General features: G+C 38.7%; 2 protein-coding genes across 4 annotated transcripts; one reads left to right on the top strand and one right to left on the bottom strand.

The window, feature by feature from the left end:
* Nucleotides 1–3,206: 3,206 nt before the first annotated feature.
* Nucleotides 3,207–75,494, bottom strand: Serpini1 (serpin family I member 1). 3 transcript variants are annotated; one of them, XM_069991940.1, is made up of 9 exons: nt 75,386–75,494; nt 27,506–27,773; nt 25,390–25,620; nt 23,038–23,232; nt 20,630–20,834; nt 15,870–15,967; nt 7,629–7,715; nt 5,730–5,819; nt 3,207–5,516 (listed from the first exon to the last, which is right to left on the bottom strand). In XM_069991940.1, the coding sequence occupies exons 2-9, from the start codon at nt 27,753–27,755 to the stop codon at nt 5,440–5,442; spliced, it is 1,233 nt and encodes a 410-aa protein (XP_069848041.1). In that variant the 5' UTR covers nt 27,756–27,773; nt 75,386–75,494; the 3' UTR covers nt 3,207–5,439. The 3 variants fall into 3 exon arrangements, with proteins under 3 accessions (XP_069848041.1, XP_069848042.1, XP_069848043.1); XM_069991941.1 differs by having other exon boundaries at nt 75,377–75,489; XM_069991942.1 differs by lacking the exon at nt 75,386–75,494 and adding an exon at nt 75,221–75,292.
* A 713-nt stretch (nt 75,495–76,207) lies between these two features.
* Nucleotides 76,208–117,781, top strand: Pdcd10 (programmed cell death 10). Its single transcript, XM_069991943.1, has 8 exons — nt 76,208–76,309; nt 94,686–94,896; nt 103,135–103,188; nt 107,911–108,028; nt 109,226–109,352; nt 113,537–113,615; nt 113,866–113,948; nt 117,253–117,781. The coding sequence occupies exons 2-8, from the start codon at nt 94,801–94,803 to the stop codon at nt 117,332–117,334; spliced, it is 639 nt and encodes a 212-aa protein (XP_069848044.1). The 5' UTR covers nt 76,208–76,309; nt 94,686–94,800; the 3' UTR covers nt 117,335–117,781.
* Nucleotides 117,782–121,896: the final 4,115 nt, after the last annotated feature.

Below are 121,896 nucleotides of genomic sequence, written 5' to 3' on the forward strand. Positions count from 1 at the left end.
TTTGGCACAATGTCACTCCTTCCTTTGTTCTTTGGATAGTAACTTTAATCACCAAGAAATTTTCCTCAGAAAAACAGGAAAGATAGGATCCAATAGACCAACATATTTAAAGTGTTGAAGGGCAGAAACTGTCAACCTACAAAATGTTGTTCATGAATAAAAGTGAAATGGAGACATTTTCAGATGAAGAAAAAACTAAAAGCTCTTCTCATTAATAGGTCTTTCCTAGGAGAAAAGCTAAAGAAAAGTTCTCAAGGGAGAAGGACCAGAAGAACCTGAAAGTTTCACAAACAAAGGAAGAATCACCAAATTGAAATAAATATTTGAGCAAATAAAATGAAAGTTAAATTTCCCCTCTCAACTATTTAAAAATATATAATAGTTGGAAACAAAAGCTATTATTATTATTTTATAGTATTTCTTTATGATGTGCACACATAATGTATTTGCTAACTAAAATATGAAGTAGGATAAAGGAGCTAAAATATTGTAAGGTTTCTACATTCTACATGAAATAGAAATATTAAGAAAAAGAAAAGATTTATATTAAGTGGAATATAAATTTTTCTGTATAATCTCTGGAACAATCACTGCAAGATACCCAGAGATCTAGTGAAAATTCAATAGGTAATACATTGAGATCATGTAGTAGGAAAATATTCAGATATTTCTAATGAAAGCAGGAAAGGGTAAGCAAAGGAATGAAAAATAAAGCAGGTGCACAGAACATACATACATCAATAATTCCAGTAAATAATCCAAATGTTCTAAATTGCAGACTTGCTAGGATAGGAAGACACATAGCATATCTGTCCTTTATTATTTTTTTCTGTTTCTGTTTTGTGTCTCATTACAAAGGCACAATGAAAATGTAATGTTTGATCAATAATACTGCCCTGGGCAATGAGAGAATTTCAGGTGACTTAGAGTTACCTCAGAGTCTTGTGGGTCTTGCTTTCCTGGCTCTTCTCCCTGGTACAGAGGAAGTCCTGATACAGAGGAAGACCGTGGGTGTGAGTTTTCTTAGCAAGTCAGACTTAGCAGCATTTTTTTTGGGCGGGGTTCCGGTTGTGGGGTCTGAACTCTGGGCTTGGGCACTGTCCCTCAGCTCTTCAGCTCAAGGCTAGCGCTCTACCACTTGAGCCACAACACCACTTCCGGCTTTTTTCTTTTTGCTTATGTGGTGCTGAGGAATCGAACCCAGGGCCTCAGGCATGCAAGGCAAGTGCTCTACCACTGAGCCAACTTCCAAGCCCCCAGATAAGTCATTTTAAAAGCAAGTCTAGGACCTGTGTTTCTTTGGGCCTGGTTTCCCTTACTTGCAATAACTTGTATATGTCTGGGACAAGCAGAAAAGGTCAAAAGCTATGTAGTACATATGGCCAGTTAAGATTATGTTAGCAAAATGAACCCCAAGATAGGGACACAAATGGTTTTTCTTTCTTGTTATTGTTTCTAACGTATTTATAATGTACCATGTGATTTTTTTTTGTTGCTTTGTATGTTCCTCCTCCACAGTATAACCTCTGTTTTCAGTGTATTTGATGTCGGTATAATTTGGGGAGGGGAAGGGAAAAAAACAAAATGTTTAAATAGGGATACAGGTTGACCCATTGTAACAATGAAACGTACAAGACACTGTTGAACAACAAACTTTACAATTTAGGCGGGGGGTGGGGAGAGTGTAGTTGTGGAGGTGGGAGGAAAGGGATGGTAGGGGGAAAACAAAGGAGGAGGTAACAATGCTTGATAGGAAATGTACTCATTATCTTGCTCATGTAACTGTAATCACTCTGTATGGTATTTTCACAATAAAAAAACTTTTTTAAAAAGAAAGTCTACACTGGAAAAGATATTCACCTACAAACTCAAGGCTGATAAACTTGATATGTGTATCTGAGGCAGTGGCATGACTAAATAGATCGATATTTAGTCCCTTTTCAATTACTTAACTGCATATTACTTGGTTAGTCATTTAATTGATCTCAACCTAAAAGACATGTTGGTGTGTCTTTTAGATTACAACTATTCTCACTCTATTTAAAATGTTGGAGAGTTCAAGTCAGAAGCTCCACATGGAGACACATAAGCATAGAAATTCTGTCTGAATGGGTTTCATATTATAAATACACTGCTTCCCCCAGTTTTAGAATAAGCATCATCAAACATCTGGAGGGAACATAAGCTACTCCCCAATAAATAATGATGGATGTGAAAGACATTCTCTTATTTATTAATAACACTGTGGAGAAAAGTTTCCAATTAGACAGTAAGCTATTGAAATAAACATGAAGGGAAAAATGCAAATACACAAGAAAGCTCTCATGAAATATACCCACTGCAAGCTCTCATATATACAGAAACATACACACACATGCAACCTGATAGAAAACTAGTTGGAGTGGCTTTATAGTTCAGCTTCAAGACACAAAAGTAACTAAATCCTTGTTGCTGAGATATCACTGGTTGTGGACCAGAAGTGGTTTTACCAGCCCCTGAGTCTCACAGCTTCACACTTGTAGGAAGCTGGATGGAGATTTTCCCACACTACCACAGGCCTTCATTGGTCTTGCCTTATGCTGACACCATGCTAGTGAAGCAGACCACCATTAGTAAGCTCATCATTTTTTTTTTAAAGGATCAGAATGGAATTAGAGCTAATTGGGCTCCTGTTCATTGAGGTGTGGAATATCCGTTGAGTTATATATCCTGGTCTAGCTGGAGAGAAGTTTTGAGTGACATCCAGTAATTAAAAAAATGCATTAAAATATTAACAGGCTAGTTTTCCTGCAAGGGAACAGCAACATCAGGGTTTGGCTGGAATGAGCTTTGTTGAGTCCATCACCTGGGGCAGAGCTTAAATGAAGTGGTTTAGCTCAGCCTGGCAGCCTGCCTGTTTTACACAGAGACCCTCCAAGATGTGCCTGAATCAGGGGAGATGTTGAGAGTGAGGGACAGTTATAGATGTTTTTATCAGTGCATTTTGTGTGTTATGATCCATCTTATTTTCTCAAGATTACAACAAAGACCTGAGCTTCACAAACATGCCTCGCAAGCCACCATAGCCAATCCTCGACATGCCGCTGGCTATTTTCATTTTGTTTTTCAGAGAAGAAGAATAGCTATCATTATAAATTCAGGACGCTGGTTATTTGTCAAAAAAATTAACTATGGTTAACATACACATTTAATGAGAATGAAATATATTGGTTGCCATATTTTCTCTTTATTTCCATTATTTTTACAGACTTAACCTTTTCTGGTGTCCAAGTCAAATCTAACAATCAGTCATTTTGGTGTTGTCAGAATGTATAGGATTATATTCTCTATTCAATTTAGTCTACTGACTACATACAAAAAAGTAAAATTATGATTGTAGATAAAAAGCAAAAACCATATAATCATTATTGATCTTCTCCAAAAAATATATTCAGAGAGCAAAAACTACTTTTGTAAACTGAATGTGCTATGTATGTGTTGTATGTGTACGCTGTCATCTTAAATGAAGTACAAACTGAACTGTACACTGCTACTTTTTCAAGAAGGAAAACACTAAAGACATTTTAAGCAAAGGGGAAACCACAAGAAAAAACTTAGTACTGCAACATACTATCCTTTACCATACCCAAAGCATGCTAATAACAAAGTAAGATTTGTTTTCATTTAAATGGCACCTACACGGTACTGAAATATATTTGAAGGTAAGCATTTTTGTATGATGGAACTTAATCTTAGATTAGTTAATAAAAACTACATTTTTTTGCTTTATAAAATCTACACATTGTACAAGGACATTTATTCTTCCTTATAGGTAATACATACAGATAAAACACTTTACATAATACTTAACAAGAAGTGATATAGTTATTAGGAATATTACACACTCAGAATAACAATATTCAACCAACATCAGCTAATCCAGACTATACAAATTATAAATAAGAATCAGAACACTATTCTGCAATGAATTTAAGATTTATGAACAAACTATAAGTCTTCTGAAAATATAAGCTGTAAAAGATTCAGTGTTAAGTATTGCATCCTTGGATGAGTCATAAATTATTTTAGGGGTATTGCCCATAAATGTCTCATGTTTTCATTTTTAAAGAATACATTTCAAGTATTCTACTATGCAGGAAAAATGCATTCATCGACAGAATGCAATAGGAATAAACACCTTAGAACCAAACCTTTCATTAAAAATGAACATTGCATTATTAATGCAGATTACCACCGTACCTGAAATTCTTGTATGTTTTATGAAAATTACATAGGTTTTCTGTTGTTTATTTATAAAAATATTACACATGCAAACTTTAAATTAAGGAGAGTGTTGCTCCAGAAGCAAAGCAACAAGGAGCCAAGTCCATACACGAACAGCGAAGGAGCTTGATAGAGGTTTACAATGGTGGGCCTCTCCAGGGCCCTCAGCATGAGAATCTGCATCCGTAATAACATGTCCAGGTGACTGTGTCACACGTGAAATTTGAGAAGCACTGATCTCACACATGCCATTGCTTCACGATCTAGTCTTTCATAAAGTAATGCTACCTAAATAATTAGTCTATTCATGCTTGCTTGAACTTTGGGGTTTGATCTGAGATGTGGGTTATTAGGTGATCCATCTTTGTGTGAACATCTCAAGAGATACCTACACAAACCTAGGTGGTATCAGCCAATCACGTGATCTGGCCTCTAGCTGCAACTGAGACACATGGTAAAAAGATGTGTTAGGTAACAGCTGCTGACATTACCTATACTGGTGTAGCCAATGTTTCTGTAAGTAGAAGGAACCCAGTGTTCAATAATGCTACAGCTATAGCCCTGGTTTTTGTTTTTGTTTCTCTTTCTAACAAGTTTTGATGAATATTTCAGACAAATATTTGTTTCTTATACTATCTTCCATACTGATTCGTAACCAAATGATCACTAGAAGTTTCCTGCAGTACTTGTCTTCCCAGTGCATGTAACTGCTCATTGTTTGGAAGCGTATAATGCTCATTTACTTTGGTGCTTCAGTTCTGCAGGATGGTGAAGGATTTAAAATGCTCAGAAATACCACTTTCCAAATCTCATCTGATGGTATTTTCACATGACAATTCCCAAGGAAATATCACTGGTTCCAAATGTCACCTAAAGTTATCTATATACTACCGCTATTTCTAAAATGGAAAATACCTGCTCTCATAGTCAATAGGTACTTTTATTTTACACAATAGCACAACACACACATGGACAGGAACAAGACCATGTCTTTAATACTGATAACATTCCTTTGACAGATTGACTTATAATTCACATATATTTATTTCTATCTAGAGCTAGTTGAAATATTATCTAAAGATATATGGTAAGACACCAATCCTAACTGTATATATATACCAGCTGTGGACATAATGTGCTTTGTTAATCTTTTCCTTGTTACTGAAATGAAGCCATTTACAGTTCCTCGAAATCATGTCCGCTTGTGTTCATTGTTTCCGGATGCATGACTCGGCCCATGAACAAGATCATACCTGTGTCAGTGAAGAAAGAATTCAATATTTATTCTTCTCTTGCATGCAATAAGCAGACTTCCAAATATAAAACACATACTGCTGTTTTCATTAAAAGAATCATTTGAACAGTAAAGTTGATGGAATAAACGCTATGGCATAAGAAGTCATGTATGGAAGGAAGTTCCTTTGCGGCTTACCAAAAATAAGGTTCTGTTCCCATAACAGACTCACCAGTTCTCCTGTTCCTGATAAGGAAGAGAAATGGATGGTCTACGATCACTTGGGGATACAGCACAGCCATCCTGCTAATTGCAATCATTCCTGTGGTGCAGAGAGAAAGTAATTACATGTCTGTGGGTGTGCAGGGAACAGCGAGTCATTTCTCAACGCCGTCTCTATCTATCCTCTCAACGCAAAGGCAACCACCTACAGTAAACAAGATTTTTAAGACTTAAAGAGAGGAGCATCATCAGAGTATTAACCTTTCTATTTGATGTTTTCTTTTAGTTTATTCTTATTTTTTATTAGCTTATGTGGGAGGATTTCATTGTTACATCTCCACACACGTTTACACTGTATCCTAATCAATTTCACCCTCTCTAGTACTCGCCCTTGATTCTTCAAAAAAGACAAAACAAAACACATACATGCACATATAAACATGTAGTTTCCTCCCCTCTGTTAAACAAAATTGTACACAATTTATTCTGTCATAAAAGTTTAATCTTGGTCTAAGATAAATATTTGTGCTTTTATCAAACCATCTTTACATTAAGAGATAAAAGAAAAAATCTTGCAAAATGAAAAATGAACTCTCTCTCTCTTTCTCTCTCTCTCTCTCTCTCTCTCTCTCTCTCTCTCTCTCTCTCTCTCTCTCTCTCTCTCTCTCTCTCTCTCTCTCTCTCTTTCTCATTCTGGTATAATGGGGCTTCAGGGCCTGAGATCTGTCCCTTAGCTTTTATTCCTTAAGGCTGGTACTCTATCACTTGGGATACAGATCCACAGCCAGGTTTTTTGGTGTGTATTTGGAGTTAAAAAAATCTCCCAAGTTTTTTTTTGCCCAGGTTGGCTTCAAATCACAAAATCCTCAGATCTCAGTTTCTTTAGTAGCTGGGATTACAGGGTAAGCTACTGGTGCTCAGCACATTTTTGAGTCACTGTTTCTATTGTCTACAAAGGGTATCTGTGCATAGCAAGGCTCCAGGATTGTAGGATGTGGCCAGGAAGATTGCAGTTAGAGAGGCCATCCAGCAGTGAGAGGTGTGATGTGCGTCCTCAGAGGGGATAGTGAATCCTTCTCAAATTCTGATACACTGGATGCAGTCTGCGTAGTTGTCAGAATAAAAACCCATATTGAAGAGGTTTCATAATATCAGGGATTACTATATTTCTATTGCCCTCTGAAAATACTATTGCCAATGTTAGAAATAAAATGTACAAATAAGCCAACATACCACTAAAAGGAGAAAACACCTACTAAAATATGGCGCTAATCATTGAACATGAGATTGAAGCAAATAAAAACAAATTTTTAGAAACTCACGATAATAAAATCATTTAACCAGAGAAGTCATAACTATCATAATAAACCTGGGTATTTGTCCTTGTACCCTGGACATGGAATTGATATCAAGGAAAATAAATAAAATATATTGTTTTATTTCTACAATTCAGTTAAAAGTTTCAAAAATTATATACTATGCTCTTATTTAGGTGTGTACTTTGTAACATTCAAAACATTTATACTGGCAAAATTAAGAACCAACTTCTGAAAGTAATTAGAGAGGAAGGAACAATGTCTAAGTGGCTAGTAGGCAGATATTTAAAATACTTAAGTGGACAACACACCAGGAGACTGCATTTTCCCAGAGAGGGTCCAAATTGTCCAGTCCCTCATTAAGGAAAAAATGAGAATGAAGTGAATTTTAAAAGGGAGCTGGCTTAAATATATACTTTTTATCCTATTAGGAAATTCTGGCAGTTCCAGCCCATTTTCTGGCCTTCTAGGTCACAAGCAGGGTTTGGTCTTGGTAGTGATTGATTACATTCCTCCCCCCCCCCACCCCTGATTGTTTAAAAATTTAATCATAGAAGAGGTGAGAGAATTTTGGAACATGATTTAGTACATACCTGATGCAGCCACTGCTTCAGAGCCTTCCTCATTAACCTCTAGGAAGGATTTGTGAATCACCTTGGAAAGAAACATGTCTTTGTTATCTGCAGAGAGAAAAAAATTTAGGGCTAGGAAAATATTTGACCCTTTAAAAAAGCAAACAATGATCATGACACTGACAAGATGCATCGTACTCACAAACTAGCATGTTCAATGGAAACTCCCTAGTACAGCTGCATAAAGATACTACTACTACTACTACAACTCAATTATAAAATAACAAAATGAGTCTGAGAGATAGGAGAAATGCCAATATTGATATAGAAGACAAGAGATAATGCTAGATTTCATTTTATGATTGGAGAAGACCACTGAAGTTGGGTTTTCTCATTTGCTCTCATTTTTAATCTTGTTCATTTTCCCTCTTGTTTTCATGGGTAGTTTTCCATTGTTTATTTCCTCTATTGCCAGAAAAAGCAGAAACTCTGATTTAAGTAGGGATTTCAAATTAGTCCATAACTCAAGATAAAAATACCTTACACATTGCTCTTTAATTTTGAAATTAAAAGTACATAATGAAGTCAGTAAAAATCCAGAAATAACTAAATTCATATTTTTAAAACTCATCTGTGATCATTGCAATAATGGAGAGATCCTTGGCAAAGAAAAATATAATCGACTTGTAGCTTGTTTCAGAAATGAAGTTCCATTCTGTTCTAGCTTACTGGCTTATCTGCAGATCACAAATGTGTTACCCCCTGGTAGGATGAAATAACACGCTTTTAGTAAATTGCCTATATATTTGTGGTGCTTTACAAAAATTAATGGGCATTATGGCTAAACTATGTTCACCTTGAGTTTATATCTTGAAGTATTCACCTCCAAGACTTTGTGGTGTGGTTAAATAGATTTTTCTTTAAAAAACGAATGACAGGAATGTAAAACATGACCCACAATGTATTGTTGGGGGAGGGGAGGATGAATGGAGAGAGGATGCCGGAGAATGGCTATGGTCAAAATACTTGTGTGAAAATTGAACAATGAGTCTTTTTGCGATTGGTTTGGGAAGGGAGAGAAGAGATAAGAGAGAGATGGAAGGAGTGAATCTGCTCAAGGCACATTATATTTATTCATGGACATGTCAAAACGAAACTCCCTTGGAGGTCTAATCGATGCTAATAAATAAATTAAAATAAGACAAGATGAATTTCTTAGTAACTTTCCTGGGTCATGGGGTGCAGGGAGTTGCCCAAACATCATTCTATTTCAATAAAGATGTTTTGAATGGGATTAAATTTAAATTAGAGGAATCTGAATAAAGCAAACTGCTCTCATAGTGAATGGATTGGCTTCATTCATCAGTTGAAAGATCTAATGAGACAAAGACTTCCTTCAGGCAAAGAGGAATTCTACCGATAGACTACTCCATCTCAGCTGTCATTCTTCCCTGGGTTTCTGCTCTTCATGATCTCCTTTCTTTCTCTTTCTCCCTCCGTCCCTCCGTCCCTCCATCCCTTCTTCTCCTCCCGCCTTCTACTTCCTTCCTTCCTTCCTTTTTTCCTTCCTTCCTTCCTTCCTTCCTTCCTTCCTTCCTTCCTTCCTTCCTTCCTTCCTTCCTTCCTTCCTTTACTCTTTCTTTCTTTTTATTTCACTGAGCAAATACTTATCAATTCCTCTTCCACATCTGGTGTAGAGCAGGGTGCTACTGTTCTGTGTTAGGAGAATGTTGGCATGGTGGTGGTCATTGCACCTTAGTATAAGCCATGGCTTCCTTTGGAGCACTGTTCCTAAACACAGCCAATTTAAATAATTTCCTCATTGCCCAAGGGCATGCTTCAAACATAAGCACAGCACAAAGACCGTGTGTAAGTGTGTAACAGCATCTCAGACAGCAGAAAGGTCTCCGTGCTTTAGTTGTTACAGTAGTTTTCATTATGATCCCACCCAGGAAATTCAGAAAACATCCTGGAATTCCACAGCTTCAAAGTAACTTTCATTTGCTTCTCTGGAGAGTTTTTTGGATAAAACCAGCAGATGACCAGGTATCTATTGTTCTGTTCGTGTGCTTATTCTGTGCTGAGCAGCTACTATGTACCAGACCCTGTAGTGCAGCCTAGGGAACTAAAGACATCTCTCCTCACACGGGAAAGCTGTCATATACAAAAGAGCAATAAAAACATCTAGATAAACATACTGTGTTGATGGGTGATTAGAACAAGGAAGAAGAGACTGGGGCAGAGTGTATCCTAGGAAAGGTGTGTCTATAAAGAGTAAATGTGAAGCTGAGACTGAAGTCCTAAAAACAGAGCCAGCCATGGAAGGCCCATGGGGCACCGTGGATGGAGAGAAAAGCTAAAAGCCAGGCAAACACAAGAACCCCAAGGAGCTCGTGTGGCTAACAGTGTGGGAGGAGGGCAGGCAGGCTGAGCACAGCCAGGCCGCACCCAGCCCGTACACCTGGCCTCACCGCCCAGCCTCTGCCCCTGGGACACCAACTGGTGGATGAGGACAGAGCCCCTCCCTCTTTCAGTCTCTCCCAGCTCCCTGATCAGTACAACAGCAGAACAATAGTCCACAGAAATGGTGCACCATGCTAGCCAACCCATGTGGGTGCCAAGTACTGCCAGATGCCAGAAGAAGGAAATGAAAGCAGCCATGGGGGAGGATGGGTACCCCGGGAAGGTGACCATAAGGAGGCCCGTGTCTATCAGAGAAGGTGAGGGGCAAGAAGGGTATGTCACACACAGCACTGGCTGTGCTAAGTGAGGAGAGCAGCAGAGAGGAGTTTGGAAGGTCTAGTGTGTGGAGGGGGGACATCCCTTTAAGAGCTTGGGCCGGGGAATTAGAACACCTAGGCTTTGTGGAGAAATCATGGGCCAAGGCTGTTTTGATTTTAGATGAGGAGGTAGCTGGAGGCAGGAAGATCAAGTCTGTGAGCGGTTGCAATGGTCCAGGGAAGAAAGTTGATTGGTGAAATTGGCATGGTGGCAATGGCTGAGGAATGAGCCCTCTGGCATCCAGGTGAAGGAGAAGGAGAGCAAACAAGGGCAGAACGGCGGAGCCAGGCTGCCATAAATCCACAGCCGGTGAGTCTGCCCCGAATATAGCTTTTGCTGTGTCTTTTCAATTCCTTTATTTTATTGGCTCCTTTATTAAAGCTAGTGCTTTATGTGGAAGGATTTAATACTCTCTTTTCTTCCCCTTACACCTTTCTGGGGATTACTCATTAATCCAAATGCTGACAGTCCTTCATTTCCATTACAAAAATAGCCTTACTCAATAACAGGATCATTGCTGCTAGGAGGTGAGCATTTTAAACAGAGAGCCCCAGATGAAAAGGACTTTCTGCACTCCCTCCATTTTATGTCTACTGTATGCATCTTGACGGTGTTTTATGCTAATGGAGTCTAGAGTCAAAAGGACTGGATACCAAATGAGACGAATAATTAGCACAAATACTGATCATCTCATCTCCTCACGGGAGAAGCAGGGAAGGATGTGGGAGGCCTGGAGAACACACTCATAAGGACCCCTCTTCATGAGGTGAAATTCTCTCAGGGGATAGTAGTCGCAAACAGAAGCAAAATATTCAAAAGGAATAAGATCTGGAGAACGTCATGAGGGATTATTTCTGGTGGGGGTAATCGTGGTGACAGGGTGAACCAGGGGGCCATTCTGAGCTCATTTCAAGAAGTATTTCAGGAGGGAATGATTGCATCATGTCTGGGAGATGCAGAGATATGAAATGGAAACCCAGTGTGCAGGATGGCTGGAACCCAATCCTGTCTGTTCAGAATCAGCCACCGTGAAGGCGGAAGGGAGCTGTGGCTTGGGAATAGTTGAGGCACACAATGATCTGATGGCAAGTTTCCCGTGATGAACCTCAGCAGGGATAGGTAAAAGGGATTAGATTGCAGATTCCCATCTGGGAACTATTTAGGAAACGATTGAAATAGTTCGGGAGAATAGTAATAAGACTCTGAAACAAGAGTGGATGTAAGAGGATAAAAAGTGAAAGAGTCTGACTGAAGAGGTCTTAGTAAGGGATTCTGAGGTATTGAACACTTCTAGAAGCAAGACAAGGCGAAACAGGGCTGATGATTTGTTTCACCCCAATGCTAAATCACGTGTACTAGTTTTGAAGAGAAAAAAAACCTTCATTACATAGTTTAAGCATCTGACAATATCATAATAGCACTGAATTTTTCTCTGGATACTTTCAAATTTACTAATTTATTCTGCTATTAATACACTTAAATTTTGTTTCCTAATTGTATACGAATCTTAGTAATACATATACAAAGTAAGATTCCTAGTGGTGCCGAGTGGGACATGTGAAGAAATTCCCTCTCGCCAAGCCTTCTGTCCTGTGTCCTACAGCCAACTATTGCAGTCACTTTAAAAATATTCTATGTGTTTAAGAACCTACATACTTATGTATTTTCCCTTCTGTCTTTTGATTCAAGTTCTCCCAAGTGTCTTTCAATGCTCCTCTCCTCTCCTCTCCTCTCCTCCCTTCTCCAACTCTCCTCCTCTCCCCCTCTTCCTCCTCTTCCTCCTCCTCCTTCTCCTCCTCCTCCTTTTCATCTTCATCTTCTTTAATGTTCCCCTCCTAGGGCTTGAACTCAGGGTCTAAGAACTGTCACTGAACTTTTTTTGCCCAAATCTGGTGTTCCACTTCTGACGTTTTGGTGGTTAGATGGGGATAAGTTTCATGGACTTTCCTGCCCTGGCTGGTTTCAAACCACGATTCTCAGATCTCAACTTTCTGATTAGCTAAGACTAGAGGCACCTGGCTCTATTTCCTTTTTTAAAAAATTAAGTAATTTATTTGTCCAAAGGGGATTCTAGTGTAATGTAAGTTGTGTGTTCCGAGTGCTACCTGTACAGAAGCATTCCTTCCAGCTCCATCTCCATCCCGCCTGCTTTTTCCTCCGGACTCATTTCACATTCTCCTCTTCCTTTCTCACATATCCACACTGAGTATTCTGGAAGTATTTGTCCCCAGTTCCCTTTTTCATTCATCTACTCCCTCCCACTCCCCACCTTTCAGTCTCACTCAACTTCCTAATAGTCAGCTTGTTAAACTCTATTAATTGTTCAGAAGGTTTATTCCATGGAGGTTCCCTCCTCTGTATACTATAATCAACTAAATCATATATAGAAGAACATGTCTCTATATATGTTCATATGAGAGGTTGCTTTTGGGTCTCAGATCCACGTATGGGAGAAAGCACTCATGCTTTGTGTCTCTGAGTGCCTGCCTTATTTTGCTCAAGCTATTTTCCAGATCCACCCATTTCTGTCATACTTCTTTTACTGTCAGGTTTCTCTTTTCCTTCACTGTTGACATTTGGGAATGGGACATTCTTGGTTGGGGGGGGGAGCTGACTGGTGCATTATAGATGTGGAGAGGTAACCTTGATCCCAGAGATTGGGTACCAATAGCATTCCCCAGCTGTGACAACCAAAAAAGTCTCCAGGGGTTGCCATGTATTCCCTGGGAAGAAAGATATGGTATGGGCAAAACTGCATTTGTCAAGAAGCACTATTCCACTGACACATTCCACCACCAGCCTTCTTTGTAATAAACCCAGCTGTTATATTTGTCTCTTCATAAATCTTTCATGTTCCTTCAGGTCAGGCATACTATTCTAATCATTTCCTAATTTTTCTGCCAGCTGTTTTTCTCACACAACTTGCCTCATCTGTGGGTGTATAAATGGCAGACATGACCACAAGATTCTCACTGAATTCTCGGGAATACTTGCAAGGATTACTACAAATCACAGGAAGAATAGCCATCAAGGTTTTCATATAATTAGGAGAAGCAAAAATACTAGCCATGCAAGAAAATATCCAACCGTGTAAGACAGGGCATATGATGTCTAAATACATGATGCAAACATAAAATACGACTGAATTTAGCAAGTTATAGTTGTGGTAGCTGTTCTTGAATGAATGATTCATAAATTAATGATAGCCAAAGAGAGGGGTAAAAAGATGTGTTTGTAGGGGCAGCTGGCATGCAAAAAGCTAGGAACATGCAGGCCAAACTAATCATTAAAGAATCAAAGAATTCCCATCTGTTCAGCTTTCATGGTGAAAGTTAGCACTGGGTGGTTTAAGAATGTCTGATACTGTATTTCCAGATGGCATTTTAGGAGGTCAAATAGTTCAAGCAAGAGAATGTAGAGGTGGACCCAAAGAAACTTCTTTCCTTCTCTCCATCACTGTTATTCTCTGCTTAATATATGCTGTAGGCTCATTCTGTCCAAGGCCCTGGGCCAGTGACCAGGAATTCAGCCATGAACAGGACACAGTAGTATCTCATTTTCATACAGGTTTGATCAAACAAATCACTGCTTTGCAGGCAGAGTATATGAATCCTTGAGAAGATTCTCTGTTATTTACAAATCTCCAAACCATCTGTATTTATAATGTAAATTTATAGCCCATTATTTTAGCCCACAGCAAAGACAATTAAATCTTACCTTATAAATTTTCCAAATATGTCAGAAATCATAAGTCACACTGACCACAATAATTGATTTGCTATTGCATGTGACTCTCAGCAGGAATTATATTTAGGGCAAAATAACTGCCTGGATATTTAGGTGAATAACAAGGAATCACAGACCAAACTGAAAAGATAGTTATGTTAAAAAAAAAAGCAAGATGTAATTTTCTTCTTGGAATTCAGCCAATATGGCAAGATAGGCTATCCATTCCTAAGGAAGGAAGCATTACAACTTTAAATTATGCTCCAACTCAGCTTCAACTATGAATATATTTATTGATATGATATGACCTTTAGAATATCTACCAGTTCTACTCCCTTGACAGCCCCAGAGAGGAGTTGGAGCCCTGGAAACTTGAATATGAGCTCTGAAAACATTTCCCCAGGGAAAATTCATTTCTCTTGGGTGGACAGGACCATTTATACAGTAGACATTTAGCAAAGCCCTATTAGTGCTGAGGGCATAAGTTCTCCACACAAGGGCTAGAAGATGTAGAACCAAATGCATCAGTATCTATACATGGCTTGAAGCTGAGTGCTATTTAGAAAACAACCTGCACTGTCCCAAATCTAGGAAGGCAAGGATTTTTTTTTGGAAGTTGTGATTTTGCTCACTCTCTCTCCTCCATGCTCACATTTCATGCTCACGAGAGTACACATGCACATACACACATGTACATGTACATGCACATAAGTAACTTGAAAAGCAAGGGCACACTATCAAGTTGATTTTCTCTAGGCTACTAATTCAGGAGAGGAGAATGAATTCTCTCCAGTGACACTTGAACGGCTAAGGGAACTTTGATCATGCCAGTCTTCTCTAGTTGGGGAATCAGGTTCCATAAAATTGCATATAAAGGTGTCTTACAGGTTGAGCTTCTTTTATCTTAATATGTATGTATGTATGTGTGTATATGTATATATATATATGTATATGCTTTGTCTTATTAGAAAAAAGATACTACTTTTTCTCTGTTTGGCAGAAATAACACTCATTGTATAAATTTACTGAGCCGCAAGTGGTTTTTCATCAGCGATAAATTGCTTGAGTGTTAACTACTTAAAAACATATCCAAAAGCATTTTACAAGTTTTAAGTGCTTTAGTGTTGCTAATATCTTATGCACTTTTTTCTCCAAAGAAATTAAAGTACCTGAGTCCAATAATTCAACTAGATTGGGGGTGAAGGCAGAAGCTAAAAATAAGTTACTCAATATCCCAATGTGCTGGTATACTTTGAAGCTGCTTCTTCAAAACCTTTGTTTTGGCTGAAGATTGAAGAAAAGGTTTATCTCATCTCACTGGGTATTCTTTATTCTTTAAACAGAATCTTTGGTCTACTTCTCACAGCAGGGTACACTCATTTATCTTCTCTTACTACTTTCTTTCCCATATGATTTATTATAGTGAGATATATTGAGATGTTCAATCAACACATTTATAGATTATGTACTCTACAAAGCATTATGTCCGATGGGATGGAGAATTCAAAGGCATTTAAGATAAGATTTTGGGAGAACATAAACTACCAAAAATAAAACATGGACCAGTTATTACAAACAATGTTATTATATCAGTGTTATTTATAACTTTGCTTGTTGAAGTAAAATATACTTCTTGCTAGATTTATTTGGCAAATAATAACCAGATTCTTTCTCAGAACTCCAAAGCAAATGGAAACACTGTCATTTTTAAAGGCTTTTGTGGAAGTTTTTCCAATGTTGGTATTTGTTTCTTACCAGACAGGCCTGTCAAATTTGCATTTTTGATGAAAATTTCAGTTACTCCAAGGGCCTTCAAAATGTCTTTTAAATCAATTTCTTGTTCCACTGTGAACCTAGAAAACATATTTGGGGGGAGGGAGTGGAGTACTTAGTTATCACACTGTCGTAACAGGGATAAGTGTTAAATATCATTTATTTAAAGGCCTATTTTATAGAGGGTAAATTATTCTAAAACTAGCTTTGAACTGCAAGAAACATTTGGCTGTAATAAGAAAATAAAGGCAAATGACAGGAGAGAATGACATTTAAATTCATAAGTTAAAAACATTTGATATTTAATTTAAAAACTTTACTATATACAACTTATAAATGACTCATCTTCAAAATCTTTTAACCCAGTTAAGTAATCTGCATGATTTTTCAAGGTGTCAGCAACTAATCATAAATTCTCCTAAGGTATTTAATTTTCTTTTTAGTATCTTGGCCAACTCTTGCTGCTCATTTATCTCCTGTCCAAACAGATCAATGATACAGAAGAGCCAAGTTCTGATGGCCAACTAATACATGAAGCATTTCAATTCCATAAAAATTAGCATATTAAAAATGCTCCTGAAGTTTATGGCTCTATTAACCCCTACAACATAAAGAATCCCATTCTTATGATTTCATCACAGAAAAACCAATTACCAATGAAAGTGCATTTGATATTACATCTTAAAAACTATAAGAATTTTGATTACAGTAGGGCTTTCTTTGACAATAATAATGGCTTTTCTTTCTTTCTTTTTTTTTTTTTTGCTTTAATGTGAATTATGATGCACAAGTGTCTGATGATTTTGTAAGAAAAACAAAACATTGAGCAGAGTGTCCATCAATGAGAGCTTAACTTTATTAAAATGGTTTCCACCATAAGCCAGATTGGTAAATATGGAATGGAAGCCAAACCACTGAGCTCTATCACCCAGCTTCTTAGTGGAAGATATGAAGCAATCACACCTGTGACCGAGAACACATTTTCAAACATTAGAGGCATGTAATACTTGAAAAAAGACTTGCACACCACTCCGAAGCATAAGTTTTCTTTTTTCTGAGACATTACTTCAAATATTTATCCTCAGTGTACATGATAAATGTAAGTTTTTAGGCAATAGATTGTGTCTTTACATGAGCTCAGTCAAAATGCAGTAAAAGTTTCATTAGTGTTATTTCTGATGTCTTTAGAAGAACTAGAAGTAAATATGTGTTATAAGTACAAATCAAGCACAAAGAGAAAGGAGCAAGGATATTGCTTTCAACATTTTCATGTATATAAACAAATAAGACTGAGAGATGCAATACAATTTTCAAAGAATAATAAAATTACTAGATTTAATCGTATATTTTATATTAAGTTGGATTGGTTTAGCTTTACTTTTTTTAAACCAAAGTACCCATTGATTGTGAAATAAATTGTTCTATGGTATGTCTCAAAGGAAAATTCTTAGGAAAATATATAATGTCTCAGAATATATTTGAAAGCATACATGCAATTATGTGTATGTGAATTTATTAAGGTCTTTTTGATGGAAAAGTACCTCAAATACCCTATAGGCCCTATAAATCTTTAGGATGACTTTAAAAGCTCTGTGTATATAATCTAGCAGAAGTGAAAGTAAAAGTATGCACAAGCAGGACAGGGATGTGGTGAAATAATGATAGAAATGCAAATTTGAATGTTCAGAATAGTATCTTTACAGGAACAAAACTAAATATCCTGTTAAAAGCAAATAGATGAGTAAACCTGGAATCCAGTCATTAGCAACATTTTTACTTCTAAAACTGGGTCACAGAATCCATTGCCTTCTTTCAACATTTATAAAGTGCTATAGCATGGAGACTGGATAGCTCCCCACTGATTATGATAACACACAAGTATTTGAAATAAGTCAATGTGTTAAAAAGGGAAACTAAATTTATCTCATTGAGTTATTTAACCTCCCACTTTGCATTAGCCATCAGAGAGACAGAAAGAGAGAGAGAGAGAGAGAGAGAGAGAGAGAGAGAGAGAGAGAGAGAGAGAGAGAGAGAGAGAGAGAGAGAGAGAGGGGGGGGAGAGGGAGAGAGAGAGGGAGAGAGGGAGGAGAGTTCATTAAACTCCTAGGAAGATGGAGACATAGTAATTAGCTGTGCCTAGTTTAGTAACAGGCATTAATATAAGGAAGCAAGCTAAACTATTTCATAATTGAAGAGTATCTCAGAAAATGAAAATTTAATTTTCTTCCGCTGTAATGTTCAATTTCTTGGTGGACTGGACCCAGAGGCCACATTTTTCTAGTGAACATGGATGAATGAGAATACATGATATTTCTTCAGTATTCATTTAGAAGGCTGCTAAAATACTCCAAAGCCACTTTACAGGAGCATAGAATTGAAGCTCTTGGAGAGGTAGCTGTTGGCTTATGGAATTCAACAAGGGATGCATTAACACTGTATTGAGTTTCAAAAGGAATCTCCTACAAAATGTAAAAAAAATACAAAGTTAAGGGCTGGGATGTAGCTCAGTGGCAAAGCGCTTGCCTAGTAAGTGCAACATCCTGGGTCCAATCCCCAGTAGCAAAAAGGAAAAGACAAAAAAACATACAGTTAGAAAAATACAGAGTTCAGTATAAAAGATCAAAAAGAAGCCAGGCATGATGACTCACGCCAATAATCCTAGCTACTCAGGAGGCTGAGATCTGAGGATTGAGGCTTCAAACCAGCCTGGGAAGAAAAGTCCCTGAGACTTTTATCTCTAATAAATCACTCAGAAAACTGGAAGTGGTGCTGTGGCCCAAGTGGTAGAGCACTAGCCTTGAGCTGAAGAGCTGAGGGACAGTGCCCAGGCCCAGAGTTCAAGCCCTATGACCAACAGAAAAAAAAAATCACAAAGAAGAGGATGAAAATGGACTAAATGGTTTGCAAAGGTGTGATATGACTTAGATAGTAATTTAAATTCAATATTAATTAAATCCAATATTTATAGTGTGTCAGTTCTATGACACACTATTTGCATATTAAGTATGTAAAAATCAATTTCTATATTTTACAAATTGACTTAATTTATTAGCTATTCATTGACTACTTCTTGAGAATACACTTACAGCGGAATCTTTCTGTATAAATGTACTATCATGGAATGCCATGGCAGCTAATATCCTAGTGTTGGGTTGTGATTACCATAATTTCTATAAGCAGACTAAGAAATACTTGTTATGCATGATGTATGGTTGTTGTGAATACATAACATGACATAAGTTTCAAGCCAAAATACCTAAGGTTCCATAAAGATCTCCTTAATTAACATAAGCAAACTGTCGGGTAAGCTTGGGAAAACCTCAGCATCTACATGATAGAACTGCTAAATAACAATTCCTAAAATTAGAATACATAAAAAGGAGTTAATGAGTTTTTAATAATTCAGTGTTCCTATTAATCATTTATTACCTTTCAATACTCACGCAAATAATCATATTTGAACTCTTCTTGATTTAGAATGAGTGTTAGAATATATACACAGATTAATCTTGTTTCCTAGCCTAAATGTATGCATTATGTTTATGAATATGGATGTGTTAGCTGATGTGTAGCTTTGCTGCCAGGCATGCCCCCTATGGCGGAGGAGAAGAGAGGCTCTAGCCTGGAAAAACTCACAGAAGGAAAGCAAGCTCACAAAAGGTACTGTAGGATGGGATAGTAATGGTGAGGAGGGGCAGCGAGGAGGTAACAGTGACATCATCTGCTCATCAGACCATTTGCAGAAGGTGGGGAAGAAGACCTGATGGGAGAGCTGACCACAGGGCCAAGAAACCCACATCTGGCAAAGGAGTGTGAGGAGGGAGGCTTTAGGAAATAGCAATGGAGGCATGCAGAGGATGCCGCGTGTGGCCTGACTAGAAGGAAACGTGTAGAGCAAGTTACAAAACGTTGATGGGCAGAGGTAGGGCTGAGGAAGTGAATGGTAGTTGGGATAGTAAAGCTCTTGCCTAGCTTTTATTCTCTCAGTCACAAGACTGATTTTCCTTCTTGTCACTTATTTTTAGTTATTTATGTGTTATCATTATTATAATTACTTATTATATCTTTAAAGAAGCACTGAGCATCCTGATTTGTTTAGAGTTTTTCCTGTGATGCCAGAGATGGTTTTCTATCCAGCTATCTTCAACTTCAGTTATAAAACAGAAAAAAACGAGCAATGTGAATGCTATTTAGAGGATTGCTTGCTGAAACAAGGCTAAGAATAATCGAATCCTATCTAAACTCTATATGTAGGTTTAGATATATAATACTGAATGCATTCATGAGTAACATGTACCCCAGAGCAGGACCACATATGTATGAAGGAATTCTCAGAAGGAAGAGAAGGAAGGAAGGAGGAAGAGAATGACTCGGACTATGCATTCAACATGCAAAATCAGTGGCAGCTACTTAGAATATGGTATCAAGCGGATCACAGGGGTCAAATTGGGCAGTAGGTCAGCAAGCCTGGAGTATGCCTATAATCCCAAGCAGAAGCAAAATAGTTGAAGATGTGGTTCAAGCACAGTGGTAGAATGCTTGCCTAGCAAACATGAGACCCTGAGATCAAGCCCTAGTCGCCCACAGACATCACACACACACACACACACACACACACACACACACACACACACACACACACACACACACACACACAACATGCCAAGAGATTTTCTGAGACAGACCTTCCTTGATAACCCTCCTTTTGTGCTATGGGAGGGAATCTCCTAAGAGATTCTCACCTGGGCAGATAGACTTCCACTTTTTGCTTCTTCACAGCGTTTGCCCATTCTTCAATCAGCTGTGCTTTGACCAAGGGCTCGAGAGCAGCCAGCGGAACTTCCTGTCTGGACAGCACCAGCATCATACTCAGATCATCATTTTCATATGGAATTTCTAGGACTTGGTAGATGCCACCAGCTTCATTGGAGCCATCACTAAATTCCCCTGAAAAGGAGAGCACCATAAAAAAGGCCCAAGTTAAAGATTTTATAAAATGTTTAAATGTGTTATGCATTTTATTGAAATAGTATAAAGAAAACATGGAATTCAAACATGTGAAAAAGAAGTTTGTTATGAAATGAGCTCTCAGTCAGGTGCTGGTGGTTCATGCCTTTAATGCTAGCTACTCTGGAGGCTAAGATCTGAAGATTGAGGTTCAAAGCTGGCTTGGGCAGGAACGTCCATGAGACCCTTATCTCCAAGAAATCACAGAAATAGCCAGAAGTGGTGCTGTGGCCCAAGTGGTAGAGTGCTAGCCTTGAGCAAAAGGCTCTTATGCCCAGAGTTCAAGCCCCAGAACCATAAAAAAGAAAGTATAGAAAAAAAAGGATAGAAAGAAAGCAAGACAGGAAGGAAAGAAAGAAAGAAACTGAACACTAGAATGAAAGGAGATTCCTCATTTCTGCAAATTTTTATTGTATTTGAGGATCTCCAGAATTATTTCTCATTTGTCATGACATGTTCTGGAGATGTATGTATGTATGTCTATGTGTATTTATTTATTGTTTTTTTATGGTCCTGGGGCTTGAACTCAGGGCCTGGGCACTGTCCTTAAGCCTATTTATGCTCAAAGCTAATGCTCTGAATGCTACAACACCACTTCTGCCTTTTTGAGTGGTTAATGGGAGATAAGAGTCCCATGGGGAGTTTTCTGCCTCGGATGGCTTCAAACCATGATCCTCAGATCTCAGCTAGTATTATTGGTATGAGCCACAGGTGCCTGGTTGAGACATTTTTTTATTTTTAAAGGAGATAATTCAGTCCATTTAAAGCACATCATCTGGAATGCTGAAAATTCTAGTCCTGGCTCTGAGTTGAATGTAAATCACACTGACTAATATCGACCTGACTTCTGGCAAGGCAGCAGTGAACATCATGACACCTGGTACTCTAATATGTGTTTCAAGGCCAGTGTTGCACAGCTAAAATAAAATCTCAGCATCCTCCAGTATTTGTCCAGAGTATTTGTGATGATTAAGGTCACAAACTAAATGATTAGATCAGTGAGGTAATTTGCTTTGGGTTTTTTTGTGAACTTAGCCAAATACATACATATGTATCTATGTATCTATGTATCTATGTATCTATGTATCTATGTATCTATGTATCTATCTATCTATCTATCTATCTATCTATCTATATGTTCTTATGGATATTTCCTAAAACAGATTTTTTAAATATTACAGTAAATAACCATTTTTCCATATTTACACTTATACAATATTTTGAGTGCTAACTTGAGCAGTATGATTATCATCTCTTCATATTCTTTTAGTGTGTGTGTATGCAGGTCCTGGGGCTTGAACTCAGAACTGTCCTTGAGTTTTTGTGCTCAAGGCTAGCACTCCACCACTTGAGCCACAGCTCTACTTCTGGCTTTTTTTTGGGTGCTTAATTGGAGGAAAGAGTCTCACAGACTTTCCTCCCTGGGCTGGCTTCAAACCACCATCTATAGATCTCAGCCTCCTGAGTAGCTAGGATTACAGGTGTAAGCCACCGATGCCTGGCTTATGGTATTCTTTTTAAAAGAACTATTAGTTCTAACACACACTTGGCTTACAATTACATTTATGATTACAACTTGCAAAACTGTTATAACTCCATTTAGAGGTGTGTCTCAAGTGGTAGAAAACCAGCCTTGAGCAAGAAGCCAACCAAGAGTTCCAGGCACTGAGTTCAAGCCCTAGAACAAGCACCAAAAAAAGAAAAGTAATAATAATATAGAAATATCAAGTGTTGTGTAAGAAGAATGCTCATAATTTTCTAATTCAAAAAGTCATAAGGAGTCCTCATCTAATCTAGTGTTTGGTGACGCACATAGGTAAAAGTCACTGAAAAGCCAATGATTTTATAAAGTAAAATCATAGTTAAAATTTATTGTTTTTGCACAATGTGAGATATTTTAGGTGAATCAAGCCATGCAGCAGGTGTGATTGGCTGAATAAAATTAAAGAAGTGCCTTGGAAAACTGTCGGTGGCTAAAATTCCCTCAGCATCTAATTGCAGGCATTTGAAATATCATCAAGAATATTGAATTGCTGTCTGCATCATATTGACAAGGATGTGAGTAATGAGGATTTCTGACGATTTTGTAAAGATCTGTTAGCATGCCACAAGAAGAATGACCTAGAAGTCAAAGGGTCCATACCATAATAGAATTCTCCTTGTTGATACATCATGGGGATGTGCACTTCACTCTCATCATCTTTAGTGAAGGAAAAAGTTCTGGTATTTTCAGGCCGAAATTGTGACTTCCAGTTCCCTTTGAAATAGACAGCGTTGATGAGGGCCAGATGAGTGATAGAGTCAAAGTCTCTGGGGGATACCAGATCTTTCAACAGATCTATTTAAGGAGAAAAAAAATGAACAGACGAAAAGTTACATTAAATTAAAAAGTGAAAGGGCGGACTTACCGATCATCAGTCTACCATCAAAGAGTGTATAAATGACAATGCTGAATTTTAGTGATAATAAAACATTTATTTTGAAAAATAAAAGCTACAGAGAGAAACACACACACACACACACACACACACACACACACACACACACATACAGAGAAAGAGAGAGGGAGAGAATCAGCAATTAAGAGCATTTAAAACAAGAGCATTACCATTCTGACACACAAGCTACAGATCACATACAATAGAATCTTGGACTTCTCCACTTTCTCTTTGCAACTATCACACATTGCAACTAACAAAACGCTCTTAACACAGACTAAGCAGTCAACAAAGTTCATTTTCACGCTGCACATGTCATCCAATCCAAATTCCTCTCCCAGCCCCTGCATAGTGCCTTCTGTCAATCTACAATTGCCTTTGACTAGATGAAAACAAATGAGTGAAAGCCAGTTTAACTCATTATGCATTGTTTTCCATCTTTTGAAAGTTTCCCTTTCAGATCCACTCAGAAAGATTTCAGATCTTCCCTTTTTGCTAACTGTGTCTAAAAGACTTGGAATATGAATAGATTTTAATTATTCAATACATTTAAATTAGACTGTTAAGCTTGGCGCCGGTGGCTCATGCCTTTAATCCTAGCTACTCAGCAGGCTGAGATCTGAGGATCATGGTTCAAAGCCAGCCCGGGCAGGAAAGTCCATGAGACTCTTATCTCCAATAAACCACTAGAAAACCGGAAGTGGCGCTGTGGCTCAAGCAGTAGAGCGCTCACCTTGAGCTGAAGAGCTGAGGGACAGTGCCCAGGCCCAGAATTCAAGCCCCATGACCGAGAAAAAAAATAGAGTATTATTCTTGATTTATTTTTTAAATGTCAAAAAACACTAAAACTAGATTTTGTTATCATACAATTTAGTCTCATAATTGAAAAATATAGGACCAAAATTTGCTCAGTTTTCTCATTTTAGTAGTCACCTGAGGTAGAAAATGGCTCAGTGTCATGTGACTTACAGAATATCTGGTGATGATTAGCTGATTGTACTAACATTATTTTGGAAGTCTTGACATTTAATGACAAGTATATTAATCTAATTTCAAAATGCCTCAGTTTTTAGATTCTGATTTCAATTGTTTTGTTGGTAAAACTGGAAAATAAAATGATAAAATATAAGTCTCAAATACATTTAAAATATGAATTAGAAATTAAATTGATAATACACACCTCCAATTCTAATTCTTTTCTACTCACTTGCCCTTAAAATGGGCAGCTCTTATTAAAAAAATGAAACATTCAATTTTTTTTAGTTTTTATTCAACTAATTTGGTTGTAAAGCCAATAAATACCTTTAAACTCTAATTTTTATTTCTTTTTCTCTCTTCATCTATTGTAGCCATGGTATTAAAAGAGTCACTAATTGGGGCTAGAAATTTGGCTCAGTGGTAGAGTGTTTGCCTAGCATGTATGAGGCCCTGGGTTTGGCTAGGAACCACATACACAAGAAAGAAATAAAGTTAATAAAAAAGAGTCACTAATTGTCATTCTAAATAATAACTAATTTTTAAATAGCTGAAAACTCCATATACTAGTTAATATGATGAAACACAAAAAACCCATTGATCAGAAAGTATAGATTTCAGATGATCAGAGCCAAAATTCTGTACATTCTAACAGATAAATCTTTCTTCAATGCTCATTCAAAAACAATATTTCTAAAATGGACAAGAGTCATTACCAGACACTCAGTTCAAGACTATGGACCCTTCAAATGCAAAAGGACCAAGTGAACTGTTCCAAAAGTAAGAGTTGGTTAATTGGAGATAAGAGTCTCATGGATTTTCTTGCCTGGGCTGGCTTTGAACTGCGATCCTCAGATCTCAGGCTCCTGAGTAGCTAGGATTACAGGTGTGAGCCAGCACCTGGCTAAAGTGGCATTGTGGCTCAAAGAAGTGTAGCACTAGCCTTGAGCTGAAGAGCTCAGGGACAGTGCCCAGGCCCAGAGCCCAGAGCCCAGAGTTCAAGCCCCATGACCAACCAAAATAATAATAATAAAAAAGGAAGAGATGGTTGAAACCAAGACATTAGAGTAAGAAAGACATACTATTTGTGTTATTCTCCACCCACTTATTGATGGTGTTGGCCACAGCTACATTTTGGCTAAAGTCCACATGAGTTACTTCTGCATTAAAGTATTTTTTCATCATTTGTAAAAAGTCTTCATTAACATGGAACCCGTTTTGCACAAAGAGGGAATTGGCAATTTTCATCACATATTGACTGTCTTCAGCAGTTACCATGTTAGAAAAATCCTTCAAGAAAGAAAATTCTTCACCTGAAAGACAAAGGACAAGTTTATTACTGAAACAAACATGGTGGAAGATCTACAAAGAGTACAGAGCATCAAAACTAAGCAAGGAACAAAAGGAAGACTGGGCCCAAGGGAGCATGCATGGCTGCCTAGTTATTACCTGACACCATAAGGAGACTCCGGTGCTTGTATTGTTTCTGTTGGCTCAAATGAACGTTTGCAGCTTAATACTATCAACAAATACTCTTTGCTTGCTTCCTTCCTTCCTCCATTCCTCCCTCTCTTCCTTCATTTTCTTCCTTTCTTTCTCTTCCTCCTTCCTTCCTTCCTTCCTTCTTTCCTTCCCTCCTTCCTTCCTTCCCTCCCTCCCTCCCTCCTTCCTTCCTTCCTTCCTTCCTTCCTTCCTTCCTTCCTTCCTTCCTTCCTTCCTTCTTTCCTCCCATTTTTTTCTTTGCTAAGAATAAAACCCTGGGCTTAGAAAAGTTCTACTGAGCCATATCCCCAGAAATAACTACTTTTTTATTGTCAGTTGTGGGGATTGAACTCAGGGCCTGGGCACTGTTGTTGAGCTTTTTTTGCTCAAGGCTAGCACTCTACCAATTTGAGCCCCAACTCTGCTTCTGGTTTTCTGGTGATTAATTAGAGATAAGAGTCTCATGGACTTTCCTAGTTGGGCTGGCTTAGTGATCCTCAGATCTCAGCCTTCTGAGTAGCTAGGATTACAGATGTAAGCTACCAGTGCTGGGCTACTACTTTTGATTTTGTTATTATCTTGGAAGAATTTACAAAATACTTTTTTGAATTGTTTTAAAGTACTCAGGTTATTTTCAGAAGAGTCATAGTATTATATTTTGTAACTATCAAGAATTTAGTTGAATTGCCTAATTTAAAATTTAACTGCTCCTTTAAATTTTATTCATATTAGACATTTTCAATCTTTAAAAGATTTACAATAGTATAATTTATAACTACAAAATCCATTAGAAATTGTTGTAGATCCTAACTTTCTGATAAATCAATTCATATGCAGATTAGACACATCAAATAGAAATCTTACACCATGTTAAAGTAAGTCTAAAGTACTTTGTGAACAGAAATTTAACCCCAACACATATCATTTTTATAATAGGACATTTAAAAAAATTCTTAGATGTCATTTAAACAATGAGGATGCAGTTGATTTTTAAGCAAAATGTCTGATTTTTAGAGAGCCATGTTACCTTTCTTCAAAGGTAATGATTATGAAACAGTTTTTATAGTCATTACATTTGTCGTTCTCTATTTTATATGATAATTTACTACAGGACCTTCTTTCTAGACTTGAAACCTCAGAATCAATTTTGTCATTCTTTATCAGAATGCGGTTTGTTTAAACAGACACATCTAAATTTATAGAGGTTAAACATATATATCCATGTACCTATAGATAAATATATAGATAGATATAGATATAGATAATAGATGCTGTGTGCTGGCCCTGGAGTTTGAACTAAGGGCCTGGACACTGTCCCTGTGCTTTTTTTCTCTAGGCTAGCATTCTACCTCTTGAGCCACAGCTCCACTTCCAGCATTTTGGTAGTTAATTGGAGATAAGAGTCTCAGAGATTTTATTGTCCAGGCTGACTTCAAAACAAGGACCCTCAAAACTCAGCCTCCTGAGTAGTTAAGATCAAAGGCACAAGCCACTGGCACACAGCCTTAACAACAATAATTTTTAAATGATATCTTTTCCTTCAATTCCCTCAGCCATGGTTGGAGTCAGGAACGGACACTTCTTTCCTAATCCTTCTCTCAGCTTTATCATCCCATACTTTATCCTCCCCTAACTGCTGCCTCTGGTGTATGACAATCTAACTTAAATCACATTCAAGTCATGTCATCACAAGATGTGAAAGCCAAGAACACTTGCCCTCTTTCAGGCTGTCGTAGCCCATGGAGTGGCGGATTTCCTTCAGAGTAGACCCACGAGCCCCGAGTTCCATCATTCCCATGGCAAGAGCAATGCTTAGCGGAGAGAAGAGAATGTTTTCCTCCTCCCCTGAGGCTCGAAGGTGGTGGTACAGATGCACCGGCAACTCAGCAATGGGGTCATCAGGAAAAGCGGCTTCCGTGGCCAGACTTTGCAAAAGCAGCAAAGAGAACAGTCCAAGCAAAGCCATTCTGTGATCGTCTCAAGCCTGGGAAACAGCAATTTGCATAGCACTTATTCTCCCAGAGAAATAAAACGAAAAAGTGAAAACATGAAATAATTACTTCTTGGCAAAGCTGTAAGGCAAACAAAATATTTAAAAACATATATGAAATTACTATAACAACCCCCTCTCCTAGGATATTCCTTTCTTCTTCCCTCCCTCCCTCCTTCCTTTCCTTCCTTTTTTCCTTCCTTCCTTCCTTCCTTCCTTCCTTCCTTCCTTCCTTCCCTTCCCTTCCTTCCTTCCTTCCTTCCTTCCTTGATTTCTTCCCTCCCTCCCTCCTTCCTTTCTGCCTCCCTTTCTTCCTTCCTGCCTCCTCTTTCTTTCTTTCCTTCTTTCTTTCCTTCCTTCCTTGCTTTCCTCTCTCCCTCCTTTTCTGCCTTCCTTTCTTCCTTTCTGCCTCCTCTTTCTTTCTTTCTTTCTTTCTTTCTTTCTTTCTTTCTTTCTTTCTTTCTTTCTTTCTTTCTTTCTTTCTTTCCTTCTTTCTTTCTTTCCTTCTTTCCTTCTTTCTTTCCTTCTCTTTCTTTCTTTCTTTCTTTCTTTCTTTCTTTCTTTCTTTCTTTCTTTCTTTCTTTCTTTCTTTCTTTCTTTCTTCCTTTCTTTCTCTCTTTTTGTACTGGGAATTTCCTTCCTTCCTTCTTTCCTTCCTTCCTTTCTCTCTCTCTCCCTCTATTCCTTCACTTCTTCCTTCCTCCCTCTCTTCCCCCTCCTTTTGTACTGAGAATTAAAGCCAAGGTCATGTTTGTGCTAAGTACAAGCTCTACAATTGAGTTAAACCCTCAACCCCAAAAGTTCTACTTTTTAAATTTTAACCAACAACCAAATAAAGTGATAATACTTCTACACTCTGAGGACTCTCCCAACAAGTTGCCATAACTGCATGAAGCTAACAGTATGTGCAAGTATATGACAAGTGATTCTAAGTCATGCTTGTTGGCACTCACTAATATCACACAATCATATCACAAAGACTTGCTCATGATTTGGAACCACATTACTCCAGTGCCCATGAGACTTGACTGTACAGGGATAGGACAGACTCTAATGAAAACCACCAGATCCTTCCAGGGCTCGACATGAGCTAGTGTAGATAGGCATGCCCATTTTCTACCGTTTGTTGGATTACAGCACCTGCAATTACCATCTTGTTTGTAAAGAGCTGACACACACAAGCCACGCCTGCCTTGTTCTTTCAGCTCAGGTTACAGTGCACACAGGAAGAGGCAAGCCAGAGAAAAGACTCCACCCATCTTTAAAGGCTGCTGGTTCTCCTAGCTGCTGCCCTCAGAAGAAAGCAGCATTACTGCACAGCTATCTCTGAATATCTCTGCCTCTCCACTGCCATTATTCTAGAATCTGTCTTCCTACAAGCAGTCTGGTTTGCACTCACGGAGGTCAGGATTCCTGCTTTCCCCAGTTCTACAATGTTGTCACTACAGGCATCGGGAAAGCAAAATTGCTTATTCAACCAATTAAGTTGCTTCTGTGTCCTTGATCATTTTAAAATTCATCATGAAAACAACCCATAAAGTGATATTGAACAAAATTGTATTTTAATTAAAGAATCTCCATTCATCAAACAGCAGTGAGCACACACTTCACTGAAGAGCTGTGTGTTTCTAATTGGTATTGCAGTCAAAAGATGCTACTTTATCCTGCAGCTCTTCTCATCCTAGTTTCAGAGAACTGCCTGGCCACTTTGTAAAAATCCTTTACATTTTAGTGTTTCATGTACTATTTGGCTTGGTTTGTCTGCCAGAAAGGTTACCTACTGCCCATACTTGCTGCTTTTGTATTAAGGTTTACATAATTCTCCCTCGTGTGTAAGTATGGGTGTGGGTATAGGCAATATTGACTCTCAGAAGCTATGCTGTTCATGACAGGGTCAGCTCTCATTTGTGGAGCACCAGATGCAGAAGACAGGTGCCAAGAGCCAAGACGCTGCACCTACTGTGACATTCTCTAAGACCAGACAGAAACACAGATAGAGCTTTCTCTTTCTAGATCCAGATGCAAATTTAGCAGGTACACTTCCACATTTAAAAAAAAAAACCTCAAGATAAATCTGGTACTTAATTCATAGCCATAGCGAGGAATACTCTTGGGTAAAACTTAACTCCAAGTCAGCTTCAAAAGCCTAGTCTCTTAACCACTACACTAACCAGTCTAATTGGCCATTTTAACCTTTAATCTGTAAAGACACAGACACCCATGACTTCATTTAATGTTGTATCTACTATGAAGGCAGATTTACTCTGAGAGCTGTATTTCTAAGTAATACAACTACTTAGAAAGCTGTGTGTTATCATGAATATCAAATTTCAGGATAACAAAAAAAGATGTTATGCATATAAAACAAAACCCAGTCTATTGCCAATCAATAACAAGGGGTTTATTATATTAAGAGATAATAGTAATACCAGCTAACATTTGTTTAGGACTTATCCTGATTATATTCTTTACATTCTCTCAGCCTTAACTTCCTCCTTTGGGAAATGAACATCGGAATCCCTGCTCTATAATACTATTAGACAGAAATGAGAGAATAACAGAAGACATGATTATGAGGAGCCACACTCCCTGGGCATACGTATTTGTTAGGTAAAGCAAGATGCTACAGAACCACAGTCAGCATTTCACCATGCCTGCGTTGACCTATCTAATATGGCACCATTATTAGGCAAAGGCTTTGAAGTACCATGAAGTGAGAAAATTACAGCAGGAGACTTCTCTCAAGAGAATACAATCTATTCCAGATCCTTTAAGAAGCAGAAGAATAAAACAACCTTTCAGAGAAACAAATACATATGTATAACAGAATTTACAGGCCAGGATATTGACTGATTTCAGAGTCTTCACCCAGGCCTACAGCAGATGGTTGTGATTGAGCGTTTGATAGGCCTAAACTCAGCAGGGTTCACTTTCTGGGGGCAAACAAAGCTGTCAAGACCACTAATAGGCTTCAGCATGGAGGGGATCCTAGGAAGGAGGCCACTGAGGGTGTGGGCAGGAGCCCTTCCAGGGAAGAGACCCACAGCTGGCCACTATAAAATGTGCTCTATGATTAGAAGTCCATGGCTGGGAATGGAAGAGGTTTTAGTAAAGATGAAAAGAACTTCGCTTGGAAAGACACAGGTTGCGCCACGATGACATGAGCTTTCTTCCTTTGCAAAGCACACTTTCCCATTTTCAGGGAAAATTACCACAGCTGGCTTGGTCTAGGCCTTTCTGATCCTCTACCCCCATTGCTTGCTTGTCTCCTGAGACCTGTGCTTCCTGGCTGCTTCTCAGTACGTGGAGGGTTTTGTTTTGTTTTTTTTTTTTTCTTTTTGGCTAGAGGCAGGATTTCCTTTCTCTGATGTATCTTAAAAGTGTAGCTGGTCCCTCGGGATCTAACCCAGCCCTTTTCTCTTCTCTTTTATGCATTTCTCATGCCTGCTGCTGAACTTTTGAACAAAGATATTCCAATGAAGAGCTCCATTCAGCTTATTCACAATAAAAGTAAAGTTCTTGTTCTGGCTTTTTATTTTAACTTACTTTTGGTGCCAGTCGTGTGGCTTGAACTCAGGGCCCAGGCACAGTCCCTGAGCGTTTTTTTCAAGGCTAGCACTCTACCATTTGAAACACAGCTTCACTGCCAACTCTCTTCCGTCCTTCCTTCCTTCCTTCCTTCCTTCCTTCCTTCCTTCCTCTCTCTCTTTCCCTCCCTCCCTCCCTCTTTCTCTCTCTTTCCTTTCCTTTCCTTTCCTTCCTTCCTTCCTTCCTTCCTTCCTTCCTTCCTTCCTTCCTTCCTTCCTTCCTTCCTTCCTCTCTCTCTCTCTCTCTCTCTCTCTCTCTCTCTCTCTCTCTCTCTCTCTCTCTCTCTCTCTCTCTCTCACTTTCTTTCTTAGAGAGAAAGTCTCACTGACTTTTCTGCCTGGGCTAGCTTTGAAGCACAATCCTCAGATCTCAGCTAGGATTATAGGCATGAGCCACCTGCACCCAGTTTCTGGCTTTAATTTTTATCTTCATTTCTGCAGCTAATTGTTCTTCAGATTTTTTTTATTCTTTTAATAATTTCTGTGGACACTTCAAATGCAGGTGGCTCAATCAAAATCACTTTTACCCCCAGGATATCTTTTTCCTCCTCTCCCTGGCTTTATCCCTCATGCTCAAGGAATTGTAAAATTTCCATTTTGCATCCCCAGTCTCTCTCAACAAGACTCCATGGCCATTGTCAGGCTTCTGATTTTCCTCCTTGATGAAGTCTCAAGAACATCAAAGGATGCAGCCATGCTCAGAATCCTTGCTTAGCTCCCTCTTCTGTCCAATAAACAAACTGCCTCCAGATTAATCCTTCATGAACCCTGCTCCTACATTTACAAGACCTCCAAAGACCAATTCAGGCCTGTGAACTGAAGGCCAAGACCGTTTGTCTTAACCATCATCCTTGGTACTGTGATGCACAAAAACGTTCTTTCTTGTCTTTCATATTTGGTCTGGAGGTTTGAACTCAAGGCTTTGCTCTTGCTAGGCAGGTTCTCTACCATTTGAGTACTGCTCTAGCCTTATGTGCTTTCATTATTTTACTGAACATGTTCTTACCTTTTGATCCATTAGCCAGGACACTAATCCTCCTATTTATGTTCCCAATGTAGGCAGAATGACAGGCACACTCTACTGTTCCCAGTCATTTTTTTCTTTCTTCCTTATTTTCCCCCAAGCTGATCTTGAGCTGTGATCATCTTTCCAATCTCATTGTTCTGAGTAGCTAAGATGACAGATGTGAGCCTCTGGGCTTAATGTGCTTTTTTTTTTCTTTTTCAGTATTGAAGTTTGAATGCAGGGCTTTGAGAGAGCTAGGCAGACACTCTGTCACTTCAGCCCTTTTGTTCTTGCCCCAGCCCTGTGTTCTTGCCCCAGCTGGCTTCAGGCCATGATGCTTGTTCCTCTTGATTTAGTGGAACTGCAGGTGTTTGCCATGATGCCCTGCTGCATCATAATGTTCTACCGACTCTTCTTTGAAGATCTTGTGACTCCCACCAGATTCTACTTTGCAACACATAGCTGGAGAATTTCTACCTCATATTTCTGGCTTGTCCAGTTCCTCTGGAACTATCCCAGCTCAATGCCATATATTCAGCTTATAACCAATTCTCCAAGTCCTGGTTTACTTCTGTCATCTTCCTACTTCCTCAATGGGAACCCAATGGCCACGTCCATGGAAACCCTCAGCATACTTTTACCTCTACCTTTCCCATAGCATCGACTACCACTTCTTTACATTATATGCAATCGCAAACATGTAGCATCTCCTTTACTAGGTTTTGGGGACCCCCAAAACCTTTCACCTTTGTCTATTTTACAGTCTTGAGAATGAGCATTTAATGCTCTGTACCTTGTAGGTGGCAAATCAATGTTAGTTGGATTAATTCAGCACAGGATGTAAAAAACACCCAATACTGATCAACAGTTACAAGAAGAGGAGCCATAGCCTCTAAGTTCCTGAGGCTTAATTAAATCAGAGCCCAGAGGTAGTAGCTCATTTCCATTTTTTATTGCCTTTGACAAAGTATTCCTTCATTGGACATGAGGCTACCTTTGCAGCTCAGCAAAGTGGCGCTGTCACCATTGCTGACACAATTTGCACTGACTGAACATGCTGTGTATTAACAAAAAGCACACCACCTTGAAGGGTCACGAAAGGTGACTTACAAACATTACTGCATTAATTTTAGTCTAGGGAACGTTGGGCCTCTCTATGAGTCATAATAATCAACACCTTCTCAAGTGAGTTACTTTTACATGAGCATTACTTAGGAGATTTATTCTTTTCCAGAGACAGATAAAATGCTCTTAGAGAAAACCCACAAAGGACTTTGCTATCCAAATAAGAGTAGATAATGCTGCAGTGGAAAATAAGGTGGACATAGGTGAGCTATAAATAATTCTTTAATTCTTTAATTCTTTCACTTCTCTTCCTTCTTTCCTGTGGCAGTGGAGGTTGCATGCATATGTGTCTTTAGAAAACATATCATTAAAACAGGTCAGAAAGTGAGTACTGGTGGCTCACCCAAGTAATCCAAGTTAACTGGGAGATAAAGATTGCAAAGATTATAGTTGGAAGCCAGCTGGGCAAATGAAAGAGCTAACAAGACCCTCAATGATGGAGATACCTAACATTCCAGTTTTGCAGGAAGCATGAATAGGAGGTTTGCTGTCCAGACTAGCGCATTGGAGGACCCTAGCCACTCCAAAAGCTAAAAAGAAAAAGGGCTGAAAATAGGATGGAAGAGCATCTGCCTATCATATTAAAATCTTTGGTTTAAACACCTTGTACCACCAAAACCCCCTTGCAACAAAATGCAGGTCAGACGACCAAACTTTGTTACAACTGAACTATGAGAAATCGTGTAACTCAACTCCAGCATGATAAAAGATGCACTTACTCATAAACTGATATGTTGAATTGAAACCCCTTTGTACAACTAAAGATAATAACTTGCAATAATAAAAACAGACACTTATTTGTTAATCTTACTAGTAATGAGAGTCATGATTAACTAATGCATCTTGAGTTTTTCATAACCCTATTATTTGAAAATTTTATAAGATGCTTTCATAATTGTGGATCTTTTGTAACTGACAAAAAATTGCCAAAAGATGTCCTCTTCCTAGGAAAACAACAATAAGAAGCTTTGGCTGGAGTTGGACTAGGGAGAGAATGAGGAGGATGAAAACTGTTAGAATGAAAATTGAATGAAAATAGAACAAGGAAACCCACTGAGAATACTATTTGGGGGTGGATCAGGGCTGAAGGGAGGCAGGGGGTATGAGAAGGAAAGAAAGAAAGAAAGAAAGAAAGAAAGAAAGAAAGAAAGAAAGAAAGAAAGAAAGAAAGAAAGAAAGAAAGAAAGAAGGGAAGAAAGAAAGAAGGGAAGAAAGAAAGAGAGAGAGAAAGACAAGTAGGCAGGCAAAGAAAGAAAGAGAAAACAAAAGAAGGAAGGAAGGAGGAAGGGAGAGAAAAAGAGAAAAGTGGGAGGAAAGGAAGAAGGAGGTGAAAAAGGAAATATTTTTTCCAATGTCATTTACATCAAAGAACAAACATTGCAAAATGGAAATATGATGGATACATTTGAATTTATGAAAATTTACTACTTGTTTATTCCTTTTTTCCATGTTTGATTAAAACTCTATCATGAGTGTTTGGAAACCCTGTTCTTTCTCATTTTGATTAGTACTAGCTCACTTGATAAACTTTGGAACAAGTTGGAATTTGCAGGCATTTTTCCTTTTTTTGTTTTTCTAATTTATGAAGAGAAAGGCAGATGTGACATCAGGAAGAATGAAGCTGGGAAATTTGTCAAAGAATTAGTTCCCTCCCTTTCCCCCAAACTAACTACCTTAAGGGGGGGAAATCATAGTTTAGCGTTTGTGATTTAGCAAATTTTCTCTTTGTAACAGGTATGGTGTTTTTCCTACCCCATTTTAGCTCTTTTCAAGTATCCAGAGAAACCCCCTAATACTGGGGACACAGGTGTCATTTCCTGTGCTGGCATGTGTCAGCTTCAAGAAGTGTGAAGTGCAGGCTATTTGTTATTCCTTCCCTTAGCTGACTTATATTCAATGATGTTGCCTCTCACCACTGAAATTTTTCCCTTGATGATCAATCTGAAATTATTCTCAATAGGATTCTGTATATGCAGAAGGGAATAGAAAGTATTTTGTTCCTACTTGGGAATATAAAGTTACTATCATTGATGCAAATATCCTTCCTTCTACAGAGGGAATAGCTGGGTGCTGGTGGCTCACACCTATGATCTTAACAACTTGGGAAATGGAGATCTGGAGAATTGTAGTCCGATGCTAGCTAGCACAGAAATTTCCATGAGAACCCTTCTCAACCCATAGCTGAAGCACAGGGGCATGAACCTACCATCCCAATCTACATAAGAGGCAGACCACAATACCAGCCCAGCCTGGACAGAAAAGCAGCTAGCCCCCATAGCCACAGAGAGAAAGAGGATGTGAAGGCACGTGTCTAAAATCCCAGTAACAAGGAAAAGCCTACAGTAGGCGGATGGACATGGTTCAGGCACAAACACCAGTGGGAAGTAGAAAAAGAAAAGGTGGAGACACAGTGGTAGAGGGCCAACCTAGCAGCTCTGCAGCCCTGAGTTTAAACACCAATACTGAATGAAAGGAGGAGACATGGGTAAACCCTTCAACCTTGGGATACCCACAAGACACTCATCGAAGGCCAATCAGAAGGCAAGAGAATTTTCCAAATCTCTCAGAATAAACCAGTGTTTGCAAAGCCAGGAAAATACGCTGTGCTGAGGACTGTTCTTATTCAGGTGCTAAAATCCAAGTTTTCTGATAATTTCTAAAACTCTCTGCATGGGTTTAGGTGTATCATTAAGTTGAGGATCTATGTGAAAGATAGAAACATCAGGGGTGGGGTGGATATTATCAAATGGAAATGTAGAGAAAGAACATTGCAGTATTCTTCTAAATGCCTATGTATTACATTTCCAGTCACAAGAGCGCTAAAAAGGTTTCTGTCAAAAAGACATCACGTTATGTGCACTACCCACATGTGATAGCCCAAAGTGATTTTAGAGAAATGGCAACAAGGTTTAGATTTAAAGATTTTCATCTTGAAGGGAAGGTATGTCATACCATGCATAAGTGACACTCCAATGTTTTTTTCTAAAGATGTGTACATTTATTTTTCTTTTCAAAGTTTCTTACCCACCACCACCAGAAAAAAATCTTTGTAAATGAAATTGCTTAAAACACAAGGAAATCAAGAGCTACAAAGGACCTTAATTCTGTAATAAAAATATCTGATACTATAAAGGCTCAGAAAACCATGTCCCAAAATATGGTGATTATTTTAACTTGAAAGCCCTTAAATGCTAATGGTGATGGAAGAGGCTTTATTGATATTCACTCATCAGTCTTAGGACCAGACCACCAAAGCAAACCCCAGTAGTGTTCTATCTATTCCTAAAGTTCCAAGGCTGAGAAAGAAGACAGAAATGGAATCACACTTAGATAGTCTTTTCCACAAGAAACGGAGTTTCCTCCCCAAATCATTTTATTATTCCTTCCTCTAAATTTCCTACCCTATCCCCACTTTCTCTCTGTAATGCAGAGAGTATTTAAGACTAGCCATTCGGTCTTCCTTCTGAGTTCTAGTCTTTTGTATGGCTCCTGTGTTTACGTGCAGGAAGACGTTTCCTTGTGGCCTTTCTCCTTTAAACTACACTCTGTTTCAATGATTGCACCTTCAAAGGGACTCTGCACTTACGACCACACAAAGGACTTAATCTGTTCTTCATTTTCCAGCCACACTTTACCAGGCACTAAATTTTCAGCAGTATTTGTTTATGTTCTTTGTCCTTGTGCTATTGAAGACATGCAAGAGACAAGCTCCTCAAGTGATCTCTCAAACAATGAATTTGGGAAAAATCCAAAAGGCAGAAAAATCCAGGTAAATCCAAAGGGCAGACCCTCTGAAGATTTCATTCACCAGAAAAAGCTACAAAAGAAATGGACTGAGAAGATGAAGAGGGGTCTTGAGTAGAAAGCCATGCGTTATCGAAAACATAGTCTTCCAAGGTATCTGACCCTGACAGCAGGTTGGAACCCTTTCTTTGAATAATTGTATCACCCTCTGCAATTCTGCTCTGCAAAAACATACCTGATTTTCCCCCTTTGGGTATTGACCAGTTTTGTCTCTATTAAACTATGTACTTTGTATTTCTTTGCCCACATGTCCAAGACTACAACCACCCCTTGTGATGAAGAAATGAGCAGTAACTCTTGAGGACTCTTTCATAGCCTTTTGGGAAATTGTTTTATCTCTATAAATTCTCATATGAAGAGCTAAAATACTTAGTGACTTTGTGTCTTTTAAAAACTTAGAAAAATAAAGATAATAATGACAATATGAATAAAGGTAATTATAATAAAGATTATTTAAGATGGTAAGGAAGATTTTATTCAAGAGGGCTTCCACAATGAGCATTTTTGCATTCATGGGAAGAGATCAGAAATAACTCCAAATGCAAGAACCACTGGGCATAGTTATACCCAAGAAGCAGATTGGGGAATGAGTAGAAGGAAGGTTACCACAAGATGCATTCTGAGTAAGGGAGACTCTGTTCCCACTGACTAGACTGGATTCCTGCAGTAGACAGCCTAGCCTGGTAAGATAAGGAAGATGAATGACAAAATATTTGATAGATATCAGGGTATGTGTGTGTGTGGAGGGGGCGATATTTGTAAAGCTGAGCCAATAGGATTTGATCAAGGGCAGAGCCCAAGGCGTAGTTGACCAGAGGGTTCAGGGGAGACTGACCAAAGTTCATTAAAGAGAGCTCTGCAGAGGCTGCCTGATGAAATTATCTGTAGTCACAGAAATGTTGACATGCATGCTTGCTCAGTCTGGTGTCACTCTGGGCTGCGTCGTCGTCTTCTTCTTCTTCTTCCTCTTCTTCTTCTTCTTCTTCTTCTTCTTCTTCTTCTTCTTCTTCTTCTTCTTCTTCTTCTTCTTCTTCCTCTTCCTCTTCCTCTTCCTCTTCCTCCTCCTCCTCCTCCTCCTCCTCCTCCTCCTCCTCCTCCTCCTCCTCCTCCTCCTCCTCCTCCTCCTCCTCCTTCTTCTTCTTCTTCTCTTCCTCTTCTTCTTCTCCTTCTCCTTCTCCTTCTTCTTTTTCCTCCCCCTTCCTCCTCCTCCTCCTCCTCCTCTTATTCTTCTTCTTTTTGAATGCACTTTCATCTTTATTTTAAAATAACTCTTCAATTAAAAAGTTCCTTGCATTTGTTAAATCTGGTCAACAGAAGGCTTTAAATAGTTTCTGCATTACATGTTCAATTATTTTACTCTTTCTTTGTGCTTCATTACAATCTTTAAGGAAAACTTCTTCCAATAGACTATGAGGTTCAATCTGCACTTGAGCTCTTTAGATGACACTAAATTATGACAAAGTCCAAAAAAATTATATGACCATTTCTCAACACAATTGGGACCTGTGAATTATTTCAAATGATATGCGATTCTTTTAATGTGCCAAGTACAACCAAAGAGACAAATTTTAACTACTAGATTTATTTTATTATATTTAAATAGTTATCATTATTCTTATTGTAATTTAGTTCATTTAAATAGCTACCTGTAGATAATGGCTACCAATTTAGACACCACATGATAGAAGTTGCTCAACAAAATCAACTTTTAGTGATGTTAGTTCTAAACCAAATAACCTATCACAGAGAAATTTAAAACCAAAGAAGAAAAATTAATAATATGATTCCAGGTCACATGCTCTGTTACCTCAATATTTTTATTTAAAAAATAAACTCCTTTTTGTCAAGAGATCTCAAATGATAGAGACTCCATTCAGAATTCCATAGTTTTTGGCTATTGCGGGTGACTACTGGAAAAAATATAACCAACGCCAACAAAAGCCAGTGAGCTGGCACAGCCCCAGCTCTCCTGGAATATGACTTGGGCTTTCTATAAAATGGTAATTGGCACAATTGAAGAGAACTTGTACTTGCCAATGAATAATTTCCTTTGGAAGTGTTTCAGAGGAGCTACCAGCCATACAGGAGCCCAAGACAAGACTCAGAGAGCAGTTTCATTCATTGAAGTCACATGGTACCTAAGGCCACTCAGGAATGAAGCCAGTCATTCACAGTTTTAAGTGATCCATTCATATTTTAGTTAACAGTCATACTGGACTGTTTTGAAGGTGGGAAACAGTTATTTTTACTGAACAACTAACTTCTTGTGAATGAAGGGTTTAGAATGAGCTAAACATGAATGCAATATCTCCAATTAAATTGACTCTATTAATTTATTCAGTAAATATACAGCCTTGTCCATTGTGTGTCAGACCCTTGAGGATATGGTAGAAGGCAGAGTAACGGAGTGACATTTTCCTCCATCTGTAAGATCTACAAAGTTCAAAAAGATATTTAGCTTTCCAATTGGTTGTGGGCTTTTTTTTAGTGGGGTAGGAAGTGTCCTGAGGCTTGAACTCAGGGCCAGAGGTACTATCCTTAAGCTTTTTTTTTGTTAAAGGCTAGCACTCTACCACATGAGCCACAGCTCCACCTCCTACTTTTTGGTGGTTAATTGGAGAAAAGACTCTCATGAACTTTCCTCTTTGGGCTTTCTTTGAAACAAGATCCTCTGATCTCAGCCTTCAGAGTAGCCAGGATGACAGGCACTAGGCACTGGCACTCAGCTTCAACCCGTTATTTTCTAATTGGATTTTCATGACTAAAATGTTGCTTGTGTAATAAAGTTTTAAAAAGTTGGCTGTGTCTCTGAAGTTCTAAAATTACTCAGAGGTAATTTCTAATTATATCGCTAAGGAAAGGAGTTGTATCCTGACTCATTTTTCAACCATTCAGGTGTTAAAAGAGACAACTGTTTGTTCATTGATTAGCTGGGGAGGGAGGTAAAATTTTCAGAGAAACTGTTTGTTATCCAACTTGTAAAGAATTCTCACAGAAAGATTCATAGCATTCAGTCAGCCTGCCTTGATCATGCGCATAGCTAACATACTACTGCAGTATAATGGTATTAATGATATTGCAATGGAGGATAGCAGCTTGTAAGGCTGTTGGCCACCCTCAACCAAGTTTTCAAATCATATGGCTGGAGTGTTTCTAATGTGTGTGTGTGTGTGTGTGTGTGTGTGTGTGTGTGTGTGTTGTGTGTGTGTCTTTCCCTACAACAAACTTATCCTTAGCTCCTGTTAATTTTACTTCTTTAGCTATAGCTGGTGGCCTTATAAGATTATGTATAAGGGTTCAAAGTCACCTCTGCACTCTCCTGAGATGAAATGTGTAGGTCTGTTTTGCTCCAGTATCTATTTAAACTGCACTAAGCTATTTCCATGTTTCCACAATCTCAGTGGTCTTTCACAAAAGTGGCTTGGACTAATAGGATTCTGACCCCAGGTAAATAAGGAAGAATATGAATAGGAGCTATCAGCTGATGCAACTGCCGTTTCCCTAGGTCAGAGTGTTCAGATCTTATAGTCAAGTGCTGGTGGCTCATATCTGTAATCCTAGCTACTCAGGAGGCTGAGGTCTGAGGATCTTAGCTAGCTCAGGTAGACAAATTCAAGAGACTTATTTCCAATTAACCAGCAAAAAAGCCTAAAGTGGGCCTGTGCCTCAAGTAGTAGAGTACTAGTCTCAAGCAACAAAGTCAAGTGAGAGTATGAGTATGAGTGAGAATATGATGCCCTGAGTACAAGCCCCAGTACTGGCACACACAGACACTAAGTATTTAAGTTCTACCAACTCCATAGGTCTCACTTGCTACTTGCTATTTGCTCGGCACCAAGTTGAAGATGAGAAATTTCAATCCAATTCCTATATTCCATAGAGTGTTTTGATATTTATTTATTTACTTATTTGATCTACCATAAGGCTGATCCAGTTTGTTTTGATATTTTTAAAACCGCATTTTCATTTAGAAATGTAGGGGGAGGATCTGTCTTGTAATTTTCTTGAAGAATGATTTCCCCTTTCCTTTATACCGCAAGTGTTAGAATATACTAGAAAAAAATTCTGAGATACAAAATATCAGTCTATGTTAAATAACAGCTTTTTAAATCACAGAAATCATCCTGGCTCACCTTGACTGAACAGTGGGGAAATTTTTCTGGAACAAGAGACTGTGGGAAAATTTAAAGTAAGAATTAATTTAAAGAAAGAATAATTGTGTTGCTTTGTTTTTTAAAGCTACTATACACAAGAAATCTCACTGACATTGACTAGTGTTAAATTCATGCTACCAGAAAAGATCCACCTGTCAACTCTTTCTGAACATTATACTAGTGAGATTTCTAGAAGAAATCTTCTAGAAGTCTCGTCCTGTTCCTTGCTGTGAGTAGCTGGAGGGGCAACTGGTAATGTTTATTGCTTAATGTGTGCAAATAAGTCGACCATAAGCTGACATTAAGAGACTCTGTGAAAATATTCCTGGTTGCATTTCCCTGTCATTTTCGGAATTTGCAATATACGAACAGTATTCCAAAGACCCCAGAAAGATGTGTCAAGGAAATCGGCCAATGTTAATGTTGGGAGAGAAAGGGGAAGAAAAACTGAGACTGTATTTCTTCACCAGGCACTTGAAATTGTAAACTATCACTTTTATTTTCAGAGATAGGAGAGAAATGGATTCTGTTTTTTCTGAATGTAATCTAGATTGAGCAGTACTCACTAGCAGGAAATGATCCTTTATCAAACATGTCACTTAGCAGATTAAATTTATTCCCACCAGTGGACAGGGAGGCGAGGCGAGGGCTTCAGGGTCTTTTCTTGTGAATAGTCAGTGTTCATGATCCTCCAGTATGAGAAGGACACAGTACTCTACATGCTTGCATCTCTCTCTTTTTCTCTCTCTCAGGCAGACACTCTCTCTCTTCCTTCATTTCCTTCCTTCCTTCCTTCCTTCCTTCCTTCCTTCCTTCCTTCCTTCCTTCCTTTCTCCCTTTCTTCCTTCCTTCCTTTCTTCCTATTTCTCTCTCTCTCTCTCTCTTTCCCTCTTTCTCTTTTCCTTTATTTCTCTTTATTTATTTATTTTGCTTACTGGGCTTGAATTCAAGGTGATGCTCTACCACTTGAGCCATGACACCAGTACTGGTCTTTTGCTGGTGAACTGGAGACATGAAGTTTCATGTGCTGATTGCCTATACTGGCTCCAAACTTCACTCCTCGGAACTCAGCTTCCTGAGTAGCTATGTGCAGGCATTGAGCCGCCAGGGTACAGCTCCGCCTCTTATTTAACACTAAGAGATCCTTGAAGAGCCAATATGGAATACAGTCAAGAATGCCAGCTTTTTGGCTGTTTTCTCCCCCCTGACTGTTTAGTTGCTCCTTACACATCTTAAGTATTACCATACTTCAAGCTACTTTCTGTCAGAGATGTTTCAGAGACTATCTTCATGATGCCAAGATATCTGTCAGGCTTATCAAATGGACAAGACTTGTCTATAAGTATATTAGAACAAAATACATTTTTTTCATTTTTTAAAACAAAAAAATACAAAAACAACTGGGCCCTGAAGAGCATAGCTGTATCCACGGGTAACCGTTTTCACTGAACACCATACACTTTTCACTGTAACAGATCTATAGGTCTATATTTACATAGTTTCCTAATTCCAATAAGAAAAGCCATGAGAGTTCAGCTGAAGGTAAGTCCAAGGCAAGATGGCATACTTGTTCTCATACTGGTCGCATGTCCTCATCTCTACCATTTCTGGGCCAGTCTTTAAGTGAGTGGCTAAGGCCAATGTGTTCAGGGAATAAAGCCCTGAGAATGTTGATGTTTCCAAATGCAAAGACATTCTTCTCATTAAATTCATCCTTTGATCTCAATTTTTCCTCCAGCAACAAATTAGTTAATTCATGGAATTCTACTGCAGGAATAATAATATAATGGATCCAGCATCAAGACAAAAGGCAAATTGATGCCCACTCTCCAAAGAGCTGAAGCCTACCATGTTTAGGGGACCTGAACGTTTTATCTATAGGGTCCAAAGTCTGTCCTGTTTTACTGTGTCCCCACTAGATGGGATGTGTCGATGAGTGCTGACTTTTGATCTATAGGAATTACTTAGCAGACTCTGCTGAGTTTCCCAGATGTTCATCTCACTGTAAAACTGACTTACTCAGGCAGGTGCAGAAGTTGGAAGCCTGTAATTCTAGCTACTTAGGAGGCTAATCCTGGAGGATAGAGGTTCAATTAACCAGCAAGAAGCTAGACTGGAGTCATATCTCAAGTGGTGGAGCACCAATATTTAGCCAGAAAGCTGAGGGAGCTCAATGTCCTGAGTTCAAGCTTTTAGTAGCAATTCATTAGTTAATTAATTGAATTTCTTGCTGATGAGGTACATCTTAATGTTTGAATAAAATCTCATTCCCTGTAACCTATCTATCCTACTTATATCAAACAGTTTTGCAACAAGTTATAAAGACAAACTATACTAATTGGATCTTCTCCTACTATGTGCTTCATTACAGGACTTAAGATTTTTGACTAGCCAAGTTACGTAGGTAAAACATTCACAGAATGCAACATTAAAAGGGTAAAAAGCTATATAGTGAAGATTCTTTCCCTACTCCCTTTCTCCTTGTCAATAAGTGAATGTGTCTCATTGGAACCAGCCATTGTCACCTGCGAGAGATAGCTTATGCATATCCTACTATATATGTATTTACCCATTTTCTTATGAAAATAATTACATACATTTGAAGCCCCCTTATTTTTTATTTAGCAATATTAGGTTGGAGACTATTTCCTATCATGACATAAAGAACTTCACTTTGAGTCAGCTTCATTATTCAGATGTGCCATAATTTATTTAATTAGTCCCCTACCAACAGGAATGTAATCAGACAATCTTTTACTGCTACAAATAATGCTGCAATAAGTAATTTCAGAGACACATCATTTCACAGGTATGCAATTATCTCTGCAGGATAAATTCCTAGAAGTTAAATTACTAGGTCAAAAGATACAAGTCCTTGTAATTTTTATAAATACTGCCAAATTGCACTCCACAGAGGTTATACCATTAAAAACCCTAGGAAATACTCAAAGAGGAATAAGGAAGATTTCAGTGAAAGAAAATTTAAGCTGTTTCCAAAGAATAGATGTAATACATGGATAGAATACTTTATCTCCTATATGGCACAGCTGCAAAAATAAGGACAGATGAACATGCTAAAAAACCTCTATGGGGTACAAAAGACATGACTCACAAAATGAAACATCCACAGGATAATCGATCAAGTTCCAAAAAACAAGGTGCAGGCATACAGGGAGTCAACATTTTGGAAAGCAAGAAAAGAAATGGTTTGAAAGAGTTTTGAATGCCACCATCAGATTGTACTGTCTAGACATTATTTGGAAACTAGCTGAAAGAAACTATAAAAAATAAAAAATAAAGATATTATAAGACAATTGAAAGAAAAGGTTAGAATTCATGGGAATTGGGGTTTTGCTTTTTTTTTTTAATTTTTTATTTTTTTTTTTGGGTCGGGTCGTAGGGCCTGAACTCTGGGCCTGGGTGCTGTCCCTCAGCTCTTCAGCTCAAGGCTAGCGCTCTACCACTTGAGCCACAGTGCCACTTCTGGCTTTTTTCTTTTTGCTTATGTGGTGCTGAGGAATCGAGCCCAAGGCCTCATGCATGCAAGGCAAGTGCTCTACCACTGAGCCACCTTCCCAGCCCAGGGGGTTTTGCTTTTAAACATAAACAGTCAACATGGTAAAGGTAAAGTAAGAGAAGGGATTCCCCAAGACAGGCACTGGGTCTTCTGAAAGAAGCCATTAAAAAAAAAGTTGGTCTCCAGCAAATGGAAACTTCACAGAAGGCCTTGAAGTCCAGGACCATTGCTAAGAGCATATTTCGTGTGCTGTTAATGGTTTTATTGCACCGTTTCTTACTTCAGATGTCCATGATGATACTTTTTAATCAGTTTAAAAATATGCATTTATTCTATTCAGTAGGTCCTAGAGGATAAATAACATGTTAGATAATCTCTGGCAATGATCTGAAGCAAAATACTGAAATATTTCATAAGATGAGTCCACTGTCAAGCAAATAGGGAAGCTGATGATAGTGCCTCATGATGATAGAGCTGAGGATCATGGTTCAAAGCCAGCCTGGGCAGAAAAATCAGGGAGACCCATCCCCAATTAATTGGCAACACGCTGGAAGTGATAGTGTAGCCTAAGTGGTAGAGCGACCAGCTTTGAGTAAAAAAGCCAAGCAAGATTACAAGGCCCACCTTGAGTTCAAGCCCAAATACTGGCACCAAGAAAAAATAAAAGGAAAATGAGATTCTTCCTGGGTGTAGCTGGCCATGACACTACTGTGGTTTAAGAGGCAGGTGCTTCATTGTCATTGATATGCTTTGGTTTTGAGCCACACAAGTCAGGGTCTTCAATAATTCCAAACTGGATGACACCTAAGTTTTTAACCTTGTGACTTACTAAGGAATACTTCTGTGGGTTTGTGATCTAAGAACACGTGGTACATTTCAAAATATAATATTAGCATAATTAGGGAGTGACATTACATTTGTTATTTCAACCTGACTGGTTTCAGAACTGCCACAGTCCACACCATCCATGGATCATGGTTCTCTGGGTTAGCTTTCTTTTGGGGGCCTTGGCTGGCTTTGTTACTTGCTGCTTCTTAGCCATTAAAATGGAAACTCTTTCAAGTGATTTTTTTTTCAGTAAAGCTTCAGGCAATGATGGGGTCTGCAGGGTGGTAAGTTATTTTAAGATTGTGATCCTACTAAGATTAGGTAGTGGGTATACGATCGCTATGGTTCATTAATATCATTAATGTAAGGCAGAAGGGTTTGACTAAATGGCTTCTGGGAGGACATAATTTATTTGAAATGACAGGGCTTTAAACTGTTTTTATAACCTATTATGAAAAAGGGAGACAATAAAAGCTCTTTTTCGAAATCAGCACTTCCCAATGGTCTGGTGATTTGTATATCACTATTTCTAGAGAGGTCATTTTATAACTGCAGGCTAGGGACCGTCTCACCAAACTCGGGACTGGGAAATTTTAGGCAGCAACCTCCACTATTTGCCTTCTTAGGGGTATTTCAAGTGATTATTAGATACACTCAAGTTGAAGGCAAGTTAGTAACTGGAATATTCCAGTAAATATAACTGCTAGTAAACATAACTAGCTGAAACAAGCCAAGACAATCGGGGAAGAATGGAGAGGAAGGAAATACCTCAGCACTTATAACAAGCCAGGCCCTTTGCAACCTAGGGCTGTGATTCTTTTTCACTCTGTTTCTGGGCTAAGTTGCTCATCTGTTCCCTCCATAGAATGCAGCCTCCATGGGGACAGGAAGCTCATGTGCTTCATTCAGGAAAAGGTGGATCCAGCCCAGAGCTTGGTCCTCACCTGTGTTCAATATTTGCATGTAATGATCTCGTATTATCGCTGCCAACACAGAGCTAGGTGAGGCTCGGAGACTTACGGAAGACTGCCTCTGTGTGCACGGATAACAAACACACAGTGAACAGTCCCATCAGTCTGGTTCCTAAGCCTGGGTCCCTTTCCTTCACTATCTCATTGGGATCCTGGAGTGCACAGTGTGCTTATAAAAGGAGTCTTCTGCCTATGTGCCTTGTCATCCTTCAAACATCCTTGTAAAGAAGCTTGTTTAGGAAGGATTCTATCCTGTATTACAACCTGAACTATCTTAACTCTCTATCAGGAAGGCTTCCCTGAAATTTCCCCAAGCCTTACTGAGGATTGAACTCAGAGCCTCATGCTGAAAAACTCTACTACTTAACTACACTTCTAGTGCTGTTACTTTTCATTTGTTTTTCAAAAAGGGGTCTTGTGGTAATTTTGTTTTAACTAGCTTAGAACTATGATCCTCCCTGTTTCTACCTCCAGGGTTGCTGATATTACAAACACACGCTATCATGATCAACCCTTGAAATCATGGATTATTTTTTCTTTTGAATGAAAGCATGGAAGAAAAAGGTGAAGCAAACCTTGGATATCTGGAGTCAGAAGCCTGGGATTAACAACTAAAAATGCCAGGAAAGACCAACAAGATGCTAACAGAGATGGAAAGGAGAAACCATGAGGAAAGTAAGTGAAAGCCTGGTTACACCTAGTTTCAGAAGAATAGGAAGAGAAATTTAGAAACTGAGCAAAGGCAGTTCTTTGGAAGAAGTGGTGAAATGGGACAGGCATGAAGGGTTTTCTGACAGTCTTCCTTTCCTTTGTGAGATCGCATGTAAAGTCCTTTGCCAAGGTCAAAGTTGGGAGGAGGTGCCCCAGAATGTACTGCAAGAACATTTCCATGGCATGCTACTCATGGATAAGTACCGCACCAGATATTTCTGCTTACCCAGATAGAAGAAATATCTTAAATACCATCTCTTACCAAGACAATGTCAGGCATTTTTGCTAGAATTAACTTGGAAAGCACTTGTCTGAGGAAAAAAATTTTGAAAAATAAATTAAGACAGATTGAAAACCTTCTCTCGTGTTCCCACTTGCACTGCAACTTTATTCACTCAAAATTATGCTGTGTTCTGAATGTCACTGAGAAATTTAGGAGATCGCTGAGCTGCACCCCAGAAGTGGATTTCCAACCATAATTGAATTGGAAAGGTCGTAACTAAGTTTCACCATCTGGGACTGCCAGATGTAATCAATGCAATATAAGTTTGAAAAAAATTGCTATTGAGTGTGTTGAAGCGCATTTTATAAGCAATGAAAGCTATCATTTATGCAACAGAAATCACTCTAATGTTTTACAGCACATTGGTAGAATATACAAGTATCAGAGGATTAATGTGGAATGAGTAATCAAGGTTGAAAGATAACATAGTATATAAAACATGTTAATAAGGGTATTTCTCAGTGGCTCTCCAGCCTCCAACATCAATCTGTAAGGCTAACATATCTTCATTTTCATATCCATATATTTGGTGATATAATTGGAAACTTACACTTGAGCATTCAGTTTTACTAACCTTAACCTATACAACAGCACTGGCCATTAAATAGAATCATTCCTTCTTTTTCTTCTTTTCTTTTCTTTTCTGTTCTGTCCTTCCTTCTTTCCTTTTTTCTTCCTTCCTTCCTTACTTTTGGCAGTATTAAGTTTACACTTCATAAGCAAACACTCTACCACTTGAGCCATATCTCAGTCATTTTGCCTCTAGTTTGCTTTTCAGGGTCTCCTGCTTTTGTCTGGGCTGGCCCTAGACTGCGATCCTCCTATTACCACCTCCCAAGTTGCCGAGATGACAGGTGTGTCCTGTCACACATGACTGATCAATTTTTTAAACCTGGGGACAATGTGTGGTTTAAGTAAACTAAAATTTTCATCGTTATTAAATCTTTGCCTTGTTATTGACCTCTTCAAGCCTTAAAGCTTTTGCAACCCAGTAGCTTGACTTGTTACACATAAGCTTATATAAAATCAGTGATCCAAAATATATAAAGTCTGTTATGTAAAGGTCTAGAAGCAAGCAGGCTTAGTTAAAAAAAATCACAGCAAAGAAAATCACATAAGAGGCAGGTAAGGCTTTCCCCCCTAGTCCAGATTGGAGAGGTGTGTGTGTATGCACAGACACAGACACACACACACACATACACACGTATACATATATATGTATTTATGTCTATACCTTTTCTTTTGATATCAAAGTAGTGATAGTCCAAAACATGACCCAAACTAACCAAGAACAATCACTCGGCTTCATTAATAGCCTTGTATTTGGCTAAAGTGTTACTTGTGTAATTGTGGTGATGGGTTGATTCAAAAAGTGAATGCCTTAATCCTTGTACTGCAGGTTCTCCTCTGATATGGGCAGGCTACAGAATGATAATGCTGTGCAAAAGGAGCTTATTCAACGCTCTTCTTCTAGACACTCCTCATCCCACAGCCTCAGCGGCAGCCTGGCACAAGAGCACAGCACCCCATCCCACGTAGACCCCTGCCTGTTTTTACCCTCTCTAGACAGAAGTGGCATCTGAAGTGGCCAGATGAGGCCACGTGTGCATAACCCAAGTGTCAACACTACATTTGGGGTCAACTAAGGTAGCACATGCATACACGACTTGGGGTTACTTATACACGTTGACCCAGCTGAGTCCCAGTCCTTGGGAAGTGCAGGCCCAAAGCCCTCCATCATTACAGAGAGAGAAATGTGACTTACTCCATTTACCCTTCCAATCCACGCGATATCAGACCCCCTCTCCCCGCAGGCTTATATGAACACACATAAGCCAATAAAGGAAAGACAAATTAGATCACTTTCCTTGTGCAATCTTGGGTCAAATGAAATAAGTTCAGGGCAGACATTCTACTTAGACAATCTGTGGAGTTGAAACAGGATTAAGGGTTGTAAAAATAGCCAACACACACACACATGCATACACACACACACACACACACACACACACACACACACACACACACACTTGTGCATGAAGGCATTTTCACCTAGAGATAGTCTCTGAGGGTTGGAGGTGAGCTCTCACTCTCTGGAGAGATTCTCTCTTCCATCTGGGTTCCAGTGCCAAGCCGGGCCCTGTACCTTCCATTGACATCAGTGGTCCAGCCTGCAGCAGGCCCCACACCCCCAGACCCATCCAAACGTTGGTGAGATCCCGCAGATGGCAGACACAGGAGGAAGTGATGAGGTCACCCCGCTCACACATGTGAGGAGCAAGGCTCATTTAAGATTCTCAGTGAAGCAGACTTTTCAGTAACTACTGAAACCATCCCCAGAGCAATGTTAATATGAAGAGAACAAAGTTTACTTTGAGATAGCAGGCAATAAGTGGCCTTTCACTAGGTGGAAAAGACACTAAGTGTTTACAGAGTAGTCGTCAAAGAACCCAGGATGTCAAGACCAAGCCTCACACACCTGATACTTTCTTGGAGGCAAAATGAACAACATCTCTGTTTGGATGGTGTGCTGACCCTTCCTCCAGAACAACTTCTACCTTGGTCTTTCAACACCTCACTGAAGATGATTGTAACAAGTCACCTCCAGTGCTTTATGTGCAGCATTTACTTAGCACAGGGCTATGACAAGTAGATGTGACATGCAGGTGTGTCAGTTGAAAGAGAGATGTAACTACACATCGGGGAAGAGGAGTGAGAAGACTAAGGCTTGAATTCTAATGCCATCATTCAGTCAGTTGTTTTAACTACAGTAAGCCTCTTCTTATTTTTGGCTGGAATCCCCCATCCTTTTTTGTAGTTATGTGGATGGGTTAGTAGTTATATGATGGTGGTTCTGTGGATAGAATAGTAAAGACCAAAATTTCTATAGGGAGGAAAATAGTAGATGGTATCTGAGAATAAGTAGTCTATGTGAATACTCTTTGACAAGTTTCCCTCTCTCTCTTTCTTTCTCTCTCCCCGACCCCAATCCATCACTGTACATGCGATGTAGGAAACACTGTGCCATATTTTAGATACTTAATCTTGGTCTCTATTGCTTAAGCTTCTTTTATAAAGGGCCATTCAAATATAAGAAAGGGTTACAGCTATTTTCTTGTTTTGCTTTCTAAATATACTTTTAACTTTTGGGGGGGGTCAGTTGTGGGGCTTGAACTCAGGGCCTGGGTGCGATCCCTGAGTTCTTTTTGCTCGAGGCTAGAGCTCTACTACTTGAGCCACAGCACCACTTCTGGTTTTTGAGTGATTAATTGGAGATAAGAGATTCACGGGTACTTTTTTTTGCCCAGGCTGGCTTCAAACCACAGTTCTCAGACCTCAGTCTATTGAGTAGCTAGGATTACAGGCATGAGCCACCAGCACCCTGCCATATTTTTCATTTTTAAATTCATTTTAGACTAAAAAGTTGAAGTTCCCAAATACCCTTCACTTAGTTCTTCAAATGCTAATGGCTTGCTTTAACTCATGTGCCATGATCAAACCCAGAAAATTAACACTGATGTAACATTATTAGCTAAGTGACACACTTAATTCAGATTCTTCTGATTATTTCAGCATGGCCTTTGTTCTGGTCCTGGAGTCTATCTAAGAGTCCGCATTGCAATCACACACCCTTAATTTCTCCCGGTATGTGAAAAAGTAGTCTGAGGGTGTGTAGTTTAAGGTTAGATAAATATCTTGCTTTTGTCTCAGATTTTGCCACTAATTTTTAATACTCCTGGAGAGTTTTTATCTCCAACAATTATTATCATGGTGTTTGGAAAGTTGTGGTTGTTTTTTTTCTACCTCTGTTACTTTTTCTATAATCATTCAAGAAATAGCAGATCTTTCTCCCTTAATTTATTTATACGTTTGTAATTGTGTTCATATGGACTACAAACAATTTTATTATGTAGGTGATCATATATGGCTATCATTAATTATTTTTGAAATTGTCCTAGACGTGTTAATGTATTTTAGATGACTTAACTCCAACACATCACGTTCCAATGGAAATCAATCCATCCAAAGAAATGCTTGTTGGAATTTATGATACAGAAGCAACCATTCAGAAGTATACTTAAAGAAGTATAAATTGTGAGGTGTTGGGGTACATAAGACATTGCATACAGATACCTGCAAGATCAACAGTGAAGACAAAAGCCTAATAGGGTTATTGAAGCTCAGGAGGCTGACTAGCTCCAAGAGCTATACTTTGGCTGGAAACTTGGAGGGTATTTATGCCCCTCCTTCATCTGAATCTAGAGAGGGCAGTAAAATATGATTATTGGTTTGATGGCTATGCTTAGAGGAGAGACATAGAAAAGAGAGAGAGAAGGAGATAGACATACATAAAGACATAGAGCTGACACTGAGATGTCCCTAATTCTGGCTTCTTGATAAAAGGAGCCAAGTCTTTAAAAAGAGGAAAAATCAATCGTATGTCTGATTGTTATAATACAACCTTCTATGAAACAGGACAGAGGTTATATTAATTCCTCTACTCATGTCTCATTGATTTTCATTAATTCATCACACTGACTCATTTTGTTGAATGTCTAATATGCACCAAGCCCTATGCAAAAAGTCTTCAATGATCTTATAGTTTAGTGGATCTGAGGTCTTTTCAAAAAGATGGTCTCAGAAAAAAAAATCACTGGGTTTTTTTTTATCAGTAAAATGAGAGTTAGTATTTGATCTTTTTACCACTGAAGTCATTTGGTCCTGTGATTAACTAATTGATTACATAAAGGTTGCTGTTTGAAGTGCCATTCCTTTAAACTGTCTCAAAGATGGATGCCCTTTTCTCTTTTTACTAAATCCTTTGTAGCTGTTTAAACACTGGCTGAACTTGCCGTGCTCATACCTTCCTGGTGGAAATCCTCATTTACATGCAGTCACCAACTCTGCATTTTTCAAAATATGACTTAGACTTAGCTAAGACTCAGAATACATTATATTTAAAATCTGGAGAATAAACTCAGCTGCATATCAGAGCTTTTATGTAGTGTTCTGGTCTTGTCTTGATTAAGGGAATCAAATAATGAATCTAAATATTTGTAGTGGTAGTCTAGTGATTGTTCTCATGGCTGAGAGTATAATGTTGGGGCAAGGTATATATGCTTATTTACAAATTGCAAAATAAAGAAGAGGCCTTATCTTGAGACTGATGACCAGATAGATTTACTTGAAGGTTTAATTAAGAAAGCTACTTTAGAAAATTAGCAACACTTACTTGCCTTCCTAGATAATAATACAGGCTTTAAGTTTACTTATTTAAATGTCAACCAGTTCAGTAGCAGTCTAATCCAAGACATTACAGAAATGAAAGTGAAAAGAAGATAAAAAGACATTTTTAAAAGACTATGCCAGGAGTCTTAAAAAGATTGTTTATCAAACTTAACCTTCTATCTGTACTATTGTTCCAAATCTGAACAGTCAGTGATACTGGTCTGAAATGTACAAGGTTCGGGTACCAACCACACATTTCTCAGTGCCTCAGTCTCATCCCAAAACAACAGGTCTTTTTACAAAGTATAGTTATGTAACAATACCCTCTTCTGAATAATCTGAGACTCATTTTATGTTATTTTAAAACAAGACCTAAAATATATTTTTAAATGTTCTCTTTTAAATAGATTTTAAAATATTGAAGTTACCTGTATCTCTAGTTACTTACCTGTTGCAAATCAGAGATGAAGATGTATTACAGATTTAATAAAATAAAATTAGCTTGGTGCTGGTAGCTCCTGCCTGTAATCTTAGCTACTCACGAGGCTGAGATCTGAGGGTCACAGTTCAAAGCCAGTCCGGGCAGGAAAGTCTGTGAGACTCTTATCACCAATAAACCACCAAAAAACTGGAAGTGGCACTGTGGCTCAAGTGGTAGAGCACTTGCCTTGAGCTGAAGAGCTCAAGGACAGCACTCAGACCCAAAATTCAAGCCCCACAACTGACAAAAAAACAAGAACAAAAACAAACAAAAAAGCCTTAAAGTGATTCCCTCAATACCACACACTTTTTTTCTGGGTATTTTAATCAGGAAGTCTGTACAAAGTGCTATCTTAAAATCCTCAATGGATAAAAATAGAACATTTTTCCTACACAGAAAACATGATGAAATGTAGGATGTGAATTTATGTAGAGATATGACCCAGTAACCTGCTAAGATTGTTGAAAGACTAGAAAAAAGGTCAAGAAGAAATTGAACTGGTTGAGTGAATATTCTTCAGAAACATCAGCTCAGACAATAGGACGTCTTCTTCATAATGCTTCATCTGAACTACTGGAAGCTGTTATCAGATACTCTTTAATAGTATGGAAGGAAGCAAGGAAGTAACAGGGAAGGGCCAAGTAGGTGGTTGGGTAATAAACATGGAAGAGAAACATCTTTATTGGAGCAAGGAATGAAGTAGATGCACTGGTTTAGGGAGGACCTGGAGAAGTTATTGATCCCAGAATTCCACTGTGGGCATGTGAGAACGAGCAATTATGAAGTGGAAGGAAACAAAAGGATTTTATTTTAGCTCACCCATCCTGGCAGCCCTAAGGAATAGTAGCCTCAAACTGAGTTAGGCTCTAACTAAACAAGTGGTCATGGCGTATGCAATCAATTGCTCTGAGTGGAAAGTTACTTCGAGCTTGCTGATACAATGACTAAAAGGCTTATTGATCCGATAATCGTAAAGTCCAAGCACATGAAAGTGGCCCAGACAAACAGAGTAGGCAAACAGGACATTAGAAGAGGGCAATTAGCAGGCAGAGGGTTGGACCACGATGAAATAGTAAAGTAATTAAAAACATATCAGAAATCATACATCTGCTCAGGAAAGACTTCTTGCCACAAGAGAGCAAAGGTGTGTGTGTGTGTGTGTGTGTGAGTGTGTGTGTAGACAACCAAGGCTCACTTCTAAAATTCAACCAGTCCCAACAGGTGCCTATTGTAAAATTATCAAATAGAAAATAATGAAATTTAGACCCCATTCTGGAATATTGTACACCTCATAGTACTCAACCATTGAAGAACCAGAGGAGGGATCTGCCCATTGGGAAATAAGTTTATTGTTGTAACTTTGGATGTGCCTGACTTCCAGACTCTCTGACTTGCAAGACCACCATTAGCATCTCTTTTCGGCTGTACTTCTGGTCTTGGAGTCCGTTTATTGAGCTTGGATGGGCGAGTGCACTTCTCATGTGATGTGTGACTCTAGAATGCACGGTGGAACTCTTTCGAGCCAAATCATAAACTGTAATGATATAATTTGTTGATATTTAAAATACTCAAATTTGAATAGTTTCCATGTATTTTAGAAAGCCTAGTTTTCTGCTAGGATAAGTAACATAAAAATATATGCCCAAGAGAAGTAAACTGGGCACTTATAAATGCTTGCCTGAGTGAACTGTCAGAAGGCTTGTAAACATTTTACAACTATAGACCAGCAGAGGGCTGTAAGAGGCACTTTGATCGGCTCCACTAGCTGAAGTAGCATCTCTGTGGTTCCCAGTCTGGTTGTGATGAGTGGCAGAACTGGTGGATGAATTCTCACTTGAACTTTCTGAGATTAGTGACATCGGTAGTAATGCTAACCCTCATTCTTATCTCCTTCCTGGACTTCATGCCTAATTAATTGCTATAAAAATGATCCCAGAGCTCATAAATCCCTAAAGTAGATCAAATAAAGACAGATGTGACATAACTGAATCTTTTCACAGTCATTGGAAATATGAATACTTCCTTTGAAAAGGGAACTTAAAGTAACATTGATACATGATTTTAGAGAGTCGGGAGTTTATTTTTCTTTGTTTTGAAAACCGTTATGGGCTAGCAACTGTCCTCAGAATTAAATGAAAACAATATAGGCAGAAGAACATTCAATCAAGCACCTATTGATCTATCTTACCAGACAGCAGTAGCACCACTACTTATTTTTTTAATATGTATATATCCTTTAGCCAAACAATAATGACAGTTTTCTGATAAACACAACTCATTTATTACCATTCTTCTAGTGATTTTGGTTCTAGGCAAGATCAGACATGTGTTTCTTAACTTTATAAAGATGAAGCTTAGGGGAAAAAGAACTGAGAATTATTGAATACCTTCTGCACATGGCAATACCTACATTTCCTTTTTTCTCTTTTTTGCTGTGCTAAGAACTGAAGTTTAGCCTTTCTCATTCTAGATAAACTCTACCACTATAAATATTTTACCTGTAAATTCCTACACTTTCTTCCTTTTGGTGTCATCAGAAAAGAAATTTCTAAGGGAAAAAATACAAGTTCACTTAATCAACAAGTATTTCTTTACTATGTACTATTTATCAAGCATTTTTCTAGGCACAGGGCATACAGCAGTGAATAAAACAAAGTAGGCTGCTCTCAAAACACCCACAACCTAGGGGCTCAGAGAACTTGTCAGCCCAACAAACAGATGCAACTTGAACCCAATCCCATTCCATATGTTCAGAGACTGCCTCATCATCACACCCTCTTCTGAAGAACCAGGTTTACTTCAAGCAACAACAACCACTTTGGGTAGACAGCGAGCAATGTGCCAATACTGGACAAAATGGGCAGACACAGCGGACGAGGACGCTACCCTCATAGAGTTGTCCTTGACAAAAGAATGCCAATGGATCCCACTGTAAACACCGAAGAAAAGACAATAGTATGTGGGCTACATGAATGAAATAATAGGGCTGTACTTTAGACTAGGGAGGAGATCAGGGAAGGTTCTCAGAAACTCCCTGAAGTTGAGTTGAAGGATAAAAAAGAATGACAACAGAAATACTATTCTTAAAAGAGAAATATCCTACCAGAAAGGAAAAAGAGCTTCACGATTGTAAAAAATGGAAAGAATATAGTAAATTAAAGGTGAAGAGGAATCTGGCTTGAGTAAGTAAAGGACGAGTCACACAGGGCCCTGTAGATAGCAAGGGTAATGCATTGTTCCTAAAAGCAGTACAATTGAAGAAGCTTTTATTACTTCCCATTGAAAGTCTACCAAAAAAAAAGGACTAAGAATAAATGGTGTAATTTTTCAAACAATCTAAGGAGAGGAGACACTGTAGACCAAGATGGCTGATGGAGATGATTCTGAATATATTTATTTAAAAGGCAACTTGGACAGGACAGAGGAAAAGATAGGAGTCTGTATACCTTGCAGGTTTCTCCTGGACTCAATGAGGGAGTAGAAGTGCCCTTTACTGAGATGGAGGAACTTGGGACCAAGAGTGGAAAAGGAATCAAAAAAAATATTTTTGTTTGTGAGGGAAAACCTAAGATGCTTGTGAAAAACCCAACGGAAGAATGAAGGGAGTAGTTGAAAAAATAAGCATAAAGTCCAGGTGTGCATAAAGATACTCTTGAAAGCTGTAGACACACTGGAAATTATCCCAATAAATGAGATTTACTGGGGAGTAAGGGAGAGGGAAAGGCCTATGGCCAACCTCTGGGAAATTCTAACACTTCGAAGGATGAAGAGACAAAATGGGTTTTCATCCGGGCCTGGTAGAAGCTTGGGCCATCCTGAATGCGTATTCCTAACTAGAAATGAACCTGGATTTCAGTTCCTGTTGAAAACAACTTTCCCCGTTTGTTGTCCCAGCCTTTGAACACAGTCACAGCTACCAGGGTGCAGAGTGTCAAGGGTTCCAATACCACCAAGGATCTGCAAGGATATAATCGGGTAGGGACTAGCTAATAGATTAGTCTGAACCATGCGAAATGACTTTTTAACTTTAGAGGTGCCAAATAGTCAATCATCAGCAATCTTACAAAGTTCAACTGCATACAAACACTATTTGGAACTAAACCCATTTATATCAGGGATCATTCTAAAATGTTGCCCAATAACACATGAAGGGGATGTGTTTGCTGATATTTGAGACAACCTTATATTTTAGAAAAGAGGTCAATCAGGACAAATACATACATAATGCTACCTAGCACTTACTAGCATTTAGTGTTACCCTGATAATTGCACTAACAATTTGCAAATATCACCCGCCAACAGTATGTTCTTATCACTGACGCCCTCCACGTTAAATCCTGGTAAGCAACAAACCTATACAGGCAATAGAATAAAGACGTGCAGTCTTATACGCCTCCAAGTTTTTTCACCTGGCCAAAAATAAAAAAATAAAAAATCTCACTTCCTACTCACGTTCCAAAGGAGAAAACACTTTTGAAGGGATTTCAAAGAGAGGGTTGACTCCCCTCCCCCATCATGTGATCTTAGCTGGCAGGGGATAAACTGTGAAATCTCTTCACATGTAGCTTGAGATGCTTCATCATTACATGTCTGCTTCATTTTCCCACACATACTCCAAACATGATGTGAACAACTCCACAGCATGCTGTGGTTTGGGTGAGGGATGGTTCCCAGGTTCCTGTGCTGAAGGCATGGTCCCAGGGGAGGAGGAAAGTAGAAGGTGGGTCACAGTTGGATGAAGAGAGAGCCACTGGGGATATTCACTAAACATAACCCTTAATCCTGTGTCCCTGTTACTCACCACCCCCCATCATTAGCTACTAAGCAATGAGCAGCCTCAAAACAAGTGCACAGCAATGGACTGAGCATACCCTCCCCATCTCATATTGGTCACAGCTTGGAAAGTATGACTAATGCAATCATTTATCAAATGTATCCATAGACTCATACTTTAGAATTCTGAGAAGCTCAAGTTGGCAGTGGATTAGAAGGAAGACATGAATGCCAGTGTAATTGGGTGGTAGGTCTGTGGCAACTGGAGAGATTATTTCTCACCTAAAGAAATGTTCTCGGCTGATGCCGTGGCTCATGCCTTTAATTCAGGTTTATGAGACCCAGTCTCAGCCAACAGGCTGGACATGATAGCAGGCACTTTTGGTACCAGCTACATGAGAGATGGAGCTCAGTTAGATTGTGGTTCTAGACTGGCCCTGGACAAAACACACACATACTCTAGCCAAAAAGTAAGCAAAGCACAAATACAAAATGAACGGCTGGGGGTGTGGCTTATGTAATAGAGTTCCTGCCTAGCAAGTAGTTGGGTTCAAATCCTAGTACCTCAGCAAGATTTGTTTTTAAATGATAAGCCCTGCCAAGTCAGTACGGTGTGATGAGCTTCTAGGATTTCTGCCTACCAAGCTGTTGCTTTGGAACGTCCGATTTAAAATATCTTGCAAGCGAATATTGTTTTTGTATTCTTTTCTGGTTTTGACTGAACTTAAATCTTCTATATGTTGATTTTATTATGTTTAAAGGGCAAAGGTCCTACTAATGTTATTTTAAGAATGCAAGGGGAATCATAGTTGGAGAATTAAGGTGCAACACACAAATACGAAAGTAACCAGCACAACTATGTTTATCACAGCATTATTTACCATAGCTAAGATATGGAACCAACCCAGATGCCTCTTGGTAGATGAATGGATCAAGAAAATGTGGTATATATACACAATGGAATTCTATACCACCATCAGAAAGAATGACATTGCCCCATTTGTTAGGAAACGGAAAGACTTGGAAAAAATAATATTAAGTGAAGTAAGCCAGGCTCAAAGAAACATAGGTCCCATGGTTTCCCTTATTTGCAATAACTAGTGTATGTTTAGGACAAGCAGAAAAGGTCAAGAGCTATGTACATATGACCACATATGATGATGCTAAGCAAAATGAACCCCAAGATAGGGACACAAGAGATTTTATCTTTGTTGCTATTATTGTTAACGTGCTTATAATGTACTGTGTGTTTTATTAATACGTTTTTTTAATTGTGAAAATACCATACAGAGGGTTTACAATTACACGAGCAAGGTAATGAGTACATTTCTTATCAAGCATTGTTGCCTCCTCCTTTGTTTCCCCTTACCATCCCTGCCCTCCTATTCCCCGTCTCCGCCCCCCACCCAAATTTTTGTTTCTTTTGTATGTTCTTCCCCCATAGTTTAACCCCTGTTTTCACTGCATTTGATCCTGATGCCCTGCATCTTGTATTTACATTTTTCTAATTGGGAAGGGAAGGGAAATAACAAAATGCTGAAACAAGGATACAGATTGACCCATTGTAACAATGAGAGGTACAAGACACTATGTTGAAAATGAAGTTTACAGCTTCAGGGAGTTGGGGGGGGAGGGAGAAGTTGGGGAGTTGGGGAGGGAAGGGATGGTAGGGGAAAACCAAAGGAGGAGGTAACAATACGTGATAGGAAATGTGCTCATTACCTTACTCACGTAACTAACCCTTCTGTACAGTAGCTTTACAATAAAATATATATTAAAAATATGGAAGTAACTCGAGGCCATTGTACAGAAATACATGCCAAAAAATGTGCTTCCTATTCAAATAATGATGCAATTACAGAACTCTGATTTGGGTAGAAGCAAACGTAAACTTGCAAGTACAGACACCTAGGGGAACCTACACAGCTTTCTGTGCTTCATGTCCTTCACACATGTAACAGGAAGTACAAGAACATCTGTCTCAGTAGGTTATTACAAACACGGAAGGGATGGCCATAAGGGTGCACGCTGTCCAGTGCTCAGTTAAGAGGACGTCTAGTGTGGAAAAATGATGAAGTACTCTGAGTTTCCCTCTGTGATCTTCTCAAACCCTTCAAGCATTTTCTCTTCCCATTAGAAGATATAGAATCACCATTGTAACTTGTCACTGAATTGTCTAGTGTTGCCTCCTTTTCTGTTTCATTCATTTTCTTTGTCACCATCTTGTTCTTATTTTTTTCCCCATGCTAACCTACATGGGTGATTTAACACTCTGAATACCTGAATTTCAGTTTCCTGAATTCCACCTGGACAGAGCTTAGATCCTGTGACATGAATCATTTCATAGGCACATCTTTCAGACAAACATTTCCACATTGACTTAGATACTTGGGTAAAATATATAGCTAATGACACATAGAAAAAGCAAAGCTGGAATATCCTTCATTTCCTTGAAAATAGTCCCAGTCTAGGGTCCTGCCAACAGCTGTGAATGTTACTTGTTTAGCAGAAAGACTTCTTTGTATTGTAACCATTTGCATGAAACTTTGAGAAAATATGCAATCCACTCCTTATTCCCCAGAAGACTGGAAATGGAACCATTTATTGTCTTTCTCATATCTGAAGGTCACCTTGGTGAACTTACTGCCTCTGTCCTCTATTCATTCCACCAGCTACCAGGCTGAGCACCAAGCCAGGCCCAAGGTGTTGTGATCTGCTATTCTGAGTGTAGGGCATGGCCCTAGTCACTAACTGCCTTCTTCTTTCTGTAATCCTCCCTGCCTGCTCTGGTTTACAGCGCTGAATCACTGTTAATTTGTCTAAACATAAAAATTAAGTAGCATTAGACTATAAAAAATGAACCATTTACTAAATGTAAACAAGCTCTGGATAAAGGGATTAATTATCAAAGGAAAATTTTCAGCAAGGGATCTGGCTGGATTTGGACACTTAATTGCATATTTTTGGTGGGAATTTCAGATCCTCTTCTGTGTGAATTTCATGTCATTTTTATTAGGGACATCTTCCGGGTGGTTTTCATTTATTAACTCACTATTAAGGGGGAAAAAGAGAAATATTATTTAAAATACCATCCAAGCCTGGCATTGGTGGCTCCTGCCTGTCTGGCTAGCTCCTCAAGAGGCTGAGATCTGAGGATCACAGTTCACTTTGTTTAATTATGGGACATAATATATAACTCCTGATATAGTAAAGGGTACAATTAAGCCATTCAAAATGAATCTCTTAAGATGGGTGTTGTTGGCTCATGCCTGTAATCCTAGCTACTCAGGAGGTGGAGATCTAAGAATAACAGTTTGAAACCAGTGGAGGCAGGAAAGTCCTTGAGATGCTTATCTCCAATTAACCAATGAAAAACTGGAAGTGGAGATGTGGTTCAAGTGGTAGTGTGACAGCTTTGAGCAAAAATGCCCAGAGCCAACATCCAAAGCCCTGAGTTCAATCCCCAGTATTGGCATAAATAAATGAATAAATAAAATTTAAAATATTTAAATACAGTTAAAGTATTTAAAATATGATATAATAAAAATAAATACTTCTAAAATAAAATATTTAAAGTAAATATTTAAATAAATATCTAAAATGCCAACTAGGATGCTGCATATTTATTTGTTGGGGGAGGGGCTAGAGATCAAGGCCAAGGTCTTGTACATGCAAGGTAAGCATACTCTACCATTGACTTATATCCCCAGTGATGCAGTATTATATGTCTGGAGACAGTGGTTGTAGGGAATCAGCCTTTCTGGTCTCACAATTGTCTTAAACAAAGGCAGCAATTACTGTAGCACATTATCCATGACTAATGGCTTTCAGCAGTGGATTATTCATGCTAGCTAGCTAGGTATGTGTGATGAGAACAGAAAGCATCGATATCCTGACATGTTTTGTGGCAATGAAGGGGTAGATGGAAAAGTATAACACAAAGTTTTCCGATTAAGGGAACCCACAAGGAAATAGTATGGAGTAAACTGTAGCAGTAAATGTGCAAACAAAACAACAGAATTGAGAAAATGAGACTCGGTACTGTAAGGAAAATTGGCTTCTTTAATTTAAAACCAAAGGGTTTCAGGATAGTGCTGTATCAATATCAAATTAACCATTTATTTTTTTAAAAAATATGAAGCACATTGAAATGAATACAATCTTTCAAGACAAAAAGATTCCACACTGTATTTTCAGATTTACAATGACTGCTTCTTATAGGATTCTAAACTTGATTATTTTTGTATTGTGGCAAAAATCAGGTAACAGAATTTCCATCTTAATCACTTTTTATCTAATTTTTATTGTTATTATAAAGGTAATACCAGGTAGTTACAATTATATAACATCTTAATCATTTTTAAGTGTAAAGGATTTTTTTCCCTTATTGTTCAGACTTACAACTTCCTTAGTCATTCTTTACCGACATTGTTTTTACCTCATCTAGGGGGAATCACACTGAAATGCCCACAGAAGCCAAGGTGGTAGGCTAAATAAAAAAATGTAACACACAGAATGGTGTTGGTTGTGGAAATGCACATTGAACACAATACACACACACACACACACACACACACACACACACACACACACACACACACACACACACACACTTATATTGACCTCTAACCTGCAGCTAATTTCAGGGATAAAACTTGATCCTGTCTGTGAAATTTCCTGTCTCACTGTTACCACCTCTAGGCCATCTCTTTTTCTTTTCCCCAATTCCTAATTCTTAATTTTGTATGTTCACTTTTATATGTCTTAATTCTAGATGTGTAATACAAATAGGTTTGGAGCTGTTACATCATTATTATGGACTATGTTCATCAATATGACTTTGAAGCAGAGTGAAATTTTTGGTCTGGTTTGCTTATATGAAAATGGGTATCTTCAATATTTAATTTTGGCTTTGCATGCCACCCTTTCTCATCACACTGGATTTATTCTACTTGACTTTGTTGCTTTTAAACAGTTTTGCTATGGTTATTACTGAAAGAGGAACTAAAGCCAGGTGTGGCGGCACAGATGTGGAATCCCAGTAGCTCTGAGGAGGCTGAGGTAGGAGGACAGCTCATCTGTGAAAAACAGCAAACATCTGTCTCAAAAATAAATACCTGAACAAGCAACCAAAATGCATCAGTAAAAAGGGAACTATAGTTGCTACAATAATTGCAATATATTTATTTGTGTAGAAAGTTGTCATTTTAAAGTTGTTCATTTTGAGCTTATTTTTCTTTTTGCTTGAATAGCATGTCTTTCCTTCTTTCTCTCCTTCCTTCCTTCCTTCTTTCTTTTCTTTTCTTTCTTTTTTTGTCTGTTGTTGGGCTTGATCTCTGTGCCTGGGCACTGTCCCTGAGCTCTTCACTCAAGGCAAGTGCTCTGCCACTTGAGCCACAGCACCACTTCTGGTTTGCTGGTGGTTAATTGGAGATAAGAGTCTCACAGACTTTCCTGCCTGGGCTGGCTTTTAACCTCCATCCTCAGATCTCAGGCTCCTGAGTAGCTAGAATTACAGGTGTGAGCCACCAGCACCCAGCTTTTTGGATAACATTTGTTTTTAAATGGCTCTTACAAATTGAATACATCATCTGCTGACTCCACTATTTGTTTTTTAAAAAAGGTATAGAATAATTTTCTTAGAAGTCTTCCTGTGTTTTTGAAAAAGCGTGGGATATTAGACCTAGAAAATTATTACTAATTCTTTCTTCTATTTTTCACATCCAAATTGCCTTCAAAGAAAATAGTAATAACTATAAAAATATTTTTTGATTATTGTAATCTTGAATTCCTATTTGGCCAGAAAGTACGCTTTTATAATTAGTTTTGATAGTGGGTTTGCCCTTTGTTGACTGAAAAACAATTCCGTTTTTTGGTCTTATCTATTCGGAGCTAGCTCATTTTGATTAGGAACATCAAATCAGAACATATTGTTCATTAAGCGAATATTTTTTTGAAAAGCTGCTATTTTCATTGCCTTTGCTTTTTTTTTTTGCCAGACTTGGGGCTTGAACTCAGGGCCTGGGCACTGTCCCTGAGCTTCTTTTGCTAGCAGTCTACCACTTGAACCACTTCTGTCCTTTTCTGTTTATGTGGTACTGAGGAATCAAACTCTGGGCTTCATGCCTGCTAGGCAAGCACTTTACCACTAAGTCACATTCCCAGCCCTCATTTACTTTTATGTGTAAGCTTAGGTTGCTTTTTATCCTTCATTGCAATTTTTTTTTAAGTGTAGCTGGGTCTCAGTTTCTCTTTTATTAATTTAAACCTAGTATTCTGTGAAGCCAAATGTTATTGCTTAAAAAATTCCTCTATATTACTCTTGCTTGTTAGTTCCTTACAATTCAACCTTCCATAATTCATCCCCCCACTTTTTTTGTGGCCATTCTGAGGCTTTGACTCAGGCCTGCGCCCTGTCCCTGAGCTTTTTCTACTCAAGGCTAGCAATCTATCACTTGCAGACCTTTCTGCCCAGTCTGGCATCAAACTACGATCCTCAGATCTCAGCCTCCTGCGTAGCTGGAATTATAGGCCTGAGCCACTAGTGCCTGGCCATCCTTGCTTTTTTAATGTTTGTATATTCATTAAACATCAACAACTGAGGGTGGAGGTGTGGCTAAATTGGTAGAGCGCTAGCCAGTGAGCATCAAGTTCCAGGTTTGAGTCTCAGTCTTGGACCTAAAGAAAAGAAAAGATAAAACAACAACCTTACTGGTAGCTTGATAGACAACTTTATAATCCACATTCCATAAAATATATCTGTTAAAGTGTGTAACTCAGTGGCTTTTAAATACATTTCTAAAGCTATGTGATCATTACCACTATCTAACTTTGGAAATATTTCATACCTTGGGAAGCAACTGCAATTGTGAGCAGTAACCTCCACTCTTGGCCTCCTACTGCCAATCTGTCTTTATGTATTTGCCTATTTTGAATATTTCATATAAAAATATGGCCCAGTATATTTGGCATTTTTGCTTACATGTAATCAATCCATGCCATAGCATCCATCAACTCTTCATTCTTAACTGTCATGTGAAATTCCACATGTGGATGTACAACATTGGTTTTTCCATGCATCATTTGATGGACATTGCATTGTTTCCCATCTTGGGCTATTTTAAATAATACTGCTATGAACTTTTTTTTTTTGGGGGGGCGGTCATGGGGCCTGAACTCTGGGTATGGGCGCTGTCCCTCAGCTCTTCAGCTCAAGGCTAGCGCTCTACCACTTGAGCCACAGCGCCACTTCTGGCTTTTTTCTTTTTGCTTATGTGGTGCTGAGGAATCGAACCCAGGGCCTCAGGCATGCAAGGCAAGCGCTCTACCACTGAGCCACCTTCCCAGCCCTGCTGTGAACATTTTTGTACAAGTTTTAACATGGATCTTTACTTTTTTCTTCAAATTCTTTTAGGTATCCTACCTACAAAGGAAGTGCTGGGTCTTGACAGCTCTGTGGTTACCCTTTTGTGAAATGGCCAAAATGCTCTCCAAAGTGGCTGCACCACTTTGAATCCTACTAAGAATGGATGAAGCAGATACTTCTTACTTTTTTACCCCCTTTTTGACAGGCCATCCAATGTCAATACAGCATTTATCATTGTGGTTGGATTTGCATTTTCCCTACTGTCTAATCAATCATGCAGTCTAGCATTCCTTTACTTAATGGCTGTTCTGTGTTTTTAGAGGAAAATAATGTCTTCTTAAAGTCTTTGACTTTCATTTAGTTGTTTATCTTTTCATTGGGGGTAATAGTTATTTATGCATTTTCCATTCAAGTCTTTTCAAGTATTTCATTAGAAAATATTTCCCTCTTATTTTGTGGCTTTTCACGTCTTGATTTTGTTCTTTGAAACACTGTTTTAAATTTGATGAAGTCTGATTTATTTTTGTTGTCATCTATGTAAGATTATCATAATTAAAAAACTTAACTTCCCCAAGGTAACAACTCACATGCATGAGTTTTATAAATTTAGTTCTTAAATGTTGTCTGTACAACCCATTTGGTTACATTTTTGTATGTGGTGTTAGGGTCCAATTTCACATTTTGGTATATGGATATTGAGTTGTAAATGTAAAAACATTCTCAACTGTGTTCCCCATTTTGGTACCTTCATAGTTAAGTGAGCCTAAGTATAAGGGGATTTTCCCTCTAATTTCACAGTATTGCAAGAATAACTATGTTTCGATTCATTATTTTCTACAAGGTGTTCATATCTATTGGTCAATTTCTGCTAAAAATTAGCAGTTGATATTTTGATACATAGGTTGTATAGATTAGTGTGGAGAATACTAACATCTTAGCAATATTCTCTTCCAAACCATGAACTCATCTTTCAATTTATTAGTTTTTTCAGTAATGAGTTGTATATCATTTGATAATGTTGATGTCCACATCTTGCATCTTTCTGGATTAGGTGGTGTGTGTGTGTGTGTGTGTGTGTGTGTGTGTGTGTGTGTGTGTGTGTGTGTGTGTGTGTATTCTTTAGGATTTTCTGTAAATAAGTTGATTTCATCTATGTATACAGACTGTGTCTTTCCATTTAGGATACTTCTATTTCTTTTGCTTCTCTCATTCTTGTGGGAAGAACATCCTGTATGATAGCGAGCACATACTGATACTGAGTAGATCTGGGTAGATACTGAGAATACTCAACATTGTCTTATTCCTGATTACAAAAGGGAATTTCCAGTCATTCACCATTAAATATACTGTTAGCTGTAATTTTTTTTACATATCTCTGTACAGGTTCTGGACATTTCTTTTTATTCCTATTATGCTATATTTTTTCATGAAACAGCACATTGGATTTCATTAAATAGTTTTCTTTACCTATTGAGACAATCATGCTTCCTTTATCTTTAAGAGACTAATATTCATAGAATTTATGCTAAACCAACCTTGCCTGTGTAAGGTAACTCCTATTTTGTCATAGCACATTGTTTTCAAATATATAGTAAATGATACTATATATGTGTCACAAAATAGTGAAACATCTTTGAGCTTGTATTCAGATTTTCTATTTCTGAAGCTGGTTTCAGTGATGTCTCTGTCTGTTTCAACTAGGTTATGTAATTTGTTGCAATGTATATAGTATTCATTGGTATTACTCATAACCTTTAGTATTATAGAAAACTATTTTCTCATAATAGTTATCATACTACTTTTCATTTTTATAATGTATAATGTATAATTGTATAATGTATAACAACTTTTCATTTTTATAATGTAGGTGGTAATGTGATTCATATTTGAATGTCATTTTCCTCTAAGTACCGAGAAAGTATTGTACCTTTGTAAATTTGACTAGCATGCTTTTCTATAATATTCAATGTTTTTTCTCAGTCTTATACCATTTATAGTTTCTGAAATACTTATTTTAGGGAGATGAAGGGTGGAATTAAATTTAGAGTTTCAAATCCTCATTTTGAACCAAAAGTTATACAGTTCACTTAAAATAATAAATTATAATAAAGAAAATCAAATACTGAATATCATTTAATGAGCATTAACTACCTCTAGATAATATGAAATACCATTTCAGCAGCATAAAGAACTTTATTTTTGCCAGTCCTGGGGTTTGAATTCAGGTCCTGGGAACTATTCCTGAGCTTCTTTTGCTTAAGGCTAGCAATCTACCACTAAGCCACATTCCCAGTCCCATAAACTTTTGACTTAAATTGATATGATAAACTTTCACAAGGTTAGTGACATCCAATATCATCCAGTAGTAATTATGGAACAGAAATTTGAACCCAATTTACCGGACTAGAACTGATATTCTTTTTGTTTGTTTGTTTGTTTGTTGGTCATGGGGCCTGAACTCTGGGCCTGGGTGCTGTCCCTCAGCTCTTCAGCTCAAGGCAAGCACTCTACTACTTGAGCCACAGTGCCACTTCTAGCTTTTTCTGCTTATGTGGTGCTGACGAATTAAACCCAGGACCTCATGCATGTGAGGCAAGCACGCTACCACTGAGCAATGTGAGGCAAGCACTCTACCACTGAGCAACCTTCCCAGCCTAAGAACTGATATTCCTAACCAGAGGTTGACAGTATGTTTTTTAAAGAGCCAGAAAACCATTTTAGGCTTGTGAAGCATTATTCTTCATCCTGTAACTCAACTCTGCAGTTGCACTAATAAGCCACCTTAATGATAAACAAATAACTAGGAATAGCTAATAAAACTTCATTTATAAAAGGTTATGTTCCTGAAGGTCATAGCTTGCCACTCTTTGCAATGAACTGATATACTATATTGCCTTAATTCTCCTTCCTAGCTTTCCCCAATTACCATACACATCATTTCCTTTGCCACTGGGTATCTGCCACAGTAACTATTGTAATATAAGAGCAGGACATCACATGTACTTGTTTATTCATGTTAATACATGTATCTTGTGAAGTCTTCTCTTAACCCTATTGATTATGACATAGTGAACATTATTTATTTTGCTGTATTTTTTGCAGTCAAGCCCACACTATACCGTGACTGGAAAAGAATTTAGCAATTGACAAGTGACCATATGTAAAGTGTCGTGGCTCTACAAAAGCCCCTCATGCAAGGAAACATGATAGAGAGGAAAAGGTAGGGTTAGAATGATTTCAATATACAGTATGATTTTAATATAGCCATCGGCTGGCTAGTAGCTCATTCCTGTAATCCCAAGGAGGCTCAGAATGTGAGGATCGATGTTCCATAGCTGCATGCAGAGAAAAGTCCAAGAGGGGCTGTATGTACTACAAGGGGGAGCATGGGCCTGTGATCCCAGCAATAACTGGATTCACCAAAGCGGCGAGTCTGTGTCATTGTATTAATGAGGCATCATAATTTAGATAGTAATTCCTCAATAGATGTTGATGCTGTTTTTCCTAACTAAATATTCCAACAACCAATTTGACAAGAGGATAGCATACACTGTATAGACTTTATAAGTTTCCAGCACAAGGTAGAAACATGAAACAAGAAAATTAACTAGCTTTTCAAGTTAAATAGGGCCAGAGGCCTCAACTGTAACAACAAAACTTAGGTTATCAAGAAAAAAAAAACAGACAAAAGAAATCAAATGTGAATAAAACCTTGGCTGTTTTTCCAGTGAAGTCTTCCACATCCCTTTAAAAACAAACAACAAAACCCTCCAGGATGCTAAGGGAGACACACAGTTGATTTTATGTTCTCTGTGGATTGACAGACTGTGCTAGAGACACTGGGACGGCTAAGATCTATAATTGGTAACTATAGTAGGAGTTGTATCTGGGAGAAGCCATGCACTTAGGTAAATGAGGTTATAAAATTGAAGTAAATCCTACTGGCTTGGCTTACCACACTAAATTAAGAGCTGCTGGGAGCTCTAAAGATTCATTTCCTGCAGTAAACCAGAAGGGGGCCTCCATGCAGGGGCTGAAACACGAGGTACTGACAGAGTTTCAACCACAGCTCAGTCTCTACACTGAGCCCTCACTGGGCTGGTACAAAGGTAACAAACACCTGCATAATTCAGGTTTAAAAATCTCCACAAAGGCCTTCCCTTGCAAGCACATCACTAAAAATAGAGCAGCCAAGCCCAGTTACATCCTAGTTAAAGTAAGTCCTCATATTGCATCGATCTATTTTGGTCTTTATTGCTATATAATAAAACAGAAGTATGTATGTGTGTTGGATATCTTTACTACAGCAGAATTAAAAGATAAGGAAGGAAAAGGATCACGCAAATGGCAAGCCATGAATAAATTCTATCTAAAGCATACACGAGCACCACACACACACACACACACACACACACACACACACACACACACACACACACACATTCACACACAGTCCTAGCTAATAGCTAGTAGCTTAAAATAGGTCCTTGCCCTAATCATTCAGAAATCCAACAAAAAATAGCCATATTTGTATTCAGCTCTAATATAAGCAATAACTGTGGCAGAGGGCTGAATTTACTGCTAAATCAGATGTCTAAAGATTTTTTTCTATGTGTACTTGTTTGTAAAATGATGATTCATTATACTTGCCTTAAACAAACTGTTATCACCTACTAAGTACGGACTAAGTACAAGATTCTCAACATAAATATCAGTGAAATCTAGTTCTGAAGATATTAAGCTATTTGTGGACAAATAGTTGTGAGTGCAGCTAACTACACAAAAAATACTGATGGAAAGCATTAAGAATAATGCCCAAGGAATAAGATTCATCATCAGTTCTAAGCCAACTTATATCTATCAGTATACTAGTAAAAAGATATTAAGAAGCAAAGAAATTCAGCTAAATATCTGCTACTAATAAAGTTCACTTTCCAGGAACTTTTTATAATTAACTAGAATCGTGCAAGTGTTAAATAATGAAAGCAAACACAAGCTGAATTCTAAATTCTAACATAAAACAAATCAATTTGTTTCTGGAATGTCAAAAGCAATAAATGTCCAACTCCAAACATGCCTCAATAGAATCAGTGTAATTTCTTCTCTTCTTTTTCTGAATGTGGGATGGGAGTAGATGATTAGAAAATCAGAAGCAAATTCTGTTTCTACTCAATGAAGTCTTTTTGTATATGCCAGGATAGGGGCTTGAATTCAAGACCTTGTGCATCTTGTTTGGTTTTCTTGGTCCTGGCTGGTGCTCTACCACTTGAGTCACACCTCCAGTGTGATGTTTTGCTGTTTAATTGGAGATGGGAGTCTTGCAGGTTTTCCTGCCAGAGTTTGCTTGGAACTGAGATTCTCCAGATCTCAGCTCCCTCAGTAGCTTGAACTACAAATGTGAGCCACTGGCTCCTAGCCCAGCTAAAGTATATTTTTAAAATAAAAACTTTAACAAAGGTATTTCTCCAGAGTTGAAGGTGGTGAGACATGGGGTTTTCTGACTTGGGAGACTCAGATGTGAAACTCTTTCACGTTCCTTATGTTCTCTATCTCTGAGAAAAATTTAGAAATGCTGACACAAGTCCCCAAAGTATGAATGAAAGTGGGCTCAATCAAGATTTCTGCAAGACTTTTGCAAAGGTAATAGAACACATTCTCAGAAGTAATATATAATCATTGTTTCCTGTGATCATCTGACTCCTGACTATCAAAGGATAAAATGTGTCAATGTGACTATCTAAGGACTAGCTGATTGTTTTTTTATACTGTTAATTTTTTTTTATTTTTTATTGTGAAAATACTGTACAGAGGGGTTACAATTACATGGACAAGATAATGAGTACATTTCTTATCAAGCATTGTAGCCTCCTCCTTTGTTTTCCCTTACCATCCCTTCCCAGCCTCCCCCCCCAAAGTTGTAAAGTTCTTTTTTGGCATGACAACTTGTGCTTCTCATTGTATCCTTATTTAAACGACTTGTTTTCCCCTTCCCCTGCACAAATTATACCTACATCAAATACAGTGAAAGCAGGGGTTATACGATGGGGGAGGGACATACAAAGCAACAAAGAAATAATCTTATAAATGCGTTAGAAACAAATAGCTGATTGTTTTGAGTAAGCAGTTACAGTGCCACACTCTGTGTGTGTGTGTGTGTGTGTGTGTGTGTGTGTGTGTGTGTGTGTGTGTGTGTGTGTGTGTGTGTGTGTGTGTGTGTGTGTGTGTGTGTGTGTGTGTGTGTGTGTGTGTGTGTGTGTGTGTGTGTGTGTGTGTGTGTGTGTGTGTGTGTGTGTGTGTGTACTGGGCTTGACTCTACCACTAGAGCCAAAGAAAGCTCCAGGCTTACCTTCAAGCTTTTTGGTAGTTAATTGAAGGTAAGATTCCCATGAACTTTACTGCCTGACTGGTTTGGAATCTTGATGTTCAGATCCCAGCTTCCTGAGTAGCAAGGATTACAGGCATGAGCCACTGGCCCAGAGAAATCTTTTTATATGGAATGTCATCCAAGATGCTCAAGAGGAGAGAGAAAAGAAGCACATGTCTTTAAGAGCCAACAATCTGGTTTATTAAAATGCAATCCCCAAATTCCAAAAACTAAATACTGAAAACATTAGATGTAAGATTGAAAAGCCAAAGCAAACAAAATTCTTGTCTATTAACACAGATCCCCAATGCAGTGTTTAACCTTAGGAATTTGTTTAAGTAAATAAATAAATGGGTTCTTGCTTGGCTTCATTGGCAAGTTCTGTAATTACAGAGGTGGACATACTTTGTTTTTAATTTCTCTTAAAAATGTCCAAAATGTCTCATTAAGACACAAATGACACATGCAGGACCTTTTGTTTTAATAACCCATGATTAATAAAATCTAATGAATCCATGTCATTTTTGACAGCAGTGCAAATTTAAATGTGAAAGTAATGATGTACATCTCTTAGGAATTTATGATTGTGGATGGAGGCTGTGTTATTGCTTATAAGAAATTAACAAGAAATATCAACTCTATTTTCTCTCATGCTAAGGGTGTGTCTACAGCAGTTTTCTTCATGCCCAAACCATTTGATCTTGAAACCTTTTCAGTATTGTTTTTTGGTATCACTTGTAGTGCTAGAAATCTACACTACTGAATTATTTTTACTCAAGAGGCTTAGAATCAGAGTTTGAAATCTAAAGGAAAAAAAAGGTGTTGGAATTAAACACAGACAAGTCTTTTGGCTAAAGAGGTATCTGTAGGGCAATTTCCATTCAAGCCAGACATTGTGCATGTTGTTGATTTTCTTTCCCTTCATACTGTATGTTAATTGATAGACATACGCAAACACTAAACACAATAGCAGAATAAATACTTCACATAAAATTAATGATCTTTCTAAACACTAATTAAGACAAGTCTTCATTTTATTCAGATTGAATGTGAACATCATTTAAAATGCGTGAAGAGCTCACAACAACAAAATTCCCAAGCATCGTTCCATGCTAATGATTTTCTCCAATATAAAATAAAACATGATCTTCTTACTCACGAAGGATACAAAACCATCCAATCTCTCACTGACCCAATAAAAAAGATCTAGTTTTGGGAAGGAACAAAAATATGAATTTGAATCTATTCCTAATGATATTCTAGTGTGATGATCCTTGAGAGCAGACCTGTAAGCAAAATTGGAATTCGAAGTATATCTGAATTTCAACTGCACATTTGCTTGGTTATTTACTGATTCTCAACAACCCTCTTTGAAAAAGATGATTTAATAGAGGCTCTGAAAAACTTCTTAGGCAGCATTATAATTAGCCATGATGATGATGATGACGACGACGACCATGGTGATGATTATATGGGAGAGAAACCTAGTGACAACAAATATTCAATTTCACCAAATGAATCAGTAGTTGGTCCTGAGACTCTGAGATCTATTCGGAAAAATCCATTTAATCATAACTAACAAGTGCAATCACAATCTGTCCCAAGCCTTAGTACACCAAAGTGCCTGGTCCCTCACTCCCCAAATCAGTTACCACTTCACATGCATCAACAGATTCTACAGTGATGAAGCAAAGATAAAATCCTGTCTTAGCATAGTTACTAAGTTTAGTGGCTACTGTTGCCTTTTCCTTCTTCTAAGTCATTTGCTTCTTTAAATACTTACCATATCTGTTTGGGGAGTACCTAAAAACAGCTGTTTTTCTAAGAAGTGCCTATATAGTTCTCTAGTGTATGAGGACTATGCATTAACAAGTTACTAGAAGGGTAAGAGATAGAGGGGTAAGATTGGCATATACATCATGAACATGTGGAAATGTAACATGAAATTTCCTCCTCTATATAACTAATACAAGCTAGTAATTAAAATAAAAGGTTACCTAGGCTTTTCAGTAGTACCACACAGTAGGACTAAACTTTTGACTATGAAGAGAATACCCTTGAGCTATTTCTTCTCACAAAGGAGCTGTGTACTTTACAGAAATCAAATTCAAAACGCTAAGCAGATCAAGAAAACACAATAGAAGAAAACAGAATGCAATTGTATTTTATTAACTCTAGTTTTTTTTTTTAAAAAACAACCTTAAGTATCCTGACAGATTCTCCAATACTCCAACTGTCACAAAGGCATTACCTAGTAAAATATGCTGCAATACGCTCCTTTGATTGAAGACCATACAATATAGTGAACTCTATAACAAAAAGAAAATGAAGTGGACAAATGGATTCTTACTATTTTTCTAGAAAAGGCTGTAATTTTGTCACAGGTACACAAAGGCAGGTGTGACTCACAGCTTTCCCGAGTCGAACTACATTACTTCCACCCAGAGGTATTATAAGTACATTTAACATACATATAATTCCGAAAATAAACTAAGATTTCATGACACTACATTTATTTGAAATCCAAACCTACAACAACACATACTAAGAGCAATCACTTGACATACTGTCAAGAGAAGAAAAGATTCGCACACCGCTTTCCCTGGACTCCTGATTTAAAAGGAAAAAAAAAATGTACCAATGTTCCCATACACAAATGAGAGGATAGGGAACGGCAATGAAGTGCACCATATGTTCCTATTGTAGGCTGAGTCCGGGTCTTTGTTTCGATCTACTAGAGCCACTGTAAGCAAAGCTAAGTGCTCATCTGTTCAAACAGTATTTTCATGTGATTGCTAGCAAAAGTTACACTTCTGACAGGTTCAGCCAGCACCTATCCGATCCCGACTATGGGCGCTTTTGCATTTGCTTCTTTCATCCAGGTCTCTCGCAATTCGAGAAACCTGCAACACAATCGCCCTGGATATCATCATCACCAGGTCGGGAGCAGGACAATCGGATAAACCAAGGCAAAGCACAGACATTGCAGAACGCAAAAGTTGTTTTTCCTAGTGAAACAGTTCCGAAGTAACCCCCTATCAAAGAACATGTTTTGCTAGTTACCAACTACGTACCTCCCCAGATTCCTCCCACCTCGTTCTCGAACGGCCAGGTTCCTCTCAATCTTGAGATCTCCCAGCATCGTTCTCCCGAGGCTACTCAAACCCCAAACCCCAACCACGCCCTTCAGACTCAGGGTCAAGCGATCTCTCTCTCCCTGCCCCCCCCCCTCCCGCGCCCACCTCTTCAGGGTCCAAACCCGTGCATCTTTGATCCGAATGGGTGTGCACGGGTGTCCAAACCCCGAGCAAGCAGACTCTTTTCCCAAGGCTTTGATATTCCTATTCAAAGAAGCTTTCCCCGGGCGGGGCAAGACCGGGAAGACACACCGCGCTTACCCCACGCACCTGCCGCCCCGGCGGGATACTGAGGCTGAGCTAAGGCTCAGCGCCGCGCTCGGATCGGGTGGCTGCTTGGGTCTCTCCCGGGAAACTACCATCCAGGCGGCGCCTCGGGCTCGGGCCAGGGATCAGGCCCCGCCCCACACCTCCAGTTGGCGAATTGGGGAGCCCTGGCCCCGCCCCTGCCGTGGCCCCGCCCCCTGCCGCCGCAGCCGTCCGGGCTAGTGCGCCTGCTGGACCACCTTCCCGTCCCGCTCTCACGCAACCCCAACCGCTGGGGCTTTGCCCCAGAGCCATTGCACCTGGAACTCCGCGCGGGCGCCTGGAGTTCAGGCTCCGCCCGGAAATGGATCTAGTCTGCTCTGGTGGTTCAAACGGGTCCCCGCACCTCGCCCTACCGCTACCCGGCTATTGCCCGGAGGCTTCCTCGCCGCCGGCGCAGCGCGACCAGCCCAGTCACCCATCGCTCCCCACCGCTGCCCCCTCCCCCCCTTCCGTCTTCCTTCCTCTGTTCCGCGGTTCCACCCCCTGCTAGAGTGAGGTGTCTGCGGGTCCGTCCTGCGCCCTGATTGGTGCAGGTGAGAGCCGGCCCCGCCCTTCCTCTCTCTTCGACGCACCCTCTCTTCTTTATCACACCTCCTCCCGCAAAGACCGGGAACTCTTTTCCTATTGGTAAGAGATATCCCCACCCATCACCTTCGGTTCCCTCGCAATGCCTGTCGGGAAGTGTAGTCTTCCGCGTGCAGGAAGTGTAGACAACGCTGGCTAATGGAACTACGAGTCCCCATAAGCCTTTGCGCACTCCGGCAGGGCAGGATTCCGGACAACGCCTGGTTCCTCTCGGGTCCTTCCGGCGTCGCCGGAGTGAATCGATCCGGGAGTTGAGGGGGGCTCCAGAGGTGGGAAGTGAAGTCGGGGTCTCAGTTGCCGGTAAGCTGTGCTTTGGAGGTTACCATCCGCAAGGAGCATCGGGGGTGTGGGGGTCACTCAGGGGCCGAGGCCGCAGCCCGGGGGCCCGGTCGGTGGTGGCCGGCGGGGCGGCCGCGAATGCGGCCGGGAGCGGGGCCCGGTGGGCGGACCGAGGTCGCCCGACGCGAGCTGCGTCGGGCGGGTGCGGGCCGGGCCGGGCCGCCTCCCGGAAGACCCCCGGGGGCCGTAGGAGGGGAGGGCGAGGCCCGCCTGGGTGTCCTGGAGCTCGGGGTGGGGCGGATGTGCCCGGGGTGGGGTCCTCCGCCCCGAAGGTGTGGCTGGGGGCGGCCAGGAGGAAGGAAGGGGTGCTGGCGGGTGTGCTCCCGGGGTGCCCGGGTTCTGCCCTGTTTGAGGGAAGAGGGGAGCCGGAGGAAGGAGGAGCTCGATGTTGACAGATCTGCGGATTCAATTCCGGGTTTCTGAAGGAGGAGATTTCCCCCCTCTGCCCAGAGGCTGGTCCCTCGGCCGTGACACCCCCGGAGGAGTGGCTAGCGGGGCACTGAGGGCTGCCCACCGGGAACCCGGGCTGTTAGTGGCGGGTCCAAGGTCACACACCCCGGGTAAGAGCTGCTCCCGTCTGGGTGAACTCCAGGCTCCAGAGCCACAGGGGAGTGGGCTTTTTGTTGTTGTTGTCGTCGTTTTGTTTTAATCTAAGGTGTGGAGGAAGTTGCCAAGTAAACGGTATTTTGTGTATTTCCAAGCAGGGGAAAAGTTGTGTTTCTGAAGTGGGCTGAAAAAAATCCCTCACTCAAGGATCCTTTTTTCTCATCTATTTGAGAAAAAAAAAAAATAAAAAACAAGGGATCAGCTTCAGTTTAGATTTTTTCCCCCCTCATTTTAGTTGAGGAATATGAAGTGACAAATGCTACTCTCACAGATTGTTAAGGCTAGATAAGGGCTAGCGTTATGCCACCTTTGCACTTAAAAGACTATTTCTTTCCCTTCCTGAAGTTCTTTCATTTTGTATGACTGAGAACAGTGAGACTGGTACTTTCACAAAACTTACTTTAAACTTTTTTTTCCCCCCCCAAATAGTGCAACTTCCAGGAGAACACATCGTTTTTTTAGTACTATAAAAATGAGCACAAAACAAGGTTAATTTCTTGGAACATGGTTTTGCTGGAGATTTTTCCTTCTCCCTTGTTTGCTTTACTTGAGCACACGGATGTGTATGTGTACAATAATAAAGTTGGACTCTTGCATATTTTCTTTCTTAGTGACATCTTTGAATTTTAACTCATTCTTACACTAACATGATTCTTACATTTGATCTTGCACAGGAAGTAGTGTGCTTTTTTAGAATTAGCCTCCAGTTATGGACCAATTATCCAATTGTTGGATTTTTTAAAAAATAAGATTGTAGGAGTGTTCATTAAAGTTAGGATTTCCTCATGATAAGTTTCTTTCCATAAAGGTATTGTTAGCAAGTAATTATGGTTTATTGTTAGATTCATCATCAAAATGTGCTGTATTTTCAAGGCACTACAAAATTAAAATTTTAAAATAGAAAACATTTCCTAGGATCAAAAATATTTTGCTTTTCTGGCTGAAGTTAACTTATTTTTAACATGAATAAACAAGTAGAAATTAAGGAATGATATGGTATTACAGAGTGAAGTAAAATCATAAATTTTAAAACGATAAATTTTTAAAAAAGTATACAGATAAGAAAGAACCATCTAGGGGCCTGGGAATATGGCTCAGAGGTAGAGTGCTTGCCTACCATGCATGAAGCCCTGGGTTTGATTTCTCAGTATCACATAAACAGAAAAAGCCAGAAGTGGTGCTGAGTCTCAAGTGGTAGAGTGCTAGCCTTGAGCAAAAGAAGCTCAGGGACAGTGCCCAGGCCCTGAGTTCAAGCACCAGGACTGGCCACATAAATTAACTAAATATCTACCTACCTCCCTAACTAACTAACTAAGTCAGCCAGCTAAACAAATGGAAATATTGTGTGTAGATAACTAAAGGGTGTCATAGTTTGGGTAGGCCATAAACTGGATAAAAGTCATTGTAAAGTGAAGGCTTTTGTTGGGGAAATGAAATGATTTCTTTTAATTGGCATGCAGTTCTATGGCTATGGAAAGACCTTTTAACTGCAAGGAAAATTTGGAAATAAGTAAAATTCTTAGAGTACCTTTTCTGTGTATATTAGTTTTAGTCTTTGGTTCATTTCTCCTAAGTTCTCTTCATCAGTGAGGTTCGTGGTACCTCACCTATGCTAGGATGGGAAAGAAGTGTTCCTGTTGTATTTACCGTTTTCTAACTCCAGAGTTGTATTTTTGTTGTTTACAGACATCTGCATTTGTTCTCATAAGGAGTCTTATGTTAGCTTTGGATATCATCTCATATAGAACTCAGAATGTCTTCCATATACTTTGTATCTTTCTCTTAAGGTAGCAAAATTTGTAAGAACAAGGGCTATATATGATTATCATTGTTGTGTATATTATTATCATTGTCATATCAGTGGTAGAGTAATAGAAGCCCAGTTTACAGGGAATGGAAGATTCGTTGAGTGACTTGCGCTGGATCCTATGATATGTAATTGTTGGGAACAAGTTACAGTCCAGATTCTTCTGACTATAGATCTTTTAATAATGTGAAGTAAAAGCTTAGTTCCCAACCAGGCACAAGTGGCTCTCACCTGTAATTCTAGCTATTCAGGATGCTGAGACCTTGGAGGATTGGGGTTTGAAGTCAGCCTAGGCAGAAATGTTTGTGAGACTCCATCTTTAGTTGGCTATCAAAATGTCAGACTGGAGGTGTGGCTCAACTAAGTAGAGTTCTGGGAACAATCAAGCCAAGTGAGAGCATGAGGTCCAGCCCTGAGTTCAAGCCCTGATATTGGTACAGAATTTGTTTTTCTGTTCCCATAGGTTATTTTATGCAAGAAAAAGACTGTGATGTATATTCAGTTATTACCTTCTTACTGCATCTAATGCTGACAATGTATCTTCTGTCTCCTATGTAGTCCTTCATCCTTTGGCATTTATCATGACTTTCAGCTTCTTCTTGACTTGGGGAACTTTTTATCTTGGGGACCATTGCTCTACCTGGACTGTTTTCTCCTCCCTTTCCCCAAATCTGGCCAACTTCTGTACAGTTGCAAAGTGTCAGTTAAGATGTAAGATGTTTCACCTCAGGAATGCTGACCTGCCAGCATACACCGCAGTGAGTTCCCATCCAATCTTTCCCCTACTCTTTTCCTTCCCACTTTCACAGGAGGAAGTCATTCGATAAATATTTGTCTTCATCACTAAGACAAAGGCACCTAAGCAAGGTCTTATTTGCCCTGGGTCTTACCATACCATTGATGCTGAAGAATACAGTAAGTATTTGCTGAATGAATGAATAATAGAGGCACCCTTCAGCACTCTGCTCCCAACAGAAACACAGAAATAAATAAAGCTGATGCTCTTCCACTTTAGAGCCAATTGAAGGACGAAAGATTTCACAAATGAACCAAAGTTTAGGTTAGGTTAGATGAAAAGGAGTTGTTGCCAAAAGCAAATTGTACAAAATGGTACAAAAGAGCCAATTCTTTCTAGAGATCTCTAAAATCTGAATAGTAGTTTCCTTTGTGGGAAAGTGTAGTTTTTATTTACAGCTGAATTTCTGTAGACCTTGCTGATTCCCTCCTTTGAGCAGGCATTATTCTTTATAGCCAGATAGAAACATGAAAGAAAATTTCAGTGGATTCTATTCTTCTTCTGTGTTACCTTGTTTTTATTTTTTCTCAAAACATTCACTGCATTTAGGTAGTATTAACATTTACTTTTAGCTGAAGATACTAAGGACATAAGAAAATGTAGTTTTAGTAAACTGATCAGGCACCATGACTGGCAAAAACAAAAAGAAATGCAGTTAAATTGTTAGAATCAATCAGAGAGGATGTTAGAGCCACAATTTGGATCTGTCTTGAACTTCTCTTCTTTTTCTTGTTTTAATGGTGCTTTGTGACATTTACCTTTAGGATCACTTGCTTCAGTTGCTGTGACTGGAAAATTGAAATGTTCTTGATTCAGGTGTACTTACCTTTTGTCTCTAGAAAATGATTATTGTTTGCATTGGGTCTTAAAGCAAACAAAATAATCTTAACAAGAGTAAAAGCATCATTTTGAGCACATGCAATCAAAATTTCAGGGATTTATTAGGTTAGATTTCTGACTTAGAGCAATTTCTGTAATTTTTTCCAGTACAACATTAATGGAATAAAATACATTCAGCAGCTGTAAGTTGTGGTAGTGTTACATGCTTTCATAGATTTACTGATTCACTCCCACACAGGCTAATTGTCAAAAGGTGATTGCTAATATTTGGCTATAAAATATTAGTGTTTGATAAATTCAAAACTTAGTATGAGTTGACAGTCCTAATGTTACTTGAACTTTTAGCAGAAATGTCCTGTTTATGTAATTTGCCTGGATGGAACTGAGGTACTGTTTCTTTTGTATTGTTATGATAGAATTTTACTAAGAATTGCTACTAAGAATTTTAAGCCACTTGTAGGATTTTTTTTTCTCTAATATAAGCTTAATATGACTTAGTGTAAAAGATGGGGAGCGGTAAGATGGAGGTAGAAGAGGAGAGTTTTATTAGCAAGCTTTATTGGCTCACAACAGTGAGATCGTGCTGATTCAGTCAGGCTGGCCTCTTAGAAATTAAGTTCACAAGCAAGGCTAGATTGCATAGCAGTAATCCTTGGGCTCATTCATCTATCATACATTAATTGAGTATGTAGTATGTGTGAAATTGTTTTAAATCTACTTTGGAATAAGCCAGAATCCAATACAATAGCAGCTTATTGAGCAGTAAGTGGCTGGTCCAGCATCAGGCATTTTACCTCATCTCATGTAATCTTTACAACAGCCCTGAGAGGTTAGGCCCAGTAATCCCCGTTTTATAAGGTCAGAGGACTCATGACCTTGGTATCAGGATTTGAATTTGGGCTGGCTAAATGGAAAGCGACTTAATCATTGCAGTAAAAGTGATACTGTGGCTGAGGGCCAGTTAGCCTTGGAGTTAGTTACCAGGAATTTGCATCTTAAATGCTAGGTCAGTTGGGCAGGCAGAAATTAATACTCAGATTTACTTTTAAACACAACACATCAGGAAATTAACATAGTAGGGATTAACGAGGAATTTTAACACCAGCCATTTTTCTGTAGCATAAGAGTAGATGATTTTTCCTTTCAGTGCCAGGTGTAGTATTTGATTTGTTAACTGTGTGGAAAAACAAGAATCCTCACTGGGAGCTGCACATGATGAGAGGCTCTTGTAGTGACTGACTGGATTCAGGCCACTGGTAACAGACCAAGTCTCTTGGCCCTTTCCTTCTGGCTCTAATATACATTAAATGGAATTGTAATCACCTGCATATCGACTACTTCTTTTTCCTTTATGTGTTTTCTTCAAAAAATGACAAGCATGTCCATTGAACCATTTTAGGGTCATGTCTGTTTTAAGGTGAGGCAGTACACTCGCTGCAGTGCTGTGCAGAGTGGCAGTCTGACACGTTGCTGGTTCTTTGCTGTCACTGCCTTGCAGGCTTGCACACCTTTGAGGGCCCAGACTGTGTCTCTGACTATTTATCACTACATTTTCTACCAACACTTGCTGGCTTTCACTATGCAATGCCCTAACTAGGAGATGGAAAAATGGGTAAAATTTCAGTTAGTGGGTCTGCACTTGTAGATGGAGGGGAGGGCTTGTAAAGACCATTTCTTTGGCACTTAGCCTTTTTAATATGTATTAAGTATTTCCCCATGCGTCATTTCATTTGATAATTTGGGACCCTAGAGCTGATAGGGTCATCATTATTCGATGGTTTCTCTAACTTGTCACCTGATCCCTGGTACTAACAGTTGTCTCTGCCTTACTCAGCTATTCTGTCTTTCTTCTGGATGACCTGGAATCTAGCTGAGATTGGATTTAAGGAATGACAAACCCTAAAATGCTCCCCCTACTGCTCACTCATACTTATGTAAGGCTATGCTGAAAGAGCCAGCTGGGAACATTGAATGAGTCAGACCTGGCCTCTAGGAGGCAACTGCTCCCTCCAGCAGTTCCAATTGCAGCAAGGCTTTCCAAATTTCATTCCAAAGCATTCTAAACAATGCTGTGGTCCTTGTGGATGTCTTTCTAACTATTTCATTGGCATTTTGGTAATTTTGTGAAAACTTGGGAGATTCTGAGGTTCTACCTTCCAGCTTTGCCCAATCAAGGTTGTAGAAGGAAGTATAAATAGATACCTTACAGATAACCATTCTCTTGTTCCATTTCTTCTTGTAACAAGTAGCTTTGTTTGAGATGGGGTGAGGAACAAAAGGTGACAGTCCTTGAGGTGGAACCTTGGCCTCGTTAGCACCTAGTGTTGAACAGGTAAGCCAGGGTTACCTAGCTATTGGGCTTAAAGACTTTTATCAACATTGAGAGTTCCTTGTGGCACAATTTTTGCTGCAAAGAAAATCCAAGTTGCAGATTGTAAAGGCCTTAGGCAACTTGGGGTCATTAAGTGCAAGAGTGAGCATGTAATACTAAGAGACACAGCACTAGTACACCTAACCCAGCTTAGTACAGACCTCTTAGCTGTACTTTGACATCTAGAGAACTTTTAAGAATACTCTCAGGGCTTAAGTTTACTTGATTTTCTGAGAGATGTTAATGGAAAGTTCTAACATTGTATTGGAGAAACTAAAAGCACAACATCACAAATAGGAAAATTGAATGACCCATACCATCATATACTAGTTGGCTATTCAATTCAGGAGTCAATTCATGAGCTGCTACACTGATAACTTCATGGACAAAAGATGAACATGTTCTAGTGAACTTTTTTTAAACAAATACCTTTACTTAATTTTGTTTAGGTCAAGATTTAACAGATTTACACTGAAGGGTGGTGGCATGGACTGCTATAACTAAAGAGATAGTGCCCTCCCTCCCAGCCAGTTCCCAGCTATCTTAGAAGCCATTTGCTATTTTTATCGTTGTTTCCATTTCCATGATCCAATTCAGAAGTAGTGATCTCTTTGTTCTGGTTGTCAACTTTCAGTTATCTTGTGTAGATTATCTCCTTTTATGAACTGTGTATAAGGTCTTTGATTATGTCTCAGTTTTATGTACTACCCAGCCTTCTTCCAGGGCACAACTTCATTTAAGTTGGCCTATGTATGGGCAACAGAATAAAGGATAATTCTGACACCAGTCTTGTAAATAGTTTAAAATTTTGGTGGCCACAATTCTATTTGTGCCCCAAACCTGGATTAACTTGAGTTTCTTCTAGTGACTCAGATTTACTTAGACCCTCCATTTTGACAAATGAGAGGGGAAGGGATTTGAGAATGAGTTGGGTAAGTGTCTTGACACTGTGATGTCAGTATATATGATTCTTCTGTATGCTCCAAGTCAGGTGAGGCAAGGCAGGTGCTTGTGTCATATATGTGAAGGAGACACAAACTGCATGTCTTGGAGTTCAGCTTGGGCTCTAGACTTCTCTTTGGCCCCATTCTAGTTAATACCTGTAACTGAATTAAATGCTTGTTGGATGCTGGCTACTATATTAAATGTTTCAAATACACTTAGCACTCTTTAAGAACCCTGTGACATGAGTAAGTGCGTCAGTTGTAAGTTCCTTCATTTTTTTGGCTAGTCCTGCGGCTTGAGCTCAGGGTCTGGGTTCTGTCCCTGAGCTTCTGTGGCTCAAAGCTAGTACTCTACCACTTGAGCCACGTGGCTTTTTCTGTTTATGTGGTACTGAGGAATCCAGCCCAGAGCTTCAGGCATACTAGGTAAGCATTCTACCACTAAGCCACATTCTTAGCCCAGGCCTTTCAATTTTTAACAGAGTTAGGAAAATAGATTAAATAAAATAGATGATTAGATCTAAATGAGCAAAAATTCTAACTCAGGTCTTTTCTGGTTTGGATGAAGCACTGATTTCCTGCTCTATGTTGTGTATTATGTGTAGAAAACGTAATTATTTCCTGACTACCAGTACTTCTCATATGTTAAATTGGTGCACATAGCATAATGAGAATTAACTGTGAAGGTGAGTGAGATCTCATTGTTATCAAAAGCAAGATGCCGGAGCTTGTGCAGCACAGTACCTAAGAGTGACCCTTGAATCAGACCTACATTCCATGTACAGGTTTGGATACTTCTGGAGTTTGCAGGTCCTAGGCTCTGTCTGGTTGAATCTTGGGTGACCCAGAAAGCAGAGCAGGTTAATTTGAAGTAGTTTTTTTCGGCAGATTACCCCGCACATCCAGTACGACTGACTTTAATAGCAAGCACAGTAGTGTATTTGATTAAAATGTCTGTCATTCTGTTTTGTTTCTTAATGTGAATTTGGATTTTTTTAAATTTCTAAATTAGAAATGTTGGGAGATTGAACCAGATAACATATAGCTATTTTCACTTTAAAAGTTTAGGTTTTTAACATTTAAATTAGTTCAGTGTATTAACATGTCTGATGAGGCTAAAGGAAAATTACTAGTTAAGGTTGAGATTGGAAACAGAGTTATAGAAAACTCTGGGTCTTGATATCACCTGCTAGCTCTTAACCTTACTTTTAGGGCCACTTTCCTTTGTTCTTCATTTGTATCTATACCGATGTAGCTATTATTCTAGAGCAATGGGTCTAGAAAAACTTGTGTTGGAAGAGGGGGAAAGGAGGGTCAGAGCTGTAAGGAGAAATTGGTAACTTGGATAACGTGCATGCTAACACATTAATCAAATGAATGAGCAGTTTATCATGTGTATTTCTCATGTATTGAGGTGTGAAAGATTTTATTTGAAATAAAGGAGTGCTGTCATGTGTTTTAAAAACCATTTATCAATTTTTCTGGCTTCAAAAAATCCTTGATATCTGTTTTGGGAGTGATTGTAGAGTGGGCTTGCCTTGTAGAGAGATGAATCATGTCATCCTAGATTTGACTGCTCATTCGTTTTCTCTACTTAGTCATCAAAACTAATAGGAAGTAATTACTGCATCTCATGTACTGTTCTGTCTGTAATACTACCCAATCTTCACAGCAGCCTTAATGATAATATTATTATTATCTTATATATGATAAAATTATGCTCACTTCTTTAGTAACAGTGCTCTTAATAGTGCCAAGTATAAATGAAACAGTCGTATTTCAGTTTTCCTTTAGGTATCATGAGTTTTTCTTGGGACCTTAACCCTCTTGTGATAGACATTCTGTCACTATGACAAAAAATCCTGAGATATTCAAATTTTACCCAGAAAAGCTCTGTTTTGTCTTATAGTTATGAGACTTCCATCCATGGTTATTTGACCCTGTTGCTTTGTGCCTTTGGTGAAGTAGTACATCATGACCTTCGCATGTGATGGAGCAAAATAGCTACCCTCCCAAGCCCAGGAGCAAAGAGCAAGGAGGAGGCCTGGGGTCCCACAATCTTATTTTATTGAAGGGCATCCCTCCAAAACTAAGGACCTCCCATCAAGCCCGAAGTCTTTAAGTTTCCCCCATTTCCCAGTATCATTAGGAACCAAGCCTGGGATGAAAGACATGGGTCTGTATCACAGACAAAATGTGCTCAGACTATATTTAAGAGCCCCAAGGTCTTTAACTGTTCCAGCATTGTTTCATAGTCCAAAGTCTGCTGAGAGAGACTCAAGATACTCGGCTGTTAGTCTTTGTATCTAAATGAAAAAGGATGTTATATGCTTCCAAGATAGAGAAAATGGTATAGATTAACATTCCAAAAGGGAAGACTAGGGTAATAGAAAGACCTCAGACAAGACACAAGACCCAGCCAGGCAAACATTAATCTGTGTTGAGCATCCATGTATACCAAGGCAAATGGGAATACCTACAGGTGTTGTCAGCCCTCTACCCCCAACCCCACCCCCACTGCTTTATTGGCTTCAGACCTTGGTGAGCATTGTACATCTGCAGTATAAGTAAGACCTTCAGCCCCAGAGTTCCATTCATTGTGCCCTATTGGGTGCTGCTTCAGGGACTCTGCCCCAGCAGCACAGTGCCTGGTTTCCTAAGCCTTCTTTTGAAATCTGGATGCACACTTCATGATCTATACTTCTATGGTCTGTCTTCCTGGAACATGGATGACAGGTAGAGTCTATCAAGGCCCTCTTTAGCCTGAGCCCATACCTAGACCTGTTTGAACCACAGCTTACAACTACCCAAGTGCCCTCTGTACTCAACAAGAGAAGGGAATCCTGGGAAAAGAGTTTCCTAGGCAGTTCTGGGCTGGCAGGGTGTCCAGGATTCTTTTCTCAAGATTCTGTCTTGGGAAATCTTTGCTACAAGTTTGCAAACAGCCTTTGGGCATGTGATGGGTCCTGCGGCCTTCAGATTCCTGAGCTGCCCTGAGCTCTCTCTCCTGCTTGCCCAGTTCAAAGCACTTAGCTTTTTATCCACACCAGCAGCTGCACCAGCTTTGTATTCACCTTTTTTACATGCTGCTTTTCTGGCCAGTGTAGGCATTTTTCAAATCTTAATGTTTTACCTCTCTTTGCTTCTAGCCAAATTTCCTGAGTTGTTTTGCTGGCTTGAAATAAGTTCCATCAGATAAACCTGTTCATCACTTCTAAGCTTCGTATCTCTCACAAAATATCAGAGAATGAAAAGAATGTGTTCTTTTTTGTTTTGCAGTAGTATGTATGGCAAGGATAAATTCTAGTCCAGTCGCCTCATTTCCATCTGAAAGTGAGCTTGGTCTTTACTGGCTGCATTCCTTTCAGCATGCTGGTCTGAACCTCTACAGGAAACACCAGTTAGGTTTTGCTTTACAGCATTTTATGCTTTCTCTAGCCTGCTCCTCTAACTCCTGCACACTCCTGCCAACCAGTTACAAAGACTCCTACACAGTGTCTCATGAATAGCTAACAGTCAACAGCAGCATTTCTTTGAACCAAATTCTGTTAGTGCTATTGCTACCACCTAATATCAGATACAGTAAACTAAAGAGCAAAAGGATTCTTTTGGATCACTTTGAGTTTCTAGCCCGTGATCTATCTGTTAGACCTGTGGTGGTGAGAGAAATGCAGAAATGTCGCCTCCCAAGCTAGGGAGGCCGGGATAGAGGAAGTAATGCCAGTAATCCCTTTCAGGGTCATTTCCACCACCACCCTTCCCCCTCCCTCCCTCCCCCCCCCCCCCCCCACTGCCACCACCACATCTGGAGGGACCAAGATTTTAACACGTGGGCCTTTGAGGGACATTCAAAATCCAAATTATTCCAAATTTTAAGGTTGTAATCTAAAATTATAAGTTTAAGATGACTGATTTACTAACTATGCATAGAGTGAAATGTTTCAGTTAAGGAATATAACCTCTGACAGATGTTATGAGATGAACAACAAATGGTAAGTGAATAGACTTGAATTCAGAACACTTTTGCATTTAGACATTTTTCCATCCTAAGACATTGTACTCCAATTGGCCAAAGCTGACTGTTTGCACAGACCTTTTTACCTCAACTTTTCAATGATGTTTTAGTCAGAACCCTTGTTACTTCATAGCACAGCAAACGCTTGTTCTGTCAGTCATATTTTCTGAACTCATGTTTATGAAATAATAAATTCCATAGGTTGAGTGCTTGGACTAGTTAGTAGTATTAAATATCTGTAAAATATGGCTTCACACAGAAGCACTTTTCCACATTTGATAGAGTCCAACCTACTAGGTTGGACTTTACAGAGATGTGAGGATTCATTGCAAAATATGTACTTTTTTGGATAGTTACTTTATGGTTTAGTTTATATCATCTTTTAACTAGAAATGACAACTTAGTTGTCATTTATTTTAAAGAAGAAACTAATGAAGAGACTTGTTCAGAACCAAAGATAATTTAGGAATAATATTTGAGACCTTAATTCTTACTCTTTGTCTCCGTATCTCCAAGTCCATCAGTTACTGTGAACAGGCCGAGACATAGACATAGACACAGACATATATACACAGATAGATATGTATACATAATGTATATGTGTATATAAAAATGTGTGTATACATATCTGTATGTATGGGTAGACATATTCATATGTATGTACATCTTTATATACACAGTTAAGACATGTATATGAGTGCCAAAGTGTTCTATACTAACTATTAACAAGATCTATACTAATTAATAACAAGATCATTTGTAGATATCCTTACATGCAACCTCTACAACTACTGACAGTCATGCATGTTAGGGTTGAGTTCCACATAGCCTAAAAAATAAAATTATAGAACTAATAGGCATTGAACTAGAAAGTAACATTATTTGTAGAAGGAAGACAGTGATGCTAAAGACTTGACTCATTTTGACCTACGTATGACCTGTTTCTCTACCGTCTTTTTTTTTTTCCTAGCTTGTGGCCATAACATTTTACTTGAGACCTCACAAAGCTCTAAAATACATGAAAGTTGTGATGACAAATGGTAGCCTTTCCAGCTATACTGTGGTCTATTTTGTCTTGAAAGAAATCCAGTTTTGCTAGAGTAATGATGAGCAAGACTCTTGGTACTTCATTATGGACTGAAAACAAGGAAGGTGTTATTTGAGACACTGAGTCCACCAACAATTGAGGAGGGGACCTCTATGAGGATTTGTAAATAATTTTTGTGGCCCGATGAGAGGTTTTTGTTTTTTGTTTTTTATATTTCCCATGAAATAATTTCTGAATCTATAGTGGATACCAGTAATGAAATTTTATCACTTTCTCCTGTTTTGTTTCTCATGAGAGCATGGGCTAGGCCAGTGACTTAAGTGGAGTTTCCATAGGGAACCATGCATCCTCTTCCTAGTTTCTTAAACTTAACTTTGTATTCCTGAGGCTGGTCTTAGCAATTTGTACGATTCCCAGCCTGCCGGGTTCATGAGAGTCATCTAGATTACCTGTAAGAATAAACTCCTTTCCCTTCCTTGGCAATTCTGAAAGGAATATTTTTAATAAGCCCTGAAGTGCTTGTGATAGCTTACTGAAACACTCTCTGGTAAAAGTTCAATTGTGTTTTGGATCTTGCTTGTATGTTAAGCAAGATTAACCTATGTTGGAAATTCTTAAACTTGGAGAAATTGTTAACCATTCAATAAATGTTAACCAGTTGTGTCCCTAGTGTGTAAAGACATCCTAGCACTCTTCATACAAATGAGATATTAGCATTTATAATACTTGGCTGTTTTACCTTTAGTTTTGTTTATTTATATAATAAATTTTTTGTCAGAGTCTGCTTTATTTGCAATGATCTGCTTGAGATAACAAAAGTAAAAGCTGGAATTATGACTTCACAACTTGATTACTAAGATTATAGATTTCTGTGTTTTCTTGTGTCTTCCTGAGGTTGGTATTTGAAAACCATTAGTAAGACTGATGAAACTGTCATTCATTTGTTTATTAACCAATGCCTGTCATATCCTACTGTGCTGTCTCCTGTCTCTGGGAAAATAAATACAACCTGAATAGAAACATAAACACACAGAATCCTGCTAAGTGCAAGGATGACCAAACTGTAAACTGAGTAGTCAGAAGTACAGAATTTTCAAAGAGAACATTTTTCTACCACAGAACTGTCTATACTAGTGCCACAGACTTCTGTTTATCTGCTTCTCTTATTGGTAGTAAGTTAACTTTGGCTCTAGAGTTATCTCATGCCACAGATGGAGTAGAGTGGGTCTGCTTCAGGAAATGCTGCTTCTGAACCCTGAGATACACCAGATATAGCTCTTTATTTGAGCAGACTGGTGATGGCTGGACAAAGCAAAAATGCTAAGGACTAAGAATTGGCAGGGGAGTAGCCAGGGATCAGTGTTTTACTTTCCTCATCAGAAACAAGTGATCAATTAATTGTATTAGCCCAGGAAAGTATTTACAGTTGATTCATCTTAGAAATTAGCATTGCAGTTTTGAATATCCAAGGAAATAAAAAGTAAAAGTATAACAATTCATATTGGTGTTCCCATATCATACAGAACATTTTTCAAGAAAATGGTTGAATGTGTGCCTTTTAGTGTGTAAGTGGTAGTAGTAGAGTGGAGGTCCTGACTTGAAATCACAAAAAATACCTAGCTAAAGCATAAAACACCTCTGAAACATATGCTTTTTGTCTAAGTTCTTATTTATAGTCCAGTTCTTTTTTCTTAATTCTGTAGTTGCTAAGCTGTTGTTACACTCAACTTACTTTGAACTGAAAAAAATTTCCTCTAACCTAAGCAACACACTTAAAATAGTTGCTAAGTAGTTTCACTTATTTTTTATTAGCTAGAAATTGTGAGCATGGGTAAATCACTATACTAAATGGGATGGTCTTGACTGTCAGCCCAATTGGATGGGAAAGGGCTAGGAAATGTAGTAAGACTTTTTTTTAGAGAAGATTAATTAAGGGGGAATACCCACTGAATGTGGGTGGTACCATCCTGTAGGTTCTGTGCAGTAAGAGGGGAAAAGGAAACAGCCAGCGAGCATGGGCATTCTTCTTACTTTCTCACCATGAGGCTGGTAACCTGCTCTACACCCTCCATGTCTTGATGGACTGAAACTCCTGCAACTGAGCAAAATAATGGCTTTTCTCCTGAAGGTTGTTTGTGTCAGGTGTTTTGTAGCAGTGGGAAAGCTTAATTCACACTTGGGGAGGGAGCTTTGGTTTGTACTGTGCTAGGATCATGTTCATCAATTACAGATTTGAAATTTTGAATCTATGATCAGTTTTCAGGGCAAGCCTGATTAGCTGTCACTCCAGAAACCAAGATGTAGATGTTAAGAGTGTTGCTCTGCTCCTGGGTCCCAGCCACAGTGAAAATGACTAGGAGTTGCTGCTCCATCCCTGGGTGGAGTCTAAGACCTGCTCACTGTGGAGACTCTTGCTTTTCCCACCGAAGGAAGCCATTGCAGCCTGTCCACCGAACCATTTCAGATGACAACGCTTGTGGAAGCAATGACAGGGCATATTTAACTTGAATTAATATTGGCAGAATAATTGAATCTTTTAAAAGCCTTTGTTGTTACATTGGTTGGAAATATTATGTAAATGTTGTTGAAACTGTGTGGTCTGAATTGTCCAATGTCATTCTACACAGTTTGATTGCAGATTGGTGTTGTAGAGCATTTTCCATAGTATCTACACTGCGGTTGTTAGGCCAGTCACTGGTCTAGCTCGAGCCTTAAATTAAGCCTTTGAGCAGCTTGTTGTACTTAGATTCAGATAACTAGCAGGAACTCTGATAGTAACTTCAGGACCTCACCCTTGACCTCTACCACCCTTTATCCACAACTGTGGTGTTGTGCATGCGCCTATCTTGTTAGATTCCACCTCCTGTTTACTGGAGGCTTTAAAATCTTTTCTCTCCCCAGCTCGCTGTGTAACTAAAGCCTCCTCCCTGTACTTAATCAGGCCTACTATTCTTTGCAGGTTACCTCTTAACCTCATCAAGGAATAAGTGGTTTTAAAGTTATTGCCCATATTCCTGAGCCTTTAAAACTTGGCTATCTTCCTCCCCAGGAGGAGGTACTGGGGTTTGAATCTTTGGATTTTAGAGCAGGCACTCAATTACTTGATCCTGTGCCCCAGCCCTTCCCATGTTGTTTATCCTGTGTGGTCCTGCATCCAGCCAGCCTCAACTAAGATACTTGGAATCTCAGATGTGTATCACCACACCCACCTTGTTGGTCGAGATTGGGTCTTGCTCACTTCTTGTATGGGCTAGCCTCTGATTCTGATGATCCTGATTTTTGTCCCTGAGTGGTTGGGAATACAGATGTGTACTAGCTGGCCCTGCCCGAAAGTGTTTGGCCACCCTTTTTTGAAACTCCTTATTTTCATAATGCTGGTTCTCTCATCTACTTCCTCCACAGCAGTATATAGCCTAAGTTTGTTTTGTTTTTGTTTTTATTTTTAAACTTTACTGTAAAAGTGATGTACTGAGGGGTTACAGTTATACAAGTAAGATAATGAGTACATCCCTTTTTTAACAGTGTTATCCCTCTCCCTCATTTTCTCCCATTTTCCTTGTGTTTCATGATATTGTCTTCGATGGGTCAAAGACAAAATACACTGTTTTTCTCTGTGATCTCTACATAGAATCATACCTATAGTAATCAATGAAATACTTGCTAAATATAAGTGATTTAAGTGGAAAAACAGATCGTCAAGTGGTATATTAAGTAATTTCATCCTACTTGCTCACTGTCCTGGTTGTGCTCATCTCTTACATGGATGTGCTAGGTCCCCTAAGTTTTCTACTTAAAAAAAAATCATTTATATTTCTCAAAAGCCTTTAGCTTTTGTCCCTTCATTCTTCTCTTCATGCAAGCTACTTAAGTCAGCCAAAGGATCAAGAAGTAGTTTTCCCTTGCCCTATAAAATAGAGCTTTTTTTTTTTTTTTTTTTTTTCATTTTTGGTGCTCTCAGACAGGGATCACATTTTGGCTTAAAATAGGAACGCTTTTCCTTATTTAGAGATATCAGAAACAGGACTTGAGTAGCTGCTGAGTGCCCCCTTCACTGTTAGGATATAGTCCAATTCATACCCTGGTCTTAATTAGACAATGGTGACCGAAACTTTTGAAGTAGCATGCCAAAACCTTGTGTCTTCCAGAGTTAAGGTCTTTGAAAAATCTGGCATAATTAAATTTTTAATGACCAAGAACAGTATCTTGCATCTAGTATTTAATTGCTACTAAACATACATTTCTCAGTGACTGAGTGCATGAAGGTAGACAAGGTGCTCTCTATTTCTCTATTTTTGCTCCAACCATGGTTTTGTGATGTAGGAATATCAGATCTAGATCTAGCAAGCCCTGGGCCTCTGCATGTATGATCTGGAGCAAGTTATTTTTCTCTCAAAAACAATTTCCTGCTGGTTGCCAATGGCTGATGCCTGTAATCCTAGCTATTCCAGAGGCTGAGATCTGAAGGTCATGGTTTGAAGCAAGCCCCAGCAGAAAAGTCTCCAAGAGACTCTTATCTCTAATTAACTACTCAAAAACTGGAGGTGGAGGGGCTGGGAAGGTGGCTCAGTGGTAGAGCGCTTGCCTTGCATGCCTGAGGCCCTGGGTTCGATTCCTCAGCACCATATAAGCAAAAAGAAAAAAAAAAGCCGGAAGTGGCCCTGTGACTCAAGTGGTAGAGTGCTAGCCTTGAGCTGAAGAGCTGAGGGACAGTACCCAGGCCCAGAGTTCAAGCCCCACGAACGGACCCCCCCAAAATAAAAAAAACTGGAGGTTGAGTTGTGGCTCAAAGTGGTAGAGTGCTAGCCTTGAGCACAAAGATCTCAGTCCCCCAGTTCAAGCCTAAAGACGTTCCCCTCCCCCCACCCCCCAAAAAAAATTTCCCAGCCTCTCAAAGTAAAATTTCTTGTATTACTGGATTCCTCTTTTTCTGTTCTCCTCTCTCAATCTCTTCCTTCCCCTCTTTTCTTTCTTAGTCCATTCTTTCTTTTGTTCTTTTTGTTTGTTTTTGTGGCAGGTTTCTTCAATTTAGCCCAGGCTAGCCTTAGAATTTGTGATCTCTACCTCTCTTTCCAGAGTTCTGGCATATACTGTTGAATTTTTAATTTTAGTTCTAAACTACCACAGTTTTTCTCTTTTCAGATTCCCAGAATTCTTCTAAATATCAAAAAAGTACCCTTGACAAAATTGTATTTTCTGAAGTAGGGTTATTTTTTTTTTTAAGATTTGTCCCTGATCTTCAGTGCTTGCTGTATTTTTGTTGTTATTTTCAAGTTATAAAGTCATAAATATTATAAATAAAGTTATATATATTAAATACCCTAACTGTTCATTTTAACATGTGCTCATACAATATTACATGTAAAAATTGTTAAGTACACATCTAGTTGATACTTTTTACAGTTGTGAGTAATGCAGTTGGATTTGCATGCTATTTTGTGAGACCTTAGTACATTTAGGTAGAGTGGGCTTTGAGCCACTGTTTCATGAAATAGTGCCTGGATAATGAGGATAGCAGTGTGAAATGGCAAATTACTAAGCTGAAAAGCAAACGGTGACTTACCAATTTAGCTTTTCATAAGGTAGGAGCTCTGTATTTTGGGAAGGAATGTGACTGATAGTTTTTGGTTTCTTTTTTTTTAAATTTTTATTTACTTTTTATTGTGAAAATACTGTACAGAGGGGTTACAATTACATGGGCAAGATAATGAGTACATTTCTTATCAAGCATTGAAGCCTCCTCCTTTGTTTCCCCTTCCCATCCCTTCCCAGCCTCCCCCCCCCCACCCCCCCAACCCTCCCCCCCCTCCACCAAAGTTGTAAAGTTCGAACTTGTACATTGTTGCAACAGGTCCACCTGTATCCTTGGTTTTTGGTTTCTTTTAAGGTGAATTTCTCTTTTCTATCCACCAGGTCTGTGTCTGTTTTGTGCCCCATTCTTTAACACGAAAAAAGAGAAGAAATACTGCAGTGAATGAAGATTCTTTTGCATTTTAGCACTGCTTTTTCTACTGTAGTTGGCTTTTGAATGAGGATGACAATGGAAGAGATGAAGAATGAAGCTGAGACCACTTCCATGGTTTCTATGCCCCTCTATGCAGTCATGTATCCTGTGTTTAATGAGGCAAGTGTGTAATATTTTCTTATAAGCTTACCATCTGCTTCATTTTTTTTTGTTTGTGTTCTTGTCATGCATCCTTGTATGAAATGTACTCTTGTCTGTGTTAGGCATTGTGTCAGCACTTACAATAATGAAAACATGGCCAAATAGATATTCCACCCCTCATCTGAAGGTTTAGCTTCGGTGGGAGAGATAGATAAAATACAGTTCCAATAACTATTGTCCAATGCTATCAAGTCAAAAACATTCATTGAGAAAGAAAATGGCAGGTGAGGGTCAGGACCAAACCAGATGTCTGTACAAGGATCAAGAGATAAATAAGAGCTGCAGTTGGGGAGGCAGTGCTTGGTCAGGGTAGCTAGAGCACCAGGCACAGAGATTGCACTGAGCTATTATAAGTGGTGGCAAAGCACTTTTCTAAAGTTGATATTTAAAAGATGGCATTTATTGTGTCTATAGAGGGTATGGTTGCTTTTTTTTTAATTTGAGGAATTACCTCATATTTAATGTTAAGTATGTTGTTAATATTAATATGCTCTTGTAGATAGAGAGTTCTAGTTTTGAAGTGTCTTAGAGATTGGCTAATCACCTTTCTGGTGGTGAGTAAAGTCCCTAACTTGTGAAACCATTATTCTCAGATTGCCTAGAACTAAACCAAATCTAGCTACTTTGAACTTTTGTTTAGCAGTTTGAATGATCTTCTTCCTACTTATGAAAAATACATGTTTGAACCTTGACTCTGCAAAGGAGTGGGGTTTCTGGTAAAATGAACTGCTTGAACTAATACTATAGATTTTGTCTGAGCCTATGAAAGAAATTAACTTGAAAGGCAAGGAGGTGGCTGGCTGGCTGTGGTGGTGTCACCTGCCGTCCCAGCCACACAGGAGATGTAAGTAGGAGGACCATGGTTCAGCTTACCTTAGCAGAAGAAAGGGAGACCCTTGATGAACAACAACTGTGGTAAACTGTTATACATAAGTGACAAAGATGAGGTCCTGAATGTAAACCCCAGTGTTACCAAAAAAGAAAGGACTCTAAATAAACTAATAAATTGAAAAAGAAAGCATGTGTGGCCTGAAAGCCACTGTCCAAGAAGACCACACAGACACAATCGCATGTGTTTTATTGTTAGCAGGCCTGATAAGGCTACCTCTTCCACAGGAGAGGGAGAAATGGCGTCTGTCCCTTCTTCAGGGTCAAATTTATAGTCAGGGGCTAGGGATGGGAAGTAGATGAAGTCCTTGCTAAAGATGGCACATAGCATATGGCCAGGGTGGGGTTTTCTGATTGTAACACTTATAGTTAGTCAGCATTCCCCTGAGGATGCAGCTGGGGGCCAGGGGTAAAACACGGCTCTGGGAAGTGAAGTGGGAGGAATGGCCAGGGCCAAAGGCCAACTACAGCTAGATCTGTCCAGATCAACTGGTTTTGTGGGAGGTGCTGAGGACTGAGACCGAGGGCATGCTAACAGGGCCCAATAAATAAAGGTGGTGATTTTCTCCAGATAAGATCTGAAAATATGTGGCTAGAATACATTGTTTTGTGATTCATACACGGTCCAAAGAATGAATTGTTAGCAGTAAAATTTGCAAATTGCTGAATGCAACAGGTTGAAAGATCCTATAGCAAATTGTCATGATCTAATTCTCAATTTGAATTTACTGATTGAACATTGTAATATGAAACTTAATCAAATGAAATCATTTCTGCTGAGCACAGTGGCTCAAACCTAGAGTCTAGCTACTAGAAAGCAAGGGGATCATGGCTTGACACAAGCCCTAGCATAAAAATTGAAAGAACTTATTTTAACCAATGGCTGGGTATAGCGACATAGAGAAAGACAAGTAGGACCATAGCCTGGGCATAAAGCAAGATTCTACCTCCAAAAATAGCCACTGCCAGCGCTGGTGGCTCACACCTGTAATCCTAGCTACTCAGGAGGCTGAGATGAGGATCAGGGTTCAAAACCAGCCTGGGCAGGAAAGTCTGTGAGACTATTATCTCCAATAAACCACTAGAAAACCGGAAGTGGCACTGTGGCTCCAGCAGTAGAGTGCTTTCCTTGAGCTGAAGAGCTGAGGGACAGCACCCAGGCCCAAGAGTTCAGGCCCCATGACCGACAAAACCAAACAAATAAAAACAACACTGCTGGACACTGTTGGTAGTTCGAAGTCAGCTGGGGCAGGAAAGTCCCTGAGACTCTTATCTCCAATAAACTATTCAGAAAAAACCTGAAGCAGCACTGTGGATCAGGGACAATGCCCAGGCTCTGAGTTCAAGCCCCAGGACCAGCAAAAAAAAAGGGGAGAGCGGGGGGACTCTGGAGGCCTAGATCAAATGGTAGAGCACTTGCCTCATAAGCATAAGGACATGAGTTAAACTCCAGTGTTTCCAAAAAGAAAAAACAAATTGTTTCTGTCATGTAGTCAGACATTTAAAGGTTGGGGGTAGGCTTAGTAGTAGAATTGTTTATCTAAGATGCCGGAGGCCCTAGGTTCTTCCCCCGTACCACTGAAAAAATAAACCACATTCAAAACTACAAGGTTTTAAGGATTCTGTTAACTTCCTCTTGACAGTTGAAATTTAAGGCTTGATTTAGGAACAGAACAAAAAATTAGTGTGTCCTCCAATGGGAAGTGTTTGCTGAAGTATTTTATTCAATGTTAGCATTATTTTGTGGTATTCTACTACATGAATGTAACAGGTAAATAAGAAATGTAACAAATCAAACATTAATATTTAAATATAGTTCTGGCATCAATTTTTCTAAGTCTGTTGATGGGGAAATCTAGTTTATCCTGGTTCTTGGTTCTGTTTTTCTGTTCTGTGTGGATTTAAAGGTAAAATGGCTTCATACTAACCAATCAGAAGAAGATAATAGCACAGTAGGGTTGAATATTATACTGTGAAGCTAAATGATTCACTAAATTGTATTCAACGTGCATCATAAGAGTTACTCATTTCCACTTTAACATTTCATCTATAGTAGCTGCAATGATGGTATAGAATACAATTTTTAAAAAGATTGTTATCTACTGGGACATCTGTATACCTGGAGAAATTTTAGCATTGTTACTCTTGCTTCCAATGCAAAGTTATTTATGGCCTTCTGGGAGCTTGAAGCTTAGTAAACTTACTGAAGTTATGTCTAGACAGCTGAGGAATATTCTTGTTTAACCAGCTGCAGCAGAGTTCAGAGTGTAAGTATATTGCATATATTATATATGTTCTGTGAAACAGGCCTCCTCATTGCTTAATGGAATAATCAATGTTTAGAAACCTCACACCAGGCTTTCACCTATTTATTCTTTTGATTCTTTGTATATGGAAAAAAGAGGTAACTTATTGTTTTACTTCAGGAAAAAGGAGTGTGTATGTGCAGAGAAATTGTCTTAAGAAATAATTCCTGACATAGTATATGGTATATGAAATCAACAATTTTGCACCTAAATATAAATATTAGATCATCAGAGATTTGTTTCTTACTGAATCACAAGAATGATCTTCTGAATAAATAATATTCCATTCAGAAGTATCTGAGTCAGCTATTTCTGTCAATTTTTGGCTATCTGCTGACCTAGTCATTTGGGAATATTTCTCTAATTTACTTGCTTCAATTTGATTTTCTTCCATTGGAGGAAATATTACGCAGACCTCAAATTTTGAGCATAGTGAGCATTACTTCTTCACAATTGGATAATGATTTTACCTGCAGGGCTACCATACAGAGGCAATGTTAGTTAGTATTTTTGGTTTGAATTAATAAGCTGCTACAAACTTAGGGAGATTACATGATTATAATGTTATCTCAATTTGTTTATTTTAAAGTCAGGATTAAATAATACACTTAATTTTCAGAATGTCTGTAAAATAAATGAAATAAGGAACTGTAAGGTGTTTAGAATAGTACCTAGCATCCAGCATTATTAGTAAGGAATCTTTCATATATGATTTTTTGACAAAACTAGTATCATACATTAGTTTTGTATTCATTTGTATTCATTAGTACTGATAATCATGAACTCAGGGCCTCATTCTCTTGCTTAGGGTGTGTGTGTGTGTGTGTGTGTGTGTGTGTGTGTGTGTGTGTGTGTGTGTGTGTGTGTGTGTGTGTGTGTGTGTGTGTGTGTGTGTGTGTGTGTGTGTGTGTGTGTGTGTGTGTGTGTGTGTGTGTGTGTGTGTGTGTGTGTGTAACTAATGTGTGTGTGTGTGTGTAACTAAACGCTTGATTACCTGAGTCTTGCCTCCAGTTTGTTTTGTATTCTGTCTGGCAGTGTTTTAGTAGAATATATTTGTTCTGATTATCTGTTATATAGCCTGTCTTACCTTTTTTTTTTATCATTTATATTAACAACTTAGAAACTTACTTTTTTAAAGGAGTGTTTATAGAACTTTCTTGAACCAAACATTGCTATTGTGCTTAAATTCACAGTGGTAGCTCAAAAGTGAATAGATGACTTCTTCCATCTCTTTGTATTCTTCTGGTTTGTTTAGTTTTTTGTTGTTTGCTTTTGTTGTTGTTTTTCTTTTGTTCTATACTTGGCTTAAGCCCAAGGCCTCCCTCTCATCATGGCTGGTGCTCTACCACTTGATCCACACCTCTACCCCCAGCTATTTTGTGAGTTAATCAGAAATGAGAGTCTCTCAGGATTGTCTGCCTGGTGTGGCTTTGAGCCTGGCTTTTCAGCTCTCAGCCTCCTTAGTAGTTGGGATTATAGGCATCAGCTACTGTCTCTTGGCAGCATGTGCCTATTGTTTGATGAGACAGACTCACCTTATTCTCACTTAAATGGCAAGAGATTTACCTGTAGTTTCTATTCTTGTAACTTGACCCATTTTAATTTCTTACAAAAAATAGGATCAATAATTTGAGGGGAGGAGGCATAGTCAAAAGGAGTGCCTCCTAGGAAAAGCTAATCTTGCTTGATTTTAAGGAACCAAGTAGATTGGTAGACAATTTGGAACCAATTAACCTAATTATTTTGACCTTTTAAAAAAAACAGCCTTCGCAAGACTGTGCAAGTCTCTTGAAAACTTGAGCAACCAAAGGAAGGGCTAATTGGATTTTTTTGAATGATGAGTTTTGAAACCTAACTCCATGCTAAAAGAATATGGGAGTATAAGATCCTTCTAGAGGGAAGACTGTAATAAATGAGTTCTTTGTGGAGTAGAAATTACATGTCAGCTTTTAAAATAGTTTTATAATGTGAACCAAAGAGTTTAACTTGGACAAGTACAGCCGTGTTCGTAAGTTCTCACAGAAGCTGCCCAGAGTAAGCTACAGAAGTTCATAAAACTCGATGTAGACAGAAGGTAGGTGTTTGTTGATGCCCAATGTTGAACTCCTTGCTTAGCCATTGCATCCATGTGATTCCAGTGGGCATGTGGCCTTCTTACAGTTGAAGTCACAACCTGTGTACCCTTCTTCTCTCATTCTGGTTTATCTTGAAATTCTACCCTTCACTAGTGGTGCAGGAGTCAGGTACAGCTGAGGCCTATGCAGTGCTTTTTCTTGCTCTGGTCCCATTGATGTCTTTTTCATTAGACCTCAGATGTGATGAGTGTGCTATGAACTCTACTCAGTTGTTTTCAGTCTTTAAATAGGCCAGGGCACTTTAAAGACACTCTAGCCAAAGATATAGCTTACAGAGTGCAGGGTTAGTTTTTTTTTAGTCTGTCTTAAATTTACTTAAAATCGTCATGTCATGTGTTACCTGAAGAAAGCCCTGAGTGACGTAACTTCCAAGAAAGAGAAGAACCCTCAATGTCCTCTCCAGTTTTAGCTGCTGGCGATCCCATCACTTTGACATAGTGTGGAGGTGTGGGTCGGCAGTCTCTCCATCCCACATTCTGTCCCCTCACATTGACTTCTTGTACATGGAGGAAACTCAAGAACCAACAGTTGAGAGATCTGATGATGGTTAAACTTCAGTCTGGAAAGAGTGAGTGCAGAGAATCTGGGTAGCTTTTTTTTTTTATTTCTTCACAGTTTTACAAGTCAGGCAGATCTGTATAAATTCTGGTTCTATACTTACTAGATGATTAATAATGGTTACCTTTACACAGACTGAGTTTCTTCCTCTGTAAATGAGCATGATGTTAGCTAGTTTCAGATTTATTATTAGCAGTAGATTTATTCTGCTCGTAAATAGGTACTTATAAGCCCATAATAAGTGTTCAGTAAATAGGAGCTGTTAATGGAATATAGAATGTTACTAGAACTACTACTGACAGCAGAACTGGTAAGATGATCATAGCTTTGTCAAATTATATCACAGGTAGAAGGCCAAACAGAAGCACTTCTTACTGGGTTGATAGTAGTAAGTGAGGTTACAGATTTTACAGAAATTTAGATAAATTTACTGATAGTCAAGCAGTATGAATGCCTCCTGATTTATTGCAGGATGCAGGGTTTCTGTGTACTCCACGATTCCCCACCGCGCTCTGCTGAGGTATTTGACAGCTCACCGACATTGCAATTTAGTAAAGGATGTCTAACCTACCTATGAGTACACCTCTTAGTAAACTTCATCTGGGATTCTAGAAATCTGGAAGTGACTAGCTGTTCTGGGTTTCTTTTGCTTGCCAGTGGGGTTGGTACAGGATAGTTTAATGCTGATACTTGAGGCACATATCTGACTCAAACCTGGTCAAGGCCTTGTTAAAAGATGATGATATATAAACCCAAAAAAGGAAATGGGCTCCTATCAGGATGGAAACATTCTTTCCGTCTGTTTGTCTGTTCTAACCTCCCCTGCACAGCTCTTCATCAGTGAGCTGAATTGTTCTTTCAAGTTTAACGAGTATTAACTTACAATTATAGGAATAATGTGGAAGTATTTCATTGTTGGAAACATACCTTTGTTTATTTTTCAAAAACCCCTTCAAGTTAATTCCCATATCTGCTTCTCTGTAACCTACTAAGATAATATAACAGTGCACGGCTTTGGAAAGCCTGATTAAGCTAAGCTAAATGGTTCACTGTTTTGGAGAAGATTGCCATTTCTATCTTGCTTATAAAATTGAAGTATTGGAGATCCTCTAGGTGTGTGTGTAGAAATAGGTTATTTATAAAGTGGAACAAAATTTGTTTTAGAAATACTCACTTGCATGAAAATCTGTTACGGTTGTGTTGCTTCCCAAAATCCAATACTGTCCTACATATGCATTTAGTTGAGTTTTATTGAGTTAGCTGGTTTGGTCTCTAAGGAGTAAAGAAATACAAATTTCATTGAAGCTGGCTACTTCAAGCTTGACAGTTAACTCTTCAACAAGTGAAACATGTGTCCTGGAAGGCTCGCCGAAAACTGAACTATATGAAACACACATGAATGTATATCTTTTGATATTATAAACCTCACATTTGATATAAAAATGTTATAGAAAAGCATTGGTATTGAACTTCGCTTTGTTATTTTAGGTGGTCATTTTTTTTAATGTTGTTCTAATAGAAGACATAGAATATCTCTGAAATCCTGATGGTCCACTATTTAGTTTGAATAGTGAACCTCAGACCTGCAGTGTACTAAAGGATGAAGTAGATCTTTCTCAGTTTAATTCTGGACCAGGATGGGAAAGACTCTGAACAAGTTTCCTTGTATTGGTCATTTTATATTCATCAGACATATAAATACTTGCTATGCATTTGCCTTGAGGCACCCAGAGTTTACCCTAAAGTTTCAAGTTTTTAAGTTTATTTTTTGTCATGATACTGTTGATTTGTATTCTATTTGTTTCACAAATTTAGTTTTAAAATAGAGTGCATTTTATTTTTTAAAAAGTCATTAAGAGCAGGCACCAGTGGCTCATACTTGTAATCCTAGCTATTCAGGAGGCTGAAATCTGTGGGTGGAGGTTTGATGCAAGCCCAAGTAGAAAAATCCCTGTGAGACTTTTATCCCCAATAAACTACTCAAAAACTGCAGCCTGCTCTGTCACTCAAATGGTAGAGCACTAGCCGTGAGCACAAAGAGGCTCAGGGAAAGTACCCAGGCCCAGGTGGCAAAAAAGAAAAACAAAAAAAGTCATAAAGAAACAAACTATACTTGCTGAGATTTCCATTGAAGATTTTAGATAGTGTATGTAAAGAATTATGCTCATCTGCCTTAAATAGCAAGTATTTTTACTTAATAAATGATGGGAATATCAGTATAGGTATCACAGAATGAAGTACCAGAAATGTGCTTTTTAATTTAACATGAGAAAACTGATGTCATTAATGATTTTACATTTTCATTGCAGCTAGAGCGAGTAAATCTGTCTGCAGCTCAGACACTGAGAGCCGCATTCATTAAGGTGAGGTACAAATACTTTATTATGCTTAAGATATGTGTCGTATGTAAGTCTGCATACTGTGTAATCGTGGCCAGGCCAGGTAATGTTCTTTTAGGGAAAACTATGGCATTTTAGACCTGTTGTATGTTCTGTAAAGTGGTAAATCCTTCAAAAGGTGAGTTACAACACCTTCTCATATCTGTGGTTTTGATAGTGACTTTTTAAAAGATGGTTAATTTTTTCACTTTAAAGTATATTTTTATGTTTTTATTTTCTATTGTTTGATTTGTACAGTTACAGCTTGAATGGGTACCCTTCACATTGTGTAATTATTGAGCATAATAGGTAACTCATGATACAATAAAGATTATTTTGAGAATATATAATTAAGCCACTCAAAACAAATCACAATCTGTGTGTTAGTGGTTCACAGCTATAATCCTAGCTGCTCAGGAGGGTGGGATCTGAGGCTCATAGTTTCAAACCAAATGGGCAGAAAAGTTCTTGAGACTCCTGTCTCTAATTAATCAACAAATACTTGGAAGTGGAGCTGTGACTTAATTGGTAGACCACCATCTTTATGCAAAAAAGCTGAAGCACAGTGCCCATGCCCTGAATTCATGCTCCAGTATTCACACACACACAATCTTTCTTTTTTGGCTTCAGACCTGAGCTGTTTGTTATTACTACCCACAAGTTTCTTGTCAAGCATGAAAATACATGCTTCTTCAAATTGAGATGTATTCAAGTATAAGACACATTTTGATGACTGTACAAGACAAAAGAATGTAATATATCTTATATTCTATATTAATTGTATGTTGATGTGTTACACATTTTTGATGTACTGATGAAATAGTTGTAATGTAGCCTCTAGAAAACTCCCAATTTTGCAAGTGGTTCATATGTAGTTTATGTGACTTTATTTTGGATAGCTCCACTTCAGATACAATGTACATGTTGGTTGCCTATTTATCTTCCTTTCCAACCCCCCAACTATGTATCAAAATGGATTTTTAATTATTTGAATATAGTTACATTGCATATAGTTTTATATATATGTATATATGTATGCATATATACATATGTACACACACACACACACACACACACACACACACACACACACACACACGTATAGGTTATAGTTCCCAGGTAAAATATTTGAATGTTTAGCAGGAAATAAATTCCACTTTAAGTTTTAGTGCGTGTTATCTTTGGGACATTCATAAAATAGGGAAAAATAATGAATTTCATGATGGTTTTCATAACATAACACAAGCAATGACTACCATAGAGTAGTTAATTTGACTATAGTAGATATAGTTTGATACTTGGATAATTTATTATTTTATTTAATATATTTTGGTTTATTCCCCTTTTTGTTTTTTCGAGATGAATCTGACTAGTTTGCTTAAGGCTTATCTTTGACTCCTGACCTCAAGCGTTCTTTCTGCCTTAACCTTCCAAGAAACCAGAACTACAGGTGCGCACCACTGCACTCAGCTCGCAGCCTCGATTCTGTGTGCATTTTGTAGGCGCACATGCATGCATGTGTGTCTATGAGAGCTTGAGGTCAGCTCTCCCACTCATGACTGGCAGCTCTCCCACTGAAGCCACACCTGCATTTCCACTGTTTTTGCTCTGTCATCAGAGGCAGTGTCTCACAGACATTCTGGGCTCTTTAAGTAGCCAGGATAGCAGTCGTGAGCCGCCTTGCCCAGCACAACATTGATTCCTAATTGAGAATAGAGATACTTACTCTGAGGGAAGACAAATTAGACAATACTGCATTGATTCATTTTTTAATTATGTTTGGTTTCTTAAATTTCAAGTGAAATTAAAGGAGGGAATATGCATATATTGAACACACAGAGATTTTTGTGAGAGGTCTTTTTTTTCTGCAAAAAAGATGAAAAACACCTTATTTAGCCAATCTTTTAGATCTGTGTTTGCAATGAGCAGATCACAACAGTGATTTTCATCAGACTTTATTAACTTTTTATTTGGAGCAAAGGGAAAAACTATTGAATGTTATCTTTTAATATATGGCTCAACATGATTACCTGTAGCTCTGTTCTCTCTGGCACTTCTCCTGTCTTCCAGGTTGAGAAAATTTATCTATGGAGGTCTATGACTTTACCCTTTGGAATACAGTTTTTTTCATTCTAGATTTATAAAAACTATAGGTACCCACAAAGTTCAGGTTTGAAATCTGAGAGAAAATCCAGGTATGCATAGAGCCTCTGGATTAAGAGCAGACATACTTGTCAGTCAGTGGCATTGGATGCATTTAAACTATTAAAATAAGTAGTTTAATAGGACTTTAGCCAGAAGACTACTGTTCCCAAACAATGTGCCCAGGCACCCTGAAGCCCCACAGCCAACCCAGAGGGGTACTGTGAATTACTTTACCAGTTCTCAGCACTGCAGACAGTCATACTCAACTGCTGCTTGGTGCTGTGTGAGCTTACCCTGTAGTCAGTATTTGCAGTTTCAACATACTAGACTAGTCTGCATTCCTCAGAATGAGGTCACATCTTTCTGAAGCTGGACGGTTGGTCTCTGTTGTGATAATAAGCAAGAAAGTCAGTGCGCAAGAGGAAGCTAGGGGGCAAGTCTACTAGAATCCAACATTTAAGAAATTGTCCACTGCACCCTGGGTGCATAAATACTTAATGTTAGGAATAAAATTCTGCCAGGCACGGTGGCTCACATCTATAATTCTAGCTACTCAGGAGGCTGAGATCTGAGGATCGCAGTTTGAATCCAGCCCAGGTAGTGAGAATTTTAGTTCCAGTTAACCAAAATCTGGGCTCAAGTGGTAGAGTATCACCCTTGAGCAGAAAAGTTAGTGGACAGCACCCAAGCCCCACTATTAAGTTTAAGTCCCAGTACTGGCAATAATAATAATATTAATAATAATGTATCTTCTTCTTTACATGTGCAGTATTTTTTTTAAGGTTTCTAAGTTGTAAGGGAATACTAATTAACTGCTTAATAAATAGCAGTGTTTAGTGTTAGGTATTTCTTTTGACACTATGATTTGAGAACGTTCGGGACCTGTGTAAGACAATGCAGTACAAGTCCCCAATGTTAGTATTGAAAAGTTTGTTTAGACTTAAAACATTTTGACTCTTCAGCACCTCGTTTAGATGTCTAACTGCTGACATTTCCTGCAAACATGTAAGAGATAGTTCCCATGCCTACAGGATAATTATGTCAGTAGATATAATGCTTCTTAAAGAAGGAAATATAAACCACTCTAAACCAAATAAACATCACATTAAGCCAAATTTGGATAGTTTTTCTTTTGAAATGAATTTTTAAAACTAAATTATACCTTAAAACATAATCCATAGAAGGAAAAATTAAAATAAGTCATATGAGAGATGGAGTACAGTATTATTAATCGCCTATCAAAATGATTTCTTTGAATGCCATTTGACAAGGGTTAAAATGATCTCAGAACTGAGGTAAAATGCATGTTTTTTTTTTTCCCATTTTATTCTACAACCTTTTTTTTTTTTTTTTTTTGAAACTTGAGAGCTAATAAGAACAAGCAGCAGCAGCCAGGCGCCGGTGGCTCATGCCTTTATTCCTACTCAGGAGGCTGAGATCTGAGGATTGCGGTTCAAAGCCAGCCCGGGCAGGAAAGTCCGAGAGACTTTTATCTCCAATAAACCACTTGAAAACTGGAAGTGGCACTGTGGCTCAAGCGGTAGAGGGCTCGCCTTGAGCTGAAGAGCTCAAGGACAGTGCCCAAGCCCAGAGTTCAAGCCCCACAACTGACAAAAAAAGAAAGAAAGAAACAAGCAGCATAATGGAAAGACATGCAGGAACAAATAGAAGCTCTAGTTTTGGTGACAGAGTGGTGTGGAAAAGGCAGAGGCCAAGTGCATGCCACACAAGGATGGAGGAATCATAAAGCATGTTTCTAATTGCTGTAATGTTAAGGAAGAAAAGAAAAGGAAGCAGGCTTTGAATGTGAAATAGTTTAAAATTCCTGGGGAAAAGTGAAGTCTGAAAATCAACTTTGATACACTCTGAACCCTTCCTTCTTGCTGTAGGTAGATTTAATGCCCTGAACAGTCCACATAACACAGACCAGTGCAAGTTCATTAGTGAAACAAGCTTCAAGGTAGGGAAAGGACCAGTGATGATCTGAAGATAGTGAAGGAAGCATTCTTGTCACAAAAATAAAATGGGAAATGAAAATCATTGTACGGGAAAGTAGTTAGGGGTTTTATAGCCTTCGCAAAACCTGTGAAAGAAGTCCTGGTGTTTTACTTTGGGTGTCTCTGACTTGTTAATTTAAATGCAGTAAATTTGTCAAACTCTGGCAAAGTGAGTTATTACTTGATACTTGAGTTGCAGTGTTAAAATGTACTAGTGGATTTAATTAGTGAAAAAGATGAAAAGAATGTGTTTATATCTGTATATATACATGTATACATATATACATGTATGTATGTATATACATACGCATATATTGTTTTGTTTATAAGAAAATGTATGAACAAGTAGGAAATACTTCAGGTTTTTAATGTTCACATGACAAATTGAGGAATATAATGCAAAGTTAATCATGCAGAATCTCTAACTGCCACCTTGTTTTAGCAAAGATTACTGTCCTCATGAGTGATCCATCTCTGATATTCAGTAAGTCATCAACAAGGAATTATTGACTTCAAAGTGTTGATCCATTTCTATATTTCAAATTTCTCATTTTTTTTCTTACAGGCTGAAAAAGAAAATCCAGGTCTCACACAAGACATCATTATGAAAATTTTAGAGAAAAAAAGTGTAGAAGTAAACTTCACGGAGTCCCTTCTTCGTATGGCAGCTGATGATGTAGAAGGTATCAGAAAGAAGAGCCTTATTTAGTTGTTAAAAGCACTTGCCTCAGTCATTGTCATTCCAGAGGCTTCTGTCCTCCCCTTCCTGCCTCCTTTCCTCCTTCCCCACTCTTAGGATGGTGACAGTGGAAATAATCTATAAAAAAGGACAACTTCATATTTTTGTCAGACTTAATTATGCAAAATGTTTGCTGATGCCATATGCTTTAATTTTTTTCCATTAATAAAAGGCATGCCATGTTTCAGTTTCACTGTTGTGGAACAGTTCTTATACCTTGTTTTAAATTTGGAAAAGAACATTTGTTCTGGGCTACATAATCTACTTTCCCTCTTCTTCCTCTTTTCTTTCTGTATAATAATTTAAAAAAATTCTTAGTAATGTGTCTCTGTGAAACTAAATAGCCATTGTCTGCTAATCAGAAAAAAAAAGTATAAGGCTAATTTCTTATTTATTAAGCATTGGTGGTTCAACTCATCCCATGACTTCAAGGAAGCTCTCATCCGTTTTTGTAACACAGAATTGCTGACGCTACAGGGCCTCCAGGTCTATATTGAGCCTGGAGAAAGCTGACTGTCCCTACCAGGTCTGCTTGAACTTCCCTTCTAGAATATTTTGTGATCCCAACTCTTGTTTTGGTGGCGCTGAAAGTGTTTCTGGAGTATTTGGGGTTTTAATACAGTAAGTCATAGCATATTCAATATGGGTATGTTGAACTGTTAAACACTTTTCCTATGGATAGCTTCTTGTTGCCTTTTTATTTTTTATGTATTTATTAAGGTTTGATTGTTAATTAAGGATTAGTAATAATAAGGTTTGGTAAGAATTAATTGTTAGTATAAAGGTTAATAAAGCTTACCATTAAGGTTTTCCTGTAAAATGTAGCTTTAGGGAACTGGTGGACTTGATTATGCCACCTCCCTGTTAATGAATTCACTTTTAAGTTCTTATGATGTATTGCCACTTACTCCTATTTGAACCTGTTTAGTCTTTTATCCTGTAGTATTTTACCTGGAGAGAGCTCTTACGTTACTTCTGGATTAAGTTGAACTTGAGAGAATTTTCTTCTACCTTGTCTTTTCTAAAGGTCTGGCCTTTTCCCTCTCCCACCTCCTTTGACATCATTGGGAACTATTAGAATAATAAATGCTTGAACTTACTGGGGAGTTGCATGTTTTTCATTCTGCATTTGTTTTATCAGAGTATATGATCGAACGACCAGAGCCAGAATTCCAGGACCTAAATGAAAAGGCACGAGCACTTAAACAGATTCTTAGTAAGATCCCAGATGAGATCAATGACAGAGTGAGGTTTCTGCAGACAATCAAGTAAGTGACGCTTTTGTTTGACTTTGTTTGGATCTTTTAAAATCGCTTCACAGGAACCATTTGCCCTCCACAAGTTAAATTACTGATTTGAAGTAAAATTTTTGAATGCTACATTTTTATTAACTTAATGGTTTCAGAGTATACTACTTCTTTTTAGAATGTTTTATTTTAAAACAAAAGAAATGTGCATAAACTGAAATTTGTAAATTTAAATAATGGAAAATGTGAATGGAAAATCAGTTACCAATAAGAGATACAAAAACTTTATTTCCAAAATAGGCCATTAGATAAGTCAGGCTCATAGATACCAATAGTATTTTCTAATAATGACAAAATGGAGTCTCTGACCTCTTCTTTTTTTTTTTTTTGGGTCTGGCCGTGGGGCCTGAACTCTGGGCCTGGGCGCTGTCCCTCAGCTCTTTAGCTCAAGGCTAGCGCTCTACCACTTGAGCCACAGCGCCACTTCTGGCTTTTTTCTTTTTGCTCATGTGGTGCTGAGGAATCGAACCCAGAGCCTCGAGCATGCAAGGCAAGCGCTCTACCACTGAGCCACCTTCCCAGCCCCTCTAACCTCTTCTTTTAGAATACACTTAACCAATACTTTGTTGTGTGGGGGTTGGAGGCTGGCTGGTGAGCTGCTATGTGGATTGTTCTGGAGCAGTTCCTCAGACTGGTCATGCACTCTTCAGTGCCCAGGGGAACAGGGATGGGTAGAAGGATGAAGGTGAAATTCCAAACATAGATAGGAAATATGCATGTTAACACTAGTATCTGATCTCTGTCTTCAGCTTCAATGGTTTGGAAATAAGGCAAGCTGGGATGACTATAATGTCCCTAGTCGGTGCAGTGTTTTGATGAAACCATAGGTAGAGATTGACAGTCAGGAGAGATTGGCATGCATCTTTGTCCAGAGGAGGGTGGAGCTAAGACTACTTAACTATATGAAAGGAGAAGACCATTACCTGTTGATGAAGTTTAACTTTTAATTTGATATAGTTAAAATTAATGTGTATAACTGATAGTGATTCTATCTATATTAAGATTTGACATTTAAAATAGTATTTCCAAGCTGGGCATCACTGGCTCACACCTGTAATCTAGCTACTCAGGAAACAGATCTGAGGGTCCCTGTTGGAAACTAGCCTTGGCAGCAAAGTCTAGAAAATTGTAAGTGAGTGGTACCATGGCTCAAAGTGTAGTGCTAGCCTTGAACTAGGGACAGCCCTGAGTATAAGCCCTATGATCCACCCCCCAAAAAAAATACATTTATACACACACACACACACACACACACACACACACACACACACACACACACACACACACACACACACACACACACACACACACACACACACACACACGAGATTCAACTTCTTATCACTGAAGTAGAATTTATTTAATCAGTATCAGCAACAATAATCAGTTGCTCTCACCTGATGATTGGTATGTTTCAACTGTTTGATGAAAGAATGTGATCAAGAGCATTGCACGTAGAATGCCTGCGTGGACTAGAGAGCACTCTGGCTGCTGTGGTGGAGCCTGGGGTGGAAATGTGGTTGGGAGCCCTCATCCTGTTGGCCTGATACATGTCCCCCCACTTGGGAACCCTGAGGGGTGGGGCTCTGTAGTCACTAGGAGGGTGAAGCACTACAAGTTTTATCCATCATGCTAGACAGAGGTCTAGACAGAAAGGTTTGGTGAGAACACTGGTATTTCAGTTCTGCTTCCAGGAGTGTATCTGAAACAACTGAATGCACATTTGTTATGTTCTTGGGCTAAAATCATCAGAGTGGGTTTGTTTTCAGCTAGGAGTTTCATGAGGATTTTCCAGGGCTGTCTAGTCTAGACCGCACTGAGCATGCAGTGCAAGGATTCCTTCCTTTAGTGTTTACATAAACATAGATTATGCTAATCTACAAGTCTACCTCTCCATACTAGTTTTTGGTATGGGTTTAGCGTTTAACACATTTACCATTTCATTTCATGCTCACAGAATTTTCTCCAAAGCACCTTCATTAAAACTTGCCTAATTCCTTCCTATTCTGCTCACACTGTCTGCAGAATCCATCTGCTTCAAACTCTTAATTACATGATAGTCTTTTTAACCCAGTTCTTTTCCTGGTTAATTGTCAGATGTGTGTTTTGTATTGGTTTTTTGCTCTTAGAAGAAACAGATTCTTAGATAATTATTAATGTAATTTAGCTTAATCTGGTACAAATCTTGGTGTTATAAAAGAAAGAGCTTTTCAAATGTGGTAACATTTGACAATTATTTCAGATTACATTTAGCGAACATTTAAAAAAAAAACAATTTGATATATCATTAGCAGCCATTTGCCTGTTGTCCAAAAAGAAGACAAAGCTTAAGGACAAATAGGCGCAGTGGGTAGAGTTCTTTATGAAAGCTGAGCCAGCTGTGCCTGCTGCTGCCAGGCAACTGTGATGTTTAAGTGTATTTGTCAGTACAGTCAACTGAGGAGAGGTTTTGTTGGCTTGTTTCTTCCTTTCCCACTGTTAAAACCATAGACAGACTCTCATCTTTTTAAGTCCAGCACAAAAACATGTAAGTACATTCTGATGGGGTACCTTACCTCGTGATGCTGCTACACATGTGCATTGAGTGGTTGTTTAGACACATTGATCTCTTCAAACATTTTTTTTATGGTAGACGCTTTCAACATCTTTTGATCTTTTTGCAATGTGTGGTCATATTTGTTATCGTTAGTCACTCTAGATACCGTGTCACTATCATCACAATTGACAGATATAGATACAGACATGGCCATATTACCCCAGAATGGTTTGTGTCTATCTAACTGTAACTTCACACCCTGTTCCCAGTCGCTGCTAATCACAGTCAGCTCTATTTCTATGTTAGGAACTTTTTTAGATTCCACAGAAGCATGGAGATGATGTGGTATTTTCTTTTGTGTTTCTTATTTCACTTAACATATTGAATGATATTATTTCATTGTTTTTTATGACTGAATAATATTCCATTAGTTGTATATACCATATCAGTTAATTATATAATATTATATAATCATCAGTAATGGCCACTTGGGGTGTCAGTTTCAGGCTATAGAGAATTTTTAATTTGTTAAGAAATCTCCATATTGGTTTCCAGAATGGCTGTACTAACATACATTTCCACCTACAACATGTTAGGGTTTCTTGTCTCTATAACCTTGTCAGCACATGTTGTCTTCACTCATTTTAATAATCATGGTTCTTTTAATATCCATGATTATTGTGGTTTTGATTTGCAATTTCCTGGTAACTAGTGATTACTATTGAGATGTTTTTAAGTTTAGCTCTACTGCGTTTTGAACTCAAGTCCTTGTACTTGCTACAAAGATGCTCCACCACTTGAGACATACATCTAGCCCTTTTGCTTTGGTTATTTTTGACATCAGGGTCTCATTGATGGCCTGGATCTTGATTCTTTTATTTACATTTTCTGCCCTAACTGCATAACAGATGCATGCCACCAAACCCAGCCTTTTGTGTTGAGTTGGGTTCTCATAAGACTGGCCTGGAAATTGTGGTCCTCCCATATTTCTGCCTCCAATGTTAGCTTCCTGTATAGCTGGGTGTGTCCTGCTATTGGTTGAGATGGAGTTTCCTGCTGGTCTTTAAATGACATCTCAATTATGCCCGCCAAGTAGCTATGGTTATAAACTAGAACTTTGAATACTGGTCACCAGAGTTGGGCTGGTGTTGGGCATTTTTCCTTATGCCTGTTGGCCATTTGTATACTTTGTTTTAACCTACAGCACACTTGAAGCTGAACTCATGACCCATGGCCATAATGCCAGCTACTCTGGAGGCAGAGAGCATCGCAGTGGAAGTCAATGTGGGCAAAAGAAATTAATGAGACCCCATCTCAGCAACTGCTGGTGCACTCCTAACAGCCTAGCATTCCAGGAAATGTCAATAAGAGGATTTCAGCTTATTCCGGCTTAAGCAAAAACAAGAAATAACAAAAGCAAAAATTGGAAGTGGTGATATAGCTCAAATGGCAGTTTGAGCTAGCATTTACTCTGTTCGCAGAGGACATGTAAAGCCCTACCTTCCAACCCCAGTACAGAAAAAGAGAGTAATTACACATACATAATGTATACTTGCACACACTTTCAAGAATACTTGGTTTCAGTGATTGTTTTTTCCTTCCCCAACAGGGACATAGCTAGTGCAATAAAAGAACTACTTGATACAGTGAACAATGTCTTCAAGAAATACCAGTATCAGAACCGCAGGGTAAGTTTCCTAGAAGCTTTGCTAGTTGCCACTCCTTGAAAACAGCAACTTGATCATTGGAAATTGTGTCATTAATCATCAGGCTTGTCCTCAGATATAAATATGATGTTATATATATTTGGATAGCCAACTCCTAAAAATGCTCACCATTTCAAGTCCATTCTGGATTCTGTGCACTCTGTGGTCTTTGAGTTTGTCTTTTGTATTATTTCTTATTTAGCTTTTTTTTTCTTTCCTTTTATAAATATAGGCACTCGAACACCAAAAGAAAGAATTTGTAAAGTACTCCAAAAGTTTCAGTGATACCCTGAAAACATATTTTAAAGATGGCAAGTAAGTACTGTTGTTAGCTTTTATTTTAAAATTAGATGGCTTTGACAGGGTCCCGAAAGCATGCATTCCTCCATTTCCTGTTGTGCTGATACACAAGGCCACCGGCGCAGAGGCAGACAGCAGGACGTGAGTGGTTCCTCCTGCAGCAGCAGCAGCTGGAGTCTAGGACAGTTGTCAGGGCTAGGTGAAAGGACCAGATGGCAACCGTGTAGCCTGTGGCTGCTGCCCACACCCTCCATCCTCTGTGGGGTTTCCACAGATGGTATGGAAACTTCTGGGTGTGGCCGGGTTTCATCAACTAAAGCCTGAATTCTGTACCATTTCCTCCTGTCACATTACAGTACCTTTCTTTCGTTTATCTTGTTTAACTGTTTGGAAATGTAAAAGCGTTTTACTTTCCTTACTGAGGACCCACTGCTAAATCAGTTCTCCACCTCCACTAGCCTATGCTTTCACCTGGCACGTGGGCCCAAATTTGTAAGACCTTTCCATGTGAAGTCAGCTGGAGGTGTTAGGAGACCAGCGCACGGAGGTCAGAGCAGTGCTGCTCTGTCCTGAGAGCCACAATCACCTGGGCCAGTGGGAAAAAAGCCCACTGCCAAGGCTCCACTTGCCTGGTATGGAGCCAGGGCCTCTTTTGGCAGACATATTGCTGGGCCTGCGACCTCCTAGGAGTGAGGAAGGGAGGCTTTTAATAGGCTTTCCTAGTTAGGCACTCTATGAAATAAGTAGACTGGACCTCTTCTTAATTTGTTGCATCGTTTTTAGATGACTCTTTGTTCTTGACTCCACATATGGAATATACATGTGCACGTAAGAGAGAGGCTAGGAGGGGGGCACAGAATCAGAGGAAAAGGTGAAAAAAAAAAAAGTAAGCTAGTGCCAGTTACTAAAGAAGCAGAGGTAGGTGGATGAAAGTCTAAAGCAAGCCTAGGGCAAAATTGAGACACATTATCTGAAAAACAGACTACAAGCAAAGCAATAGAGTTTTGGGGTTCAAGTGACAGGGCACTTCAATATCTATCACCAAAGAAAAAACAGTAACTCCATGGCAATCATAGCATCCTGTTGTCTTGCTCAAAAAATATTTTGTGTTCTGTATATAAAAGTAATTTCATAAACGAAAAAAGTAACAAAGAATTTAGAAAAATAATATAAATTAATGGGAAATTTCCTAAGATTTGTATTCATATGATTAACGGTGGAAGGATATATGAGATAACATTAACAGCAAATTCTTAATTGTTAAATTTTTGTGATCTTTCAATAAAATGTAATGGAAACAAAAAAAGTAGACAGAATATGGAAATTGAACTTCAGGTTTACATACAGCTGCACATAAAGCTGATAGAAAATCTAGACATTCTTGTGTTCTTACATGCGTACTCATGCATGTGTATCAGCTGATGCAGAGCTTGTGTCTTCTGCATTATTGTTTCATAGACATTTCTAGGTCATTTCTAACAGTGATTAAGATATATATATATATATATATTTTTTTTTGGCAGTGCCTGGGCATGAAGTCAGTGCCTGTGCTCCCCAGCAAGTTTCTCCTTGACCCATGCTCCGCCTCTTTCTCAGACAGGGTCTCTCCTTTGCCCAGGGCTGTCTTGGACAGTGATTCTTCTACCTATGTCTCCCATTTTAAGATATTTCTTTACATCACCCCACTAGAATATTACATACATCACCAGTACAGTACTATAATGGTATTGTAAAAAAGTATGAAAGAACACCTGAGAGTGGTAATTTTCACAACTTGAATAGTCAAACAGTTTAATATATTTGAATTTAAATTATGAATTAAAGATCCTGAATTCTGCTAACAGGCTTCTGTTGTTTCATATACTGTTGCTGGCATCTAGGGGAAATAGCCAGCAGGGGTGTTCTGAGAAAGAATGCTCTTTATCATCCGGCACTAAGCCTGAATAACCACACACACTAAATGTATAATTTACATGATGGTATCATTGCTTCTGATTTTAATTAATTAAAATTATTGGAATAAGCACATTGAAAGGTAGAAATTAATTTAGAATCTCCATAATCTGAAATTGTTTGCTACATGTATGAATTATTCAGGCTCCCTGCTGCTAGTTTTTCTCGTTTGGTGGCTTCTTTATATTCCAGTGTCTTGGGTTTAAATACTGTGCTATGAATTTTTTTGCCTGTTTACTGAATGAAAGTGGAAAACATTTAATTAGAACCTGATCTTATGTCAAGGAGATGATGATTTTACAGTGATTCAGCTAAATCACTCCCAGTCCCTTTCCTAAGGATTGTCAAGATTGAAGACAGATTTAGCTACAGCACTGAGAAACGCAAACTGACCTCTTAAACGTGTTTTGTATATTGTATATTTTTTATTGTAAAGATACTATACAGATGGGTTACAGTTACATGAATAAGGTAATGAGTACATTTCCTATCAGTCATTGTTACCCCTTCCATTGTATTTCCCCTACCATCCCTTTCCTCTCCACCTCCTCAACTCCCTCCTCCCCCTCAAGTTGTAAAGTTCATTTTCAACGTAGCGTCTTGTACATCTCATTGTTACAATGGGTCAACCTGTATCCTTGTTTCAGCATTTTGTTATTATCCTTTCCCTCCCCAAATTAGAAAACTGTATATACAAGATACAGGGCACTGGAATCAAGTACAGTGACAACAGGGGTTATACCACCACATGAATATTTTTAAAGAATATTAATTATAGGATTATTTTATAATTGGCTCTTTTTTTATTTTTGAAAGAATGTAAATAGTTTGGGAAGAATCAGACTTGAAGTAAGGAGCTTTTTCTTAAGTATTGATAATGCTATTTTGTACAGATCTTGAAACAAAATAATACTTGAAGGTTTTCTGTGAAACCGCCATGACCACATGTCAGACCTCTTTTGGGGACATATGAGTTTTTATTTTGTTAAAGTCTTTGAAGCACAAAGCTGATTTCATTTTAAGTTCAGTGCAACCACAGCTGGAGACCGCATCTGAATCATCTTTGTTCAGTTATTTGTTTAACCCATAAATAAAGTATGGTGGTTGAGGGTCATTAGCCAACCCTCCAACACCTAATTTCCAACCACAACCACCAGGGGGCAGTAATTCCTAGATACTGTTTGAAAGACAGTAATGCCATTAAATCCCAAACTGGAATTAAATTCGTAATTCTTTATACTAACTTGTCTGGTTTTCACTGTTTATTTATTTCATTGCTCTTATTGGAAGATGACATGAGTATAAATATTTTAAAAGAGAATATTTGGATTGAAAGTAATGCGTGTTCTATTCTCTTTTTAAACAGGGCAATAAATGTCTTCATAAGTGCCAACCGACTAATTCATCAAACCAACTTGATACTTCAGACCTTCAAAACTGTGGCCTGAAAGTTGTATATGTTAAGAGATGTACTTCTCGGTGGCAGTGTTAAACTGCCTTTATCTGTAAATTTTAAAGTTTGACTGTATAAATTATCAGTCCCTCCTGAAGGGATCTAATCCAGGATGTTGAATGGGATTATTGCCATCTTCCACCATATTTTTGTAAAATGTAGCTTAATCATAATCTCACACTGAAGATTTTGCATCACTTTTGCTATTATCATTCTTTGAAGAATTATAAGCCAAAAGAATTTACGCCTTAATGTGTCATTATATAACATTCCTTAAAAGAATTGTAAATATTGGTGTTTGTTTCTGACATTTTAACTTGAAAGCGATATGCTGCAAGATAATGTATTTAACAATATTTGGTGGCAAATATTCAATAAATAGTTTACATCTGTTAAACATTTCTTTACTTGAACAAAGAAGCGTGTGTGTATGTGTGTGTCTATATATATGTATATATTATATATATTATATATATAATGTATATATGATTAAGACCAAGACAACTTGGTGTAATGTGTGAAGAACTTCTAATAGGAACTTTCTGAGCAATTTATCAAATAATAAAGCAAAAAGAATCCTGTATTTTTCCTTAATCACTCTGGGCAAAACGTATCAATGCATATATTTTTGTCCATTGTTACTCATGAGATGTTATTTATTTTCAGTCTGTTGTGAATGTGTGGGAAGGACATGGCAGTTTAGTGCCTTCAGGCTACAGTGCTGTTCTTTAAACTTTGTGATGTTGTAGCTTTTATTCTGAAACCACCTATTTCTGGTATGCTAGAGACCCCAATTAAAATTGCACATTCTCTTTTAAAATTAGTCACAATGAATAGTAATTAAAAGCTGTCCCAGTGATGGGTTTGAAATTGTCATGTGTTGATATGATATGCACTCTTGGATACTTGGTTTAGCATAGAGAAGTTTCAGGGAATTCTGTATCAAGTCCTCCCAGTAAGTGATTTCACTATTATAAACTAAAGGAGAATGTAGAATATAGAATGTAGAATGTAGAATATCTTCTATAAAGATTTTAAGTGTTAAACTAAATGTAGTTTGCTATAATTTTCAAATGATTTTGAAAATATTTTTTGCTATAAAAACTTTTTCCTCCACTTTTAAGAAGAGATCTTTAAAGAATTTTCGACAACATGAAAGTAAACCTGTCAAATGTAAACAAATACATGGAAGAAAACAAAAATGTCATAGATAGATGGTTAGGAGCTCATAATTTATAAACAGTTTACTGAATTCTTTTACCTTCAAGGATACAGAGCCAGTGGACGAATAGAACTTGCTTTTTTTTTTTTTTTTTTTTTGGAATAAACCACCTTCAGTCTTGGGAAAGGGTGGAACAGACTTTCAGTGCTTTATTTGTATCAGGTTTTTCTCTCAAAAACCAAGCAGTCACTCTCCTGTGATTTTTTTTTTTTTTTACTTCCTGCACAGAATTTGCCCATCATCAGGAATGCCCAAATTACTTATTATTCATTCTGCTATCCTGTTCCAGGCTTGTGTTTTCATAAAACATACTTTTGGAAGAAAGGAGCCTCCTTCTCAAAATGTTGCAGTGACTTTCCTGAATCCTTCTATCAGGGTTCAGTTGGTTGGTGGCTTTCCTGAGATCTTCAGAGAACAGGAAGGCAGCTTCAGAGGACACACATTTGTTGGCCACCTTTTCCTGCGCTGTGATACAGCCATCTGCTTTACCATTGAGGAAGCTAAGCAGACTTACCTAGCTCCTTGGCTGGGCCTTGCTAGTCTTGGAATTCTTTTGTCTCCATGCCCTGAGTTCTTCCAATGACTGCCTTTCCCTCCCACCTCAGAAACACATCTCACCCTTTCCTGGACCACGGGAAGATAAGAAATAAGGACCATAGGAGTTCTTTCTAAAAATTGACATTTCAAAAGGTCATTCTTCATTTGAAGACAGAAGCTTACCTTTAATAAATTTACTAGGCAAAATGTGATGTTTGACAGGCAGTAGGAGACCTAATTTGTTCAGATTAACCTATTTAAAATTTTTCCTTTCTCATTTGCTTGTTTGTGTGTGTTGCCTAAAGTCTCCCTTGTTGGTCATTTCCCGGGCTGCCTTCCTCTTCTATGCTTTTGATCAGCATCTTCCTCCTCTTCCTGTTCACATTTTCCTTTTGATATAGGACTAATGGAATGCATCAAATTGGAGGTTTTCTTGCTCAGAGTACTTCATAGGTAGCTATCATCGAGATATTACTTCTGGGCACACATCATTCTTCTCAATGGATTGTAATTTTATTCCCCTGGTCTTGGTATAGCTATTTGTCTAGCATGCAGTTATTACCATGTCTTTCTTTGCTGTGAGTAGGTAGTCGTGGGCCATTTAGTAGGCAAACAAATCAGACTAACAGTACTCCCTAAAACATTCAGAGAGAGAGAGAGAGGATAAAAATAGGGAAATAGAAATTTGGGCAACTTTTAAATAATTTGCCTTGTAAACACACTAAGATGTTTCACCATAATTAAAATATTTGGCTTTGTTAACAAGGGTAAGGAAGAGAGCAAATATTTCAGAAAACCCTTCAAAAGGCACACTGCTTAAAAACCTCCACACTTGAACAGGACATTATTTCTAAGTGGAATTCTAAATTAGAAAGCTTGAATTCAAGTGGAATCAGCATTATTGTAAGGGACAAATAACGGACTCCTGGTCCATTTTGCTTACTTTTTGATTGCTGTTCGTGTTTAACCTCTTTGTTTTACCTTGGCAAAGTTGTTTTAGAGAGTTTTTATGAGTTTGACAGTCTGACATTTATGTTCCAGGTAGAAGTGCTAAGCTGTTCCCAGATGTGTCACAAAGTTCTTAGTGAACAGAAGCTTCGTTATTTCATACCAACTCCAGGGGAAAAAAAAATAGCCACCTTTCTAAAACCAACTATGTCCAAGTATTTAAATATCTGCTTTTTCATGTATAGTTATTCCATGTGTGTACACACTAACACATTTCTTAACGTGTCCTGTGCTCCCTCCCTGTGTCTATGAAAGCAGCTGCTTCTAGACTGTTGCACATACTACTTGCTCTGCCTAATCCCGCTTCCTGTTTTGCTCTTTAATCTGAGTAGTAGCTATCCTTTGCTGGCTGTCATACGACTTTCCTCAATGTCGAATCCTAATTTTGATCACCAGGATTGAACTCCCTGTTTGTTCATGCTGGGACAGCCCTTCTTATTTTATGGGTTTTTTTTTTGTTTTGTTTTTTGTTTTTTGTTGTTTTCCCTGGCAGTACTAGGTTTGAACTCACACTTAAAAAGCAAATGTCCTTTCATCAAGCCACACCTCTTAATCTACTCTTGCTATAGTTCTTTTTCAGATAGCCTCAGGCCTTTTCCTCTAGACTGGCCTTGGGTGGGTTCTTCCTACCTATGCTTCTGACTTACCTGAGATCACAAATTCCAGCACTCTTAGCTTGTGTTGTTCTGTGTTGTATGTAGGGCTTTTCACCTGGGCTTAAACTACCTACCATCCTCTGATCTCTGAGTAAGTAGCTGGGATTACAAGCATGAGCTATCAAACCTAAAAGCCACGGCCAGCCCATCTTTATTACTTTATATAAACAACGCTTAAAACAATGGTTGGCCACAAGAATTGCTCAATTGAGGTGTGGGAAAACGAATAACTGCATTCTTTGTGGGAGAATCTACTTGCCATAAGCAAATGCTGCAATCCTCACTGATAACCCAATAAGAAAAATCAGGTAGAACAGCACTGGCTGTGGGGCTGTTGTAGATTCTTGAGTGATGAATCCAGTAGAACAGAATGATGGTCCTATCAGAGAAAATGTTTGCAGAATTCACAGTCATTCTTTTTGGCACTTAAAGTATGAGTGCAACAATACTGCAGGGGACATGATTTCTTTTCCTGCAGACTTTATAGAGTCCTTACAACTCCCTCCTTCCCCCTTAAATGTAAGTACTTAAATGTAAGCTTAAATCACCTCATAGATCTTGTGATTTTAATCCTTTGATTTTGCAGGTGAAGATTCAGAAAAAAGGTGAGTTTCTTCCCCAAGGTCATGGAATTGGTGATTGTCACAGATCTCTCACATTTCCCCCCTTAATTTAAAATTTGACTCCCTCCTCTAAATTGATACCTCCCTTGATAAAGCCACAAGGTGCACCATTACCATTTTGCATTTTCCAAAACAGGTAGATGACTGCTTTCTCCTCAGCTAACTGCACCTTCTCTACTCCCTGCAGCAGAGCCGAAGACAGTGATTGGCATGGCTGCATATGCACCACTTCCACACAGAAGATCATGCATCTTCAGACAGTGGCCAGAGTTTGAGAACTACCACACCAAAATGTGTGGAGAGTACATTGGGATGCATCTTCTCTCGACTAGCATTTAGCCTCAGCAATGATTGCAAATCTCCATCTGCATTTTGCAAGATGAGTTCTCTCTGGCAACCACATGAGGTTGGAGTGCCTGGACCATCTTACTTGGACCATGGCTGCCCCTGCGGCTGGGAGCTAGAGGTGCTGGGTCTGCAGGACCTTTCAGCAGGTGCGCCATGCTCAGGA

Source organism: Dipodomys merriami, unplaced genomic scaffold, assembly GCF_024711535.1.
Source record: "Dipodomys merriami isolate MVZ:Mamm:240054 unplaced genomic scaffold, mDipMer1.0.p SCAF_40, whole genome shotgun sequence".
NCBI lineage: Eukaryota > Metazoa > Chordata > Mammalia > Rodentia > Heteromyidae > Dipodomys > Dipodomys merriami.

Coding starts and splice junctions, on each gene's coding strand:
- Serpini1 (XM_069991940.1), bottom strand. CDS start 27,755: ATGGCTTTGCTTGGACTGTTCTCTTTGCTGCTTTTGCAAAGTCTGGCC. Junction 25,621..27,505: donor CTACGACAGCCTGAAAGAGG/GCAAGTGTTCTT, acceptor TTTGTCTTTCAG/GTGAAGAATTTTCTTTCTTG. Junction 23,233..25,389: donor GGTGGAGAATAACACAAATA/GTATGTCTTTCT, acceptor CTCCTTAAATAG/ATCTGTTGAAAGATCTGGTA.
- Pdcd10 (XM_069991943.1), top strand. CDS start 94,801: ATGAGGATGACAATGGAAGAGATGAAGAATGAAGCTGAGACCACTTCC. Junction 113,616..113,865: donor ACCAGTATCAGAACCGCAGG/GTAAGTTTCCTA, acceptor TTATAAATATAG/GCACTCGAACACCAAAAGAA. Junction 113,949..117,252: donor ACATATTTTAAAGATGGCAA/GTAAGTACTGTT, acceptor CTTTTTAAACAG/GGCAATAAATGTCTTCATAA.